The 144,179-nt window shown below is 37.3% G+C and overlaps 5 protein-coding genes and 1 long non-coding RNA gene across 17 annotated transcripts; 2 read left to right on the top strand and 4 right to left on the bottom strand.

Moving 5' to 3' along the window:
- Positions 1-6,409: 6,409 nt before the first annotated feature.
- LOC147492451 (uncharacterized) lies at positions 6,410-7,768 on the top strand. The gene is made up of 5 exons (XR_015199597.1): positions 6,410-6,537; positions 6,650-6,707; positions 6,891-7,043; positions 7,153-7,265; positions 7,618-7,768. It is a non-coding gene; the product is annotated as an uncharacterized LOC147492451 (long non-coding RNA).
- Positions 7,769-77,654: 69,886 nt separating this feature from the next.
- Positions 77,655-79,717, bottom strand: LOC147492450 (cytochrome P450 76A2-like). Its single transcript, XM_086566205.1, has 2 exons — positions 78,774-79,717; positions 77,655-78,689 (listed from the first exon to the last, which is right to left on the bottom strand). Exons 1-2 carry the CDS (start codon positions 79,689-79,691, stop codon positions 78,081-78,083), a joined length of 1,527 nt encoding a protein of 508 aa, XP_086422331.1. The 5' UTR covers positions 79,692-79,717; the 3' UTR covers positions 77,655-78,080.
- Positions 79,718-94,976: 15,259 nt separating this feature from the next.
- LOC147492449 (ATP synthase subunit d, mitochondrial-like) lies at positions 94,977-97,057 on the bottom strand. The gene is given in 6 exon segments (XM_086566821.1): positions 94,977-95,294; positions 95,379-95,465; positions 95,679-95,743; positions 96,549-96,630; positions 96,729-96,815; positions 96,818-97,057. Coding segments are annotated over 6 exon segments (528 nt in total). The 5' UTR covers positions 96,923-97,057; the 3' UTR covers positions 94,977-95,192.
- Positions 97,058-105,287: 8,230 nt separating this feature from the next.
- Positions 105,288-109,797, bottom strand: LOC147492448 (uncharacterized). Of its 2 annotated transcripts, none has more exons than XM_086565402.1 (6): positions 109,462-109,797; positions 109,292-109,382; positions 107,444-107,616; positions 106,769-106,796; positions 106,519-106,627; positions 105,288-105,567 (listed from the first exon to the last, which is right to left on the bottom strand). In XM_086565402.1, exons 1-6 carry the CDS (start codon positions 109,699-109,701, stop codon positions 105,486-105,488), a joined length of 723 nt encoding a protein of 240 aa, XP_086421528.1. In that variant the 5' UTR covers positions 109,702-109,797; the 3' UTR covers positions 105,288-105,485. The 2 variants fall into 2 exon arrangements, with proteins under 2 accessions (XP_086421528.1, XP_086421527.1); XM_086565401.1 differs by having other exon boundaries at positions 107,444-107,619; positions 109,462-109,796.
- An 823-nt stretch (positions 109,798-110,620) lies between these two features.
- Positions 110,621-129,814, top strand: REN1 (Rho GTPase activation protein (RhoGAP) with PH domain-containing protein). 11 transcript variants are annotated; one of them, XM_086565721.1, is made up of 24 exons: positions 110,634-111,099; positions 111,180-111,242; positions 111,410-111,458; positions 112,136-112,212; positions 113,986-114,056; positions 114,191-114,269; positions 115,222-115,366; positions 115,802-115,921; positions 116,379-116,456; positions 116,687-116,742; positions 116,842-116,911; positions 118,036-118,120; positions 118,330-118,573; positions 120,984-121,205; positions 122,543-122,621; positions 122,736-122,869; positions 122,977-123,014; positions 123,202-123,262; positions 123,340-123,441; positions 123,725-123,838; positions 123,933-124,102; positions 125,274-125,343; positions 125,707-125,907; positions 127,033-129,814. In XM_086565721.1, the coding sequence occupies exons 1-24, from the start codon at positions 111,070-111,072 to the stop codon at positions 127,177-127,179; spliced, it is 2,505 nt and encodes an 834-aa protein (XP_086421847.1). In that variant the 5' UTR covers positions 110,634-111,069; the 3' UTR covers positions 127,180-129,814. The 11 variants fall into 11 exon arrangements, with proteins under 11 accessions (XP_086421849.1, XP_086421850.1, XP_086421844.1 ...); XM_086565719.1 differs by having other exon boundaries at positions 122,543-122,645; XM_086565722.1 differs by having other exon boundaries at positions 110,637-111,099; positions 123,358-123,441.
- LOC147492446 (mitochondrial uncoupling protein 5-like) lies at positions 128,689-130,215 on the bottom strand. Its single transcript, XM_086565725.1, has one exon. It carries the CDS (start codon positions 129,757-129,759, stop codon positions 128,848-128,850), a length of 912 nt encoding a protein of 303 aa, XP_086421851.1. The 5' UTR covers positions 129,760-130,215; the 3' UTR covers positions 128,689-128,847.
- Between the last annotated feature and the right edge of the window lie 13,964 nt (positions 130,216-144,179).

The raw sequence follows: 144,179 nt of genomic DNA, 5'->3' as shown, positions 1-144,179 counted from the left end.
CATTTCAGCTCCTGCCTCGATTTTACATTTGGACAATTCGTGAGGGCTATCCGACACCATAGAGTCACGCCAGCGAGACATTTTGGGTATCTCATGAGGCCGTTCGAGAGCATCGGCACTCCAAACTTGGACGATCTCAATCATTTTGGGATCGGATGTATAATCTACACCTAATTCCTAAGTAGTGATTCTGGAACATTAAAATGTCAATCCGAATCCTCACGCGAGCATCATTAACTCTCCCCCTGAGGGGGGGAAGGGGGTTTAGCTCATGGTCATTGGATGATTAATTGAAATTGTTGTATACAATAAATAAGTAAATGCAGAACAGGAATTAAACTTGAAAAGAAATTACTTTTATTAAGTAAAAGGACTTACAGTACTGAAGCTGGTATGAAAGCTACTAGAAAGGAAAGCTACGTACTATAATGAAACAGCAAAATGAAAAGCTAAAACTATAGGCTAAAACTAAAACTAAAAAGCTGAAGACCCCTTCTCATATATATAGCCTCCAGCCCCTTCACGTGAAGCCCTTAACTCATTTAATGTGTTTTGTTTTTACTTAACTTGATAACTTCCAAACTTTGTAATACAAAGTTATTACAAAGTTTGTCTTGTTATGTTTTAATTTTGTTTTGTCCTTTTACTAAATCAATTCAAACATTGAACTGTTTCATCTTTTCCTTTTGCAAGGTGGCACACAATTGTGGCCATCACTTGCCGTCTGCCTATGCTGATTCGTCTTTGCCTTTTGGGCCCGCAGAGTAAGTCCACGTGCTGTGTCGAGTGGTGGTTCAGATTTTGGCATTTTTATAACTTTCTGTCTTTTCGTAGAGCTTGTCACCCCGGTTGCTCTGGCAGTTCACTAACCAAAATCGGTGTCCATGTTTGAAATATGTGAGCTTCAGAAGTTTGCTGCTTCTTTACACATGGACCCGTTCTGTACTGGTTTTGTTCCTTTAGAAACTTCGGCTCTAGTCAGGCTTTGTTGGGCTTCACTGGGGCTGAGTGGGAAGACTTCAAGTATGCACAGTATTCCCATACTTTGATGCTTGTTTTATCATCATATTCACGTTAACTGCGGAAACTTATAAATATACGAAAATATAATTATTTTATGATTATTAAACACATAATTAACCAAAACATTATATCTCTACGGGGTTTAGTATTACAGTTTTGGGTGCTTATCAGTGTTCGACCTGCTTAATGCAAGTGGTGAATATCACATAGGGGTCGCTGACATTATTGAGCACTTCTCTGTAAAGTGATCTCGCACTCATAACTTTAGCTTGCAAATGGTGACGAAAAAATCTAGCGTACTAGACGGTGTGAGCAATGAGCCTTGGGAGAGAAGGTCGTTGTTGTTAGTTGGGAATTACTGTGCCAGAGGATTTGGCGTACACACTAGGGTCTGCAACTTTGTGGGTTGGTACTAGTGTATTGTCGTATTGTTGTGATGTTCTGATTATTGATTTCGCAACTAACATGCTTCTGTGTTGTTTTTGCAGAGGTCGTTATCAAAAAGAAAACCGAACGTGGGGTGATTGAGAAATTTGCAAAGCTAACTCGAGCTCAAAAATGGGAGAAACTCCCCGAAGTAGCGAATTACTTTGTTGAAAGAGGAGGTCGCGTGATCAGGGAGAAGAGGAAGAATCAAAAGAAAAGGGCCCGAGGCCTAGTTATCTGTGAATCTTCCAGTGAATCAGTGAGGGAGAGGAACAATAACGAGCTAGTGAGTAGGGAGAAAAGAAACCGAACCCGTCCTGGTCAGGGGCGATCCACGGGTGGTGCTGGGGCCTCAGGAACTGGTGAGTTAAGTAGGTGACCTGTAGGGGGAAGGGGATCCGGTGGCACTCCCTTTGACTTGGAGGAGATCAACTTCAAGCCTCGCGAGCGAAGCAGCTCGCTAAAGAGGAAGGTTGTCAAGGCGGCCAAGCATGTTATTGGGCGGGGGCAGCTCCGGTGCTAGAGGTGCAGCTGGTAGTGAACGAGTTAGGGGTAAAATGTCTCGTAGTTCCAGGTCCCGGGCGGCGCCTGATCTAAGTATCTTGGATCTAGAGACTTTTAGGGTCGGGTAGAGCCAACCACCAGCGCCTCGGGACGGCAGTTCGACAGGTAGGGTGAGGGTCCCGAGTAAGACGAGTGGGAAGTCTGTCACGGCAGAGGACGACTTGGATTGCCAGGTGGTGTATGTGGACGACCGGGGGTGCAGCAAACGGTGAAGCGAACTGATGTCAGTTACAAGTCGAGTAAGATTGCGGCCTGTATGATTGATCATATGGCTTTGGATGGCAACCGTAAGGAGCTGGATTCCAAGGACCTTGCTGAAAATCTAAAGCGAATAGATCTTGCTCACTGCTTGGTAAGTGACGCTCTACAGGACTTACATGTTAGTTCTTCACGTGAATTTCGGGGACTGACTGTTGTTGTATCTTTGCTTGTGTAGTTTGTGAGCGGATACCAGAAGTTGAAAGAGATCGCTCAAATCGTTGAATCAGAAAAGGAGTTTGTATCAAAGCTGAAGGAGGATTTGAGGAATGCCCAAGACGTTCACTCCATTGACCTCAAAAAGCTCGAGGAACTGAAGATACAACACCAGAATGTTTGCTTGGAGAACATCATGATGAGCAATGAGCTTGAGGGGGCGAAGCTGGAGCTGCTGTGAGGGTGGAGCTTGACAGGGTGACTGGGTATGCCCAACATTGTAAGGACGTCACCCGGAAGGCTACTGAGGCTTACAAAGTTCTGGATGTTGATTATCTCGAGCTGGAGGCAGAGTACAAGGCTTTAAAGGAGGAGCATGAACGCAAAGCTTCCAGTACACTAGTGTTACACGTACTAGAAGATGTATGTGATGTTCCTGTTTTAGCTGCAACTACTCTGGAGGTCATTGAGCACCATAGTGAGGAGGTCGCTCTTGGTGTGTCCTTGGAAGTGAATGTTGATGGTGCATCAACTATTGTCGGTGATGGGAACACCGCAGAAGGCAACCTAGAGCCCTTGTCCACTGAGAATTTGTCTGCTGTTTCTTGAATTGGAGAGTTGTGAGTGTTTTTTCTTGTGCTGATCTTGTAAGTTATGATACATTAGAGCTGGTTTCCTGGGAAAACCTGGGCAGTTCACTTAATATAGTGGTATGATGAATGCTGGCTAACCGAGTTAGGTTTTCTGGGATGTCCCAGCATCTCGGTTAGTAGACGAACTGCATGCTTCTTTTGCCTTTATGAAATGCATGCTTCTTTTTCTTGCTCATTTCTGTGATGTTCTAAATGTTATTGTCGCGATGTTGTTGTACCTGCTTAGCTTTGTAGACTTCCCCTGGTAAGAGTTGGTGAGGCTAAGTAGCCTGTGATCCTGACTAAGTGTCCTGCTTTTTAATCGGTCCTAGCGTTGTAGGTCCGAATAGTGAGAGGTGCTAAGGTTATGTAACCTGAGAGGTCGGGTGAACGTCTTGCTCGTAGGAAGTGCTTTCCATGTCGGAGCGTTCTGCTGAGAGAGGACCTTAGCACGCGCGTGGCACGTGTGGGGATACGAATAGTTGGATAGCCAAAAATGGTAGTCGCCCGGTTTTGTAGAATTTGAAGAGGCGGTGAGCCATGTGGTGTTTCATTTAGGGTTTCGATGCATTGATGGTGTGTCTTGGGAAGGGACACAATTGAACATAAAATGAACTTTTGTAAGAAGTTCAAGGGTATTTGTTATGCATTCTCTTCAAGTTACTTTCCAAGGTTCTTGTACAAGCTCTTTCGTTCTAGGTCGGTTTCTTTAATTGTTTTTCCTTCGTTTTTAACAAGAGGGGTTTGCCTTCTTGTTGACTTGCTGAAGTTGAGCTGTCTTTAGAGTGCACGATGTCCAGGCAACGTGGAAATGCTCATGACGATGGAGGGGCGAGGGAGGCCTCCCCCCTTGTGATGGATGATATTGAATTTGTGCCTCGTCGTCGGTGCGATCATGGTAAGTGGAAGGCGGTTGTTGCTGGCTCGAGGAGTACCAAACGGTCCAAAGCTGAGGGTCGCTTTACTTCTGGTTCGTGCGAGCGAACTGGAAGTGTGGTGTTCAGGTCCCCTAGTCATAGGGGTGGGGGCGATCTGAACACGAAAGACCGTGGTGTACTAGGCAAGGGAAAAAGCATTACTGGTGAGAGCTCTACGATTGGGTCCTTGGGGAAGCGTGCTGACGACTTGGGAAGCGAGTTCTTCTATATTGGGAAGACAGGGAAGAAGCATATGGTTAAACGTTCTGATTGTAGCTTCCACTTGGCACCCATAGCGACTTGTCTTCTGGAGGGGATTGTGTTGGATGGTGACAAGGAATAGCTTGGAGATGAAGACTTGGGGAAGACTCTGGAGACCATGGACATGGCGTGTTGCTTGGTAAGCTCTTCACCTTGTTTGTTTTCTTGTTGTTTTATTGGCGGACGTAACGTTGATGTTCTGTGTGTAGTTCCTTGCTGGGTATGACAAGCTGAAGCATACCGTTTAACGTGTTGATAATGTCAAAAGTAATGTGGGCACAACCAAGGAAGAGCTAGTGAGCATGCGAGCCGTGTGGGAGGCTGATAGGAAAGAACTGATGGCTTTGAAGAAAAATCGTCAGAATGCTATAGATGAGAAATCGTTGCTGGTCAGCTCGATGATTGATTTGCAGGAGAAACTTGCTGTAGTGATTGAGTACGCTAAGCATTGTCAGTCAGTTGCACGAAAGACTCAGGGGGTGTATGACCGAGTGTGTAGAGATTATGCAATGCTGGAGGAGGGTACTTTGAAATGAAAGAAGAGCGCGATCATGGGGCTTTGGGCACAAATGTGCTTATTGTGCCAGGAGATGCCACTACAAGAAAATGGACTTGTAAAGAGGCCACTCAAGGTGAGTCTGCGCTCTATAAAAGATCGCTCTGTAAAAGATAGACATGCTTAATTTTAAGTTGCTAAAATTATAAAATCAAAGAATTAAAAACCAAAGGGTTTGTCATGATAAATTGATTTTACAAGTGGGGTCAGAATTGCTTATTAATTGAACCAGATGTAATCTTTATCTGGTCGGTAATTGCCTTCCTTTTGTATTTATAATTTCACCGAACATTGAATATTGTCTTTTGATGTTAAACTATTGTGAATATAAAATTTGAAGGAATCTCCATTGAAAATTGTTTTTTTGTTTTTCTTCTTTGACATTTTTAAAAATACTTGCAATGTGTAGCCTAACATGTCTTAAATCTTACAGAGGATCCTACACCTGTAGAACACAAAAATCTTGCTACTTGAGGAACTGATGTGCCTGATGATGTGGTTCTTGACCACAAAAAAACTTGCTGAATCACTTAAGAAGTTTTGTGTGTCCGTTGTTATTCCTTTTCCTATTATATGCTTATTGCGTCAACAGTTGGCTATATATGTACGTGTTTTTTGCTTGAAACTCAAATTTTACCTTAAGAACCTCTTGATCTCGACTTAAAACACATTCAAGCTTCAACTTATTTTGTGCTTGGAATGGTCTTCACCACTGCGTTTCATATTATTTTGAAAAACAATTGCTGCATTATCATAAGGGTGAGTTGCTTGTTTTACAACATTGAAAACAAGGATGAGAGAAAGAAGCATTATCAATGTCGGGATGAGGTATGCTATTTCTTTTACTCCGAATTAATAAAGATGCAACAAATTTAGTATTGATTATTTTGGGCGTTTCTTGTAGCTCATGTTGTATGCAGGATAAAAGGATGAGATAAAGAATAGCGGAAGAATAACCAGAGATTAAAAAAGGAAAGATTTAAGCCCCTTCCAATGGTGCGAAAAGTCAGGGCGTCTTCCTCCACGATTCAATGGTTAACAACGATCGACTTTGCACTAGAACGGACTACCCTCTAAACGACAATATAACTCTCTCTGGGGCGGAAGAAGAGAAGAAGATTTAAGTAATTGAAGACTTAACAAATTTAGTAGGGTGGAGAGAAGGGAGTATCCTCTGTTTAAGCTGGTGTGTATGGAGGCAAAGACGACTTACTCTTCTCTCTCAATATAGAAGCAAAGAGCGTAGATTTATACACGAGTTCTCTCTTCTTTCTCTCTCTATTCTCTCTCTTATGAACACAGCGGTGTTTATATAGAGGTATGATCGAATCATAGATGGAGAAGGACACCTCTCTAATTCGGTTTCACAAAACCAAATCGATAGAACTCTAAAACAAACAGCATTGAAGCCCAAAATTTTCGGTATTGATTATTTTGGGTGAGTCCTCCCTCCTAACACAAAAGCTTTTGTACCTCATAGGGCACGCCCTTATGTTAGAGGTTCACCTCATATACCTCACTTCCTAGTGGTGGTTCACCAATGTGGGACTAAACAACACACAAGTATTTGAAATACACATGAAGATTCCAACAGCTCATAGCATCGATTCTTTTATAGGTTACTGCTGAGGATATGGAGGCATATAGGATGAAGAAGGTTCGTCATGATGATCCAATGAAGGAGTTCATCAATTAGTTTCCCTCTGGCTTCAGCAGTTTTGAAGCGTTTGAGCAGATAATTTGGGTACGCTTGTACTTATGTCCATGATATCTAATGTGCTGTACAAATTACTTGTGAGGCTAGAGATAATTACAGTTTATTGTTTAAATTACTCATGAAAGATCTATTGTATCAGCATAGCTTGTGCTTCAATTCCAAGAATAATTAAAATTCCAGCATGGCAACTGCTTCAAGTAATATTCCTCTTCCCTTTTTACCTCTTTTTTGTTAATTGGATTGTTAGAAGATAAAAATATTTATTCTTTGGTTAATTTACAATTTAATCCAATTGGGCATTGCTTAGAGTTAATCATAAAGCTAGAAATTGTATATTTTTTTAGTTGCTTATAGATTACTTGTGTTTGGTTGGTTTGCAGTCTAGGGAAGATCATAGAAAACAAATAGAATTAGAAGAGGCGCGTAAAGCTGGGTTTGCACCAGCTGAGCTTGATGAAGATGGAAAAGAAATTAATCCTCATATTCCACAGTATATGTCATCTGCACCATGGTATCTTAATGCGGAGAGACCGGTAAGTAGTATATCTGTTTTATGATTTGTTTTTTTTCTTCTTCTTCTTGTGCATTTGCGTTATTATTAATGTATGTATTAAAACTTTTCTTTGTGTTCTGTTATGCTAGAGTTTGAAACATCAAAGGAAATGGAAGTCTGATCCAAATTACACTAAAGCTTGGTATGACAGAGGTGCAAAAGTTCATCAGGCGGAAAAGTATAGGAAGGGTGCTTGCGAGAAGTAAGTAGATTTTATTTTTGGTTTAATAAGTAAATGTCAATATTCTACCTTAGAATTTGGAGGTTTTATATTCCATCATTAGGTGGAGTAGACATAGTTTACACTATGAAATTTATCAAATGGAAAAATAGGTTCACTTTCTTTTTTGCCTTCAAAATATAAAAATGAGTTGTCAAAATCTTGTATACATATCTCATAGGTTCTTCAGATCAAAATACAAATATTGTTAGGCATACATCAAAATTTGATCTGAATAATCAACCTCATGTTTAGTTGTACTTATTGCCGTTAGTATAGCGAATATTTTCTTACTATGGTGATCTATCTATTTCAACGTCTGTACTGCATGTAGGTTTATAGAGTTTCTGATATGGAGCTTGTGAGAGTGCTTCCCAGTGCGTAAGACGAGGTTAATGTAACATGTTTCCATCCTTTGGTTGGAGGAGGTCGTGTTTCCATCCTCTTGAAATGTATTATGAATTGAGAAATAACATTGTTCATGCTTGTTATTTTGTTAAGTTCTTATGCAGTTATTCCTAATTTTTTGAAGCTTTGCAAGGTGATTAAGGTGATTAGTTTTGTTGATTGGAGGAGAAACGACCCAAGAATTAAAATATAATTTTTTTTTTTAAAAAAAAACAACTTTGCCACGGTCTATAGCCGAAGCCAAAACATCAAATCCCACGGAAAAAAGCCGTAGCCAAAACTGACATTTTCCCACGGACTAAAACCATAGCCAAAACTGACATTTTCCCTCGGACTAAAACCGTAGAAAAAACTAACTTTTTCCCACAGATTATCCAACGGTTTCTGCCCTGGCCATACCGATGGCAATAACTGATGCAAAGACTATCGCTATTGATAGGCTTTACCGACGGTCATGACTGTGGGCATACCATTTCCGACGCTACAAAAAGCCCATGGTCCTGCGATAGTCCAAAACCATGAGTGATCTCTACACTTCTACGGTCCAAAGATACGAATAACTCGATTCCGTTCGGTGTAGACTTCAATGTCCTTACTCACGTGATCATGCATATAGTTTAAGTAAGGGTTTTGTTCCACCTAAAGTCTAGGACAGCATACAAATCTCTAATGCTCTAAGTTAGGAAACATAGTGAGTAAGTTTTTTTTTATATTTTATGGTTGGTTATACTAAAACTATTTAGTTTTCTTCTAGGTTCTTTAAAGTTACATAACATACACACTAAAAACATAGTAAAAATCAATTTATAGAAAGGTGTGGAGAGTTAGTTCTCCTTATGTGAAAACAACCTCTATTGTTTGACTCTAGCTTATTGCATCTTACAATCTTTTAGAATTCATAGACAAATCCTAATCAGATTGTATTTTTGATCCCTAACAACATAACTTATCTCTAAGATTATATTGCTAGCATAAGAAACCAAGGAAATGACCTATCTCTAAGTCATCAACTTAATTCCTAACTAGACTCTACACCACTACTATTTTGGGTAGGATATAAAGTCTAGTTTGTTTTTCTTAAACAACTACTAGAAAATCAGTACAAAAGGGGTTCCTCACATGAGCATCATTAACCCTCCATAAAGGGAGGGTTCTAGCTCATGATTCTAGGATTGAATTAAAACTACAAGTAAGATAAGTAAAAATGAGAGAGAGAGAGAGAGAGAGAGAGAGAGAGAGAGAGAAAACAAAATATAACAACCTATTTTTACCTAAGGAAGAAGTTTATTACAAGAACTAGAAAGTGTTTTCCACCATTAAAATGTTACAAGCTTTTACAAAAAAAACTAACTAAAAAATAAAAAATAAAGACAAGGAGTGTAAAAGGAAAATAAAAGTCAAGGAAGTATATGCTACCACTCCCAAAATCAGCCCCCCTTTACATAAGAGAGCATTTTTCTCTTTTCCCACGTGAAACACTCCTCCCTCATTTACTTTCCTCTTATCCAAAACTAACCCCCATTTGACACCTCTCCTTTTTTTAGATAATCATCACCTAAATCCAACCACTTCATTAATTTCATGCAAGGTGTCAAATTTACACCAATTATTTGCACCTTTGTCTTGACTTTCATGATGACTCATCAAAAATTGCAGGCCCGCCTAGTGGGTCCATGTGCAGTGTCCAGTGGCGGACCGGTCTTTTGGCATTTTTATAACTTCCCGCCTATGCGTAGAGTTCGTCACAATGATCGTCTAGGTAGCTCACTCATCACATTTGGAGTCCTAGTTCAAGATATATGAGCTTCGGAAGTTTGACGCTTCTGTGCACGTAATCCCATTTCTGACTGGATTCTATACTGTTTGAGTCTTTGGGATTTAGTCCGGATTTTGTTGGGCTTCACATGGGCTTGATTGGAAAGCTTATGTATACTCCCTATTCCGTGCTTAAATGATGGCTTTATCATCATTTTTACATTAGTTGCTCTAACCTGCAAAAAGCACAAAGATGCGATTATTTCATGATTATTAAGCACAAAATTGACGGAAATGTTATGTCTCTACGGGGTTTTATAATACAGTTTTGGGTGCTTATAACACCACTCCCATACAGCACTTTGCTTGTCCTCAAGTAAAGAAGATACATTAAAACAGATAAGTGGCCAAAACTATGCATTCTAAACTAAGTCTCGTTTCGCAGAGTCTGGTTGCATTATCGAAATCTTCTCTATCAAAGGTAAACACCTCTTGTTCTCTAATGGCCGCCATTACTAGATCTCTTTCAACTTGAGGGAGTAGAGAAACCCTTCCTGCGGGGAAAAGCAGTGTCCTTCCACCCTTCTCCCTCACCCAAGCTCTCATTCTCTTACCTGCGCATTCAAATCACTCAATCACTCCCATATTTCTTACTCTCTATACCCCCAAATTCTTTGTTTGTCCTAGATCTACAACTTCTGGTGTGCTATGAAGAAGAAGAAATGAAAAAAACTCTTCTTTTCTCTCCTTCTGTGATGGTTGTTAGTTTTCTGTCTAAGATCTATAGATCTGACAGTGCAATGAGAGTCTTAGTGAAAGGTTTTGTTCCCACAACCCTTCCCATTTTGGATCTCTCATTTGGTTTCAATAATTTTCGGTTTTGGTTTTGTTTTTGCAGATCTAATATGCTTTACAGCAGTTCGAAGTCGATTTCTAAGAGTTTATTGCTTCAAATTCATCATTGGAAACATGTAGTGTTAAGGTTGTGTTCATTGAGTTATCCCCTTCATCATTTGTTGTTCAAGTCGAATGTTTCATTTTCTATTCTCTGAACACCTTGGTGTATTGATGCCTTGGCAAGGATTAATGTCAGGCCACCACCGCGCCATTGTAGTGCACTTGATGGGGCATTTTCTATTGGAAGCGTCAATCTGGCGATTAGGACCTTCGGGTCTTGGTTTTTGAAGATGCAGTTTGGAGATTTGAGCATTGAATGGATGGGAGTGGTGGTAGTAAAGTGGATACAGCTAAAACATCTCATGTTTGTTGGTGGCGGATTAGATGTGATGGCTGTTACGAGAAGTTTACATGGTTGTATAATTAATGTATTTGTTATGTTATTTGTTCCTTGTAATCTGTTTGGCTTGTGTGCTTACTGTAATCGTATTAGTTCATGAATGAAAAGTATTGGTTTATCGAAAAAAAAAAAAAAAAAAAAATTGCATTGACCGTATGCAACAAGGCCTTAAACCACTAGGAATTCCCTAGTGGACGAGTTATAGCCTCGTAAGAGTTTTCTAGAGAAGATACTCACAAACTTTATTTATACTACAATGACTCAGTAACAAAAGCTTGTTTATTTCCTAAATTAATCTCAGATATCTATACATCTCCTTAGCGGGGAACGAGAATTAATTCTTTTGAAACTCAAGTTAATATGCATACAATAATTAAAACATCTATATATGAACATGCATACAGTGATCTTTACATTGAAATGTACTAGCAGGGCCGTTTCTGGATCCTTTGGAGAGCGTACCTAAATGGTTCTCACAGGTATGTGTCGAAACACAAATTCACTCAAAATTTTACCACTCAGGTTTCGTTAACTCCAGTGTGCAGTGGGCACACGTTTCCTCCCATACTCGATGACAGTCAGAGGAGCCGAGGTCGATCAATCACATCTACTACTTATTATCACACCATCCTACTCCTAATTGAGCTAGATGTCTTTATTAGGTATTATGGGGCTTAGGTGGTAGTGTAGAAGAAAATGGAAATGGATAATCAAAAATGATAAGTATGAGAAAATAGGGTCTTCAAGATATTTACACTCGAGAAATCCTTGTTTTTTTTTCCTGCTTCTACCTGAGTTTTCCTACTTTGCTCTTAAGCCTTGTACTTATTTCACACACTAATTTATTTTATTATATATATATATATATATATATATATATATATATATATATATATATATATATATATTACTGTGATTTTTTTTTTTTAAGGCTTAAGAAACATGATTCTATTTTCCTTTCCTGAAGCAAGTAACTAACTTTTATTTGGGACAAGTGTTTCTCTTTATTTTTCTACATTTCATCCTATTTCTCATACTCATCACTTAGGTAGGTTCTTTTATTTGGGTTTAATAGATGGGTAAGGAATTTTTGGTGAAAGTGAAAGGTTTGATGAAAGATTCAGTGGAGTGACTAGCGGTAAAATTTGTAACAGGTAAGAATTTTTGGCTATGTCGATCTAAAGAAGGCCTAAATTCTTGCCTAGAGTTCGAGTGGTGATCAAGTAAGTAGACGCATGATTTTCTTTATTCGGAAAAACTACTCCTCTGTGTCATTAGTTCATTACTCACAAATCACTCATATCGAGGCTTTTGGTTAGACTCTCACAGGATTGATAGTTTAAGTAGACTAACCGTAGGTTCCAGAAACTTACTGCTATGTATAATCAATGATACTCAGTGCATGAATACTCATGAAAAGATGTAAAAACTATTGCGTACGCATCATCTTAAGTTTCTTAAAAACGAATCCTAATTCAAATGCTAATGTGAGACTTCTAGATAATTTTCATAATTGAAAAGGAAACAAGACTTTGTCACTAATTACATTTACTACAAGAAAATAGAAACTATATACAGACTACAAGTTGCCTAATTTTTTATTTATTATTTTTTTTTTTTCACAGGATTAAATCACCCCCAAACAGAGTGATACTTAGTTTTCGAAATAAAAATAGATAAAGAAAGGAATTACTTGATAACCGTTAGCAAAATTAGAGCTGGATTGTTGGAACAGAAAGTTGTGGTAACATAATATATTATACATAAAAAAAAAAAGAAAAATAGTAGCACACTATATGCAACTATATACAGTTAGATATATGTATAATTCCCTACTCAAGTTTACCATCCAAGATGTCGTGATGGTCTGATGTCTTCTTTAGTGAAATCCATTTTCTTAGCATCGCGCCAAAAGATAATGTATTGCCAAATGGTGGCCCATTCTTGTTCACCGGATTCGTTCAAATGTTTCAACATCTTATCATCGTCTAGATAACAACGAACATGTCTCAAGTATCGTGTAGGATGTTTCCATTGCCTAAACCTTAATGAACGAATTATCTTGTTTGTTGGACACATGGAATCTACCTTTACCCAGTCATGAAAAGTAGCTGAAAACTGTGGGAATACTAATCCTGAAAAGTGCGAGCTCATTTCAAATTGGAGATAACACAGTTTAAGATATCAAAGAATGCATGACCTTGAGCAAGTGCATTCAAGGCTACACATGCAGCATCATTGGCGGTCGAAAAATGCCAATCTCCCATGATGTTCAGAAGGACAAACAACATCGCATTTCCCACGTTCATGGTCATGTTGGCTAAGGGAATGGTGATGTCTGGCCATCTGCCAAGTTTAGTTCCTTCATCTTTAATTTCAAGACCGTCACCATATGTTGCGCGAAAAGCAGCCCATGAAAAGGAACAAGTAGAGTTGTGAAAAATGTATGGCCATATTGCTGCCGGCTCGTGATATGGAAGATCCAAAGTGAGGGCAAATGTTGGCTCATAAAAGACATGGTTTGTGCCACCAACTTGGATTGTGAATCCGTCTAAGAAAAAGCTAGGAGCAGCGTTAAATGCTGGTGTATCTCCCATATTATCATAAAAGTAGGCCGCCAAACTTGGAGAATAAGTTTGGTCAGGGCGAATAACAAGGGAAGACCACCCGATGTTAGTAATGCAATCACGAAAATGAAGGCCATAATCATCTGAATCCATCATAGCCTGAAAGGATTGCTCAGGAATGATTTTCGGAGGTGCCATGCTTGATGAAGATGCTACGTTGATGAAGAAGCCATTTGTGATGGAGTAGAGCGATGGGTAATGCAAAGATTCCTGATAGACTATCAATCAGTGTATGTGGGGAAGCATCCAAAATGAAGTAGCCACGTTGGGAATAGCAACGTGAGAGTCCAATTGGAAAGAAAGCAAGTATGTCACCCACACTTAATGGATAAAGATGGTTCTGAAGAAAAATGTCCAATACAGTTTGATTAGATGGATGACAGAGTATGGAAGAAGATAGACTCCTCCTGTAATCAAATTTAAAATACATGTTAAAATTTGATTATTGGATACAACAATGTGAATTCTGATAATTCTAATAGGTTTATCTTACCAAAGAGGACAGAAAGATAACAACAATATTAATCAAAGGAGTACATGACAAAAAACTTAATTAATAATAATTATTTTATTTATTTTATTTTGGGGAAAGTTGAGTTTTGTAAAAACATAACGCAACATTTTTTTTTTTTTTAGACAATCATGGATTAGGATGTGATAAGAGCCCAAAATTGTAGTTTCAACCCCTTAATAATAATGCTTTTAGACCAATTATGCGAGTAATAAATAAGAGTTAATGTTAATTACGTGATTTTATGTATTTCAAGCATGGAACTCAATTATGTGTAGAAATGTGCCACTTTGGCAATATAAAGGAGCAAAGAGTTGGTTGCTAAGAAGTTCTGGGATTAAAGGCCAAGACGGGCAGAAACAGCACACAAAAGTCAGCAGAACTTCCGAAGATCGTATCTTTGGACTCAGGCCTCGGAATTGGGCGTACCTTATGTCAAAACGACCAGCTCAAAAAGAGCTTTCCAATGGTCCAAATATTGACCCAATCAGAGGAGCAAAAGTAGACAAATATCTTGTTGAAGTCAAAGCCAGCTAAAAAGGGCCCTGTGGACTGAAGAAATTGGGCTTTGGGCTCGATTTTCCGGCCCAAAACATGGACCCTCTGCCCATGCACAAAAATGTGGATCTGGTCTCCTCCATTTCCACACACAAAACTTAGCTCTTAAGTATCAATTAGCTTAGGTTAGAAGGTAGCCATTAGAGTAGCCATTAAACCTTAAGTTCTAGATCTAGTTTTTGAGTTTTGAATTAGTTAATTAATTAGTTTCCATTTCATGTTCTAGTTTCATTCCTTGTTTTAGATTAAGTATTTGAATCATTGTTTATCATTGATTAGATAAATAAAATAGTTAGTTCTTGTCAAATTCGATTTTGTTATTTAATATTGTTTAGATCTAATTTGAATTCTTGTTATTCTAAAAATTATTAGTTGTTAATTTAGATTACAATTATTGTTTAGTTGAATTTAGTAAAGTTAGAATCTTTATATGATGTCTAGTTTTAATTCAATTGGAAATGACTCTTTTCATTTTTTTTATTCTTATTTCTTGAATTTTCGGAACTATTCACTATTTTAGGCATTAGGGGTCTGCGGATTCAAAGAGGAAAACACTGCAGTAAAGGTATTTGTAAATTTCAAACAATTCTGAAAATTTACAGGCGTAATTCTTAAGGTGTTATTGATTTACTGTAATTTTTCAGATTTTTCCTAGTTGGTTTACCTAGTGAACTAATACGATCTTTACAGTGCTGCATTTCAGTTTTCAAACCGTAAGTTTTTGAAAAATAGACAAGTAAGATTACTTAGGCAGTTCCAAAAATTCTAAACTTTTTACAGGAGTATCTATCCTAAGTTAGGAGTTTGCAGTAAAAATTTGACAAGGTTTTGATTTCTTTTGATCTCATAACTAGTGGAGTGTTTCCAGTGTGTTTCTGCAGTTTTGCAAACACTTAATTTCAGGAAAGACAGCCGATAAGGAGGGTTTGTAAAACTCCAACTACTCTAAAAGTTTTACAGTAATACCCATGATCTGTCAAAAGTCTCCAGTAAACTTTTGACGATTTTTGTCTCTGTTTTGATTGGTTAAACATTCGGTTGTTTGTATTGTGTTCGAAAACTGTTTCACAAACTTTGAAGGGTAGTAGAAGGACTTTCATAGCTCTGATTGATCTGAAATTTTACAGGCTACTTGATAGACATCTTAGCAATCTACTGTAAAAATTTCAAATTTTTTATAGAGCACGACCCGCGCCCATGCAAGGCCAAACCTGAGCGTGACCCGCGCCTAAAACACTGGAATTCCAAATTCCACCTGAGCGCGCCCTGCGCTCATCCGCCTGGACATTGTGTCAAGCACGAGCACGACCCGCGCCCTAGGTAGTCTATTTCCAAGCGCGCCCCGTGCTCAACCACCTAGAACTTGAGTTAGGCGGGGAGGCGACGACCCCTACTTAGGCTATTCTCGAAACTACCACTACGCCCTGCTGAATCTGCCCAATTTCCACAGGTTTGTTTCAAACTTCCATTTCTTCAAGGTTTTTAGTGTTCTAACTTGTTATACACACTGAGTACTGCGTAAACAAGACGCTATTTATAAGTGAAGCAAAGAGGCATTCAGGTACTCTTTTCTTCCACACCTCGCATCTCCTGTTAGAGGTTTATACTAGCATATCAGGATTGTTTGGAATGTTGTTGTGTTCGTTAAGATTGGCTTAGCCTTGCATGAGATTAAGGTCCAACCAAAGAAAAATGCCTAATGTAATCAACCGGCAACGTCAACAAACACGCCTTTCTAGTATACCATCAACTACACCTCTAACTAATATACCACACACACCACCTGAAGCATTGGCTGAAGAAAGAGAGTCTCCTCTCTCTGACTTTTACAAAGCCTTGAACGATAGCCCTAAATCTTGCATCGTTCTATCAGACCCAGTGGAAGATTTCCGAATTCCCCCAAATATATTTAATTTGTTACCCGTTTTTCATGGGTTATACCATGAAAAGCCTTATTAGCACATGCGTAGGATTGACCAAGTCCTTACTACATTCCACTATCCTACGGTTGGTGTTGAACAAATTAAACTAAGGGTATTTCCCTTCACTTTAGCCGATAAGGTGTCATCTTGGTTAACTGCACAAGCACCAAATTCTATGGACTCATGGGCTAAACTTGTTCAACTATTTATGGAACATTTTTACCTACCACTGAAGACTGATGAAATGCTTTCCAAGATTCATTTCTTTCGACAGAATCCTTATGAATCATTTTCAGAGGCTTGGAATCATTTTACCGATCTACTTATAGAGTGTCCACACCATAACCTTGCGAAAGACACGCTAGTTCGTGCCTTTTTCAAAGGACTGTTACACCACCACAAGGAGGTGCTTGACATAATGAATGGGGGTAGTTTCCTAAGTAAGGGAGCCTTAGAGGCTTATAAATTTTTAGAAGATCAAACTAAGCGTAATAATAACTAGGGGGTAGTGATGATATCTCCCGCAACGCGAGTTCTTCTACAACAGTTAAAGCCGCCGGTATGTTTGAGATGAAACCCGATCCGGAACTTAAAAATTTAATCGAATCTCTAACTTAAAAAGTAGAGGCTATTTTTGTTCAACAAACGCTTATCCCCGTCATGAATGTCAACTCCAATCCATGTAATTTTTGTTTGAGTCCAGAGCATCCTGACTCCTATTGTCCTTTCGCCTATGAGCAACAACAATCACAACAAGATAATGTTTGTTCTATTAATAGCGAACCTAACGCAGCTTGCTGACAAAACCCCAACTTCGGTTGGCGAAATAATCAACAACCTCCAGGGTTGTTTAACCCAAATGTTAGGCAAACAAACAATTACAACCAAGGTCCACCAAGGCAAGGACAAGGTCAGGGTAATTATAATTATAACAACCAAGCTCAACCACGACAAGGACAAGGTCAGGGTAATTATAATAAGTATAACAATAATAATTATAATGCTAATAGAGGTATCGTTCCGATAAATAATAGCTACCAAAATCCACCCATTAATAATCAACGTGACATAGTTCCTGTCACACAACTAGTAGCAAATACTACTCTACAACCGGATCGTTTTGATACCTTTATGCAATCTCAACAACAGATTTTACAAGCCATCCAACTTTCCTTACAGCAGTTAGCTCAAGAGAAAGTGCAACCCAAAGGTGTGTTTCCAGGACAAGCGATACCTAATCCTAAAACACCAAACACAGCCTTTGAGGTAAACGGTAATACTAGTAACGAAAATGCAAATGTAGGTGAGATAAATTCCATCACCACTCTCTGTTCAGGCAGAGTGGTGGATAACAAAGTAACTATGTCTATAGTTACCCCACCAGTAGTCCCTACACTAGATATTACACTAGATACCGAAACAGAAACTGATGATCCTACCATTGTAGAGGTATCAGTTAAACCACAACCTAAGAAACAGAAAGCAAAGATTAGACATCCGGTCGATCCATACGCTAAATATAAAGAGAAACCATCGTTTCCTCATAAATTAGCTATGTTAAACAAGGATACAAACTTTTGACGAGATTAGGGAAGTTTCTAAAAATCTAACGATAAACTTACCTTTTCTTGAGCAATTAAAAGTTACCTCACCATGCTAAGTTTCTTAAAGAGCTGTGCACTACTAGGCGTAAGACAAAGATTCCTAAAGACGCCTTTTTAACAGAACACAATGGAATAGTTAAGTACAAGGACCCTGGTCGTCTTACTGTACAATGCACCATAGGGGATACTCACACGACCACTGCTTTATTAGACCTCGGGGCGAGTGTTAATTTACTCCCTTATTATTTATATAAACAAATAGGTCTACATGAAATGCAACCTACAACAATGACGTTGCAACTAGCTGATAGGTCTATCAAGTATCCTAAGGGTGTAGTGGAAAACGTGCTGGTTAAGGTTCAAGATTTCTACTATCCTGCAGATTTTGTTATCCTCGATACAGAAGTCGCTAACAATTCTGTTCCAATCATTTTAGGACGCCCTTTCTTGGCAACTGCAAACGCACTTATAAAATGCCGCGAAGGTTCGATGTCCTTGTCTTTTGACCATCTTTCCATTGCGGTTAACGTTTTTAAGACGATCAAATAGTTGCCTTATACAAATATTGATGGAAAGGTTAGCATGATCGAGAGTTTAGCTCATGATTATTTCAAAACCACGTTTTCGAATGCCCAGATGCACGAATTCCTTTCCTTTGGAAGTTCCAACTTCGACAAATACTCCTTGGACGTAGAGGAAATTGAGAAAGATTTCCTTCAACTCTTTTGCAACTCTTCCCTGCCACCTCGCGAGTCCCACCCTTCCAACATCCATTTATCCCTTGATGCTATGACGAAAGATGAATTTTTCACCCTCTATCCTAGTGATTCTTTTGACCCACCTATTGAGGAATGTCTGATATATCTCAAGGCTTCTAATGATCTAGACCTGAGAGCTCTAGCTGACACTCATTCATCTTCCCTCACCAATATTCCCCACCTTACACCCTTTCAAAAGAACCTGGAATTTGCACTTGACCCTTTTGTTTCTTCTGTACTTAATAATTTTCTAAATTCTCTTAATACAAAAATAATTCCCAAGGGAAAGGAACTTGATACCTTCATTTTCAGAATTGAGACAGTTACCACCTACACCATGAATGAGTTTTGTGCCAAACCTACTTTCTCATTTCTTCTATTTCTTACGTCTAAAATTCATTCATATCCACCATATCTTCCACAAATATCCATTTTCTCACGATCTTTCACTTGGACACCCTCTCGTTCAAAGGTAAAAAGAAGGTGCATGCACGGTTACATTCTAGATCTATCAAACTTTGTTTTCGTTTCAATAAGTTGTGTCGTTGAGAATCTTGGTGCTTGATTCTATTTGGGGGTGCATTCCATGTTATTTATTTATGGAAAGACCCCCAACTCTTTAGGTTGTTGATATATGAAAAATAGAAGGGTATATATATATATACCAGTTATATTTTAAAGTCTTGAGTATCTTACTATAAACGGCTTAGTTTGTTGTTTGGTGTACTTCCTTTCATTTCCATATATTGGTAAGTGCACCATTCAGGTAACCAGACCCTCCTTATGGAGCGTGTGGCTGTAAGTACCGGATCCTAAGTCCACGTTAAACATAATTCACGTTTTCCACTCTTGCATGTTTTCTTGGATTTTGAGTCATGTTCTTCTATGGTGTGAATTATGCATTATTGCTTTATTGTTTTTCTTATATTAAATCTTATTCATAAAAAAAAAATTATTAAAATCATAAAAATAGTAGTTTAGAAAGTCTCAGGAATCTGACTTTAAAAGACCCGCTGCGCACGTGCCTTCCCTTCACATCAACAGTTCGCATTTTATTCTCCAAACCGCCATTAACAAACAACAAAGCTTCAAAACCTAACCTAAAAAAAAAACTCCTAATTACACCCACACCAATTAGTTAAATCCACCCCAAATCTTCTCCAAACTACACCCACCACCATCCCCACCAATTTAAACAACCAAAAATCACCAAAAATTCAAGAATTGTGAACTGCCGCGCCACCCATGAGCCACCACCATCATTTTTTTTTTGTAAGGTTGTTTCACCTTGGTTCCTACACCTTCTACAAACCCTCAACTCCTTTCAAAACTTTCAATGGCTCTAAGATGAAGAATTCTCATTTTGAACAAGCTTTTTATGGGCGACAATTTCCGCTTTTTCGTGATGAGATGATTTGGAGGAATTGGAATAGGTTGTGGTACTCAACAAATAATTTCTACCACTCCGATTTGGTCAAACAATTTTATAAGAAGAGAGAGTTGGATGGTCGAAAAGTTTTCATGAAGATGGCTGGGGTTAGAAGAGAATTATCAAGAGAGAAGTTGGTTGAGATTTTAGGCATTACGCCTGAACACCACCTCGACGCCACAGTGCAGAAATCCCAGTATACTAGAGTTCTTACATTGATGAACGACACTCTCATGGAAAGTCAATACAATACGACTTCTCATTGTGCTCGACAGTCATCTTTGCGAACCAACCAACTGGCTGTAGCTCAGTGGATTGGTAAGAACGTCATTGGGAAAGAGAAAGTGAGCAACATCGGTTTGACATGTCTGCACGTTATCTGGATATTGCAAGAGAGGAGGTATGAATTATGTATCCTCGAGTTTTTGATAACTATGATTAGAGGAGTTGGGAAGAGTATTGCACCATTCCCTGCTTTAATTAAGAAGATAATGTTGTCTTGGGGGCGGTTTTAGGCTATACCATATGTACTAAGGGTAATATTATTATTAGACCATTGCACATTGGTCAGGGATGGTACCGTCCTGAACCCTAGGCCCCCAAAACATAAAGGTTAAGCCACGATCGGCGGATTGGGTTCAGCCCCAGTTTCCACATGAAAGTTGCCCGATTTAAGTTGTTTGTGGTGTTTTGTTTTTTTTTTTCGCCGGTGTTGTCGACCGCGTTCCTCTCGACTTGTACATTTGTATATAAAATTTGTAAATAAATAAAAACTTCTTAAAAAAAAAAATGGGGGGTTGCATTCTGTTTTTACAAGATTCAACCCCAAATAAAAATAAAAGGTTTGAATATGCCTTAGCCATACTCCATTGGATGACATTTTTAATGCCGATCATTTTCACATCTCATTCGCTCAATTTGGAGTTAAAACGAAGCGTGAAATTTCACGTTTGAAATTTCGGGACACTTCAGGACATAAAGGGAATTTCTGGAAATCATTTGGGCTTGGGCCGAAAATTAGAACCCGACCCAAATCACGAGTCAAAACCCAACGGTCAGATACCAATAGTCAGATGCCCAACGGTCAGATTTTCCATTATAAATCCAACTCTCCTCTTCCACTTTCACTCATCCCCTTCTCTCACTCTTCACAAATTCTCATTTTCTTAAACATAATGAATCTAATCGAGCGATGGGAAAAGGAGCAACGCGAATGGGCTATCACAGTATTCGTGATAACAGTGTTTATCATTGTACTACTGTCACTCATGCATAACATGATCCAGAATATCTAAATCTATGTAACCGACAACTCTCTTTCCTTCTGTCATTTTGTATATTAGTATGGTGTGTTAAATAATTCTCACATATTTGTACGATTTACGTATTAAATGGAGAAGTTCCGTATTAACTATTTGTGTGTATTAGTTGTATTTTTACCTATTAAAAAAAATCAATCAACAACTAAGAAAACCATAACAAAGAAATTACCATCCAAATCTCACCAAAATAATTCTATCTTTACTCATGGTGTTCAAAGAAGATCGCGCACGCTACACGATACGCATAACATTTGTCACACAGGCAGCTCGATTATTCTATTCATGTTCTATTACTGAGGTATGATCATAAATTCTGAAATTATGGGTAGGTCTAACTGCCATGTGAAACCTTCCCCCATACTTTCTATTATTTTAATATCTCATTAATTGTTTGTGGAAATCTGACATGAAAAGACTTACTATGGATACCCATTGTTGCTTTTCATAAAGGTCGGTGTAACAACAACACATGAGTCACTTGTGTTTTCATATATTAATTTTGGATTTAACTAAACTTGGAATCCTCATTGGTACAGACTCATAGATTGCCTATAAATCTCTTCTTTTCAGCCATTCTCTTTCAAGCATTCTTCACTATACTTCCCTCCGTAATACTTCCAAATGGATCAACCAAGAAAAATAATGTCTGAGAAAGACTACCTGAAATTTTTTGAAGATGGCCGGTTTTTTCCTTATTTTGACACTGAAATTGTACGTCGAGGATGGACGCCTCTTCTATATCATTCAGCAGCTGGTTATTCCCAAGAATTGGTTATGATGTTATACCAATTTAGCAGAACTGAAAATGGAAAATGCTATTTCAATGCCTATGGACGACGATTGGAATTGACTAGGGAAATTATCTCCGACATACTTCAAATCCCAATAAATACCCAGGAGTTCCTTTTTCCAAAGTCATCATTTGATTCCGTCAAAACTTTACTACGAGCTACCGTATCTCATGGCGAAGTCAGAAATAGACATCACGTTGTTCTTCAACGCTCTTTGAAACAGAATCAACGAGTTGTGCTCCACTGGTTGGGACACAATGTGGTAGGTACATCACACCAATCAGAAGTCACAAAGTCTCAACTTCACCTACTTTGGGTTTTGCAGACTCAAATGGATGATTTTTGTCTAATCCAACACCTCTGGAACATGATCACCAGGAAAACAAAAAGGTCGGCACCTCTACCTACTTTAGTCACACAGATTATGATGCGTTGGGGTTATCCAAGAATTTCTCCAGAGACACCCCTTCAAAGAGCAAATATTAGTGTACTCCAAATAGACTACTCCGTTGGTTTTTGGACTCCTGACACTCTGACAGATGAACAGAACGACCCAAGCTCAAACTCTGAACTTTACTTTGATGAAAATGTCATGCTAAATATTTTTAATCCCATGGGAGGTATTCAATTTCTTCATCACGGCATGCAGGAACTATACGCTCGTCAGAATATCATCATTACAACTCTTAAGGATTTCCAAGAATGTCAAGCAATACATGATGTTGAACAGGAGGAAATCTTGGAAAATCATTCTCAGTCCTTGCAAAATCACGCTCTCCTAATGGAGAATCAAACTACACTCTCTGCCAGCCAAGGAGACATTCAGATGCAGCTCAGACAACAAATTGAAGAACTAAACACTGTGGTGCACGATATGCGTTTCCAGTAGCATCATACTAATCCATGATTTTCTTATTAAATAAAAATTGAATAATAATACTAAGTCAATAAATAAATAATCGTATATATTATTATGTTTTTCGTCGTATTATGAATTTTGTTGCTATCTTTATGTATTCTTTTGAAATGCTTACTAGAGTTGTCATCATTTACGTTGTGACTAAAATAATTTTAACATGTGATTTTCAATGTCATTATAGGAGGGTCTATTTTCTTCCATACTCATTTATCCATCCACTTTGCCTTTATCATTGCCCATTTCTTTACTTCATCCACCATGGCATTGATAACTATAAAATGACGTAGTCTACCTACGTAATGAACTACGAATCCAAAACGTAAGTAAACTAGAACTATTCTTTTACGAGTCTATTATCAAAGCTTCTACTCTCAATGCGAATTGCACTAAATGGAGTACGAAGTTCGTTCCACTCCTAGTTCCCTAGCATGGATTGTTTTCTAAGTCTAACTAGTCAGCTTTTAAGTCAATGAGAGCTTTACTGAAGGGTGTTATACTACGATGAAACTAAAATGAGTCTACGTTGAATTTAACTACGAATACTATGGAAATATGCTTGTTTTTGAATCTAGATAAAGGATTAGAGGGGAATTGAATCCACCTCGAATCCAACTTAATAACCTAGTATAGATTCTTGTATCTCGATTCTCACGTTCTTACGGCAAGAAATTCGAGTTCTAATCCCTAGTGTTCATGGCATTTCTACCGAGTACTAACTAGCATGTGAAGTCGTCTACCCATTCTCATGGCGAAACACGACTTTCTAGAGTGGAATAGAATCTACAAACAATTCTACACTAACAACTAAGTTTTCATCAAGGCTTCATCAACCCTCTAATGGAGGATTTAGCCTTGATTCATCAAACTAACAATTCCCATTAAATCTAAACTAAACATAATAAAAAGATTCTAACTTTATGCGATTTCACTAAACAATAATCGAAATCTAATTAATAACTATGACATGATAACAAACAATAATGGAATTTAGATCTATAAATCGAAATTGTCAAAATAACTATTTTTATTATCTAATCAATCAAGAACAATAATTTGAGAGTTTAATCTAAAACAAGAATTGAAATGAAATTAAACTTAATTAATCTAATGAAAACTAGATCTAGAATTAAGGTTTAATGGAGGCTAACTAATCTAATTTATTTTCTAACCTAACTATCTACCATTAACAATGAACTAAGCTTTTGTTCTTATACATTCAGATCCAAAAATCGTGCATGGGCTTGGAGCCATGTTTTGGGCCGAGAATCGAGCCCAAAACCCAATCTTCAAATCCAAAAGGCCTCTTCAGCTGCAGTTGACTTCCACAGACTTTTCGTCCACTTCTGCTCCTCTGATTGGGTCAAGGCTTGGACCATTGCAAAGCTCTTTCCGAGCTGGTCGTTTTGACATAAGGTAGGCCTCAATCCGAGGTCTGAGTCCAAAGATATGGCATTCGGAAGTTCTCACTGACTTTTGCTCCTTTATCTCGCTAAAGTGGCACATTTCGCACATAATGGACTTTGAAGCCCTCAAATGCATAAAAACGCGTGTCAGTGTTAACTCTTACTTATTATTCACATAATTGGTCTAACAAGATGATTATTAAGGGGTTAAAACTACAGTTTTGGGCTCTTATCAAACCACCCCAAACAAAGATTTTGCTTGTCCTCAAGCAAAGATGAAAATTAGAATAAGTGACCAAAATGGAGTTCTACCTAATCTCGTTTCATTTGAGTCGCGATTGCATTGACCATATGCAACAAGGCCTTAAACCACTAGGAATTCCCTAGTGGACGAGTTATAGCCTCGTGAGAGTTTTCCATGAAGGTACTCACAAACTTCATCTATACTACAACGACTAAGAAAATAAAACTATTGTTTCCTTATTCATGCTCAACTATCTATACATCTCTCTAGCAATTACATAAGAATAACCAAGTCAGAAACCTAAGTTAATATATGCATAATAATCTATCATCTACAATAAACATATACACAATGAGTAGTACTATAAAATGTTTAGCAGGTTTGTTTCGAGAACTTCGGAATAGCGTCCTTAAGTAGGTTCTCACAATAATAGTCAAGAAACAACACTCGATTTTTCCACTCAAGTTTAAGCTACTCCGATTAATACAATGGGCACACTTTACCTTACAATCTCAATGACAACAAGGAAGCCGGGGTCGATCAAACACATCTGCCACTTACTATCACACTAACCTATTCCTAATTGAGCTAGAGGTCTTTATTAGGTGTTACGGAGATTAGGAGATGGTTTAAGAAGGAAGGAAATGGATATTCAAAAGGACAAGTCTGAGATAATAGAGTCTTCAGATTATGTAACTTAGAAAACCTTGTTATTTTCTTTTGCTTCTATACTTTGTTTCCATCCTTAGCCATATTTTTCTTTTTCTTTTCTTTGGCTTTTGACTCCCTTTTATTCTATTTTTTTTGGAGTTTTTATTTTATTTCTATTTTTCTTTTCTTTGGATGGAAACTTCTTTTCTTTATTTTCTGAAGCAACTAACAATTTTTGTTTACACAGGTTTTTCTTCTTCTTTCTTCACTCATTCTATTCTCAGACTTATTCTAAATTGGGTAGGTTGATTTATTCTTTTTTTTTTTTTATTTTGTTTTTGTTTTTGTAACAGGGTAAAGGAATTGTGGTTTATGGAAGGCTAAAGAAAGGCTCGGAGGGGCTGACTAGCGGAAAATAATTCATAGGTTTGAATTTCGGCTATATCGATCCAAAGAGGGCCTAAATTCTCGCTTAGGATATGGTTTAGTGATCAAGCAAGTGGACGTGTGATTTCTCTATCCGATTTTACTTCTCCCTTTGTGTCATTTCTCAAATGTTTAGCTCATATAAGGCTTTTAGGCTATATTCTCACAGGATTTGTAGAATAAGTACTCTAGCCTAGATTTCAAAACTTCTTGCTAACAATCATAGATACTCATGTAATATATTTATAGATAGATGCAAAGATTATTACCTACGTATTAACCTCGTTTCTAACAATTATTACGATGCAACAACTATGTGAGACTTCTAGATTGTTAAGAGCATGGAGAAAGAAAACAATACCAATATTCCTAAGTGTATAGCATAAACTTATTTATTTATATTTTTAAATTTTTGAAATTTTAACTAGAAAACAAGTGCATATTATACATATCTATATCCTAACAGATGTCTTAATTACACGTGTTTCTATGCCCCAACAAAGAAACATGCTTTGTCCTCAAAGCATTTAAATAAAGAGGGTAGAAAAATACCATGGAAACGCCCGAAATTGTGGAACATCTGCAAAACAAGGTTAGAACATACTAATATAGGAAATACAAAAACCGACGAACTCTATAAGAGTTCCACCCATTATGGGGTTAATGAAATGAAATTGCTTGGGACATGCGAGGACACTTGAAAAACTAAAACTTACCTCCACTCCCCGGACATGCATATTATCTACCCAATAGCATCATGGGTCTTGTATTTCAGTGGGCATGGCAAGTCCAAGAACAATTGCTAGCAAGACCCATAAGCGGTTCCTAGCCTACGTGTGTGATCACCTCACAAACCAAGCACCATAAGTAGTGCTTTGGAACAAATCTTTGAAAGACTGTTACGGTATTATTATAGGAGATGTCATCTCAAAATTACGCTCTGGAATAGCTATGAATGATCCGGAAACTACCCGAAAAACAGGAATTTTTCTGGTCCACGGAAGTCGGTAGGCGGGCGCGCTCATATAAAGCGAGTCGCTCTGAAAATTTTAGAATTCCAGTGTTTTAGCGGGTCAAGCGCTCAACATGGCGCGTGGCGCTCTAGGTCCGATAGATGAGAGGGCGGCGCTTTCGGCTTGAAGCTTGCGGCCTTCGAGCAAAATTCAGAACAAAAATATCTGAGCCTTGAGTGCTCTGTAGAAAGAAGTCGCTCTCAGAGGGAGCGAAAAGCTTTCGGAGTTGCTGAAAATTGAAAAATGAGACGAAGCGTGGGAGTGAAAGGTGAGTGATGGAAATTAGGTGTAGTGTGGGTTGTGAGTGTAGAATGAATGAAGTTTATATAAAATCATCTTTGGAATAGATAACACCACCCCAAACAGTTTGGGAAGGTGGGATCAACATTAACTAATCACGCACAATGAAAATAACGACATTATATTCATATTGTCATTCAAACAACATTTCACTACAAAAGTCAAAATTAACTACTGAAATTTAACAACGTAACATCCTATCTACTAAAAATAATAAAAGACAACATCAAAACAACAAACAAGTAGAAATCTAGCTACTCTTCAAGGGAGCGAGGTGGGGTAAGAATAGGAATTTAAGTGATCAAGAATGGAAAAACCAAACACTTACACCCCAAACAAATTTTTTTTGAAAACAGGTTTGTAAAATTTGTTTTAAAACGGGGTCTTTTAAAGTCGATTCGAGACTTGCTAGATTACTATTTTTATAGCTTTAAACTTTTTTACTTTTTATGAATTAGGTTTAATATAAAGGAAAACAATAAGCAGTAAAGACATAATTCACACCATAGAGAAACATGACTCAACAACCGAGAAAACATGCAAGAGTGGAAAACGTGAATTATGTGAAACGTGGACTTAGGATCCGGTACTTACAGCCACACACTCCATAGGGAGGGTCCGGTTACCTGAATGGTGCATTCACCAATATATGGAAATGAAAGGAAATGCACCAAACACAAGAATTGAGTCGTTTATAGTCAGATACTCGAGACTTTATCTAAATATATGTATGAATATGCAGTTTATCATATATCAACAACCGAAATAGTTGTGGATCGTTCCATAAATAAATATCACGAAAAACATATCCAAACACAATCAAGCACCAAGATTTCCTCTCTGGCCTAGTGGAATGGAATGCCGAAGTCGAATAGACCTATAACATAACCGAGCATGCACCTTATGTTTCATCTTTGAACGAGAGGGTGTCCTAGTGAATAAGTGTGGAAAAGTGAATGGTTGTGGAAGATATGGTGGATTGGGATAAGTTTTAGAGAAAAGCATGGAAAAAATGAGGATGTGGGTTTAGCACAAAACTCATTCATGGTGTAGTTAGGGACCTGCCTCAAGTCTGAAAATGAAGGTGTCAAGTGGTTTATCCTTGGGAAGTATTTGTTTACTAGGTGGATTTAAAAATCATGAAGCCGCAGGGGGAGAAACTAAAGGATCGAGTGCAAACTTCGAGGTTCCTTTGAAAAGGTGGAGGGTGGGGAATATTGGTGAGGGAAGGTGAATGATTCTCAGCTAGAGCTCTCAAGTCCATATCATCGAAATCTTGATATGTGCAAGACATTCCTCAATAGTTGGGTCAAAAGGATCACCGGGATAGAGATGGAAAAATTCATCTTCCGTCATAGTATCAAAGGATGTATGGTTGTTGGCAAGGGGGACTCGCGCTGTGGTAAAGAAGCGGTGCAAAAGAGTTCGAGGAATTCTTCTTCTATTTCGCCTACTACCGTGGAGTCATTGTTAAAGTCGAATTTCGAAGGAAAGGAATTTGTTAATCTGTTTCTCTGAAACATGTTTTGAAGTAATCTTGAGCTAAGCTCTCGATCATGCTAACCTCTCCATTTGTAGATGAATCGATACCGTGTCCTAGTTTTGAAAACATTTACTTCAACGAAAAGATGGCCAAAGGACAAGGACATCGAACCATCGCGGCGGTTTATGAGCGTTGGCGATGCCAATAAGGGGCGCCTAAAATGATAGGTACAGAGTCGTTAGTGAGTTACGTGGTCTAGGACAACGAAGTCGGCCGGTAGTAAAAATTTTGGACTTTAACTAGCACGTTTTCAACCACACCCTTAGGATACTTAATAGACCGATCGGCTAATTGCAATGTCATTTTAGTAGGTTGCATCTCCTCTAGACCTATTTGTTTATACAAATAAAATGGGAGTAAGTTAACACTAGCCCCAGTCTAATAAGCCGGTCGTCGTGTGAGAATCTCCTAAGGTGCATTGTCTGATAGGGACGACCAGGGTCCTTGTACTTAACAATTCCATTATTTTCAGATAGCGTTGGGAATTGTTCTGTTAAAAAGGCGTCTTTTGGTATATTGGTCTTACGCCTAGTAGTACACAACTCCTTAAGAAACTTAGCATGGTGTGGTAGCTTTTAATAGCTTCGAAAAGGAAGGTTTATAGTTAGATTTTTGAAAACGCGTTCCTAATCTCCTCATAATTTGTATCCCTAGTTAACATGGCTAATTTTTGGGAAACGGTGTTTTCTCTCTATAATTAGCATATGGATCAACAGGATGTTTAACCTTGGCTTTTTGTTTCTTAGGTTGTGGTTTAACCGGGTACCTCTACAGGTTGTAGGCTCTTGGTTTCTATTTCGTATCTAGTTCGATATCCGCTTTTTAGGGAGTATCTTGATGGGGTAACTATAGGCATAGTTACTTTGTTATCAACCACTCTTCCGTAAACGGAGTGGTGATGGCATTTAGCTCACCTACGTTTGTAGTTTCCGTACTAGTATTACCGTTTACCTCAAAGGCTGTGTTTGCTGTTCTAGGGTTGGGTATCGCTTGGCCTGGAAACACGCCTTTTGGTTGGGCTTTCTCTTGGGCTAACTGTTGGTTTAAATTATTAACAGATTGTAGAATGTGTTGGTTAGATTGAGCCATGGTTTGGAAAAGTTGTTGGCTCACTTGTATGAAGGTGTGTCAAGACGATCCGGTTGTGTGGGTGTAATAGTCACGGGTGGTGTATCGTAACTATGTCGCGTTGATTATTTATAAAGCGGATTGTGATAGTTATTATTTACCTAACGATACCTCTATTAGCATTATAATTATTATAACTATATTGACCTTGTGCTTGACCTTGTCGAGGTTGTGCTTGGTTGTTATAATTATTATAATTACCCTGACCCTGTCCTTGTCCTGGAGGAGCTTGGTTATAACTGTGTGTTGGCCTAACATATTGATTATTGTACCACGGAGGTGTGACTTGTTGGTTATTTCTCCAACCGGAAGTTGGGATTTTGTCTCCAAAGGCGTTAGGTTCACTATTAATAGAACAAGAATGTTCATAGGCTATAGGGCCGATGGGAGTCGGATGCTTTCGGGACTCAACCCTAAACTACATGGATTTGAATTTACATTCATGACGGGGATAGGCTTTTGTTGTACGTGAAATGGCCTCAACCTTTTAGTTAGAGATTCGATTAAATTTTTAAGTTCTAGATCGGGTTTAACCTCAAACATACCGGTAGCCTTTAATCGTGGAAGAAACTAGCGGAGCGGGAGTAATCGTCACTACCCCCGGTTGTTATTTAAGCTTAGTTTGATCCTCTAAAAATTTGTAAGCCTCATTGGCTCCTTTACTTAGGAAACTACCCCCATTCATTATGTCAAGGACTTCTTTATGGTGGTGTAGAAGTCCTTTGAAAAAGGCACGAACTAACGTGTCTTTAGCTAAGTTATGGTGTGGACACTCTATAAGCGGTCGGTGAACGATTCCAAGCCTCGAAAATGATTCATGAGGATTTTGTCGGAAAAAATGAATCTTGGAAAGCATCTCATCCGTCTTTAGGGGTGGGTAAAATGTTCCATAAACAATTTGAACAAGTTTGGCCCACGAGTCCATTGCAGAATTAGGGCTTTGCGATAACCAAGACGCCGCCTTATCGCCTAAGGTGAAGGGAAATACCCTCGGTTTAATCTGTTCCGCACCAACGGTAGGATGATGGAATGTTGTAAGGACTTGTTCAATCCTACGTGTTGGTGGTAAGGTTTTCATGGTCTAGACCATGGAAAACGGGTAACAATTAAATATGTTTGGGGAATTCGAAAATCCCCGTTAGTCCTGCTAGAACGATGCAAGATTTAGGGCTATCGCTCAAAGCTTTATAAAAGTCGAGAGAGGAGTCTCTCTTTCTTCACCATAATATCGGGTGTAGTGTGTGAAATTCTAGATAGGCGTGTTGTATTTATTTCTACGAAAAACAAGCCCGATTATACTAGAATTAAAACTCCTCTGACGAAGATGCGAGGAGGGAAGAAAGGAATACCGATAAGCGTCCTTGCTTCGCTTATGAATAGCGTCTTGTTTACGCTGCGTGTTGATGTAAATAAGAGATTAGAACACTGAAAAACTTGACAACTTCGAAGTTCGAATCAAACCTCGGGAAATCCGAAATTTCAGCTAAAGGCAAAAAATCTTGAAGTCTGGCTTCGGTGTAAATTGAAGTTCCATGGTTGGCGCTGGTCGCTCTCTTTGAAGCTGGCGGCCAGTATATTGATGAAATTCCAAGAACATAGCGGTCGGGTCGCCTTTCCTGGCTGGCTGGCCCCGCGGTATTTTTTTCCGAATTTTTCGGCCTGAAACGAATAACCACAACGCGATGAATCAAACAAGGGTGGGTGGGTTTAATGGGACTTAAAAATGACTACTTCTACAAAGAAAACAATGCTAAAGTGCAACTAAGATGGCAGCGGCCATTTTGATAAAAGTGAAATGAATAGTCTACCTACGAAATGAACTCGCGAATCCAAAACGTAAGTAAACTAAACTTATTTTTTACGAAGTCTATTATCAAAGCTTCTACTCTCAATGCGAATTGCACTAAATGGAGTACGGTTCGCTCCACTCCTAGTTCCCTAGCATGGATTGTTTTCTAAGTCTAACTAGTCGCTCTTAAGTCAATGAGAGCTTTAACGAAGGGTGTTATACTACTGATGAAACTAAAATGAGTCTACGTTGAATTTAACTACTTAATACTATGGAAATATGCTTGTTTTGAATCTAGATAAAGGATTAGAGGGGAATTGAATCCACCTCGAATCCAACTTAATAACCTAGTATAGATTCTTGTATCTCGATTCTCACGTTCTTCTTCGGCAAGAAATTCGAGTTCTAATCCCTAGTGTTCATGGCATTTCTACCGAGTACTAACTAGCATGTGAAGTCGTCTACCCATTCTCATGGCGAAACACGACTTTCTAGAGTGGAATAGAATCTACAAACAATTCTACACTAACAACTAAGTTTTCATCAAGGCTTCATCAACCCTCTAATGGAGGATTTAGCCTTGATTCATCAAACTAACAATTCCCATTAAATCTAAACTAAACATAATGAAAAGATTCTAACTTTATGCGATTTCACTAAACAATAATCGAAATCTAATTAATAACTATGACATGATAACAAACAATAATGGAATTTAGATCTATAAATCGAAATTGTCAAAATAACTATTTTTATTATCTAATCAATCAAGAACAATAATTTGAGAGTTTAATCTAAAACAAGAATTGAAATGAAATTAAACTTAATTAATCTAATGAAAACTAGATCTAGAATTAAGGTTTAATGGAGGCTAACTAATCTAATTTATTTTCTAACCTAACTATCTACCATTAACAATGAACTAAGCTTTTGTTCTTATACATTCAGATCCAAAATCGTGCATGGGCTTGGAGCCATGTTTTGGGCCGAGAATCGGGGCCCAAAACCCAATCTTTCAAATTCAAAAGGCCTCTTCAGCTGCAGTTGACTTCCACAGACTTTTCGTCCACTTCTGCTCCTCTGATTGGGTCAAGGCTTGGACCATTGCAAAGCTCTTTCCGAGCGGTCGTTTTGACATAAGGTAGGCCTCAATCCGAGGTCTGAGTCCAAAGATATGGCATTCGAAGTTCTCACGACTTTTGCTCCTTTATCTCGCTAAAGTGGCACATTTAACATAATGGACTTTGAAGCCCTGAAATGCATAAAAACGCGTAATCAGTGTTAACTCTTACTTATTATTCACATAATTGGTCTAACAGTATGATTATTAAGGGGTTAAAACTACAGTTTTGGGCTCTTATCAGGCATCTTCATCAAACATTGCATCTTCATCAAACATGACACCTCCAAAACTCATTCCTGAGCAATCCTTTCAGTCTATGATGGATTCCAATACTTATGGTCATCTCTTCCGTGACTACATCACTAACATTGGGTGATCTTCCCTAGTTCTTCAACCTGACCAAACTTATTCTCCGAGTTTGGCCACATACTTTTATGCTAATATGGAGGACACACCAGCATTCAATCATGCGTATGGCTTCTACTTAGACAGGTTCACAATCCTAGTTGGTGACACACATCATATTTTTTTTGAACAACAGTTTGCCCTAACTTTGGATCTTCCATATCGCGAACCGGCCGCATCATGGCATTACATCTATCATAATTCTTACCGTTCCTTTCAGTGGCAAGTTTTTCACAAAACTTACGGTGATGGTCTTGAGATTAAACGAGAAGGAGATGGCCATGTACCATGGCGCGACATCACCATTCCCTTAGCAAGCATGACCATGAACATGGGGACTGTGATGTTGTTTATACTCCTGAACATCATGGGAGATTGGCATTTTTCTACTGCCAATGAGGCTGCTTTGTATTATTCAGCACCGCTCAAGGTCATACATTATTTAACATCTTAGGTTGTGTTATCTCCAACCTGAAACGAGCTCGCGACTTTTTTCGGGATCAGATATTCTTTTACCTCAAATCCGCTTGCGAATCATGAAGACACATTTCCCACGGTTTGCAGCTACTTTTCATGACTGGGTCAAGGTAGATTCTATGTGCCCAGCAAACAAAATCATTCGCTCATTAAGGTTTAGGCAATAGAAACGTCCTGCTCGGTACCTGAGGCATGTTCGTTGTTACCCAAAGAATGAAAATATGAAGAAACATTTGAACAAATCCGGAGAGAAAGAATGGGCAGAAATTTGGCAGACTATTATTTTGGCGCGATGCTAAGGAAATGCATTTCCTTATTGAGGACGCCAGACCTACACATCCTGCTGGATGGTAAATTTGAGCTTGCCATTGTACATATATCTAGCTAAAAATTATGTTTCGTGTGTTATTGTCTTTCATTATTTTGTGTGCTATGCTTCATGTGCTATGTTTCGTGTGCTATTATACATTTCATTGTTCCTTTCTGTATAATATATTATGTTCTCCAACCTTTCTGTTCCAGCAATCTAGCCCTAATTTTGCTCACGGTTCTCCGGTAATTTCTCTCTTTATTTATTGATACTTCGAGGACTAAGCATCATTCTGTTTGGGGGTGCTTTTAACCTGTAACAAAAATTAGGCAACTTATAGCTTGTATATAGTTTTTATTTTCTGGTTAATAATTGTACTTAGTGACAAAGTATTGTTTCCTTTTCAATGATGAAAATTGTCTAGAAATCTCACATTAGTATATGAATTAAGATTCGTTTTTAAGAAACTTAAGATAATACGTATGCAATAGTTTATACATCTTTTCATGAACATTTATGTACTAAGTATCATCGAGTGTACATAGCAGTAAGTCTCTAAAACCAACGGTTAGTTACTTAAATGATCAATCCTGTGAGAATCTAAACAAAAAGCCTTAATATGTGTGATATATGAGTAATTACATAGAGGAGTAGTTTTTCCGATTAGAGAAAATCACGATCTACTTACTTGATCACCACCCGAACCCTAGGCGAGAATTTAGGCCTTCTTTGGATCGACATAGCTAAAAAAAAAATTCTTACCTATTACAAATTTTACCGCTAGTCACTCCACTAAACCTTTCATCAAACCTTTCACTTTCACCAAAAATTCCTTACCCATCTATTAAACCAAATAAAAGAACCTACCTAAGTAATCAGTATGAGAAATATGATGAAATGTGGAAAAATAAAGAGAAAGACTTGTCCCAAATAAAAGTCGGGCCATTTGCTTCAGAAAGAAAAATATAATCATGTTCTTAAAAAAAAAAAAAAATCATCAGTATCCAGAGGCTTAAGAACAAGGTTGGAAAACTCAGTTAGAAGAAGGAAAGAAAACAAGGATTTCTCTAGTATAAATATCTTGAAGACCCTATTCTCTCATACTCGTAAACTTTGATTATCCATTTCCATTTTCTTCTACACCATCACCTAAGCCCCACAATGCCTAATAAAGACCTCTAGCTCATTTAGGGGTAGGAAGGTGTGATAATAAGTAGTAGACGTGATTGATCGACCTCGGCTCCTCTGACTGTCATTGAGATGTGAGGAAATGTGTGCCCACTGCACACTAGAGTTAATGAAACCTGAGTGGAAAATTTTTGAGTGAATTTGTGTTTCGACACAGACCTGTGAGAACCCATTTAGGTACGCTCTCCAAAGGATCCAGAAACGACCTTGCTAGTACATTTCAATGAAAAGTTTACTGCATGCATGATCATATGTAGATGTTTTAATTATTGAATGCATATTAACTTCAGTTTCAAAGAAATCAATACTCGTTCCCTGCTAAGGAGATGTATGGATATCCGTGGATTAATTTAGGAAACGAAGTTTTGTCAATCGAAGTCGCCAGTAGTATAAATGAAGTTTGTGAGTATCTTCTCTGGAAAACTCTCACGATGCTATAACTCGTCCACTAGGTAATTCCTAGTGGTTTAAGGCCTTGTTGCATATGGTCAATGCAACCGCACTCTGCGAAACGAGAATTAGTTAGGACTACACATTTTGGCCACTTATCTGTTTTAATGTCTCTTCTTTGCTTGAGGACAAGCAAAATGCTATTTGGGGATAGTGTGATAAGCACCCAAAACTGTAATATGAAACCCCATTGAGACATATAAATTTGGTTAATTATGTGTTTAATAATCATAAAATAAATATATTTTCGTACTTTTGCAGGTATTCGTAGTAAACATGAAAATATTGGTTAAACCTGCGTTAAAGCATGGGGAACGACGTATATATGAATTCTTCCAAATCAGCCATGTAAAACCTAACAAATCCGCACAGAAGCATCAAACTTCCGAAGCTCCTACCTCTTGAACCAGGACTCCGAATGCGACAAGTGAGTTGCTCAGACAATCAGGGCGATGAACTCTACGCATAGGCGGGAAGTTGTAAAATTGCCAAAAGACCAGACCACCACTGGACTGCACGTGGACCCACTATGTGGGCCTGCAAGATTTTATAAGTCATCAATCATGGAGTATGTCAAGACAAAAATGCCAAATTATTGGTGCAAAGTTGACACCTTGCATGTAATTAATTAGATTAGGTGTTAATAGTGAAAAAAAAATGCAAGGTGTCACTTTGTTTTAATGTGGTGGATAAAAATGAAGTAAATGTGGTTTGGTGTTTCAGGTGGGAGGAAATGAGATTTCTCTCAAATGGAGAAGAAAACAAAACAAGGGGGGACAATCCATTAACTCCCTTGACTTCTTTTCCTTTACCATGTATTATTTTAGTTCCTTAGCCTTAGTTTTTATTTAGTTTTTGGTTTTGAAAAAAAAGCTTGTAATAATAGTTTTAATGGAGAAAACTTAGTTTTCTTCTAGTGGAAATAAAATCTAAATGCAAGTGAGTTTTTATAGTTAGTTTTCTTTTTGTTCTCTCTCCCTCTTTTTACATTCTACATTAGTCATCTTTTAGCCCAAGGACCATGAACTAAACCTCCCCTTTGTGGGGAGTTAATAATATTCATGTGAGGGAAAATCTTTGTTATTTGGTTTAGTAAGTTGTTTAGGAAGAACAACTAGACCTACATCCTATCCCAAAATAATAGTTGGTGTAGTGTCTAATTAGGGATCAAAGTGATGAGCTTAGAGATAAGTCATTGCTTTGGTTCTACATTCTAGCATGTATGAGCTTAGAGATGAGTCATATATGTTAGGGATCAAGTTTTCTTTTATTAGGACTTGTCTAAGAGTTCTAGGAATATTAGATGCACTTGCTAAAATCAAATAACAAAAGTTATCTTCACATGAGGAGAATTAACTCTTCACTTTTGTTTTATTAAAATTTTATCTTATCTTAGTTGCATGTTTACGTAACTTAATGTTTTAAATTTTTGTGTAGTAAAGAAACCAAGTTTTTAGTATTTATACAATCATAGCTAAACTTACTCACTAGTTTCCTAAAAAAGTAAAACCAAGTTGTAAGTGGTCCTAGAATTTAGGTTGGTTCGAATCCCTACTCCAAACAATATGAACACAAAGATCGTGAGTAAGGAAAAATCTCTTTGAATTTGCACTATGGCCAAAGAAGAGATTCAAATCTCTAATATAGCAAAAAGGTGAATATCAGTGCTCAACAATCATCTCTACGAACCAACCAACTGGCTGTAGCTCATTGGATTGGTTAGAATGTTATTAGGAAAGAGAAAGTGAGGGACATCGGTTTGACATGTCTGTACGTTATCTGGATATTGCAAGAGAAGAGGTATGAATTCTGTATCCTCGAGCTCTTGATAAATATGATTAGAGGAGTTGGGAAGAGTATTACACCATTCCCTGCTTTAATTACGAAGATAATGTTATCTTGGGGAGGGAAACCAAGAACTGAGAGGATTATGTTGAAATTGCATTCAAATGAGATTATTTATACGGAGTGTATCCAAAAGACTTGGATGTTTCCAGAGGACAGGATGGTTGATTCGGATGAGGAAAGGGAGGATATGACATGTTTGGATGAAGATGCCTTGGAGAAGTGTAGGTCTGATTCAGAACGCATGTCAGTATTGCATACTGGCGTGCATTGCATTTATGCTATTTGTGAAAATATACAAGATAGGCAGATTAAAATTCAAACGAAACAAAATATCATTCAGACGAATTTTGAAATGCTCGACAAGAGCCAGTCAGATCTCCATTATAACATGGAGACAGTCCTACAGTGCCAAGTTGCGCATTATACAGAGATGAAGGCAGAAATCGAAGCACAACGCCTATTCCGCGTAGAGATTCTACAACGCATGCCACCCCTGGAGGGTTCTGCTTCAGATGAGTCTGAGAGGCATGAGCGTCGTCGCCAAAAGACGGATGGCTCGGGGCCTTCTTCATCCCAGGCCCAATCTCCATCTCAGGGTCCATCTTCATCACGTGGCTAGGTTTTCTAAAAATATGTGGTTTCGATGTTATTTACTTGTTTTTATTGTTTTTCTTAGTTCGGATATTAAGCTGTTTAAATTCAGTAGTTAAATTTAAATTCGGTAGTTAATTGTATTTGAATTTGAATTTTAATATAATTTGGTTCTTTTCAAATTGTGCATTGTTTTATTGTTAATCCCACCTTCCCGAATTGTTTGGGGGTGGTATTATGTATTCTAGCAAGATTTTGGATATGATCCTCCGGTTTAGAATTTGTGTTGGAGTGAGGGTTGAGAATATTGCCATATGGGCATCACTATGAATAGATATTGTGATAGGATGAAATCTCAATGAATTAGGCAGTATCTATCCTAAATTCAACCTAAAAGATATTAGGTTTGTTTTGGAATAGAGAATATGGGTTGTTTCCATTTTCAGTTTTGAAAATTTTTTGTTTCCGACAATTGCCTTAAAACTTTTTGGTAACTTCCCGATTCGTTTTAGTAACTTAAAACCTATAAAAACTTCATTCATTCTACACTCACAACCCACACTACACCTCACTTTCATCTCTCACCTTTCACTTCCACGATTCCCATCTTCTTCTCCATTTTCACACTATCAGCAGCTCGGAGCGTGCCTGCGCCCCAGTGGAGCGCGACATGTGCCCTATACACTCTTTGACAGAATTCCATCAAAGCGCGACCCGCACCCTACCAAGCCCTGAGCTGAGCGCGACTTGTGCCCACAACACCGAATTCCGTTTTCATCCCGAAGGCCTCAACCCCAAACCCAACCATTAAAAAGTGAGCGCCTCTGCTTCAAGTGCCCGAACTTGAAAATCACCAAGGCACACCACGCGCCCTATCCAGGCATAGGTGGAGCGCACCCCGCGGCCGGAACTCTGTGGGCAAGAAAAATTCCAATTTTCTGTGGGTTGTTCCATGATCGTTGCAGCTGTTCTAAATAGTAGTTTTGTGATGACTTCTCCTATAGTAATACCGGAGTAGTCTTTGGAACACTTGTTGGGGAGCAAGACTTATGGACATTGGTTCCGCAAAAGGATCATGCAGTTCGGATAGAGGCATCTTCTGGTAAGTGAAAACGACTCGTATTCACCTAAGTTTACTGAATTTTTTTACAATAATGTTAAGTTCTATTGTAACCAAGATGGAGAACAAGAATTCTCTGTCACGGTTGATAACACACCACTAGAATTCAATAAGTATGTAGTAGCATTAGTTTCGGGAATACCAATACCTGATCATATTCACACGTGGGGATACATGACTGACAATGTATACCTCTATGACTATACCTATTTCCATGAGTATTATGGGGGAGGGGTATTTCGTATAATGGACCAAGGGCGTTACAACATAGCCCTGGGTAGCCTATCCCTAAATGTAGGCACCACTATATTATTCATCCTGATGAATATTTTAGGGGATTTGCAGTTTAGCTCTGCAAATAGTACCACCGGGTGACGTTTTCCTTGCTTTTTAGCCGGAGGGGGACGCCGATATGATATTCCCCGAGTATTAGTGGCTAGTCTTAAGAGAGCCCAAAGCACGCGACATAAGTATCTTCTTATGCCTGTTTTGGTTTGCCGCATCATGCTCAGTTGTTTACCTGAATTCTGTACCCAGTTCACGGATTGGAAAAGGGTTGAAGTCATGAGACCCACCAATTGGGTGGCTCGCTCATTTCGAGTAATGACTTGGCCGGGATGGCAGGTACAACCTCATTTGGTTGCTCCTTACACCCCATCAGACATAGTAACACTAGACAGGTTAGCACAAGTTGACAACACATGGCGGCGGGCTTGGCAAGTTATCATGGTGTGGCAAGATGCGAAGGAACCTACTCTCTTTGGAGAGGGAAATGAGGAAAATGCTTAAACGAGAGTTAAGGTTAGTTTTTATTTCAGTTAGTGTCTGCTTATGTCCCAAGCAATCTATTTCTCATTAACCCCATTACGGGTGGAACTCTTATAGACTTGCGTCAATTTTTCTTTTCTATATTAGTATGTTTAACCTTATTTTGCAGTTGTTCTAGAATTTCACGCGTTTCAATAGTATTTCTCTACCTTATTTATTTAAATACTTTGAGGACAAAGCATGCTTCTTGTTTGGGGGGGCATAGAAACATGTGTAATTAAGGCATCTGTTAGGATATAGATATGTATAATATGCACTTGTTTTCTAGTTAAAAAAATAAAAAATAAATAATTTAAAAATATAAATAAAAAGTATGTTATACACTTAGGAATATTGGTATTGTTTTCTTTCTCTACGCTCTCAATAATCTAGAAGTCTCACGTAGCTTTTGCATTAAAATAGTTTTTAGAAACTTAGGCTAATATGTAGGTAATAATCCTTGCATCTATCTATAAATATGTTACATGAGTATCTATGATTGTTGGTAGTAAGTTTCTGAAATCTAGGCTAGAGTACTTATTCTACAAATCCTGTGAAAATATAGCCTAAAGCCTTATATGAGTGAACATTTGAGAAATGACACAAGGGAGAAGTAAAATCCGGATAGAGAACTCACACGTCCACTTGCTTGATTACTATACCATATCCTAAGCGAGAATTTAGACCCTCTTTGGATCGATATAGCAAAAAATTCAACCATATGAATTATTTTCCGCTAGTCGCCTCCTCGAGCCTTTCTTGAGCCTTTCACAAACCACAAATTCTTTACCCTGTTACAAAACGCAAAATAAAAAATCAACCTACCCAATTCTTTGAATAAGTCTGAGAATAGAGATGAAGAATGGAAAAGAGAAGAACCTTTTAAATCAAGAATTCGTTAGTCGATTCAGAAGAGAAAAGTAAGTTTCCATCCAAATAATAAATAAATAAATAAATAAATAAAAGGAAATAAAGAGTTAGAACTCCAAAAATAGAATCAAGGAGTCAAAAGCCAAAGAAAAAGAAAAAAAAATATGGCTAAGGATGGAAACAAAGTGTAGAAGCAAAAGTAAAGAATAAGGTTTTCTCTATTTACATAATATGAAGACTCTATTATCTCAGACTTGTCCTCTTTGAATATCTATTTTCTTCTTCTTAAACCATCTCCTAATCCCCGCAACACCTAATAAAGACCTCTAGCTCAATTAGGAATAGGTTAGTGTGATAGTAAGTGGCAGATGTGTTTGATCGACTCCGGCTTCCTTGTGTGTCATTGAGATTGTAAGGTAAAGTGTGCCCACTACACACTGGAGTAGCGAAACTTGAGCGGAAAAATCAGAGTGGTTTTTGTCTTGACATTTATGTGAGGACCTACTTAAGGACGCTATTCCGAGTTTTCAAAAATGGACCTGCTAGTTCATCTCATAGTATTACTCATTATATATATGTTTATTCATAGATGATAGATTATTATGTATATATTAGTTTAGGTTTCGACTTGATTATTCTGTATTCATTGCTAGTGAGATGTATAGATAATTGAGACATAGATAAAGAAACAATAGTTTATTTCTGAGTCGTTGTAGTATAGATGAAGTTTGTAAGTACCTTCACTGGAAAACTCTCACGAGGCTATAACTCGTCCACTAGGGAATTCCTAGTGGTTTAAGGCCTTGTTGCATATGGTCAATGCAATCGCACTCGGTGAAACGAGATTAGTTGGAACTCTATTTTTGGTCACTTATGCTAATTTCTCATATTTGCTTGAGGACAAGAAAAATGTTGTTTGGGTCGGGGGTGGTTTGATAAGAGCCCAAAACTGTAGTTTTAACCCCTTAATAATAATGCTTTTAGACCAATTATGCGAGTAATAAATAAGTGTTAATGCTAATTACGTGTTTTTATGTATTTTAGGCATGGAACTCAATTATGTGCAGAAATGTGCCACTTTGTCGATATAAAGGAGCAAAGGGTTGGTTGTTAAGAAGTTATGGGATTAAAGACCAAGATGGGCAGAAACAGCACACAAAAGTCAGCAGAACTTCCAAAAATTGTATCTTTGGACTCAAGCCTCGGAATTTAATATACCTTATGTCAAAACGACCGGCTCGGAATGAACTTTCCAATGGTCCAAACCTTGACCAAATCAGAGGAGCAGAAGTAGACGAAAAGCCTATTAAAGTCGAAGCAAGCTAAAAAGGGCCCTGTGGACTGAAGAAATTGGGCTTTGGGCTCAATTTTCTGGCCCAAAACATGGACCCTCAACCCATGCACGAAAATGTGGATCTGGTCTCCTCCATTTCCACACACAAGACTTAGCTCTTAAGTATCAATTAGCTTAGGTTAGAAGGTAGCTATTAGAGTAGCCATTAAACCTTAAGTTCTAGATCTAGTTTTTTAGTTTTGAATTAGTTAATTAATTAGTTTCCATTTCATGTTCAAGTTTCATTTCTTGTTTTAGATTAAGTATTTGAATCATTGTTTATCATTGATTAGATAAATAAAATAGTTAGTTCTTGTCAAATTCGATTTTGTTATTTAATATTGTTTAGATCTAATTCCAATTCTTGTTATTCAGTAAATTCTTAGTTGTTAATTTAGATTACAATTATTGTTTAGTTGAATTTAGTAAAGTTAGAATCTTTATATGATGTCTAGTTTTAATTCAATTAGAAATGATAGTTTGATAAATCAAGGCTAAACCTCCATTAGAGGGGTTTGGTGAAGCATTGATAAAAACTTGATTGTGTTGCGTAGAATCGTTGTAAGAGTCTATTCCACTCTAGAAGGAAGTTGATTCGCCATGAGAATGGGTGGACTTCCTCACATACTAGTTATGAATTGGTAGAAATGTTATGTATAATTAGGGATTAGAACGACCAATTCTTACCATGAGAACGTAAGAATTGGATTACAACAACCTATGCTAGTTTCTTAGGTTGGATTCAAGGCGTATTCAATTCCCCCATAATTTTTATTCTAGATTCAAACCTTAGTATTCCGTAGCATTTCATAGTTGAGTTATTCATATCTTGTTAGTTAAATTTGCATCGTAGTATAATTTGTAATTCTCTCATTGACTTTGGTGGAATTGATAGTCGTAGGAAACTTGAATGCTAAAGAACTAGGAGTGGAACGAATCTTCTATTCCAACTCTACTTCAATAGATTCGAGAGTAGAAAACAAATATCTTTGATAAGTCTAGTTTAAGTTTAAGTTTAAGTTTTAGTTTTACTTTCGTTTAGAGTTTCATCTCTTTATTCATTAGTAAAACTATCTTTTTACGATTATCAGGATGATGATGAGGATGTTGATAGGAATGTAGATCGTGGATAACACTGTTCAATTCATCGTGTTATTGGCTAAGCTGTAGTTGAAGGTCCCCCTGGTTTCCAGATAGCGTAGTTTGATTATCTATTAGAAGAGTGTGATTTTCCAATGACTGAGAGTGAGTTTCCAAGATTGCCTCTTGGTCAACATCATGTATTGCTTGACGTTCTTGGAATTCTATAAGGCTTTTGATGATGATTTCCTAACGTGCGTGTAGTTCCCTCATGGCTTCATGAAGAAATTGAATGCCTTCCATGGGATTAAAAATGTTCTGCAAGGCATTTTCATTAAAGAAATGTTCAGAGTTTAAGCTTTGGTCATCCTGTTCATCTGTCTGAGTATCTGGAGTCCAAAACCCAGTGGAGTAATATGTGTGAAGTATAGTAATGGCCGCTCTTTGAAGAGGTATCTCTGGAGCAATTATTGGATAATCCCAACGTGTCATGATTTTCGTAACCAAAGTAGGCAGAGGTGCTAACCTTTTTGTTTTCCTAGTGATCGCGTCCAAAGGTGTTGGATTATGCAAAAATCATCCCTTTGATTCTGTAGAATCTAGAGTAGGTGAAGTTGAGGTTTTGTCACTTCAGATTGGTATGATGTACCTACCACATTGTGTCCCAACCAGTGGAGCACAACTCGTTGATTCTATTTCAAATAGCGTTGCAGAACAATGTGATGTCTATTTCCGACTTCACCACGAGATACGGTAGCATGTAGTAAAGTTTTGACGGAATCAAATGTTGACTCTAGAATAGGGGTGGGCAATGGGTCGGGTCGGGCTAGCCCGGCCCTAAACATTTAAAGCCCTTCAAATATTAAGGCCGGGTCGGCCCGGCCCTAAAGTCAGCATAGGGTCGGGTCGGGCCGGGTCACAAGTCTAAACCTCAAGCCCTTACCCTACCCTAAGCCCTCTTTAAAGGCTTTAGGGCCGGGCCTATATATTTTCTTTTTTTTTACTACATCAGTTTTAAAACTCATTTATATTACAAAAATGTACAATAATCTACAAACTCAAAGTCCAACCAATCTAGTAATAATCTTGTATAAGTCCAAAAATTTAAAATGCACATCCACAATCTAATGAACTGAAGTACATCGAGAGTTCGGAATTTGTTCTTCCTTGTACTCAAACCTCACTAAAATTACATTTTAAATTGAAATACATAGACAAATAATTATATTATCATTTTAAAGGAAGAAGTAATAGATATAAAGAAGAAACATAATAGTTTTGGTTAAGGGTCATGGAAGTTGTTAAACTATTTGTAATATCATAAATTATTTCTATAATAGATTCAAACAAATATAATATTACCTTTCTTCTAATTTAAAAGTGATTCAAGCTTTGTATATGGAAATGAAAATATTGGCTTTTGAACAAGTGATGGAGAAAAGTTTGAGATTACAAATGTCATTTTTCTGAAAAAGGTTGTTTTTTGGTTTCTATGTTACAAATGTCCGCTCTCAGATTTTGTTTTAATGGTGTGGAAGGAAATCTTTAGTTTTAAACTTGGCTTGGATGTGAATAAAAATATAATTTATAAGAAATAAGTGAGAAAAGAAATTGAGAATAATAAGTTATGGACTTTGACTTGATGATCAAAGGAATAAAGTCTTATTTTTTATTAGGTTAGTGCTCATTGTTCTTCATGGTACATTAAGTTGACAAGTTTTTGTTATATAAGACAAGTTATTGGAAGTACCCTTGGGTGTAAGTGATAAATTACAAAGGACAATGTTATTTTAATTGAAAATATTTAACAAAGAGTTGGACAATTATGGTATGTGTATTTATAGTGAAAGTGTGAAACAGGGCCGGTTAGGGCTTGGTTAGGGTCGGGCCTATGTTTTAGAATCTTAGCCCTAGCCCTGCCCTAGAAGGCATTAGGGCCGGGCCGGGCCGGCCCTAAACTCTGTGAGGGCTTTAGTTGTGAGGGCTTTATAGGGCTTAGGGTCGGGTCGGTCAGGGCCGGGTTAGGGTCGTTAGGGCCAAATTCCCACCCCTACTCTGGAAGGCGGAACTTCTGTGTATTCATTGGAATTTGAAGTATGTCGGAGATAATTTCCCTAGTCAATTCAAATCGTTGTCCATAAGCATTGAAATAGAATTTTTTATTTTCAGGTCTGCTAAATTGATAGAACATCAAAACCAATTCTCTGGAATAATCAGCTGCTAAATGATATAAAAGAGGCATCCATCCTCGACGTACAATTTCTATGTCAAAATAAGGAGAAAATCGTCCACCATCAAAATGTTTTCGGTAGTCTTTTTCGGTCACTATCTTTCTTGGTTGATCCATTTGAAAGTGTAAGTGGTGGAGGAATAGTGGAGATTTCGTGAAATGAAAATGGCTGAAACGAAGAGATTTATAGCCAACACAGGATCTTATACGAATCAGGATGCCAAGTGCAGCTAGATCCAGAATTAATATGTGAAAACACAAGTAAACCATGTGGTGTTGGTACACACAATTATGTACAGCAACTATGGGTATCCATAATATGTCATTTCATGTCAGATGTCCAAAAACAATTAATGAGGTATTAAAATAATAGAAAATACGGAGGAAGGTTTCACAGGGCAGTTAGACCTACACGTAATTTCAAAATTGATGATCATACCTCAATAATGGAAACTGGATAGAATTATCGAGCTGTGTGCGCAGCAATTGTTTAGGTGTACCGTATAGCGTGCACGATCTTTTATGAACAAAATGAGTTTAGATTGAATTATCTTCATGAGATGTTGATTTTTCTTCGTTGTTATGGATTTGATAATAATTTTTAATTTTTTTTTTTTATGTTTATGATCAGGTGAAAATACAATTAATACACATATTTATTAAATAGGTATAACAACCCCAATTTTTAAACAACATAGATTACATTAATTGAATTGAAAATAATTATTATATTATGAAGTATAGCTTGTTCTAGAATTTGTTTGGTTGTTGTTGATTTTTCAAAATTGTTTTTACTTGAATTGTTTGTTAGAACTTGTGTGGGTACTTTAGAATCATTTTTGGGCCTGAAAACATTGTTAAAATGTACCTATTGATATAGGTATGGACCTTGGGGTGTTTTAGACCCATTTGAGGCCCATAGGTTAAGTTAAACATGCTTAAAACATTGAATAAGCAATACATGCGAATTTCCTCTGTAAAAATCTCATTATTCAAAAACAAAACCCTAGCCTCCATTAAAAAGAATATTTTTGATTGAAAGAAATAAAAAGAAAGGGAAGAAGAAGAAAAGGGATTGGAGAAAAAGAAGCATATATGGGTATTCTTTTGCAAATTCAATTTCGGGTGAGTAGTCTAAACCTTATTTTCATATAATTGATTTATTACTATGGTTTAGATTAGTTGTGTATTTAATTCTCTATAATGATATAGAACTTTGAGATCAAAATTATTTGTTTAATCAGAGACTTTCGGTATATTGAGTTATTGGCACCAAAAGTTTAGCTTTGATATATAAGTGTTGTTGTGTTCAGGAGTACTTGTATATGGTAGTGAGTAAACCATGTATTTATTGATTGATTGGTAGTATTATATAGGCCTGCAACTGTTTTGAATGATGTGAAGTCATTGGATTCATGTTATAGGGTTTTGATTTTCAGAATTTCAGAACTATTCTTAGTAATTTAAGCATAGAAAATTCGTTTTTGATCTTTTTTATATGAATCCAATGCCTGCCTACTATAGACACGCATATCTACAACTTTCATGTTTTGTAAAATTTCATATCTAGTCGTTTTGCATATTGAAATTTAAGTTGAAGTCTGATGCAGAAACTGGGACTGAAACTGAACAGTCTGTAGTAATAAAATCATATAAAATAAAATATTTACTATTTTGTGTTGATTCCAAAACCATTAGAATCTAGACTTATAGAGGTACAACCTCATACTTTGACCCGAGTTCATACTCGTGTTTATGATTATGAAAACTGACTTCAATATATGATAACTGTTTGTGCACATATTCTGGATATGTTGCATTGTAGGAAGTGTATAGGACACTATACTTTGTAGATTTGTAGGAAACCAAAACCTAATGAAACCTTAGAGAGTCGTTTATCCGATGCAGTAAGCCTCACTTAATTTGGATGAGTGATGAAAAAGATATGACCTCGACAATTCTATGCGTCAGAAATTCTATTCATCAGAAAACAATTTTCTGTATAGGGTTTGATCACAAATTACATAAATCTAGGAGGAGAGTTAGAGTTTTTGTAAAACATAAAAATGTGAGTTTTATAAGTTTTCTTTCTAACTCAATTGGCCTCGTCATATTCCAAGGTCTGTGGTGGTAGATATGATATATGGAAGTTTGGTTGACAGAAAACAGTGCATCAAAATCAGTTTCTACGCACTGTGTTCAAGTCCAGTTTTAAAATAGTTAGGTTGAGAGTTAGTATTTTTATAAAACATAAAAGAGTAAGATCTGGAAGTCTTATTTCTATTCCAATTGGCCTCATTGCATTCGAAGTCCTATGGAATTAATTATGATGTTTGGAAGTTTGACTGGTAGAAAATAGTGTGTCAGAAATCAGTTTCTTCGCACTATATTCGAGCCTAGTTTTGGCACATTTAGAATGAGATTGGGTATTTTTATATAACATAAGAAACTAAGTTCTGTGTGTCATCTTTTCAACACAAAAAGCTTCGATGTGTTTGGATACCTATGGAAAGAGTTGTCTCATTCGGAAGATAGTCTGTCAGAAATCTAGTTTGCTAAATATTATGATTTTTACCATTTTCGACCTAAGTTTTCTTCTAGATGGGCTGAAGTTGGGACTTCAAATTCTACATGAAAAAGTATATCTACATAACTTAGTTTCTAAATAATTAAGTTACATGTCATTTGGATGAATGTAGGAAAAATTATAGCATTGACTATGTGGCTGATAAAAACTACGAAGGTTTTATTCTAATCTTAAAAGATTTGGATACGTAGGCAGCTTTGAGCAAAAGTGCAGCCACTACATTATATTATATATTATATATTAGTTTTTGTGATAACTACATGTGTACAAGGTTAGTACTTAATTGTGTACATGATTGTGGTTGTTTAAAATATATTCACGGGACATTTAACTAATGCGTTATTCATGATTGAACCTTTTGATATTTATAATTTATATAATGGATAATGAGGTGAGTTGATTGGTTATTATGTTTATTATCTTTATTAATGATTCTATTGCTTGAGACGATGTTTATTTTATAATATAATGAAAATATTATAATAAATGAGAACTCTTGAGTGTTAAAATCTGGTATAAAATGTCCGGTGAAAATTTAATGTGTCGCCCACATCTTTAGATCTCTCCACGCCTCTGTAATGAAAAGAAATGAAATGTTTATGACTAATGATATCATGTGAAAAGCCGCCTTAGAGAGGAACTAAGGTATTCACCTTGCGGGTTGGTTGTATTCCTTGAATGTACGGGAATGTAGGTGGGTATTCCTTAAATGTGGCGGGAATGACCCAAGGTATTTATTGAATGTGCCCTGAATGACCTGTTAGTATTATGATGGGTATTCCTTGAATGTGGCGGGAATGACCCAAGGTATTCATTGAATGTGCCATTAATGACCTGATATTTTGTTATGCCTAAAAGAGGCTTTGTGATTATGTATATGGAAAACCCAGAGATGGCTGTGACTCACAAGTTACGAGTTTACAAGATGAAATTAAAGTATGTTTTCTGGAGGCGATATCACGCTTAGGATATATGTCTTGTAGTGGTACTCGGTGTGAGTGAGGTACACGGATATGTGTGATTTGACAAATGTGTGTAGTGCAAATCATGGAGTAGGAACTAAAGGTTGGGCTATGTCATTGAATAAATGAGTCAACAAGATAATTAATAAGCAAAGTAAAAATATTGATTTTATGTGTGATGGAGTTATTGTATATGATGTATATGATTTCTTATGAGAAATATATACGTGGTTTGTATGAGTTGATACTCACAAGGGATGAATGTACTCCTTGGGTGTGATATTTCTCCATCCTCATAGTAGACGAGGGTTTTTAAGTAAAAGTATATGAATTGTGTGATGTTATGGATGTGAAGTGTGACTGTGAATAATATTAGTAAATGATTGTGATTTCTATGTGACTGCGAAATAACTATAACTTGATATGTTAGTACAAAAATATTAATGACTTGTGATAGTCTGAGATCTATGGTTATGCACGCAGAAACTTTATGACGTAATGATGTCATATGAATGACTACCCTTGATATAGTATTATGATAAGTGGTATTCCCGAATATCTTGAGACCGAAACCGTGATTATATCAATTAGACTTAAATGTCTTAAATGAGGTTTGGTTATGAATGGAAATTTGACTGACTGAGATAAATCATTTTATTGTGATGTCTAACTCTGTTTTGCAGGAGGGTAAGATCTATTAATCTTTTCTGTAGGGACGTAAATATCCTACCCTAAGACGACGTGTTAGCTTAAAGGTAATTAGGTATACCAAACTCATATTTAATTAGGTTATCATATGTGCATTTAATAAATGGAATGTAAGTGGTATTTATGTTATGAGTTATTTTGGAAAGTGGGAATGATGAGTACTGTTATATGAGATTCTTGGAATTTGTATATTGGGGGTGAAATCTTACTTGGGAAGAAACTACACGCCGTTTTAGAAAACGAAACTATATTGTCTTCCAAGTTGAAATGGTTGGTAATGTTATATTTATTAATTTGAAAGATTATTATATATATTTTGTTGTTAGTCTACTCATACCAGCAAATTCAATTTGCTGACCCATGTTTGCTTGTTTTGCAACGTGGGTGTGTTCTTGGGAACATAGATGGTGGAGTGCAGTGGATAAGGACATGTGATTTGGAGTTGCTCTTGGATTCTTCTGGTTTAAGATTTTTTGAAGGGTAGGGTTTTGTTTTGAGACAGATGTGATAGAGTTAGTTAGTTTCTTTGTAGTTTAATAATGTGATTTAAGGATTGTTCCTTTAGTTTTCTTTTGATTTCAGTTTTGTATATATCGTGTTTGATAACAGGGTTTTGGGTTTTGTTTCACCCCGGGTTTCCAAATAATTGAATATAATTGTTTTAAATATTGTCTGGAAATTTGGGGTGTGACAATAGGACACTTCTCCATTTAATGCGTAACCAGTACAAATGGTTGAGAATTATTTAACACGCCATAGTAATATACAAAGTGACAAAAGGAAAGAGATATGTAGGCTACATAGATCTAGATATGCTGGAGGATGTCATGCATGATTAACAGTATCACTACGATAAATACTGTTATCAGAACCACTATAAATGCTCCATCACGTTGCTCCTTTTCCAATCTCTCGATCGGATCCATTGTGTTGAATGAAAAGATAATATGTGAATATTAAGTTGTAGAGAGTGAGAGAATGGGGTGAGTGAAGGGTGATGAGGAGTGTCGGAATTTATAGGCGAAAATCTTACCGTTTGTGGATATCTGATCGTTGGTTTCTGACCGTTTGATTTTTAACCATTTGATTTATGACCGTTGGGCCTAGTGAATCAAAGTGATGGGGTCAGTATTTAAATCAGTCCGTTGGGCCTAAAGAGTAGGCCCAATGCATAAAGGAACAAAATAATTATTTATATTAGGAAGACAATAATCTAATAACATAAATAATTTCTCATTTAATCCGTCTTGAGATACAAAATTATGAGAAATCATATGATATACCATTTTACATTACTAGAAAATTAAAAATGCACTACATAAGGGAAATAAATGATAGAGGCATTTTAGACTAAGAGAAACAAGCTGCTATTGTGAGTCCTCAGGGTTAGCTAATGAAGAACCAGGGTTCCGACGACGATGAGTACTGCAAAACTCCTGAGTGAGCTAACTGGTCCTGTATGTTGCCTAAGGACTGAATTATTCAGTCCTGAAATTGCTGCTGATTAACCAGCATCATGCGCTGGAATCGGCCCTGACGATTCCGCATCTCTTGCTGAAATTCATTCATGGAAGTACGCATCTCTTCCTGGCGAAGAAACATGATGCGTATACCAGTGTTCATTAGTCTCAAAGCTTCCATGGGAGTGCTGATTCGGCTCATGGTGTCCTCATTAAAACAGTTGGGTGGTGAAGGAGGAGGATGAGGCACATTATCACGCTCAATATCATCTCTCGCTATAGGTTCCTAGTGATCCATGACACAAGTCTCGAAAATCGCAAAATTTTCGAAAGACTTTATTTGAATTAATGGCCTAGCGAACCGGAACCCTAAATTAATCATAAGGTGAGTAACAAGTATAGCAAGAGGAGCTAACCTGTTTGAAGCAGTCGCAAGAACATGGCCCAGGAAATGGACCATACATAATGTATCCTTCTTCTCCTGGAGGATCCACAGCAGATGCAAAAACGTCTTGTTAACGTCGGATGTCTTTGAAGTACCAATGACGTTGTAGTCTAGCCATTGGGTGACGGCCAATTGGTTCCATCTGAGGGAATGTTTATACACGAGCAATCATTCGAGCTCACCACAGATCTACAGGGCATAGGGAGAACTCGGTTCATGACTTAAAGATTCTTAAAGTCTTCAATCTTCAACACAAGCTGAGAAGAGCAACAAAAATCATTGAATGTTTCTGGACTTTTCCTCCACCTGGAATCTTAAAGATTAATACCGATGGGTGCTCGAGAGGGAATCCTTGGAGATCAGGTTGGGGAATGGTTATGTGAAACTATAAGGGGGAATTCTTAGGTGCAGCGGCAGGAGGACTGGGCGTCACAGCTAGTTACATGCCTGAAACAGTTGCTATTGTGGAAGCTGTAAAAAAGGTGCTGGACCTTGGATGGAAATATATATGGGTGGATAGTGATTCGAAATCTATAGTCCAAGCTTTTCAGGAGAATAAAATACATTAGAGAGCCCGAGAAAGGTGGCAAACTATGAAGGAGCAGGCAACATGGATCAATGTCACAACCACTTGGAGAGAGACTAACCTTGGAGCCGATAGTTGTTCTAAACATAGGGCAAACTTGGTTCAAGGTGAAAGAAAATGGTGGGACAGTAGACCTCTCTTCATGAAAAATCTAGAGAATCACTACACCACTTATTTTCGATTTGTCCACTAGATCATTGATGTTTTAGGAAAGGTACTCATATGATGTAACCTTCTCTAAGCAGTTCTTAATATGTAACCTTCACTTTTGTAATCTTTATTCTTTATTAATCAATTACCTTTTAGAAAAAAAAAAGTACACGCATCTCGAGTCATCGTTGTATTCTCCTTCGAGTAGCATGTCGAACATCAATTCCATAGTGTTTGCAGACTCTGAAAACAGCAGGGTCGGACTATCAGAGTTGATTGGAATATTCGCAGTAGTCGATATCAACTCCAACATAAGTTCACGTTCCATCCCATCCGCCGTAATCCAAAACTCATTCCCCCGAAAACCTCCATTGTTATAGAACTTCAACACCAAATCTTCGGAGTAATGAGCTGGAATTCAATGCAAAAGGTATTCCCACTCCCTACTAGCAATTGTTTCATCGAAAAGGGGATGAAACATGCCAAAATCATAGAGATTTGTAAAATTTCTCTCAACTATGACTCTCCGATTTCCAGCCATAGAGTGATTGAGATGAGTTTCCGAGGGTGTATATTGCTTGAATGGAGTGAGGGGATGGTGTTGTGTGAAAAATTTCCGAATCGGTGGCGAATTGACTGGGTGCGCTGGTCAAAATCAGGCTATGGTTACCATGTACGCAAGGATGTGTGAGGGGGTGCAAGATCCGGATTTTCGGGGGGAAGAATTGTGAGAGGCTGACGGGTGGGTCATCTCACGTGATGGTTTTTGTGACTGGACACGTGATTTGGGTCGGGTTCTAAATTTTGGCCCAAGCCCAAATGAATTCCAAAAATTCCCATTATATCCTGAAATGTCACGAAATTTCAAACGCGGAATTTCGATTCGTTTCAACTCCAAATTAAATGAATGAGATGTCAAAATGATCAGCATTAAAAATTTCATCCAATGGAAAATGGCAAAGGCACATTCAACCTTTTGTATTTTTATTTTTATTTTGGGGGGCTTGAGTCTTGTAAAAACAGAACGCAACCCCTTTTTTTTTTTAATTTATTTATATGTACAAATGTACAAGTGGAGATGAACGTGGCAATGTGGAAGATGAATGTGTCAATATACAAACGAACGTGTCAACAACACCGAACTACAAGAAGAAAATCATTACATTAAAATCAGGCAACTGTCATGTCGGCTCTAGGGCGAACCCAATCCAGCCAAACTGTGGCTTAACTTTTATATTTTGGGGCCCTAGGGTTCAGGACGGTACCATCCCTGACCAATGTGCAATAGTCTAATAATAATATTACCCTTAGTACATATGGTATAGTCTTAAACTGCCCTAAACTGCCATCAAATAGAAAATTGTTCAGGGTTGGTCTGGTGAAATCCATTGCCCGTGCGAACGAGGGACCATCCGATGTTGCACATCACGACTCTCTTTGTGCACAACGCTTAGTGCAAAGGTGAAAATAAAAGACACGAGTATATACATATTGAGTCTTTTAACGTCAGATCCTCAAGACGAAGGTGAGTCTTTAACGTCAGATCCTCAAGATGAATGTGAGTCTTTTAACGTCAAATCCTCAAGACGAATCCCAACCTATGGGAGCAACGGAGCGACAACGAAGTTTATCTTGCTGAGCTGGTGTCAAACAATAATATACCTTACACCGGCTCATATCAAATAATAGTTCAAGACCTGGACAGAAAGGTGTTTGACAATTCATATACCACCTTATCTTTCGCGCACTTCGCTTTTGAGCAAAAGTACTACGACCATTACCTATTCGAGATGGGTGAGATTTACACCAAATGATGAGCTGGAGTTCGCGAGGAAGAGAATAGAAAAAGGAAGATAAGGAAGGCTGGGAAATTTTAGGTACCCATTGTTTACCATAAGGCACGTTTGCTCAATTATCAGAAGACATTTATACTCAGTTCTGAAGTAGTGTTTTTGTGGACTCAGGTTCCGGCGCTTGCAACCACACATTATAGGATATTTGAGAGAAGAAAATAGAAGAGGGCCCGACTACCATAATGGTGTACTTTCCCTATTTTAAACACCTGGAAAGAAGTACACCAACGAATCTTTAGTCTTTGTAGACTGGATCTTTGAGAAGAGTCTTTTTGACATCTGGAGAACTCAACTCATGATAATGTTTAAGGCGTTGGCCATTTACTTGAAATTCGATGTCATCATTTAAATTTTTCAAAGAGATAGCCCCATAAGGGGTGACAGCAGAGATAGTGAAAGGACTAGACCATCGAGTTTTTAATTTTTCGGGAAAAATGTGTAATCTCGAATTGTACAACAAAAATTTTTGACCAATTTTGAATTTTTTTCTTAATAAGTGTTTGTCATGCACTCTTTTCATGTTAGCTTTATAGGATTTCGAGAGATCATAGGCATCACTCCGAATCTCCTCAAACTCATTTAACTGTAATTTTCGCTTCTCGCCTACGGCATTGGTATTATAATTTAGGCTTTTGATGGCCCATAGAGCATGATGCTCAAGTTCAACCGGAAGATGACAAGGTATACCAAAAACGAGGCAGTAATGGGACATGCCTATTGGTGTCTTAAAAGTCGTTCTATATGCCCACAAGGCATGAGATAATCGAAGAGACCAGTCTTTTCTAGATGGATTAACTATCTTTTCTAAAATTAATTTAATCTCTCTATTAGAGACTTCTACTTGGCCACTGGTCTGAGGATGATACGAAGTTGCCACTTTGTGAGTGACTCTATATTTCTTTACTAATGATTCAAAAAATTATTACAGAAATGTTTTCCCCCATCACTAATTATAGCTTTGGGAACACCAAATCGAGAGAAAATATTTTCCTTTACGAACAAAACGACCGTTTTATGATCATTAGCATGACATGTCAATGCCTCAATCCATTTTGACACGTACTCAACAGCTACCATTATGTATAGGAAGCCATGACTATTTGGAAAGGGACCCATAAAGTCAATGCCCCATACATCAAAAATTTCTACAATTAAAATTGGATTGAAGGGCATCATATTGCGTTGAGTAATGCGTCCTAGCTACTGGCAAAGGTTGCATGCTTTACAATGCTCATGTGCATCTTTAAACAGCGTTGGCCAATAAAATCCACATTGTAGGACCTTGGCCGTAATTTTCTTACTACTGAAATTACCACCACAAGATTGTTTATGACAAAAGGATAACACGTCATTATGTTCTCAGTTGGGAATGCAACGGCGTATCAGTTCGTCGGAACAATACTTGAATAGGTAAAGATCATTCCAGAAATAAAATTTCACAATGGATAAGATCTTCTTCCGGTCCGTTCGAGTCCAAAATGAAGGGACCTCCTCGGTAACTAGGTAGTTTACTATATCAGGATACCAAGGAGATGAAAAAACGGAGTACAAGTGTTCATCTGGAAATGAATTACAAATTGGTTCGACATCATTGACAAGTCGTGATAAATGGTCTGCTACCACGTTCTCACAACATTTTTTATCTCTGATTTCTAGAGTAAACTCTTGCAAAAGGAGGATCCATCGGATTAACCTCTGTTTGGCATCTTTCTTTGCTAATAGATAACGCAGTGCCACATGGTCAGTGTAGACTATTGTGGAAGAACCAACTAGGTAAGGACGAAACTTATCCAGGGAATATACAATTGTGAAAAATTCTTTTTTAGTGGTGGTATAGTTACGTTAAGCGTCATTAAGAGTTTTACTAGCATAGTAAATGACAATTGGCTTGTTTTCTCGGCGTTGCCCTAAGACAGCTCCAATAGCATAGTCACTCACGTCACACATTAATTCAAAAGGTTTAGACCAATCAGATGGTTGAATTATCGGAGCTGTAGTCAGGGAGGACTTTAAGGTCTCAAAAGCTTGTTTGCAATCGAAAGTGAAGTCAAATACGACATCTTTAAGTAAGAGATTTGTTAAAGGTCGGGCAACCTTTGAGAAATCTTTAATAAATCTCCTATAGAACCCTGCGTGTCCTAGAAATGTACGTATGTCGCGAACTGAAGTTGGTATAGGCAAGGAAGCAATTTTTTCAATCTTTGCTTCATCGACTTCGATTATGTCCTTCGAAACAATATAACCTAGAACTATTCCTTTTGTAACCATAAAATGGCATTTTTCCCAATTAAGAACGAGATTTTTCTCTTCACAACGTACTAAAACCTTTTCAAGATTTGATAAACAGTTATCAAAAGAATTACCATATAATGAGAAGTCGTCCAAAAAGACTTCCATAAAACGTTCAACCATATCACTAAAAATGTAGCGGTGCATTGCAAAGGCCAAAAGGCATTCGTTTATATGCAAATGTACCAAAAGGACAAGTGAATGTTGTTTTTTCTTGGTCAGTAAGATCTATGACGATTTGAAAATATCCTGAATAGCCATCAAGAAAGTAGTGATATGCATAGCCCGCTAACCGTTCAAGCATATGGTCAATGAAGGGAAGTGGAAAATGATCCTTACGAGTGACCGCATTAAGTTTGCGATAGTCAATGCATATTCGCCACCTCACTAGAATACGAGCGGAAATGCATTCATCTTTATTGTGTCGCACAACTGTAATACCAGACTTCTTGGGAACAACGTGTACAGGACTCACCCAAACACTATCCGAGATGGGGTAAATAATACCTGCATCAAGTAACCTTAAAATTTCTTCCCGTACCACGTCCTTCATGGTGGGATTTAGACGACGTTGCGGTTCATGTGATGTCTTGGCATTTTCTTCAAGATGTATGTGATGGATGCACACATTAGGGTCAATGCCTTTAATGTCATCGAGAGAACATCCAATAGCAGAACGGTGTTCTTGAATGACCTTAATTAAACGTGATTCCTGATCGGTAGTCAATTCTGGCTCATATGATACTCAAGAATGATTAACGGGGATACTCAAGAATCATTCATAAATACGTATCATGTGGCGCATATTTGATCTCTACACTACATGATTCTTTAGTCGAAACTATGATTATCAGCGGCGCCATTTGATCTCTACACTTCTACGGTCTAAAGATACGAATAACTCGATTCCGTTCAGTGTAGACTTCAAATCCTTACTCACGTATTCATGCATATACTTTAAGTAAGGGTTTCGAACCAATCTAAGTTCTAGGACAGCATACAAATTTCTAATGCTCTAAGTTAGGAAACATAGTGAGTAAGTTTCTTTTTATACTTTATGGTTGGTTATACTAAAACTATTTAGTTTTCTTCTAGATTTTTTAAAGTTACGTAACATGCACACTAAAAACAAAGTAAAAATCGATTTATAGAAAGGTGTGGAAAGTTAGTTCTCCACATGTGAAAACAACCTCTATTGTTTGACTCTAGTTTATTGCATCTTAGATTCATTTAGAATTCATAGACAAATCCTAATCAGATTGTATTTTTGATCCCTAACAACACAACTTATCTCTAAGATTATATTGCTAGCATGAGAAACCAAGGAAATGACCTATCTTTAAGTCATCAACTTAATTCCTAACTAGACTCTACACCACTACCATTTTGGGGTAGGATATAAAGTCTAGTTTGCATGTTTTTCATAAACAACTACTAGAAAATCAGTACAAAAGGGTTTCCTCACATGAGCATCATTAACCCTCCACATAGGGAGGGTTCTAGCTCATGTTCCTAGGATTGAATTAAAACTACAAGTAAGATAAGTAAAAATGAGAGAGAGAGAGAGAAACGAAATAAGATATAACAACCTATTTTTACCTAAGGAAGAAGTTTATTACAAGAACTAGAAAGTGTTTCCACAATTAAAATGTTACAAGCTTTTATAAAAAAAACTAAAAACTAAAAACTAAAAAATAAAGACAAGGAGTGTAAAAGGAAAATAAAAGTCAAGGAAGTAAATGCTACCACTCCCAAAATCAGCCCCCCTTTACATAAGAGAGTCTTTTTCTTTTTCCCACGTGAAACACTCCCCCCTTATTTACTTTCCTCTTATCCAAAACTAACCCCCATTTGACACCTCTCCTTTTTTTAGATAATCATCACCTAAATCCAACTACTTCATTAATTTCATGCAAGGTGTCAAATTTGCACCAATAATTTGCACCTTTGTCTTGACTTTCATGATGACTCATCAAATTTTGTAGGCCCTCCTAGTGGGTCTATGTGCTGTGTCCAATGGCGGTCTGGTCTTTTGGAATTTTTATAACTTTCCGCCTATGCGTAGAGTTCATCGCAATGATCGTCTAGGCAGCTCACTCGTCGCATTCGAGTCCTGGTTCAAGATATATGAGCTTCGGAAGTTTGACGCTTATGTGCACGTAATCCCGTTTCTGACTGGATTCTGTACTGTTTGAGTCTTTGGGCTTTAGTCCGGATTTTGTTGGGCTTCACATGGGCTTGATCGGAAAGCTTATGTATACTCCCTATTCCGTGCTTAAATGCTGGCTTTATCATCATTTTTACATTAGTTGCTCCAACCTACAAAAAGCACGAAGATGCAATTATTTCATGATTTAAGCACAAAATTTACCAAAATATTACGTCTCTACGGGGTTTTATAATACAGTTTTGGGTGGTTATCACACCACTCCCAAACATCATTTTGTTTGTCCTCAAGCAAATAAGAGACATTAAAACAGATAGGCGGCCAAAACTGTGCATTCTAAACTAAGTCTCGTTTCACAGAGTGCGGTTGCATTGACCGTATGCAACAAGGCCTTAAACCACTAGGAATTTCCTAGTGGATGAGTTATAGCCTCGTGAGAGTTTTACAGAGAAGATACTCACAAACTTCATTTATCCTACAACGACTCAGTAACAAAAGCTTGTTTCGTAAATTAATCTCAGATATCTATACATCTCCTTAGCGGGGAACGAGGATTAATTCCTTTGAAACTCAAGTTAATATGCATAAAATAATTAAAACATCTATATATGAACATGCATACAGTGATCTTTATATTGAAATGTACTAGTAGGGCCATTTATGGATCTTTTGGAGAGCGTGCCTAAATGGTTCTCACAGGTATATGTTGAAACACAAATTTACTTAAAATTTTACCACTCAGGTTTTGTTAACTCCAATGTGCAGTAGGCACACGTTTCATCACATACTCGATGACAGTCAGAGGAGCTGAGGTTGATCAATCACATCTACTTCTTATTATCACACCACCCTACTCCTAATTGAGCTAGAGATCTTTATTAGGTATTATGGGGCTTAGGTGGTAATGTAGAAGAAAATGGAAATGGATAATCAAAAATGATAAGTATGGGAGAATAGGGTCTTCAAGATATTTACACTCGAGAAATCCTTGTTTTCTTTTCCTGCTTCTACTTGAGTTTTCCTACTTTGCTCTTAAGCCTTGTACTTATTTCACACACTAATTTTTTTTTTTTTTTTTTTATGTTTATATATTTATAGTGTGATTTTTTATTTTTATTTTTCTAAGGCTTAAGAAACATGATTCTATTTTCCTTTCCTGAAGCAAGTAACTGACTTTTATTTGGGACAAGTGTTTCTCTTTATTTTTCTACATTTCATCCTATTTCTCATACGGATCACTTAGGTAGGTTCTTTTATTTGGGTTTAATAGATGGGTAAGGAATTTTTGGTGAAAGTGAAAGGTTTGATGAAAGGTTCAGTGGAGTGACTAGCGGTAAAATTTGTAACAGGTAAGAATTTTTGGCTATGTCGATCCAAAGAAGGCCTAAATTCTCGCCTAGGGTTTAGGTGGTGATCAAGTAAGTAGGCAGTGATTTTATCTATTTGAAAAAACTACTCCTCTGTGTCATTACTCACAAATCACTCATATCGAGACTTTAGGTTAAACTCTCATAGGATTGATAATTTAAGTGGACTAACCGTGGGTTCCAAAAACTTACTGCTATGTACAATCAATGATACTCAGTGCATGAATACTCATAAAAAGATGTAAAAACTATTGCGTACGTATTATCTTAAGTTTCTTAAAAACGAATCCTAATTCAAATGCTAATGTGAGACTTCTAGATAATTTTCATCATTGAAAAGGAAACAAGACTTTGTCACTAATTACATTTACTAACAAGAAAATAGAAACTATATACAAACTACAAGTTGCCAAATTTTTTATTTTTTTTTATTATTATTATTATTTTCATAGGATTAAATCACTCCCAAACATAGTGATGCTTAGTTTTCAAAATAATAATAGATAAAGAAAGGAATTACCTGATAATCGTGAGCAAAATTAGAGCTGGATTGCTGGAACAGAAAGTTGTGGTAACATAATATATTATACAGAAAAAAAAAAAAAAAATAGTAGCACACTATATACAACTATATACAGTTAGATATATGTACAATTCCCTACTCAAGTTTACCATTCATGATGTGGTGATGGTCTGGTGTCTTCTTTAGTGAAATGGATTTCCTTAGCATCGCGCCAAAAGATAATGTATTGCAAAATGGTGGCCGATTCTTGTTTACCGGATTCGTTTAAATGTTTCAACATCTTATCATCGTCTGGATAACAACAAACATGTCTCAAGTACCGTGCAGGACATTTCCATTGCCTAAACCTTAATAAACGAATTATCTTGTTTGCTGGGCACATGGAATCTACCTTTACCCAATCATGAAAAGTAGCTGAAAACTGTGGGAAATGTGTCTTCATAATTCGGCAAGTGGTTACAGGTAAGAGTATATACTGATCCTGAAAAGTGCGAGCTTGTTTCAGATTGGAGATAACACAATTTAAGATATCAAAGAATGCATGACCTTGAGCAAGTGCATTGAAGACTACACATGCAGCATCACTGGCGGTCGAAAAATGTCAATCTCCCATGATGTTCAGAAGGACAAATAACATCGCATTTACAACGTTCATGGTCATGCTGGCTAAGGGAATGGTGATGTCTGGCCATCTGCCAAGTTTAGTTCCTTCATCTTTAATTTCAAGACCGTCACCGTATGTTGCACGAAAAGCAGGCCATGAAAAGGAATGAGTAGAGTTGTGAAAAATATATGGCCATGTTGCTGCCGGCTCGTGATATGGAAGATCCAAAGTCAGGGCAAGCGTTGGCTCAGAAAAGATATGGTTTGTGCCACCAACTTAGATTGTGAATCCATCTAAGAAAAAGCCATGAGCAGCGTTGAATGCTGGTGTATCTCTCATATTAGCATAAAAGTAGGCCGCCAAACTTGGAGAATAAGTTTGGTCAGGGCGAATAACAAGGGAAGACCACCCGATGTTAGTAATGCAATCACGGAAATGAAGGCCATAAACATCGGAATCCATCATAGCCTGAAAGGATTGCTCAATAATGATTTTCGGAGGTGCCATACTTGATGAAGATGCTACGTTTGATGAAGAAGCCATTTGTGATGGAGTAGAGCGATGGGTAATGCAAAGATTCCTGATAGACTATCAATCAGTGTACGTGGGGAAGCGTCTAAAATGAAGTAGCCACGTTGCGAATAGCAACGTGAGAGTCCAATCGGAAAGAAATCAAGTATATGTCGCCTACGCTTAATGGATAAAGATGGTTCTGAAGAAAAATATCCAATACAGTTTGATTAGATGGATAACAGAGTATGGAATAAGATAGACTCCTCCTGTTAGCATCCCGTAAGTCCGCCAAAGAAAAGAAACGTGCACAGCAAGCCAAATTTTTCACAGTAAGATTAGTGTTTGTTGTAGCCTAGTTTCCAGGTCCTAGCATTTGGAACCTGTAAGTGCAACCAAAAGCAATATGCGGATCAGTATCAAAACGTGGGAGATTTCAAAATAAAATAAAAAAACAAATAAAACACAAGAAAACGAAATAAATGAAAACATGAGAGTGGGGGGTTTTCCCTTGGAGCAATTCCAGTTTGCAAGCACAGGTCCTTAGGTCTTTAGAATGGCAGCGACGCCATTTAATCTCTGTAGACTATTGTGGAAGAACCAACTAGGTAAGGATGAAACTTATCTAGGGCATATACAACTGTGAGAAATTCTTTTTCAGTGGTGGTATAGTTACGTTGAGCGTCATTAAGAGTTTTACTAGCATAGTAAATGACAATTGGCTTATTCTCTCGGCGCTGCCCTAGGACAGCTCCAATAGCGTAGTCACTCGCGTCACACATTAATTCAAAAAGTTTAGACCAGTCAGGTGGTTAAATTATCAGAGTTGTAGTCATGGCAGACTTTAAAGTCTCAAAAGCTTGTTTGCAATCGAAAGTGAAGTCAAATACGACATCTTTAAGTAGGAAATTTGTTAAAGGTTGAGCAACCTTTGAGAAATCTTGAATAAATCTCCTATAGAACCCTGTGTGTCCTAGAAATGCATGTATATCGCGAACTGAATTTGGTATAGGAAGGGAAGTAATTTTTTCAATCTTTGCTTTATCGACTTCAATTCCGTCCTTTGAAACAATATAACCTAGAACTATTCCTTTTGTAACCATAAAATGGCATTTTTCCCAATTAAGAACGAGATTTTTCTTTTCATAACGGACTAAAACCTTTTCAAGATTTGATAAATAGTTATCGAAAGAATTACCATATATTGAGAAGTCGTCCATAAAGACTTCCATAAAACGTTCAACCATATCACTGAAAATGTGAAGCATACAGCGTTGGAATGTACCTGGTGCATTGCAAAGGCCAAAAGGCATTCGTTTATATGCAAATGTACCAAAAGGACAGGTGAACATTGTTTTTTCTTGGTCAGTAGGATCTATGAAATTTTGAAAATATCCTGAATAGCCATCAAAAAAATAGTAATATGCATGACCTGCTAACCGTTCAAGCATCTGGTCAATGAAGGGAAGTGGAAAATGATCCTTACGAGTGACCGCATTAAGTTTGCGAAAGTCGATGCATATTTGCCACCTCACTGGAATACGAGCGAAGATGCATTCATCTTTATTATTTCGCACAACTATAATGTCATACTTCTTTGGAACAAATGTGTACGGGACTCACCCAAACACTATCCGAGATGGAGTAAATAATATCTGCATCAAGTAACCTTAATATTTCTTCCCTTACCACATCCTTCATGGTGGGATTTAGACGACGTTGCATTCACGTGATGTCTTGGCATTTTCTTCAAGATGTATGCGATGGGTGCACACATTAGGGTCAATGTCTTTAATGTCATCGAGAGACCATCCAATAGCAAAACAGTGTTCTTGAATGACCTTAATTAAACGTGATTCCTGATCGGCAGTCAATTATGATGATATGATAATTGGGTGACTACCATCTGGATCTAGATGTACGTATTTTAAGTCCAAAGGAATAGGCTTTAAGTCAGGAGTGGGAGGAGTGGGTATTAAAGATTCTTGAGAAAAGTCGTCTTTCAGAGAGAAAACAGATTGATGTTCATCCAAGTCGCTTGATAGGACGGTAGTAGAGTCAATTGGTGGTATTTACTATAAAAACTTGTGTACCTCTTGTGAATAATCATCAACATCAAATTCAAAATCACCAAAAGAATGGAATTGGTGTACTTCATCTTCAGGAAAAGAGTTTGTAAAGTATTCTTGTACAAGAGTGTCAATCAGATTAATCTCACCATCAATGTCATTCTCTGGAATTTGTTTCATCAACTTAAACACATTAACCTCGACCGAAAGATTTTCGAAGGACATGGTCATGGACCCATCCCTACAATTTATTAGAGCATTAGCAGTTGCGAGGAACGAACGCCCTAATATGATAGGAATGGAGTCACAGGCAACTTCTATATCCAAAATGACAAAATCGACGAGAGAAAAGAAATCTTGAACTTTTACAAAGACGTTTTCCACAATGCCTTTTAGATACTTAATGGATCGATCGGCTAATTATAGAGTCATCGTGGTAGGTTTAAGCTCATGTAGACCTAGTTGTTTGAATAAGTAATAAGGAAGTAAGTTCACACTAGCTCCTAGGTCTAGTAATGTCATAGTCGTATATTTATCACCTAATATGCATGAAACTGTTGGTCTACTAGGGTCCTTGTATTTTACTATACCATTGTATTCAATGATGGACAGAAACTGTTCAATAAGGAAGGCCTGTTGAGGCACATTTGTTCTTCTTTTTGTGGTGCACATGTCTTTCAGAAAATTTGCATGTTTTGGTAATTGCTTTAGGGCATCGAGAAAGGGTAAGTTTATTGTCAAATTCTTAAAGGTTTCTCTAATTTCATCAAAGTTTTCATCAGGTTTATTCCTTGCCAACCGGGCAGGAAATGGTTCCTTAGGGCGGAATTTGGCATAAGAGTTCACTTTCTCGTTTCCCAATTTTTTAGATGGTGACGTTGTTGAACTTGGTGTTTCCATCGTAGGTTCATTCTCTGAAACAGATTCATTGGAACCTCCGGTGTCTTTTGTTTGATCATCTGGCATACGGATTTGATTGTCAACGGTTTTGCCAGATTGAAGAGTAGTGATTGCATTCACCTCACCTTGGGTTGGAGCATTTGTACCAGGTGTATTGGTGAGTTCAAAGTCGGTTTCTTTGGCTTAGGGTTCAAACTGCTTGGCGGAGAAAACACCTTTCCTCGGCTTTTCTTGCTCTAATTGTTGAAGTGATTGTTGGATAAACGTTAGGATTTGTGATTGTTAGTTCATGTAAGCGAAGAAAGTCTCGCTTGTCCTATCAGTAGCGAGAGGCATAGGTTGTGTAACAAGGACCAGTTCACGATTATTGTTGAGAAGTTGTTGATTATAGCTAGAATTTGGAATGGCTCGAACAAGGCTGTGGTTGTTTTGATAATTAGCATTTGAATTACTTTGAAATTTATTATGACTTTGTTGGTATTACTGATTATTTCCTTGGCGGTATGGAATAAAATTGTTGATTGGTCAAACAGGGGGATTGGCGAAACCTGGAGGAGCCATCTGTTGATTATTCGGGCGCCAAGTAAAATTTGGATGTTGTCTCCAAGGTGCATTAGGAATGTTGAATGCACATGCCTCCTCTAGTGTTTGGGTAGGGGGAGTATGTAACAAGGGACAATAAACATCGGGATGGTCTGGACTAAGACATAGAACACATGGGGAAGTGTTAACGTTCATCGCCTGTTGTGGAAGTTGATCGTTTACTTGAACTGCAAGAGCATCTACTTTTTTAGTGAGGGATTCTATAAATTTTTCAACTCGAGATCTGGTTTTACCTCAAAAATAGACGTAGCTTTTATAACATTATCCTTAGATGACCTAGAAGAATCAGTATTACCCCAATGTGTACCTTTTTTCACTTGTTTTTCAAGAAAAGTATATGTTTCAGTAGCTCCTTTGTCCATGAAGCAACCACCATTCATTATATCAAGAGTTTCTTTTTTATGATCAGAAAGTCCATTAAAGAATTAACGAACTATTTATGCAAGAAATAGTTCGTATTTGCAAGCACAGTTCTAATTAAGTAACCTCAATCTTTCAAGTTTCCTAGTCACCGTTGGAATATGATTAAAATTTATGCAAGGTCCTAATTTTTTTTTTTTTTTAATTAAAATTTATGCAAGGGAGAAAGTATAATCATGCAAATACGACCTACTCATACATTACTAGATACAGTAGCATGTGAAGATACTCTACTCATAGGTATAGCAATACAAATAGGCAAGGTTGTATCATCAATAAATACTTCGATATGTACAGGCAAATACACATCAGTAATATGTATATGTAGGCAAATAGGTAGATATATATTACGTATACGTATATCTATACTAACAGGCAAATTGTAATCACTCATACGTAAGATAGTTACAGTAGCATGCGAAGATATTATACATACATAGATATATACGACTAGGCAAAGACGTAAACTAAACATGCAACGTATTATACATAAACTAAAATATGACTCTTATTTTGTATAATAATTCAATTTCGTCAATACTCATTGAGATTACGATTGTCATATAGAGAGCAGCTTCACCCCTGAGGGTTTAGAAACAACTTACCCAACTCAGATTTTAACCTTCGTTGGAATATTCTCCTTTTTCATGACAAAATCGACTTATTAAACAAGACAATTTTCTAAAATGATGATTTTGGAGGGGAAAACAGTGGATTTTGACCTTGAAAATGACCTCCACCGAGCATAGCGGTGGTGACAGCGTGCGCGCCGTCGAGATCTTTCCGAATTGAGCTCACACGCGTGATTCAGAAAACCGTAGCCAATGTTATGGCCAATATACCAAAACACACCCTAATTACTATATATAACTCAAAAGTTAAATATGTCAACATGCAATTATATTCCATCCATATTTATATATATGCTAAACGCAACTTATACATGCTAAACATGTTAAATATATCCATATTTATATACATGCTAAACATGCAAAATAGTTATATATATATAACTATGCAAAATAGTACCATGGACATATACATTTAGATACAATTCATAGTCACTTAATCGTATATAGATATTCACAGGCGTATTCACATGATTCATGCATATTTCTAACCTAATATGCAAATAATAGTTCATGCTACGACATAACTGCATACATGTGAATCATACAATAGTCTATTAAAATTTGAAACCTGTTAGCATCCCGCAAGTCCACCAAAGAAAAGAAACATGCACAGCATGCCAAATTTTTCACAGTAAGCTTAGTATTTGTTGTAGCCTAGTTTCCAGGTCCTAGCATTTGGAACATGTAAGTGCAACCAAAAGTAGTATGCGGATCAGTAGAAAAACACGGGAGATTTCAAAAAAATAAAATGAAAAAATGAAGAAAACACAAGAAAAAGAAATAAATGAAAGGATGGGAGTGGGGGGTTTCCCCTTGGAGCAATTCCAATTTGCAAGCACAGGTCTTTAGGTCTTTAGAACGGTAGCGGCGCCATTTGATCTCTACACTTCTGCGGTCTAAAGATACGATTAACTCGATTCCGTTCGGTGTAGACTTCAATGTCCTTACTCACATGATCATGCATATAGTTTAAGTAAGGGTTTCGTTCCACCTAAAGTCTATGACAGCATACAAATTTCTAATGCTCTAAGTTAGGAAACAAAGTGAGTAAGCTTTTTTTTTTATTTTATGGTTGGTTATACTAAAACTATTTAGTTTTCTTCTAGATTCTTTAAAGTTACGTAACATGCACACTAAAAACAAAGTAAAAATCAATTTATAGAAAGGTGTGGAGAGTTAGTTCTCCTCATGTGAAAACAACCTCTATTGTTTGACTCTAGTTTATTACATCTTAGATTCTTTTAGAATTCATAGACAAATCCTAATCAGATTGTATTTTTGATCCCTAACAACACAACTTATCTCTAAGATTATATTGCTAGCATGAGAAACCAAGGAAATGACCTATCTCTAAGTCATCAACTTAATTCCTAACTAGACTCTACACCACTACCATTTTGGGGTAGGATATAAAGTCTAGTTTGTTTTTCATAAACAACTACTAGAAAATTAGTACAAAAGGAGTTCCTCACATGAGCATCATTAACCCTCCACAAAGGGAGGGTCCTAGCTCATGATCCTAGGATTGAATTAAAACTACAAGTAAGATAAGTAAAAATGAGAGAGAGAGAGAGAGAGAGAGAGGAAACAAGATATAACAACCTATTTTTACCTAAGGAAAAAGTTTATTACAAGAACTAGAAAGTGTTTTCCACCATTAAAATGTTACAAGCTTTTACAAAAAAAACTAAGAACTAAAACCTAAAAAATAAAGAAAATGAGTGTAAAAGGAAAATAAAAGTCAAGGAAGTAAATGCTACAACTCCCAAAATCAGCCCCCATTTACATAAGATAGCCTTTTTTTCTTTTCCCACGTGAAACAGTCCCCCCTCATTTACTTTCCTCTTATCCAAAACTAACCCCCATTTGACACCTCTCCTTTTTTTTAGATAATCATCACCTAAATCCAACCACTTCATTAATTGCATACAAAGTGTCAATTTTGTACCAATTATTTGCACCTTTGTCTTGACTTTTATGATGACTCATCAAATCTTGCAATCCCACCTAGTGGGTCCATATGCAGTGTCCAGTGGCGGTTCGGTCTTTTGGCATTTTTACAACTTCCCGCCTATGAGTAGAGTTCGTCGCACTGATCGTCTGGGTAGCTCACTCGTTGCATTCAGAGTCCTGGTTCAAAAGATATGAGCTTCGGAAGTTTGACGCTTTCGTGCACGTAATCCCATTTATGACTGGATTCTGTACTGTTTGAGTCTTTGGGCTTTAGTCCAAATTTTGTTGGGCTTCACATGGGCTTGATCAGAAAGCTTATGTATACTCCCTATTCCATGCTTAAATGCTGGCTTTATCATCATTTTTACATTAGTTGCTCCAACTTGCAAAAAGCACGAAGATGCGATTATTTCATGATTATTAAGAACAAAATTGACCGAAATGTTATATCTCTACGGGGTTTTATAATACAGTTTTGGGTGTTTATTAGTGGGAAAAGCCCTTTTCCCACGGTTTTAGACTATGGCATAAAACCTATTTTCTTGTAGTGTGCAAGTAACACTCCGTCGACCAGTGCTGCTCCTGTGGAGCGAGCTGATGTGCCTGCTGACGATAAGCACATTACTCTTGATGCTTGACCATTGCTTCTAGATGTCTTCTTCCTTGGTATAAGTTGTGTGATTGTTTTTGAATTATGTTTCCTAATTTCAGCTTTTAATTGGTTGCATAACGATAGAACTGGTGTCCTAGGCTTGCCTGGGCAGTTTGCCTTTCTTTATAGTTGCAAAGACACTGAACGAACTGGTTTCCTCGTAGGTGGCATTTCGGTAGTTTCAAAACTTGTAATCAGACCTATCTGGATTTCTAGGTAGACCCAGCAGATCGGTTGATTTATGAACTAGTTTCCTGAGTTTGTTCAGGCAGTTCATTTATCTTGTTATGGAATGCATGTATTTTGCTTACATCCAACTGCTTTCACATATTATTTTGTCATTTCATCGTTGCAGCCTAAGGTTATAGGTCTTTAACAAATAAGAAATGTAGAGGCTAAGAAGCCTACGAGCTCGAGTGAGCATGTTAGCTTAAGAAAGCGTGTTGCTCGCGGAGAGCGCTTCTCGCTGAGTTGAGCCTAGAGTTGTAGGTCATCAACTAGTAAAAACTGTAGAGGCTAGGAAACCTAGAAGCTCAGGTGAGCATGTTAGCTTAAGAAAACGTATTGCTCACGGAGAGCATTCTTGCTGAGTTGAGCCTAGAGTTATAGGTCATCAACTAGTAAGAACTGTAGAGGCTGAGAAGCCTAGGAGCTCGAGTGAGCATGTTAGCTTAAGAAAGTGTGTTGCTCGTGGAGAACATTCTTACTGAGTTGAGCCTAGAGTTGTAGGTCATCAACTAGTAAGAACTGTAAAGGCTAGGAAGCCTAGGAGCTCGAGAGAGCGTTTTATGCTTGAGAACGTTTGAACTCATGAGAGTGTTTTAGTTCTGTATAGAGCGAGTTGTGCGTGTGTTTGGAGATTGTAATGAACTACTTTGATAGCTATGAGGCATGTATACATAGTAACAGTAATAAAAGTAAGAACACAACGTAAATGAAAAACTTTATTGATAAAATTTCTTCAAAGAGTAAGTGTTCCAAGGACGTGGTAATGCTTAACCGTCTTGTGTTTTGATCAAATATGCTCCATTGCCAACAACTCGCTCCACTATGTAAGGGTCTTCCCATGTTGGTGCCAGTTTAGAGTCATCCTTAGTCTTTTTTAGGACTAAGTCTCCAGGTTAAAAAGAACTAGGATTGACTTGCTTATTGTATGACTTTTGAGAGTCTGATGATAAGCTACCACTCTAATGGTTGCTAGGCGCGGCGTTCTTCAAGTAAATCGACCTCTCGAGTGAGAATGGAGTCATTATGTCCTAATTCGTTGATCTCGGACCAAGTCGTGGTGACTGCTAGTTCGATAGGAATAACGGCCTCCGTGCCATAGCATAGTGAAAATGGCGACTCGCTTGTGCTAAAGCGAGCTGTAGTTCAGTGAGCCCATAAGATGTTCTCCAACTGATTCGGCCATTGGCTTTTGTTCTTTTGCAATCTTTTTCTTCAAATTTTCCAAAATTGCTTTGTTGCTGGCCTCTGCTTGGCCATTACTTTGGGTGTACTAGGTAGTGGAGAATGCATGAACGATCTTCCACTTTGCCAAAAACTCCTTGACTATTTTTCCCTTGAACTGGGAGCCATTGTCCATCACAAGTGTGTGGGGTAGACCAAATCTGGTGATGATATGTGTCCAGATGAAGTTTCTAACGTGTGACTCTTTGACATGAGCTAAGGGGACCGCTTCCACCCACTTAGTGAAGTAATCAGTGGCAGCAAGGATGAAACGAAATCCGGTGCTTTTCTGTGGGATGAATGGTCCCATGATATCCAAGCCCCACATGTGAAATGGCCAAGAGCTGGCGATGTTGATTAATTTGCGAGCGAGCTGGATGATATTGTGGACAAATGTTTGGCATTTGAGGCATTTAAGTACGTACTTCTTGGCGTTGACCTGCATTCGTGGCCAAAAGTACCCTTGGGAGATCACTTTGTGAGCCAAGGAGCGACCTCCAGCATGGTTCCCGCATTCGCCCTCATGGATTTCTCTAAAAATCGGTTGACCTTGTTCTGGGCTTATGCACCGCAAATGAGGTCCGCCAGCAAACTTCCTGAATAGTTTGTTATTTACCAGGCAGTAGCGACGTGCCTTATATTGAACTTGTCTGGCTTTGGTACGGTCTTCTGGGGTTGTACCATGTTGGATGTACTCTATGATGGGTTGCATCCATGTTTGACTCATCTGAATGTCAGAGAGGGGCATAGGTAGCTGATTTCTAGGATGTGCTCAGCTTGGTTAGCAGGTCAGTCAATTACTTCGATGAGTAATTGTCTAGGGGTGCAGTTCGGTGTTTGAGTAGCAAGATAAGCTAAACTATCTGCGTGGTGATTCTCATCACACAAGAAGTGGTGTATGGTGGCTTTCTTGAAAGAAGGAAGTAACTGATAAACAATATGAAGGTATTTAGAAAGGTTACCTTCATGGGGAGTGTACTCTTTAGCAATCTGGCGAACAACTAGTTGCAAGTCACTAAAGACTTAAAGCTCCTGGACACCGAGCTATAGCGCCATTTTGAGACCCATGATTAGAGTCTCGTACTCCGCCTCATTGTTAGAGGTCCCGAGTCAATGCGAACTGATTTCTCAACCATAGTGCCATCTGGGGACACTAAGACGACTTTGATTCCACTTCCTCCGGGGTTGCTAGAACCATCCACAAAGAGTGACTAGGTTGACTTGTCTTGCTGTTTAGTGGATGGGATATCTGTTTCTGGTTCCCAGTTCAGGTCATCGACAGGAAAGTCTGCTAGAAAGTCAACAACGACCTGTCCTTTCTGCGAAGTGCACGGAACGAACTCGATGTGATGTTCATTAAGTTCTTATGCCCATACAGCCATGCGAGTTGTCTTGTTGTCTTTAAGAATGATCTTTTTCAGTGGGAGGTCGGTGAGTACTTTGAGTGGATGTGCTTAAAAGTAAGGCCTGAACTTCCTTGCAGAGTACAGCAATGTGAGTACTGCTTTTTCAATATAGGAGTAGTTCTTTTCCGCTGGTATTAGCGTCTTGCTTGTGAAGTAGATCGGCTTTTCTGAGCCGTTGTCCTCTTCGAAGAGAACCAAACTGATGGCGAAGTCAGATACTGCGAGGTAGAGCCCCAATGTTTCACCATCTGTTGGTTTGGCTAGGACGGGTATGATAGGGTTATATACTAAAAGCATTACTTTTGTATAAACTCTAATTCTTCATTTTTTGAATGAAAATCATATGGGCAAATGTTATGCATATTATATATGTTATTAGTTATATGCATGTGTCTAATACTTTATGTTGTAGATGATATGGTGTGAACACACAGAAGATCATATCATCAGTACCTTATAAAGTATAAGTAATCGTTCACAACCTAGATGGATTTGGACAAACCATTAGTACGATTGTAGTATAATCTGGTATTAGTCTATCTTGACTATAAGATTACACTAGTACACTTTGTGTGTATTGAACAAGATCAAGTGAGGTTGTTTCTCTTTATACTGACTGTGTAAGAGAACAAATGCCTCTGTTATTATGGATGTTTGTCCTCCTAATCCGGATATAATAACGGGCACTTACATGCATTGTACATTGCTTTAAATCATCAATGAGTGAGATTCATTTGTGAATCAACAAACTCGATGGATTGGGTAATGACATTGTATGTAAGGTGTCTTTGTTGATTATAGAAGGAATCGGTCCCGCAAGAAGTCGGGTTGATGATGTCCCCTTGAGGAGCTCAAAAGATTGTCATGTAAACCCCGCGGTGGATTTATTCCGACATGACAATGAGGTTGAGTGGTACTACTCAAGGACATAAGAAGTTGATTAATGTAGTTGTCAGTAACTTGACTTAATCAACGGACATTCGATATCTTAAACACGGGGAGATCAACGAGCATATAATATGGAGCCCATAAACACTGACACGTAATTTGGGATTAGGGCGGTAGTACAACAATGGCCTTTAGTAATAAGTCATTTGTTGACGGACTTAGGCAGTGTGTTCGGGGAATATGGGAAGCCCAAGCCCGTCAGGAGGCCCAACCCTAATTTCTCCTCATGGTCCCTATTATAGCCTATAAATAGAATACTCTTTCTCTCTGGCCGATTTTTTTTTTTAACCTATTCACTGGATTATAAAAAGAGGCAAGGAAAGATAGATCCAAAATTGGATCTAGCTTTGTGAGAAAGAAGGGGATTGGTAGATCGTTGCCCACACAACGTCCAATCTGTTCTAAAGGAATACAACAGAAGATCAAGGGGTTGATTTCGGATTTGATAAAGCTTGGATTCTCAAAGTTATCTAAATCGGATTCAAAGGTATGTTTTCCATTCAAAATCGTGAGAACCCCATTGATTCCGCTGCACGTGGGTTCTCGCGATTTGAAGAAATATTTGCATTCTGAATAACGATTCCTACAGGGTGGTGTTGTTAGGTATTCTTTGAGAGTGGAGAATGCTTGTTGGCACTGCTCGCTCCATGAAATTTGTTCACCCTTTTTAAGAATTTGTATGAATGGTCGGCACTTATCTGACGGTCTCGATATGAAGCTGTTTAGAGCTGCCACCATTCTTGACAGCTTCTATGTTTGCTTCTTTGTCGTTAGATCGGGCATATCCAAGAACGCTCGGATCTGGTCTAGATTAGCTTTGATTCCTCGCTCTGAGACTTGATAACCCAGGAATTTCCTGGAGGACGCTCTAAAGAGGCATTTCTCCGGGTTAAGTTTCATTTGAGTTCTGCTCAATATGGAGAATGCCTGCTCGAGGTGACCTAAGTGGTCAACCGCTTTCTTTCTTTTGACCACCATATCATCTATGTAGACTTCCATGGTGTCGCCTAACATGTCCTAGAACATATCAGTAACGAGCCGCTGGTAGGTCGCCCCCGTGTTCTTAAGGCCAAATGGGAGGACGTTATAGCAATAGATCACTTGCTCTGTGATGAATGAAGCTTTCTCTTGGTCTTCTTCTGCGAGTGGGATCTAGTTGTATCCACTGTATGCATCTATAAATGACAAGAGCTCGTGGCCACAAGTCTGGTCCACGAGTCGATCGATTCTTGGTAGGGGGAAACTATCTTTAAGTGTTTCTTGGTTGAAATTGATGAAGTCTACGCAAAGGCGCACTGTGCTGTTCTTTTTTGGGACTACTACTATGTTAGCAATCCACTTTAGGTAGTCTATCTTTCTAATGAAGCCTACTTTTTTGAGTTTGTCGACCTCATCATTAATTGCTTTTTGAAATCTCAGGGATAGTTTCCTAGGTCGCTGATGAACTGGTTTTGCATTAGGGTTGACATTTAAGGTATGACATGCAATACTAGGATCTATACCAGGGACATCGATGTATGACCAAGCAAAAACATCTTTATTCAATGATAAAATGCTTACAAGTTGTGCTTTTAAAGTAGGATCAAGGTTAGCTCCTACATAAACAAACTTAGGATCGTCCACTGTTCCTAGGTTCACTCGCTCCATTTCCTCAGTCTGAGCTGCTGCTTTAGAAGATGAAGCTACCTTGGTGAAGTTGGTCTCGGGTGATGTGTTTTTGACCTGAGGAATGGAGATTTTGGCAATAGGAGTGGGTACGACCTCTTAGGTCTGGGAAACAGGGGCTAGGATGATCTCTGGGGTCGTGATACCAATAGCTGGAACGATCTCTAGGGTTTGGACAATAGGAGCTGGGGCGACCTCTGAGGTCTTGACAATAGGAGTTGGGGCGACTCTGGGGTCTTGACAACAAGAGTTGGGGCGACCTCTGTGGTTTTGACAACAGGAGCTGGGGTGACCTCTGGGGTCTTGTCTTGTGGAGGGACCTTTTTAACAAAGCCTCTAGCATTTTCCCTTGGCATTTTGGTTTTGACCTCAACAATGAAGTCTTCTGCCCTCTTGATGCTAGCGAACTCTCCCTTGGGTCTAACTAAGAGGATCTTATTACAGTTGTAAACCTCGAGCTGGTTGCTGCGAAGCTCTATCATACCTCTGGGGTCGGGAAAGAGAAGTACTTTATGGAGCGTTGATGGTATCGCTTGCATCTTGTGGATCCAGCGACATCCAAGGATGGCATTATAGGACGAGCTGACATCCAGAACGCTAAAACGTGTGTTGATGCTGATTTTGTTTTCTTTGGATCCAACTGAGATGGAGAATATAATGTCACCAATTGGATCAGCTTGAGACCCATTGAATCCATAGAGAGGGGCGATTGGATCTATGAAGACCGATCTAGGTAGGTTCATCTCTTTGGTGGTCTGATAGAACAAGATGTCACATGAGCTGCCTGGGTCGACCAGGACGCGCTTGACTGTCCAGTCACTGATTTTGAAGTCCATCATTATGGGGAGGCAAACTTTGTTGAGGTCGGCCTCAGTGAAAGTTATGTCGCCTAAACTGCGACCTGAAGTGCGTGGGGCTAGTGGCTGTTTGTGAAAAGAACTGGTAGACTTCCTGGAGAGCACCTACATGTCTCCTTTTCTCCCTGGTGGACGTTACAGAATTGTCCTGGAATGTAATCATGTTGATTGTCCTGTCGTTGTCTCGGTCGGATGAGTGTTGACGACGGTCATGATGGGATCGGTCACTGGGACGTCCTTTGGTTGAGAGCGAGCTTGGCCATTGTTGCGAGCTGGAGATCTGCTACGCTCTCTGCGAGCCATGAGCTTATGGCGTAGGTCGCCATCAGCTATATTAGCATAATGTTTAATATGACCTGATTCAACGAGGTCTTGGAGGTAGTGCTTGAGCCCCCAGTACTCGTTGGTATCGTGACACTTAGTTCTATGAAAGGCGCAATATGGCTTCCCTGGTCGATCTTCTGGTTGTCGTACCTCAGGTCGGTAATAGGCAGCTTCTCTAGAATGTAACTGGGAGATCGGGTAAGTACGGCGAACTCACGGCTGCGGTGCGTTCTGTCTCCTAATTTTTGTCCATTATGTCAGGGTCGCTTCTTAGAAGGTGGGGAGTCATCAAAGATCGCTGCCACTTGTTGTTCTTTAGTGAGGCCTTCTTGTAGCTTGATATATTTGTCAACTCGGGCGTACAACTCTGCTAAGGTTTCTAGACATTCTTTCAGTAGTGATCTGGACAGCACTGCGTTGCGAACACGGCAAGAGTTGGTGAATGCCAATGTGGCGAACAACTCTTTGAGGCCTCTCTTCATACATAGCAGCTCGGTTTTGAACCGTCCTAAGAAGGAGCGGATGTCTTCATCTTTGCCCAGGGTTAGCTGGAAGAGTGAATCTAGGTCAGCTTTTTTACGCCTTTTGTGGATGTACTGGCTAGCAAATAGATCGGTGAGATTCTCGAAGTTCTTTACTGAGTTTGGCTCGAGTGAAAAGAAGCAATCGAGAGCGCCATCTTTAAGGTTGGCAGGAAACAAACGGCAGTGGAGATGGTCGAACTCCTAGGCACTATAGAGTGCGAGGCTCTGAATGTAGTGAGCCACGTGTTGACCGGGACATGTGCTGCCATCGTACATTGCAAAGCGTGGTTGGATGAAATCTATAGGGGAAGGTTTACTAAGTACCTCAGCAGTGAAAGGGGAAGCATGATACGTCTTCAGCATCTTTTGCACTATCTGGGTGGCGTCTTTCTTGACTGCACTCTTATCGATTCGCTGCGACAGCTCGTTAATCTGTTGATTAACTTCATTAATGCCGTCCTCGGCTATGGCACTATTTGGGTTTTGTGCTTGCACTTGTGCTCGTAATGCAACATTTTCTTGCCTGAGCAGGGTGATGTGCTCGTTCATTGTGCCTAGTTGGTTCGCTAAGCTCTGGATTTGAGCTTCGAGGCTTGCCATGCTTCATGGGCTTGAGAGTTTTTCTTGTGTAAAGTGGTTTCTCAATAAATCGATACCACAGATGGCGCCAATGTAAAGGTGTGAATTAATCTGGGCTTTACAAGTGTGATTAAGGTAGAGGAGAAGGGGTTCGTAGATTGGAAAGACCGAGTTTGTTTGGAGCGAACTGCCTACGTATCTAGCTCTCACTTCTGGGGGGAGAGTAGAATCAGGTCTGGTGTAGTTCATGCAGGTGGTATTTATAGTTAATGAACATGAGGATCCACACAACACGTGTACTGACAAGCATAGATGTAAGGTTGAGATTATTGAGAAGGACTGTATGGATGGTGTTGGTAGGAATACCGTAATGATGGGGGGTGGTTGCAGTGGTTCGTATTTTGCGGTAATGGATATATTGTATAAGTATGGCTTTGGTAATTATTGCATCTAGATGATGGATGATGTCATTAGATGGAGCGTTCTGCATGAGAATGTGCGAATTGAGCTACTTTGGAGCGATCTCGTAGATCGGTGTGCAAGCTAATGATGTAACTCGCTCAGAAGCCAGTTCGGAGGACGAGGACATGAGGTCGGTATGGTATCTCTGTTATGCTGGACACGTGCCTGATATTCCTGAATGAGACAAGGTTCAATAAAAACACTGGTTAGTTCAGAAGAAGAACTGGAGGGATCTTCCCAGCACAAAGGGCTTAAACCATATGAACAGTTGAATTCAACCACAAGGAAATGAATTTCGCAACCTCAAATCTCAACCAAGGACACAATAAGAGAAGAACACTTAGCCTTGCAAAATATTACATGTCAATATATTTTGATATACAGTGACGTCATTTCGTTGAAATGTAGTTATAAACCGCAAATTGAATTGATCTTATACTGTCTACCAAGAACACTATATTCCCAATATCGTGAAGTTGTACTGATATGTGTTGCTATATATAAGGATTTTTTACAATCTAGTATCGTGTTGATATCAAGATATATCCACATTGATGGCCTGTGTTCTCTATAGATATCGTGATATTTTGTACGGACCGGATTTTGAAATCATTGATTACTCACTCTTTTTGTGGTTGCAAGAAAACTAGAAAATTGTTTTCCATGCGTTTGGTTGGGCGAAAACAAACACAGTTTTGTGATGAAACCCAACCACGATCCGGATGAAAACTAAGAAAGCGGTTTTCCCTGTTTTTAAAAAACAGAGTCAACCAAACAGTAACCCAATAATAGATGACGAAATAACTTAATTTGTTGAAACTGAAATTTATTTGCGTTTTCATATATTATTGACGCAATATAGATATGCCATTGTGTTTTTTGCATGTCACGTCAAGCAAGAGTCAAGACGCATCTAAAATTTCTTGGACACCTTTGCTTTCAGTCGATCGGCCTTGCGCAACGTTATACCAAACTCCTCGCTCATGTCCATTTTTTCTGGTGTAAGACCATTATCAAGTGACCATTTAAAAGTATGAGCCAAATAACCTAGTGCAAGATGGAGCATGCGATGCCCCAGCATTTGGCCTGCGCACATTCGTCGCCCAGCTCCAAACGGCATAAACTGAAAATGTTGTCCCTTATAATCAATATTGGAGTTTAAGAACCTCTCCGGCATGAAGGACAAGGGGTCATCCCAGGAAACGGGGTCTCTTCCTATCGCCCAAACGTTAACGAAGACTAGTGTGTCCTTAGGTATTGAATACCCCATGAATTTGGTATCCTCCCTTGCCTTGCGAGGTATTAAAAGTGCTAGAGGAGGATGCAACCTCAATGTTTCCTTCACAACAGCCTGCAGATATGGTAACTTCTCTATGTCGCTTTCTTCAACCTTATTGCCTTGACCCACTATTTGGTCTAGTTCGGCCTCTACATTTCTCATTGTATTAGGGTTGTGAAGAAGCTCCGCCATGGCCCACTCTATGGTGCTGCTGGTTGTGTCTATAGATGCCAGAAAGAGTTCCTACACAACTGAAGTATCAAGTTAGATGTATACAGAGGAAATTTGGAAAAAAGATAGAAAGACATCTGAATGAACTACTCTCACCAATGTCAATTTAGTGATATTTCCTTGTGACAACATTGTGGGTTCCCCATCTTTTTGAGTGCCTTGAAAGTCCAGCATGGCATCCAAAAAATCTTTTTTGGCATTAATTTTACCCGTCTGTCGGTCCAGAACTCGTTCTTCAACAAAACCAGAAGCAAAGCCAACTGTATGCTCGATTATCGGTTTAATATTCTTCTTTATACGCTGTGGATCGAACCATTGAAAGAAGGGAAAGAAATCGGCCACGTTAGGCTTACTAATCCATTGTATAAGGCGAGTAACGGAAGAAACAAATTCTGATCCAACTTGGGCTTTTGGATCCACTACAACGTCTTTGGAAAGGATGACATTGCTTATGGCATTGAAACTCATAAGGGAGACGAATCGGCCAACTTCTACACTACCTTTCTCCTGAGCTTCATCCCATATCCACTTTGTCATGTTGTCCATGCAATTTGCACGTATATTTGTCGTCCCTTTTACTCGACTGTTAACGAAGAGCCCTGTGGTGCATATACGTCTAACCATCCGCCAATATGGCCCGTATTCGGACTGAGAAATGGAACCTTGTTCAAAGCCGTTTACCCTCATGGCTTCGTTGGTGGTGCGGTTAGCAAAATCAAGGTCATGGTTTTTAAACATTTCCATAGCTGCTTCAGCTGATGATATTACCATGGTATTAACCGCACCTAATTGGAGCCAAAGGACGGGGCCATATTTCTTACTGAGGCTTGCAAAGGAGTGGTGTGGCATTGCACCCACATCAAACAAATTGCCAATTACCGGCCATCCTGCAGGCCCTGGGGGAAGTTGTCTAGAATAAACACTAAACTTTTTCATGATTCCAGCAAGAAGAAGGAAAGCAATTGCTAAGCAAATGCCTGACAAGAATGTATTGGAAGCCAATGTCCACTCCATTGTACCTATACTCTGATGGCAGTGAACTCTTTAATTTCTTTGTTCATCTCAATCGCTCAGAGTTTTCCAACATTTATAGAATCCGTCCAACAGCTTTCCTATGAGTTTGTTTTTTATTTAACGTGTGGTTATTATGGTGCATGTGATGATTAGTCAACCAAATGAGTGCGTTGCTAGAAATGAAAACTTGAAAAGCCAGTCTCGAGAATTATTTATTTGCATTTAATAAATGATCGAACTTCAAATCCCACCAACAATCTTATCATCTTTCTACGTCTTAAAGGGGCTGAGTGGAGTTGCGAAAGTGACACATCAATCGTTGACATATGCATTCTATACTGGTCGATACTGTCTCCTCTTCTGCTTATTTTATATTATTTTTTTACATAATGACCTAAAAATACAACAATTTTTCAGTTTTTTACAATAAATACAATATATTATTTTTCTTGTCTAAAAATACAAGATATTTTCAATTTTTTACAATTTGTACTATCTGTTAACTAGACCTAAACGGGATACGATTTGGCCGTTTAAAAAAAACCACGTGACTTGCACGCACCACGTTTTCTCAATTGTTTACAATCAATGAGCACGCAACTAAGTACCAAACATTTGCCACGTTGCCCCTCAATTCTTCCCATTCTTCGTTGACTAACCTAAATATCTTTTTGCGAATTTGCTTTTCGAGGAACAAAAGAAGCTTCCGTCTTTCTAAATCTCGATCCGAGCCAACAGTAAGCATTTGCAATAGAAGAATGATTGTTTATTGTTGATGTCCACCTTCTTTGTCTTTTGATGTGTCTTTGTTGTTAATGGTTTATTTTTTATAATGACAATCAACCATTGTTTACTGTTGATTGTTAAAGGTTTAGTTATTATAATTTTTTTGTCTTTTTCTGAAGAAAAAAATATATATTTAGTTGTTTATGCTATTCTCGATTTCCATATTGTTTAATTAACATCTACGATTGTATTTTTTCAGTGGCTAAAACGTTCAATATAATTATCTTGACCACTGTGTAGAGGAAGGGGTAGAGGATGAGTGTGAGGGATCTGAGAGTGATGATGACTATGAGGTTGAAGAGGAATCTGACACTGAATCTGAGGCTGCTAGCCTTGATCATATTAGTGATGCTGAAGAGGAGATCATCGAGATTAGAGCAGAGAAGATTGAAAGAAGGAATGCCAAAAAAAATGCAAAACAAAATGAGCAACCAAGTGGTTTGGTTGATGTTCAGTTTGAAAATACTGAAATGCCTACTGAATGCCTACTGAAAATGAGCATGATGATGTTACTGAAAATGAGCATGGTGGTGTTGATATATTTGGTGTGATTGGTTATGAAGCAATGGGTGGGGATGGCAATGAACCTAAACTTGTTGATTCTGATAAGTATGACAAACCTTCGACTGATGAGGATGGCAAGAGAATTACGAAGAAGTCAGCGTTTCCTATTTTTAATCCTAGGTGTGATACAATGACTCTTGAACTTGTTAAGGGCATGAGATTTGCAAATTGTGAACAATTTAGAGATTTCTTGAAAGATTAATTATGCAGTAGCCAGACTTGTTCCTATGAGTTTTTCTAAGAGTGCAGAAAAATATTTGCTTGTAGAGTGTAGAAATTGTACTTGGAGATTGTGGGAAACTTATATGCAAAAAGAGAAATCTTTTCAAATCAAGAGTTTGTGTAATCAGCACACCTGCCAAAGAGATTTCAAGATAAAGATTGCATGCAGATGCAAGGTGGCTGTGTAAGAAGTACATACCAAAGATTGTTGCAAACCTATGCTGGAAACTGGGAGAGTTTAAGCAAGATGTGGATGACACATACAAAATGGTAGTATCTAAAGTGAAGTGTTATAAGGCCAAGAAGTTAGCTATGGCTGAGCTAGAGAGTTCTTTGAGAGATCACTATGGTAAGTTAAGGGATTATGGAGAGGAGATTTTGTCATCGAACCCAGGAAGCTTTGTTAAGATTGCAGTTAATAGGCCTGACCATACCAAAATGGCTTTTTTTATGAGGTTTTATGTATGCTTTGAGGCTTTGAAGAGTGGTTGGAAAGATAGTTGTAGAAAAGTTATAGGTCTTGATGGGACTTTCTTGAAAAACTTTTGTAAAGGGGAGTTGTTAACTGCTGTAGGGAGAGATGGGAACAACCAGATGTTTCCTATTGCTTGGGCAATGGTTAATGGTGAGAACAAAGATAGTTGGTTGTGGTTTCTAGAAAAGTTGAATGATGACTTGGATTTGGGACTTGGGACTGGTTTGACTCTAATTACTGATCAACAGAAGGGACTATTGCCAGCCATTGCAGAAACATTTCCTATGGCTGAGCACAGATGTTGTGCTAGGCATATATATGCCAACTTTAGGAAATCTTATCCAAGAGCACAACTGAAATCTCTTTTCTGGCAAGCAAGTAAGGCTAGTTATCCTCATGAATTTAAAAAAGTTATGAATGAGATGAATGCAATTAACTTGCATGCTCATGATCATATTATGAAACAAAATCCTGTGTTATGGTTTAGAGCTTTTTATGGGTTCTCTTCTTCATGTGACTCAGCTGAGAATAACTTATCTGAAGCTTTTAATTCAAGATTGGTGGAAGCAAGATAGAAACCAATTATTTACATGCTTAAATTGATTAGAATTGAACATGTGACAAGGATGCAGCTAAAGAGAGAGATCTTGGAAAAATGGACTGACACCTTATGTCCTGTGATTAGTATGAAACTTGAAGAGAATAAGTTATCAAGAAGGCATTGGAGTTGCTTGCACACTGGGAAAAAAATGTTTGAAGTTAGAAATAGTAAAGGAGAGGGTTATGTGGTGGATGTAGAAAGGAGGACATGCACTTGCAGAATGTGAAAATTGTCAAGCATTCCTTGCCCCCATGCTATAAATGGCATTTATTTTTTTAATGAAAACCCAGATGACTATGTGGCACACTGGTACAAGAAGCAGACCAACATCAGGATTTATGACCATTGCATGCAACCTTTGAACGGAGAGATCTTTTGGCCACACTCTACAGCTGAAAAGTGTTTACCACCTAGGGAGAGAAGAATGCCAGGAAGGCCTAAAAAATGTAGAAGAAAGGAAATGCATGAAGGACCAAGAGGATATTTAGTGACAAATCAAATAACCAGAGATAATAGAGTCGTCACCTGCACACATTGTTAGATTTCTGGACACAACATAAGGATATGTCCAAATATAAATGAACCAGCAGTTGATAAACTTGTAAGTTAACATATACACATTTTTTTTTTATCTATTTATTACAGTCATTTCCAATTTTAAGAATGTTAGGTTGATTTTTTTTTTTTTTTTTTTTTTTTTTTTATGTCTATGTTTTTGTTGATTGTCATGTAGGTGACAAGGTCTGGAAAACCTAAGGGCAGGCCTAGGAAAAACCCACTACCACCTCCAAGGAATTCCAAAGCAGTATCAAGAGGCAGGGGAAGGGGTAGGGGTAGAGTACCTCATTTACCAGTTGGAATTGGAGTGTACCAAGACCCTAACAGTGGGGAGCACTATATCAATGTGAGTATTCTTGAATTATTTAGACAAAAAGACAATTATTTATGTTTTGACATGTATTATAATTTTTTTATTACGAATTTTTTTTATGTCATTGGCCTCCAGGACAAGGTGGACCAATCAACTTTAATGAAGCTGCTGAAGAATCCTTCATAAGATCAAATCTGACATCTCAAGCTCGAGCTACAGTTGTAAGTGAAGCTCAACCTTCAGGTGAACCTGAAGTGGAAAATCCATCTCAAGCATCAAACCAAATTGGTAGTCAAGTTACAGCTGCAAGTCAAGTTAGACGTCCATCTACACCTCTGTAGAATGACTGTAGCTAATGCTAGAAGGTTGCCAGCTCTTTTAATTGATGACTTCTCACCATAAAAGGCACCACCAGTGAGAATTGAAGAAGTGACATAGATAAGTAAGCAACCTGCAGGGACAAGTGAGCAAGCAGCAAGACCAAAAACAAAAAGGAACAAGACAGTGGGGTTGAAAAGTGCTGTTTAATGGGATTTCTTTTTGGTTTTGTCTTTTGGTTTGGATATGTAATTGCAATACACTGAGACATGTTGTAATTGTCTTTTGGTTTTGTCTTTTTGGTTTGGTATGGTATCTATGCTCAAGTTGCAGAACCAATTTCTTTTGGTATGTTACAAGTTGCAAGTTGCAGAACCAATTTGTCAGCCCTCTCTCGTTGCAGGACCAATTTCTCTTGGTGTCTTTAGTCTTGGTCTTTTGGTATGTTACAAGTTGCAGAACCAATTTCTCAACCCTCGCTCGTTGCAGAACCAATTTCTCAATCATCCCTTGCACTGTGTTTGTGTTTTTGTAATGCTAGTATGTATGTCTTCTTTTTTCTTTATGTTGTGGTACTATAATGTTTTTTCAAGTTAACGTTTTCAATCGAAAGCTTGAGTTGTTTTGTTGCAAATCATTTTGTCTTTATCAAGCTTCAGCTTTTAAAATTGATTTCATTCACACACTGATCATCATGAGATATAGATAAGAAAACTTCCATTGCTTGATACCACAAATGCAAGTTAGTGTTTCAGTGTTTGGCCTCCACTTGCACATGGTGCAATCCATGGATGTGTCAATAGTTGAATTGCAAGTTTGCAACCACACTGAACATGATAGCCTCAATCAAAAGCCATTTCATCCAATGGCGCATGTCCTTTTCATTCAACAAAATTAGGCTTCCAAAATAAATGTCGTGACAAATGATACATCTTATCATTGAATGATTGCCATTTCACTGAACACCAAAACAACTCTTAAATTGCAACAAAAAACAGAATACATCAACTTGAAAATAAGGACAACAACAGACACTAAATAACAGCACCAAAATAAACTGCATTCACTTGAACAAAATGATCAACCAAATAAGGAGAACCGATAGAATGACCAATAATTTCATTAACCAACAGATCCTTTTGTACTTCTTCCATTCTTCAATTTTTTTTTTCTTCTTCTCCCAGCGTTCTCAACAACTCTAACTCCCTTCTTTCAAGACGAAACACATCAAAATTTAATTAGTTGCTGATATTCTGCAATGTCGTGTTATGACGCTGCAACTCAACCAACCTTGAAGAAGTTAAATCAGCACTTCTAGGAGAAGATTGATCGACCCATACAAAATATTCACAAAAGGGTTCATTGCCATAATTGCGACAACCCCAGAACTTTTTTCCTAGGTTTCTTTCAGTGCATGAAATCTTAACAACAACTACGTATCCACATTCACAGATGTGTCTTGAGTTGACCGAACTGGAAGCCATAACTTAAGAATTAGTGGTTAGTCAATTATTTGAGGCTCAACATCAAATTATAAAGAGAAGAATGATGGGAAATAAGAAATTGAGGGAAGAATAGGAGGGAAGAATTGAGGGGCAACTTAGTTGCGTGCTCATTGTAACCAATTGAGAAAATGTGGTGTATGCAAGTCACGTGGCCTTTTTTAAACGGCCAAACGTATTCCGTTTAGGTCTAGTTAACAGATGATACCAATTGTAAAGAATTGAAAGTATCTTGTATTTTTAGGCAAGAAAAATAATACATTGTATTTAATGTAAAAAATTGCAAAGTACGTTGCATTTTTAGGTCATTATGTCTTATTTTTTTAATATTTTCCCACTGTGAAACCACTCGAAGTCAAATTTTATGAACAAGTGGCAGATATATAATTCACTTCCAGCACTACATATCACGAGGTTCAAGGTAAAGTAGTGCTGAGTAGGCAGAGTTGATTGTAGTGGAAGTAGCAGTGAAATTGGCTAAGGTACTAAGTGGAGTGCAATACTTTTTTGAGGGTGATAATGCCTCTATCATACATGTTTTGCAGAGCTTTGATAGTCCATGTAGCTAGTTTCGTGTTGCTATAAAAGACTATATTTTGAGAACCTCTTATGTGTTTAGGTGTTATAAGTTTAAGTGGATTAACAGGCAGTTTAATGGGGAGGCACATGACCTGACACAATGGGCTAGCCATGGCCAAGGCATCAGGCCTCTTCCGAAGTGTATGCAAATTCAAAACTTGTTTCCATGGAGTTTTTAAGTTATAAGAGTGGGATGGTTCAGCGAAAAAAAAAATCCCGAGGGCTTACCTTCCGGATTCAAATACCCCTCAAGGAACTGCTCTATATAGTACTTTTGATACAACTCTGCTTGATACCAGATCAATCTGATGCATTCTATACTAGTCCATACTCTTTCTTCTTCTACTTATTTTATATTATTTTTTGTCGTGTTTTTTTAATATTTTTCCCACTGTGAGGCCATTAGAAGTCAAGTTTTATGAAGAAGAGTGTAGAGAAAACGATGTTTTTTTCTATCTGGTGTGAAGGGCGCGACCCGCGCTCATGAGGTTTTGACCTTCAGTGATTTAAGCGCGACCCTGCGCTCCACTTTGCCTAGTCGAGGGCGCGACCATCGCTCATGAGTTATTTCAACACGAATTTGCCCTTTTTCGGAAGTTTTCTGAAATAGTATAAATATAGGTTTTTTCTGCAGAAACCTAACTTTTCCAAAACCAAGAAAGAGAGAGATTATAAGAGAGCAATTCTTTGTGAGTTGAGTGTTCATTCTTTGTGAGTGGATTGAGAGACTTGTAATATGTTACTCCGGACATCTAGTAAAGCTTGGAACTCGCAGTGTGGAAGTAGGCAAATTACCGAACCACGATATATCTGGTCTTGTGGTTTGTTCTTCTTTTACATTAATTGTTTTACTTTAAAAGCTTATTATTTAATATTGAGAAGTGTTGGGATATTGCTTAGAGGGTGTTGAAGCCTTGTCTAGTAAGAAGGATTGATCATTGTGTAGGATTGATCTATTGTATTGGATAACGTTGTTTCCGCAGTGTTATATTCACAACAATTGGTATCGGAGCATAGGTATACGATCTAGGATTTTGAGTTTAGTGCTCGAAATTTGTGTAGACAAGGTGTTCGATTAAATTCCGAAGTGAATTGTTTTTTGTTTTAGGTTATTGTGTGTAACTTGAAAGATAGCTCCTAAGATGTCAAACACAAGATTTGAAGTAGAGAAGTTTAATGGGAAGAATAACTTTGGGATTTGGCAAGTCCAAGTAAAGGACATCCTCATCCAACAAGATTTGCACAAGGCTTTAAAGGGGATTAAATCTAAGGCGGCGAATATGAGTAATGATGATTGGGAAAAGTTCGATCTTCAGGCTTGTTCATCAATCCGGTTATGTCTTGCTAATGAGGTCATGTATAATGTGATGGGAGAAAATACCGCTGCCGGTATTTGGCTCAAACTAGAGTCTATGTATATGACCAAGAGTATGACGAACAAGATGTACCTTAAGAAGCGTCTTTATCAGTACATGATGGTCGATGGTTCAACGATGTAAGAGCACGTTAGTGAGTTCCGTCGACGTCTAGAAGATGGATGATGAGGATCAAGCGGCATGTTTAATATTCTCCTTGCCAGAAAGCTATGAGCATCTAATAACTACATTTATGAACAGAGAAGTCGTCGATCTTGACGAAGTTCAGAGTGCACTTCTTTCTTATGAGTTGATGAAGAAGACACGTGTAGAGAATAGCATTGATGTAGGTCAAGGGTTAGTGGAAAGAGGAAATTCGTATGAACAGAATTCTACAAGTAATGAGAATTTTAGGTCCAAGTCAAAGAAGCCTTTAAAACATGTACAGTGCTACAATTGCAATGAAAAGGGACATTATGCAAGTAATTGTCCTCACCAGAAGAAAGAGAACAAGAGAGATGGTCAGAAGAAAGGTAAGGCAAAGATTGAGGCAAGTTATGCTTCAGGCTCTGAAGAGGATGAGTTCAGTCTCTGTGTGTCCACACAAGACTATATGACTGAAAGGTGGATTCTTGATTCCGGATGTTCCTATCATATGTGCCCGAATATAAAGTGGTTTACTTCTTATGAGAGCATTGATGGTGGTTCCGTTTTGATGGGTAATGACGTTGCTTGTAAGACGATAGGAATTTGAACTATACGGGTCAAGATGTATGATGGTGTAGTGAGGACTTTAACCGATGTGAGACATGTTCCTGAGCTAAAGAAAAGTCTTATTTCTCTTGGTACCTTGGATTCCAAAGGCCACAAGTTTGTGGGCGAAGGTGGAGTCCTAAATATTGTTAATGGCTCTTTAGTTGTTATGAAGGGTAAAAAATATGGAACCTTGTATACTCTGATAGGTAGTACGGTGATAGGCGATGTAGCAGTGGGTACATGTAGTAATGATTCTGAGTGCACTAAGATATGACATATGTGTTTAGGGCATATGAGTGAAAAGGGTTTGTCTGAGTTGTGCAAGTGAGGGTTCTTGAAGAATTTGAAGAAGCCAAGTATGGGGTTCTATGAGCATTGCGTCTATGGGAAGCAGTGCAGAGTCAAGTTCAAGTCAAGCAAGCACACGACAACAGGCATCCTTGACTATGTGCATACGGATGTTTGGGGACCCTCTAGGGTGGCTTCCAAGGGAGGTAACCGCTATTATGTCTCATTCATTGATGATCATACTCGCTATGTGTGGGTGTATATGATGAAATCGAAAGATGAAGTGTTTGAGACATTTAAGAAGTGGAAGGCAAGGGTTGAGAATCAAACAGATAGGAAGGTAAAGACATTACGGTCTGACAATGGTACTGAGTATACCTATGGACTTTTCCAAGAGTTTTGTGTTGCGCAATGAGGAATTGCCGTATTAATCGATCGCCAGAGGGCACGCCACAACAGAATGGAATGGCAGAGAGGGTGAATAGAACCTTGCTTGAAAAAGTGAGATATTTGTTGTCTAATGCCAGTCTAGGCAAAGAGTATTGGGCAGATGCAGTGTCCATGGCGTGTTACCTGTACAATAGGTCACCAGTACCAGCTATAGAGTGCAGGACACCTTATAAGGTGTAGTCAAGTAACCCAGCTGATTATAGTATTTTGCGAGTGTTTGGATCGACAGCTTACTACCATGTGAGAGAAAGCAAGCTAGATCTTAGAGCTAAGAAGGCCATATTCTTAGGCTTCACAAATGGGGTCAAAGGGATACAGATTGTGGTGTCTAGAAGACCACAAGTTCCTAGTCAGTAGAGATATTACCTTTGATGAGACTTCCGTGTTATCATTCAAGTTTAAGTAGGGCGTAATGGTGAAGTCTATAGAAGTTCAAGCTACTGAGCTTGAGTTGTCTGATGTAACAGATGACTGGTTAGATCATGATGAGGTACCAAATCATGCAACCACACAGCAACAAGAAGAAGAGCAAGAGCATCCGTAACTTGTAATGGTTGACCCTAGGCCAAAGAGACAAGTTAAAGAAGTGCACAAGTATGGGCACGAAGCCGCGGAAAAACACTATGGTCGTGGATTTAGTGGCATATGCACTAAATATCAAAGATGATGAGCGGATAGCTTCAAGGAAGCCGCCGAGATGCTCATTCAGATTTGGTTGGTAGCTATGCAAGCAGAGATGGAATCTCTTGATAAAAATCACACACGGGACCTAGTTTTATTACCAAAGGGCAAAAGGACTATCGGCAGTAAATGGGTGTTCAGAAAGAAAGATGTCCTTCCTGAGTCCGACAGTACTGGGTACAAGGCAAGAGTTGTAGCAAAGGGTTTTTCACAGAAGGAAGGAGTCGACTACAATTAGGTATTTTCCCCGGTGGTCAAACATACGTCCATTCGTGTGTTATTGAGTTTAGTTGCTCACTTCAACTTGGAGTTAGAGCAACTTGATGTGAAAACTGCTTTCTTGTATGGGGACTTGGAGGAAAATATCTATATGAGACAACCTGAAGGGTTTGTCGTTGTTGAGAAAGAAGATCATGTATGCAAATTGAATCGGTCACTGTACGGGTTAAAGCAATCGCCCAGGCAATGGTACAAGCGCTTTGACACGTTCATGATGCAACATGAGTACACCCAAAGTAAGTATGATTGTTGTGTTTACTTTCGTAGGCTTCGTGGTAATGACTTCATCTATCTCCTGCTTTATATGGATGACATGCTTATTGCTTCCAAAAGCATGGTGGAGATAGACAAGTTGAAATCTCAACTTAGCTCTGAGTTTGAGATGAAAGACTTAGGTGAAGCCAAGAAGATAATTGGGCATGGAGATTGAGAGAGACAAAATCGGCGGATAGTTGTATCTCGGAAAAAATACCTTGAAAAAGTCCTTTCGCATTTTGGTATGGAGAATGCAAAGTCGGTCTCACGCCTTTGGCATTTTTAGGCTTTCAACTAAGTTATCTCCTAGTTCGGTGGAGGAACAAAAGCATATGGCACATGTTCTTTATCCTAATGCACGATGGGCGGTTTGATGTATGCTATGGTGTGCACTGCCCGCATACATTTCCGCAGCCGTTAGTGTTGTAAGCGGTATATGGCTAATCCCGGGAAGCGGATTGGGAAGCGATGAAATGGGTATTAAGGTACTTTGACGGGTACCTTAGATGTGGGATTAGTTTATGGTGGAGGCACTTGTTATGTCAGTGGATATGTAGATTCAGATTATGCAGGTGATCTAGATAGACGACGATCGACTACTGGTTATGTATTTATGATACATGGTGCACCGGTTAGTTGGAGGTCTATCTATACTACAGCTACTGATTGCTCTATCTATCTACCGCGGCGAGTATATAGCGATGGCGAGGCAATGAAAAGAGCCATTATGGCTTCGAGGTCTTCTAGATGATATGGGTATTGAAAGCGTAAACGGTGTTGCTTTGCATTGTGATAGTCAAAGTGCTATTCATTTAGCGAAAAACCAGGTTCATCATGCTCGGACCAAGCATATTGATGTCCGTTATCACTTTATACGGGATGTCGTTGAGGATGATGATGTTGCACTTGAAAAAGTTGACACCCATGACAATCCTGCTGATATGCTGACTAAAGGTTGTCACCGGAGTTAAGTTCCAACACTGTTTGGACTTGCTCCAAATCCTACATGCTTGATAGAGCCCTTTGTGGGCATGGCCCTTAGGGGCGGATGGATTGCGAGTTTCTGGATGGATGTGTTCTTGCTAGATGTGTTCGGCTCGGTTTTATGTGTTAAAACCTCACCGAGGTGGAGAATTGTAGAGAAAACGATGTTTTTTTCTATCTGGTGTGAAGGGCACGACCCGTGCTCAGTTTTCACTTGGGCAAGGCGCGACCCGCGCTCATGAGGTTTTGACCTCCAGTGATTTAAGCACGACCCGCGCTCCACTTTGCCTAGTCGAGGGCCCGACCCGCGTTCATGAGTTATTTCAGCATGAATTTGCCTTTTTTCGGAAGTTTTCTGAAATAGTATAAATATAGGTTTTTTCTGTAGAAACCTAACTTTTCTAAAACCAAGAAAGAGAGTGATTATAAGAGAGCAATTCTTTGTAAATTGAGTGTTCATTCTTTGTGAGTGAATTGAGAGACTTGTAATCTGTTACTCCGGATATCTAATAAAGCTTGGAACTCGCAGTGTGGAAGTAGGCAAATTACCGAACCACGATATATCTCGTCTTGTGGTTTGTTCTTCTTTTACATTAATTGTTTTACTTTATATGCTTATTATTTGATATTGAGAAGTGTTAGGATATTGTTTGGAGGGTGTTGAAGTCTTGTCTAGTAAGAAAGATTGATCCTTGTGTAGGATTGATTTATTATAGTAGGTAACATTGTTTCTGCAGTGTTATATTCACAACAAAGAGGCAGATATATAATTCAGCTCCAGCACTACATATCATGAGGGCGTACCTTCCAGACTCAAATACCCCTCAAGGAACTGCTCTGTATAGTACTTTTGATACAACTCGATCTGCTTGATACCAGCTCAATCTGAACTCTGAAGCCAAGAGGGGCAAGGAAGCTGAATTATATTGTAACCTAAGCTTGTAACGTAGAATTAGGATGGTCTGAAGGTACTGGACAACTTGGGAAAAATATATAGGATGATTAAGAATTGAGATCAAAAGCAAAAACCGCTCTAGGGCAATCAACAAAGTAAAACAACATGGAAGAGATACAGAGAGAGAGTTGCTTAACAAATTTAAGCAGATGTAATCCGTATGTGTCCCTTAAGTCCTTAACGTGATTCTTTTTCCACCCGCTCAAATTTCATTAGTAGCAGAATTTTGTACGGATAATACTGATTAATGAACTGCTTCTTACAGAGTTTGTTTCAACAATTATATGAATTCTTCTTAAAATCTATGATGCAGTGAACTTCAGAAATAAACCAATTCTCCCTATTGAGGAGAGGAATCAACGTAACACAACTTCCAATCGATCAGGTTATTCCAGAGTGCCTGAACTTGCCGGCCTCTCGAACCCAAGATTAGAGGGAAGCTTAAAAACGACCGGGATGATTAGTCTCCAATAAAATGTAAGGGGTTTACACAAATAACAATATAAATTCAAACTCCTAAGCCCGTTAACAAACTCTCTGACACGTTGATTGTCAGCACAACACTTTTTCTTCAGCATGATCACCAAAAAAACAGCATTAAGGTCATCCCTGTAGACATGTTTCAGTCTAAGTTAAGGCTCTTGGCAGTGGCATTCATGACACTGTTGATTGGGTGACTTAAAGTAAATGCCTAGAGGGTAGACAACTTTATTTAAGTCCGCAGGGTGTGCAGATAGATTCGTTATAGCCCATATCATGCCACGTCTCATGGTACATGTCCACATGAGGATGATTGCTGGCATAGTGGCATGAATTTACAATTAAGTTTGAAAAAGCACCAGGTTGAGAATTTATTCCCCTAACGAAGTTATAACGCAAAAATTGGAAGGTGCACAATGATTGGGGTAGTGATTCTCAGATTCTGGTTAGCAGAACAATACTACAAGGATAGGGTTAAAAAAGTCACATTATCTTCAAGACAGATCTAACACGTTAGAATTCCACTCTTGAAGGATTACCAAAAGTCCAAACTCAAGGATTTAGGAAACGTTTAAAGTAGAATATGATCTTTAACTGACCGTCCCAGTCTGCAATGAATTCAATAATGCAAAGTCCTAAAGTCTGAACAAACTAGTTCAGCATCACTTGCTAATAGTTTCTGTAAACAACTTTACGTCTTTACGTACGCTCAGTGTCTTTCTTTTTTTCAAATTAAAAAAATGAAATTCCTAAGGCTCGATCTGTTTGTTTCATAGAAAATTGTTATTCTTGAATTTTATTTCTCCAGGACGGCAGAATGTGTTTGTTCCAGTACATAGTTTTTCCTTTTGATTTGTCCTTCGTTTGGTTGCATTACGGATATCTATCTGAATAGCTCAACCTATATAGCGGTTATTCGTTTTCCATGTGTGGTGCAGTGATGGTTTTAGACTTTTAGTTGTTGCAATGGTTGTGTAAGTGGTGCTGATGCCTGATGGGAGTACAGCTACCTAGTAAATAGGTGGTTATTAAAAGGTGGTTGTGTTAATGACAGAGTTCGCCAAGTGGTATGTAGCTTCGGCGGTGGCGACTTACTGACTTTGTTACTACTAAAGGTGACAATAGGGTAGTAGTGGTAGTGTACGTACTGGTGTAAACAGAGTGGTAAATTGGTGGTGGACTGGTGGTGATGAGATTGATATTTAAAATGGTGGCTTTAAACGTGGTGTTACTAGTGGTGGCGAAGTTGTAGTATTGTCGATGGTGGTGGTGGTGTGGAGAGAGTGGTACAGCATGTGGTGGCCTTGGTGGTGGTGAAGGTAGTGTTGCTAGCTGGTAGACTCTAACCTGCAGTGACACTGCTCCGAAGCAGATGTAATCCATGTGTCCCTTCTTCTAGCTTACTTTTAATATTAGGTAACGTGATTCCGGTCAGTACATCATTTGTTGCATCCCGTTGCATGTACATTTACCACCTGCTCAAATTTCATTTTGCAGTAGAACTATTAATTTATAAACAAACTGGTTATTACAAAATTTGTTTACAACTCTGAACAACTGAACTCTTCTCCAAATTTATGAATTTCAAAGTCTAAGAATTGCTTAGCACTCCCCATTTAGGAGAGGTGCTGACAATAGAGCATAAACTAACATTTTCCCTGAGTGTTTGAACTTCACTCTATGAACTAACGACTGCTGATAGGTGTCCTTAATGATGACAGGAAGGTTATTATGAAACACCAAGAGGTTTACACAGATTTAGAGGAACCTTCTAAGTCCGTTACCAAACTCTGAGATGTTGATAACTATTCTTTTAGCATGATCAACGATAAACCAGCTTAGGTTGAGGCCATCCCCGTATGGGTAAATAAATGAGGAGGTTCCATACTCAAAAGAAAAGGTCGCAATGGCAATTTAAAAATGTGTGCCTCACGAGGAAATTAGGACCCGACTAAAGATGGAAGGAAGATAATGAATACCCACAGAAGGATAACGCGCCGGTTGATTAAGTGGCTTATACATTGAAAGTTCGCCGTGTCTTTTTAATTATGGAAAAAAAATCATGGTTTAAATAAATATATGGAAAAGTAGCTTGCCAACCAATGGTAAAGAAACGGCATGAAATCCTTATTGGGGTGGGGGGCGCTGCCATTCTCACACCCCCAGGGGCCAGGGCTACGGAGGAAGTCGTCGGTGCATTTCTCCCAAGCTGGCGCTTTAGTCTTCCAAGTTCAGGTTCGGTGCAATGTTATCCCAAACCTCTCCCAAGTTTTCTGGTGTCAAACCAATTTCAAGAGACCGTTCAAAAGAATGAACCAATGAACCGATTGTAAGCTGAAGCGTGCGCTGTGCCAGCATTTGGCCTACACACATCCTTCGCCCTGCTCTAAATGGAATAAACTGAAAATGTTGCTTATAATCAACATTTGAGCTTAAGAACCTCTCTGGCTTAAAGGACAAGGGGGTCATTCCAGGAATCAGTATCTTTTCCTAGGGCAGTGATACTCAAACTCTGGTTAACCGAAAAGAAATTCAAGGATATGCATCATAGAAATGTCACATTATCTTCTAGACAAATATAATGAGTTTAAATGCACCCTCGAATGACTAGCAAAAATCTCGGATTTATGAGTTCATGGTGGATATATCATGCAAGTTTGGCAAGGGGTGTCTGTTCAGAATATAATACACTCTTTAACTGGTCGTCTCAACAAACAATTCAACTATGCAAAGTCAAGTCCAAATTCTTAACAAACTATTCCACCATCACTTGTTCATAGCTACTGTCGACTCTTTACAATCATTAAAAAGAAAAGGTACTCCGAAATTATTTTGAATATAAACAGTAAAAATTCTTTCAAAGTGAACAAAGTAACAACTGCAGTGCATGAACTCAAAATTCAATTTCATAGTCAACAAAGCATGAGAATACGAAAACCAACAGGGATTCCGTTTCCAAGAACATAGCAAATTCAAATTAAGTCACCCATGAGTAAACAATTCGGGCATTTTTATTTGGGACAAGTTGAAACAAAAAGGTTAAAATCCCAAAAACCTAGTGAAGAGTTTGGCCTCATGCCAATATCAAAAGAAAATAGAATTAATAACCCCAATAATCATTCCTTATTTCATCATCAAACTTCTTCTTCAGCTCAGGGTGCTTCTCAAAGTATTCATCTGCAGTCATGGTACTAATCTTCGACTGCTCAGATGAAGATGGAACCGATTAGAAATATAAGAATGAAACCATCTCAAATTTTAGGATAAAGTAATTCAATCCCTTTACCTTCAATTCTCGAACTTCTACGATTTCCTTTTCCAATCTTTCAGACTCTTTCAGGGATTGCTGCTCAGCTTCTTTTAGCTCCACCAACTGTAAACCAGGCCTTCAATCATTACATGCAATAAATATGATTCTAAAGAAAGTTAACTCACTTGCACACACTGGAATTTTATCAAAGAGACTGCTTCTATCTAACATACATATCCTGATTCAACTGTAGTGTATAAACCCCCTTGCATCATGAATTGACAAGATGATAGTCACCAACGAAAACTAAAAAAGGAAAAAGAGTTGGGTTCTCACTAATGCTTCAAACTTTGGTTTATATTGAGGAGTCACGGTGTCCACGTACTTAGGGATCTCGATGCCTGGAGAACAAATAGTAAAGGTATGCAAAAAATGAACACATTCAGTAAAATCTTTGAAGTGTAAACCGCTATAAAGCAGAAAAATTAAATGAAAACAAACCACATGTAGCTGACCCTTACCCTCGCATACAAATTCTGAGAAAGCATATCAGATAAGATGTTATCAAATAGTTGTGGTTACTTCACCAAAGGATTCCTACCTGGTAGTCTGGTACATGTGTGCCAAGGAAGCATTACGCATTCCCAATATTTTATTTAGCCGATACATGTGACACCCCTCATACAACGGTGCGAAGCAGAAGTTATCAGTTGCAATAGATGAGTGCTATTTAAACGTATATCATGTCTGTAACCCATTATCCTATATATTGGTACACTAACCAGAATGCGATTTATTTATATCAACCTCAAGGCAAAGATGAGTTAAAATCTGAAGAATTGACATTCACTATTATGCTTATTGAAATCTTAAATTTAAATAAGACTAAGAACAACAGAATTGTGAAGAGCACCCTGTTGAGGTTTTAAGCAACTACTACTACTAAAAAAACTGCTCATTTTCTGCGCAAACAAACCAACCCTTGGCAAGTAATAGATCAGCTGTTAACTTATCCCAATATAATCCCATAATGTGGGAGACACCATGGGTACCTAAGAAGGAGCAACAGCACCCAAGATGGAAATCTTATCAAACATTTCCATAAAATTCATAATCCTAAATTACATGAAATAGTCTTTCCTTTATTTCATCGCTTATTTTCTCACTTACAAAAATAAAAATGAAATATTGAAAAAATGAACATACTGTCATAAGCTTCTTTATACATATCAACCAAGCGAGAACCAATTCCTTTTCTATAATACTCCCAGTCTATCGGCTCCGGTTCCTGTCAGCATCAGAAAATAAATAAAGCAACCTTTAGATCTTTCCATCAATTTAACATAAATCGGTAAATTAAAGGAAGTAATAATAAAATGGGGGGACCTGGCTGAACTTGGTTTGAAGAGTGTTGTTGACTTCGTCAAAAGCACGACGAAGGCTGGAAAATTCCTTACGGGATTCATCAGTGACACAAGAAGTTTGTACATTCCATCCCAATCTATTGTTACCCCCTTTCCCCCTTTTATCGCTTTTGCAGCTACCTCGCCTACTTTCTTTCCAGCTCCACTAGCGCTCATCTTTTTTTTATTTTTTTTATTGATTGAGAATTTGAGATTAGATAGATGATTACAGTGTTGGGGGCGAGGGTTTCGTTTATAGAGAAATGCCACAAATCACAGAAGGAAACGGGCTACACTGTTTACGAGGGTTATCTCATTTGATGTCTTTGCCCCCTGTACTCTTGTGACACGTGCTCATCTATATAATCGAAATTTTTATAACCTGTACATTATTATTCGGAGTTCCACTATTACACGTGCTTGCGCAACTGGGATATAATAATCAGGGAGCGACTCTAGAGCGCAAATCGGAAACTTTAAAGGATTTTTTTTTTTTTTTTTAATCACTTGCGAGCGAGGACGGGTGAATGAAAGTTGAAGTTTATTCTTGACATGAAATAACAACATCTTGGGTAGATAAAAAGTCAAGTATACCCCTGAAAAAAAAATAAACGGCTCGACCCAACCGAAACAATCTGGTTATAAACAATGATTGTTCATACCTATCCATGTATGAATATTAACTATGAACATTGATTGTCCATACCCCCAGCCAATTATGAACATTAGTTATGAACATTGATTGCTCATTCCCACAATAGGTATGATTGTTCGTACATACCCATGTTGAACATCAGCTATGAACATTGATTGTGACTATGAAAACATGAATCCAAAACATATATGAACAATAACTGTTCATACCCAAAACAGATATGAACAATCATTGTTTATACCCCCAATTATGAATATTAACTATGAACAATGAGTGTTCATACCTATTGGACTACGAACAAAATAGATGTGAACAATAAATGTTCATACCCGAAACAGATATGGACATTGATTGTTCATATCTTTCATACCAACAAAAAAACATGGCCTCAAAGCAGATATGAACAATAAATGTTTATATCCAAAACAGATATTAATAATACGTGTTCATACTTAAACATAATGTATGATCAATAAGACCACTTATTGGAGTATAAATAAACAATAATTGTTCATACCTATTTTGGGTATGAACAATCATTGTTCATACATCAACATGAGTTATGAACAGTCATTGTTCATATATATATTAGGGTATGAACAATTATTGTTCATACATATTTAGGGTATGAACAATCAATGTTCATATCTAAATATAATGTATGATTAATAAGAACACTTATTGAAGTATGTATGAATAATCATTGTTCATTGTTTATACCTATTTGGGGTATGAACAATCAATGTTCATACCTCAACATAATGTATGATCAGTAAGAATATTTATTGGAGTATGAACAATCACTGTTTATACTTCAACATGATTTATGAATAATCATTGTCCATACATCAATATATTGTATAAGGTATGTTCATCTATTTGGGTATGAACAATTATTGTTCATACATCAGCAGAAGCTATGAATACTCATTGTTCATAGTAAAATGACATAAATGGTAAAATCGGAAAATATTTATTTCAAATCCGGGCCATTTGTCCTTGAGGGTTATTTTCATGCGAAAATTGGTTTTCAGAGTTATTTTCACTCGAAATTTGTCCTTGTGAGTGATTATAAAAAAAACTCTGTCCGCTAGAGTTGTTTTGAATTGAAATTGGGCCTTGGGACCAATTTCTTACATAATAATTTGCTACAATTCAAGGTGTACAAATGGTTCAATGAGTTGGTTTCAAGCTCAAGTATGAGTGTATGTTCAAAAACAATGTTGTTGATAGTTGACACACAATTAACTTAATTAACGCTTACCTCTCAACAGAAAGGAGGGGATTTAGGTTTGAACAATTGGTAGCTAGATTGTTAGAGGTAACCGAGGTCAAGCAATACTGCGTTAGAAGGAAGGTCGCTCAATTTTCCCCAGTATTTTTTAGGGCATCCCTCAATATGAGCTAATAGTGTGCCTCCGCTCTCAGGTCATGTAACTCTTTAGAACTAGAATAACTGCATAGCAGTGGGCGTGAGCGAAGTTACAGTCAACATTTTATTCAATTTTCTTTTCAATTCGGTTCCATATAATGTTAATGAGAAATCTACTATGAAGCCTGATTTTTTGCTCATATGATAGTTTGATGGTTTGTTTTTATAGCCAACTAGCCTATTTGTACGTGTCTCTGCCACGTAAACAAAAAAAATGGCATGACCCTGTAATATTTGGGTTTGGCAAGGGGCAAAATCGGAAAAAAAAAATAGCGTGATGAATTTACTGTTGAAACTCTCGTTTTCTTTAACAATCTCTGATTTTATTTTATTTTTCATTAATTTATAGACGTGAAACTACTATTTTACCCATGCAAAAAACAAAATAAAAAAATAAAACAAACAAATGGCATGAGCTGTAATATTCGTGTTTGGAAAGGGGCAAAATTAGAAAAAAAATTAATGGCGTGATGAATTTCACTGTTCCTCCCACCGTTTTCTTTAAAGAAGTTAGATACGCTAAAACAATTAGAGGAGACATAAAAAAAAATGATTGAAATCACTCAAATCACCACCACAAAATGACACTCATAGAATTGGGCTCAGTGCTCAAGTACAAAACTTGCTCAACCAATTATGGCCTGTTTGTTAAATTTTAACTAATGGAAAGGAAAGGAAATAAGTGGTTCACTATGGAAAGGAAATGAATGGAATGGAAACAGTTTTAAAATTGTGTCTGTTTGGTAAACTGTGGAAAGGAAAATAAATTGTGCCTTTTTTTCCTTTCATTTCCTTTCCCTAAAAAATTTAAGTATGGACCATGGACTCAAAACCATTTCCATTTCCCTAGTTTTGTTTCCGCACGGAAAGTAGTTTTTCCTTTCCATGGGCAAACAAACAACAAAAAAAACTATGGAAAAGGTGGACCATACCTCTTTTCCTTTCCTTTCCCTAACATTTCCTCTAGAACAAATAGGCATTTGAACTTATCACTGAAGCGCATTCTCTGTAGTCTGTACTCTGTACATCAATTAAAAAAAAAAGGAAAAAAGGAAAAGGGGAATAACAATAATATGGATGCTGGGAAAGGGGATGTGGCCCTAACACTTTTAGAGTGTATCTCAAATACAATATGAGCGAAAGAACAACTTATTCAGTTGAACTTTTGCGTCTGGGATATTGATCTATGCAATCGCATGCAATTAAAGGCAGCTAAACAATCTATGCAGTAGTGCACTTCTAGGTGCAAAGCCTCTTTGCAGGTCCATCACCAAGTTGTCTATGCAGCAGTATACTTCTTGGTGCAAGGCCTCTTTGCAGGTCTATCACCACGTTTTCATATTCCAAATTTGACACCACGACAATAATTTCAAATTCAGCTTCATCATTGTACCGAACAACTGATGTTCACTTGCTCCTTCTCACATGTAGAAAAGCTATCTTGAAATGCTTAAGACTTATATAAACAAATCAACCATTAAAAAGACTAGGGGATTTTTAAAGAGTTGTATTGCCAATGAGGCATGAATCCTTTAAATTTGAATTACACTCAGATTATTGCTCAACCATGTTCAACTCTGAAAGACAACAGAAAAGTTGGCACAACCTAAATTTTCACATGAAAACCTCACAAAACAAATTAACCATTGTGGTTCATAAGCATGTCGTTGCTTTAAGTCAATCCCAGTGCGTACTCGTATAAGAAAAATCAATTCCTTGTCTGGTGCAAATGCTACTAACTGCTCATGCCTTCTAGGTCATACAAATTATACCACGGTGTACATTTAATCAAATTTCGACCATCACTAAGCTAATTCACTATACAACACAGGATACAAAACCTATTATATTAATTTCAAGGATAATGTGCATGGGATCTTATCGTTGTAAGACAAAAAATAACAACAATAATCACTAATGAAATAATAGGTTGTCTCAGCTAGTTTATCAAGTCCTTCGAAATGGATATAAAGATTTTCTAATCAGTATTAGGTGCCTAAAGATAAGATATACTTCAAATATGCGCATTGCAGCATGCTCCCTCTCATGTTAATAAATTACGGAGTAGTTCACAATATAATAATCTAGAATAGGCGATACTGGATATTCAGTAAATTTATAACCAGCTGAGTCATTTGTTAGACCTGTTTGGACACTTTCATACATCTAGCTGACGCTTCATACAATCAAGTGCTAAATGTAGCAATGATTCCCAAAAGAAGGTCATTCACTGCAATCAAATGGAATTTATCTCAGAAAATGGACTTTCAATTGAAAGCTTGTTCTACCAAATCTTCTTCAACTTCTAGCTAGAAATAGAAAGAACCCACGACAAGCAACAACGTGGATTGACAGTGGCTAATGTTACTGAAAATTGTTTTAGAATCAACTCTTCATAGGGTTCACAAGACTGCTTACGAACAATATCCCATAAATGTACCTAGAGGTTTAGATCATTGTATGCATGCTAGCAATCACTAATAAGTCTAACATCAATGAAGAGAATAACAATCCCATTACTAAACACAAGGTATACCTAGAGAATGACATTGCCTATAATCACGAATGACATAGACTCACGCTAATCCCATTATTAAACACAAATAGATGGTATAGAGGATGCTACTACAATCGACTAAAACCAGATATAGTTTACCGTAGATCTACATTTACAAAAACGCATTTATCATTTAATGCCATAGTGCTATACTTTTATTTAACTCTAGAGGATGTGTGTGACATATGAGTGTAGCAAACTCATCAATTGGAAGAAAAGAATGATCATCACTCTTCGTCGATGAGTTTTCTTTTTTGAAGAGAGTGCTCAACTGACTTAGATCCTTATGCCGCAGACTTACCTTAGATTTGACATCCTTGTCTGTTCTTTTCCATAGTTCCTGTATGGAGATCAAATATATCTCAACACACACACACACACACACACACACAAGTATTTTCAGACATCTATAGTAACCTTCAACCAATAGCCAATCATATCAATACTACAATCAAGAAATAGTGCAAGTACAAGAAACGAGTCCTAAAATAGATGTGTACCCAGATGAAAAATCTGACAAATAGTAGTATTATATACTAAGTTATTAACTATTTTATGTATTGAATAAATAAGTAGAATTATATATGTACTAAAATGCATATATATGCAGTTGCCTATCGAGAAGTTTACCCTGCAAACAGGTGGTATATATATTGAGATAAAGGTGGTATATGGTGAATATGGATGAATGATAAATAAATAAATTAACAGTAAAAGAGGGTAAAGAAAATGAACATTATCTCGGTGTAGTAGTAACACAATATACACAACGTAAATGTTAAATACAACTAGTAGAAATAGAGCAAGAAGGTCTTAAATTATTGAAAGTACACAATGAGCATGCTCTAAAAACAACATATCTAATCGCCAGTGAAAAAATATGAATACCACAAACAAGATAGGGGCACACACAACTACACTTAAGTCTCTCAACTTAAATACCCCTTACTCCCTCTTAAAATAACATCAAACGAAACTCAAGATAAGGGCCTACACTTAAGACGCTCAACTTGAATATGCCTTAACTCCACGTACTCCTAGCACTAGGGCAAGGTCACCAATGAAGCGTAATATGTGGATTGGGACATGAATGATTAAGAGTTGGTTTGAGATGGTGCAAGCGGTCTCTGAACCAATCTTTGATCACGTCATAAGTCACAATGTCAGATGATATTCCTATGAGTTGCTATATGAAGCCCTTGTTAGGAGTGCTGTTTTTTTTTTATATCAAATTTAAGAACAATAGCAAAACTGAAGCAGTTAAAGTTATAATACTTGCATAATGCTTAGAATTATTGGATACAGACATGACTCAAGTAAGCTAACGCAATTCCCACACTCGATCGATAAATCTCATTCAATCATAAAATGAAATAGAATGCAATAAGACTAACTTTTTAGAATGAAAAGGGAATTTTGGACGTGGGCATAAACCGCTGACCAATGTAGTGTTCCTTTTCTAACCTCTATGAAGGCTTTCTTTTGTTACTGTCACCTAAGTAAGCAACCACATCACTTCATGTCACAAGCATTGAAGGAATGAAGGGTATCATATCCATGAAAGTTTTGACAAATAACTTCCATTAATGGTGGAGGGCTGACTGTTATGCATTTAAAAAGAAAAGCTTACCACTTACAGAGTCAAATGAAACAAAAAAATCAAGTTTTTTGAAGTTAATAACTGAGCTTATGTTTTCAATCTAAACACTAATCTAACAAAGTTAGTATTTAATTCAAAAGTCACCCTTCTTCAAACCGAAAATGAATAAAGCATGGGGTAAAGGCGAAAACCCAAAAAATGAAATAAAAAACAATTGAAAAGCTACTGATTACCTTTAGCACTAGAAAGTAGAAACCAAACGATGGGTTGTCACCAGAAGGAGACCAATTCGGAACGTGACATGAGAATGAATCGAAAATATTAAACGTAGAAGCTGTGGGGTTGGTCACACAATTTCCAGTGAGAAAGCGGGTTTCTCACGAGAAGAAACTGATTCAATTCGCGGACGTGGGCAGCATTCTCAACAATGGTGAGTGGTATGAGTTATTGAGTGGTGAGCTTAGATGAGAAATTAGAGAGAAGGAAAGTGAACTGAGAGAGGAGAGAAAATGTGTGAGAAAGTGTTTTTGGTAGGGGGGAGGGGCAAAGACAGACAGCAGCCGAGAGTCATTTTACACCTCTCCGAAAAAACCCAACTCACTTGTTTCAACTCCTAATTAGTGACAATTCCTAAAGTTTAGGCACCATAAAAAAAAATTGGAAGTCCCAATCTCCTATTATCATGGCCAAAAATACGACCACAACTTCCGAACTTGTTATACTCAGTTTCAAACAAACCCCTAAAATACTCCTTTGGGATAGTGGGATACAGAGGCAAAAAAAAAAAAAAAAAAAAAAGGGAAACGCACACAGACAGTATAATAAATTGTTGCAAGAAAAAAAAAATCATCTTATAAGTAGTAACTATCAAAGCAAAATAAATAAATTTCTGGAACATACACATTCTATCTGAGCAATTAACCAACCACATTGCTCAAACAATTATAACTAACTAATCAATAAACTAGCATAACCTGCTAATCAAACGGCATGGGAAACTTAATAAACGCATAAATCATCTCACAAACTACAACAGATATAGTGGCCTATGATTCATCCTCATAGCCATATAAACATGAATGGGGACAGGTAAATTCTCGACAGTAAATTGCCACGACCGGCAAACAGCACCAAACCGAATGTAATCCTTAGGCTGAATCAACTTATCTGCGATGAGAGTTATGACTCTTTCTGGAAGTCTAGCCCATAGGTGATTTCGATTCTCCATATAAATAGATCTCCAAGAATGACAAACAGCACCAAAATGAATGTGATCTTTAGCGGCACCCACTTTATCTGCAATTATATGTAGAAGGTGATCCGGTAGCTCTGACCAATTAACCTCAACAACTATTATAACCTTTTTGTTTAAAAGTCTCATCACCATGATTTTGAGGGGAAGCATTCTGCATATTTAGAGAGACGGAGATAATGGGAATAGAAAATCACACAGACAGAGAGTGGAATATATAGCGAGAGGGGCTTCTTCCAGACGGTTCTAGATGATTCTTTTACGTATATCACATGTTTAACACGTGAGTTCTTCTCCTTTGAAATACCAACCCAAAATGTGAGCTACTATATATCGGCACATTAAAATATGATATATCGGCGCATATATTCGTATTTATTTGTTTCCATAGATTTCATCATCGTTTGTCATTTGACTTTCCATATACTTCACACACCACTGTGCGCGAGTATGGAAAAGTGGAAAACATCATCTTAGAAAATCAAATCCTGCTAAAAATGCTGGTTGGTTCGTATTACACAGTGATTTATTACTCAGTTTTATAATCAAAAGTTAAATGTTACAGTTCCCTGTCAAAGAATAATTGTCATTACAATTGGAAATGTAGTTTGGAGCAAGGTAGAAAATCTCGACGAGATGTCTGAGATCTCAACGATATATTTTGATATTTTAAGGGTCCGAGATTGAAATATCTGAAATATCTCACCCGAATATTCAACGTATTTTTTTTTTAAATATCTCACAATTTCCAAAATGAATTTTGATCTCGATGAGATTTCCGAGATGAATGAGATATCTTGTTTGACTTGTTAACCACTTATTAACTAAATTTCCGAGATGAACTAGATGTACAGATTTCTCGTTTGATTTGTTGACCACTTTTTAACCAAATTTCTGAGATTTTCGAAATTTCCGAGATTTTTTATATTTCCGACAGTTTATACCAAATTGGAGATTTCCGAGATGAACAAGACATATCGGTTTTTGGGGGTCCGAGATCTCGAACGAGGTCGAGATTTTCTGCCTTGGCTCGGAGGAACACAAACTATACAATCCTAATTTCTGATAACAACACAACAGAACTAAGCCAATGTAAATTTGTACAAAAATTTTAATTCAATTTAAGGCAGAAAAACTCACAACAACAACATATTTACAAAGTTTTGGATTCTACAAAGGGTTTTGCAAGGCACCAGAGCAGACCCACCTCATCATCAGAACATTCACTAAGCAGCACAGCGAAATCAGAAGAGCTTTGATATAACATGGCAGGAAGTCCAAAAGGCCACAGAAGCTGCCCTAAGCAGTGCTGGGTTTTGGTATATCCTGTTTGGAGCAATAATAATACATCATAAGAAGCTTGCAGCAGTCTAAAAGAGGATGCTGCGAGTATTAACTTTTCGTTTTCCCATCTTCTAATTTTTCAGTTCAGAGATAAATAGAACAAGCACTATGATAGAAACATACAGGCATACAGCACATAGGTAGGATGAAAAGTGGAAATATGGTATTACAGCTCAACTGGGAGGGATATATGACCCACAAAGATTCACCAATTTAATGATCTCCTATCCACCCCCTCGAAAGAATTTTGCATATGATGGTGATTCCTAATTCGGCTGCTAGTTCAGACCTTAGTACGTAATGGAATGAAAATCCAACAAGAAAGAAAGACGGAGAGCAGGAAGATCCATGTCTATAACAACAGTACCATAGCCAACATAAACGTTATATACTTCAAGTTTCCTATCTCAACAAAATACATCAAGGGCGTGATTAGATTTTCCAAGAATGGTTAACGAAGAGCAGAATGGATATGCATCAAATATAGCCTGTGCTCGTTTTCCCTTCAATTTGTAAGCTTTTGCAGACGGAATTTGAACTAGAACAGGGGATGAGTCCTAGGTGGGGACTTGGTAGGTGTGTCCACCAAAAAAAATTCAACTAAAAAGAGATGTCCCAACTGTCCCTTAGAACTCTAACATGTCCCTTTTTGTGGGATTTTGGTGGTAAAAGACCTAGCAAGTGCCCCACTCATCCCCTGTTTCAGTTCAAATTTCATCTGGAAATTTTTCAAGTTTACAGAATCAATAACCACCTTATGTCCGACAAATTCTGCTGTTCATCAAAATACATGTGAAGCATAGAGAATATATGACCTTGTTTACATTCTTAAATCAACATCATATCTTGATATTCTTAGCATATGAAAACAACAATATATATATATTTATAAAATCATTTAGGTACGTGGCTTACAACACCTAACCAACCTACCCAACTGCTGTTGCTCCCCAGGATGCTACATTGTAAACGAATTTACTTCCATTCCAAGCTTTCTGAAGTTTGCCTTTTCTCTTTTTCAAAGAGAATGTTTTGCTGAGAGCTACAATAAACCACAAGATAGATGTTGGCTGCTTTGAATATTCATAATTGGTGATTACATGAAACAAAATGATGAAGAAACCATGGAATAACATAATCATGCATCCTTCAAATGTAAGTAACTTTCTGTAACCAAGCTCACCTTCTTGGAGTTGACTGGGAGATAGTTCCTGCATAAAAGGACAACCAACCTATCAAACGTCACCAAACAACTTACAAAGATCTACTACTAAACACATGGCTTGCCCGACTTGCTACAGTACAAAGTGCAAAACATTGTGTTTAAACTCTAATATTCCAACATTTTGAAGGAGATTGAAGACACACTTGAGGGGTGAACTAGTGATCTGCACTCTCCAAGAGAGCTACATCAAAATACTTACTTTTGTCTAATGTAAGCGGTGAGCAGTGGCAACACCTAAAGGGAATTGCTCTCAAGGCTTTCACTTTTGGCTGGAAAGTCGAAGCTCTCCTACTTTGCATAATAACATAGCATTTTTTCCTTGCCTTTGTTCTTTTTCGTTTAACTAATCATGTGTACTTTTAATGGGCCTCCCCATCCGACTCTCTCTGAACAACTTATCTTACACAATATGGTATAGGAGAAAATCAATAAAGAATAAACTAGATAATATGCCTTAGTATATGTATCATTTTCCGACAGTTTAATTCAAAGAAAAATATGCTTAAATAAGTATGGTAAAGAACTAAAGATGTGATCTCCAACAGTACGACATAACTGACTACACATTTTTTGATAAAGGATAAACACTAATCAAAGCTCTACACTGGAAAGGAGGAAGAAACTAATACATACTTTAGTCTCTTTTAGTGACAACAAATATGCAGCAGTGAAGCATGCAATTCCTTCCACTATATCTTCTTGCTTAACAAGCACATAACATTCTTGGTCTGAATCTGTGCCTCCACCAAAATTGCCCTCTTCCCATAAATCATTTTCATTGATCACGTCCCAGGAGCTAACTTCCTCTGCTGTAATCCGTATAGATATTTTAAATTACTATAATAGACATAGGTCCTGCTTATAGAAAATTACACATTGGCTCTTAAAGACAGGATCTCAGACATAATAACTTGAATACATTTATTATCATCCAATATAAATGGGACTAGAAAGATCCTAGTTAAGGAGACTGCTTATAAAATTTTATAGTTTTATATTTGTAACGCAATGCAGCTTAAACGAATCCTTTTTTTTTTTTTTTTGATAAGTAAAATTTATTGATTAAGATGTAAAAGGATTACAACTGTGATAGAGAAACTCACTTACATGTACCAACAGTTACGCATTGGAAAGCCAGACACCTCCCAAGAACGTAATGCCCATACTATGATTAGCCCCTATAATGACCCCTCAGTTCTATCCCATACTCTCAAGTAACTACATCCAAAGTTAGACATGGGATCCCAATTTTCATCCCTATAATTAGTCTACATAATTTTCATCATGTCCCTGATTATTGTCCGATTCAAGCCCCATTGTTTGCCCAATCTCACACTCCTTTCTATTATTTATATGTAATTCCCTGAAAAGTTTTTCAAGACTGGTACTTCCCAAACTAGATGATATCCCCAAATTGGCCGCTAATGGCACGACCATGTATTTGATCCAATCCCGAGAGTCGTCATCGTTTCGACAATTGTATATTCTACTCGCAATTTCCCCAACATTACCTTCATTAAGATTTTCATTACGCAACCTCCGAGGGCAATCATCCACCACCACCTTGTCATTTGAGGCAACATTTCTCCCTACATTACTGCTCCTAGATAATTCGGCACCATCCCCTCGTGATACATTGAGTCGTCGACATGATCAGCCTCACCACATAGCACCACATGGCTCAGTCACGCCCACACCTTCAGTAGGCGAATCTGTTCCAACAAATTCCGTGTGTGAAAATAATTATTTGGATGAATGGATGGTCGCTCAAGATGTGGAGGTATTTCTGAAAGACAGAGCACTTGTGTTCATCCAGACCATTTTTGTGTCCAGTTCACTAGTTTTTTACAGAATAAGTGACTAGTCTGAGTGAAGCGACTCTTGTGTTAGGGGGACAAAAAAAAGGACACGTGGCGGCATAGAAATAGAAGTACGTCTGACCCCTCCTTCTTCTTCTTCTCCAATTCCTCTTTCCCTTCTTTCGCTAGCAGCCCCTCACCATTTCTCCTTCACAGCCCTTCGTCTTTTCTGACCCCTTCTTCCTCTTCTCCAATTCCCTTCCCTCCCCCCCAGTCTTTGTCACATTCGCTCGCTCCACTGTTAGCAGTTTTCTAAAACACTATATTACTATCAACAGCTATGAAAATAGGTTTAGCAAAAGCCTTGAGTAAGTATGCTAGGCTCGATCAAAATAAGAAGAGGCCCTTTTTTGCCTTTTTCTAATAAATATGATGGCATTCGACACCTCTTTTGTGTATCAATACTAAAAGAAGTTACTTTATTTTGTTTTAGTATTGTTTTTTGGTCGGTTATTTTTTGCAGTTTGTATTGGGACAGTATCTCAAAGAAACCTTAATATTCCTCCAAATCAACATGACTACAAATGCCGTAATTCTTATCATTAAGGTTGTTAAAACATATCAACCTTAGTGAAGGAGAAGTACAACAATTGCTAGGGAAAAAATTAGCTCAAACGCTTACCAGCATTATGTTGTGAAACTGACAAATGGATGCTCCCAAGCTTTTCAAGAAAGTCTGGAGATTCAACTCTAGACTTTAGAAGGTGGCAAAGCTGTGTATTATTAAGATACACATAAAAAACAAGGTTCAGAAGAAACAAACAAACAAACAATTTTAAATTAGCCCTTTACCTCTGCAGTTTCGGAGTCATCACACTGAGAAGCAGAAGAAGAACCTTCATGATCATCCATCACTTCCTCTTCTTGGGCCTCATCACCATCTTTGTTACTAAGCAATTCAAGTGCTCTTTGACACTGTTCTAAAACTGTTTGCAATGTTTTTCTCTTTACACGTAGCTGATCTCTTTCAAATTCCCCTTCACTAACGGTTTTGATTACTGAGTGGTTTGAATTAGTGATCTTAATATCCATTGAAAAGCTAAAAGTTTTGAGTTAAATGGTTCTGATTAGCTAAAGTGGTTTGATGAAATAATCAATAATGTGAAAGAAAGGGTCAACTTGATATTAAGAAACGTGTTTATTAATGAATATGTTTTATTGTGTCGTGTATGGCGCGAAGTCGTTTTGTCTGTTACTGACGACTGTGTTATTGTTTCCTTGTACGGTACTTCTTTTTAACTCCAAGGCTTTTGATCGTTTGGTTTTAAAACAAGTTGAAAAATTATCAAATTTCTACTAGCACAGTAGCACACCCCAGACATTATTTCTGGTTCTGTCCATGGTTATATGGATATTAAGCCAACCCCCACTTTATATGAATTCCAAATGAACTCCACTATCAAACATGGATTTTTTATGAAGATAGTTGGAAAAAATTTGTACAAAAAAATCAGCACAAAAGAAAATATTTAACATTGTTAATAGTTGTTTTGAAATTTGAAAAAGCTAGATAGGTAAATAATTTTATAATACTGTAAACAACTTTCGATATGTCTAGACATTTTCAAATGTAATGATTTTTTCTAAAGATAATCTATATTATTGAGAGAATATCTCTACCAAAAATTAGTTTATAATTTATTATTTTTCACAGCAGAATTTCTTTGGAGTTCATATAATAGGCTGGATATTTGAATAAATAAAAAATCCCAAAATACTAATGTAAGATCTATATTATTGGGCGTAAAAGGATTGATTTGAGATACTCTAGTCCAGAAAATTGATCCATAAAAAGGCAAATTAGGTGTTGCATCTCACCTAAAAAGGTGATAGAGGCGTTACTCGACGTGTTTATGCCACCTGATAACCTAAATACACGCTCGACACATACAATGGACTGAATGGAGTATGGGACTATGTAAATGGTCATACAATATACGTGTAAATATATATATTTAAAAAAAAATAGTAATTAAGAAATTCGTATACAAATCTAAAGTGCCAAGACTACCCTCCACGTTTTCCCACCAAAAAAAGTGTCAACAGAAAAATTGGATGGTTAAGGTGTCACATAACTCCCACAATTCCGGGACCCCCCAATTTGAAAGTCAGTTGCTTCACAAACGGGGACGATTAGTTGAGAAATCAGGGTGCCACTCGTGAAAGAACACAAAAAGGTCACATCATTCTTTTAACGCCACGTGTACAAACCAAACCAAACCTTAAACACTTCCCATTATTATTAATTTTTTTTTTCTGTTTCCTGCATTCTCATTCTCTACGACGAACCCTAATACATTTCTTGATCTCGATCTTGTTCATATCCAACGTGCAGTTGTGTGTGTGTGTGTTTTTTTATATATTATTTAATGCATGTAAATGCAAGTTTCTTGATCAAGGATGGGTACTCGAAATGCCGATACGAATCAGGTATAAAAAAAATGTATTTCTTTTAAATATTTTATGAGATCGGATTGGTGTTGTTAATTTATTATTTTATTTTTTTATAGGGAGATGGTGGTTCTTCCTCAGCTCCACCGGCTGATCAGCTGCGTTCTCGAGCTGGAAACACGGTAATATTCATATTATTTTTAATCTTATATATGAATTTGCAATGCTGCATTGTGAGTCAAATATTCTTTATATAAAGAATTTAGATCATGTTTTTTTATATATTGTACTTGGTCTTATATTATTTGTTCCAATTGTTTTCAACAATAATATCTACTATTTTGAATAGATGTCGTTGCAGGTTTTCAAAAGTGGGCCACTTTTCATTTCATCCAAAGGTGTTTATTTCTTCCTCAATCGGTTCTTTTGTTTGTAATGCGTATATTTAAATATTGATCTGTAGTTATAATTGCATGTTTTCATTAAATGGGGTGTTAATTGTCACTTACATGTAAAATTTCGTCATCCGAAGTCCAATATTGTAGGAAAGTGAGCATATCATCATATTATAGAAAGTAGTAATAGGATCTAGTGGAATTAAGTGAACACAACCAGAAAAGAAAACTTTGTAGAAGAGTTACAAGGCTCGAGACATTAATAGATAATTGAATATGCTGGAACAACAGTCCTTCTTCCCAAGATAAGTCGAAACTTGCCCCAAGTTCAATGACAGTATTAAACTTTCAGGCTGCAAATAAGGAGATGAAAGATACACCACACTAATTTTACGTGGAAAAATTGTAAAGTTAGAAGTAAAAACCACAAGTTATCTCAATTCCTGGAGCTTTTCCTACTATGAAGAACAATCACAACCTGCAAATCCAATAACAAGGGCCTCCAAAGCACAGTCTCCACTGTTCCTAGCACTATGAAAGAATTAGAAACTTTGTTTGAACTTGGATTCTGTTCATTTCTGTTGGTATAAAATTGAAAACGCTGTAAATCTAAATATGTTGCTTTATTTTAAAAAAACTGTATTTTTCTCCATGAAATAATATTTTTGGATAATATGTAGGAATTGGATGGACATCATGGAAGAAAAGGTGGTTTATTTTGACCCGTACGTCACTGGTCTTCTTTAGGAGTGATCCGGTAAGCAGTCTATCTCTCTCTCTCTGCTCTGTTTTTCCATTACATTATCTTCCATAATAGTCAAGAGAGTCATATTGAATTTACAAATTTTACAAGAGAATTATTAGCTTTATATGTATCTTCTTGTGTTGATAGCTATATGTGTATGGGTGGAGGTAACTACTTGTTATTTTCTTGTGAAATACTTGTTGTTTTACTTACCCTGAAAGGTAAGAATGAAGGAGAGAATAATAAGAAAAGAAAAGATGGCACATGTTTGTAAGTTACTCTTAAAATACCAGGTACGGGTAAGGTACATGTTTATGATGTAGCTAGGTATTGGTGCGGCTTAGATAAATCCATGTTATGTAAAGTGAACTTAGAGTAAGAGCAATAGTTTTATAGAAGGACATAAGTCTTAATTTCCTGCATCTTTTTTGCTAAAGGTAGGAAATCCGAAACGATAGTGATATACAGACTTATTATGGAGGGTGAGTGTTTGACTGTATCAGTTTTGGAATTTGAAGTGTCGGCTAATTCTTTATGCATTTTAGGAATAGCAACATCTGTTCTTCTATGTATTTATTCATATTCCTAGAAAGACCAGCCTTTTTTTACTGAGGTCTTATAAGTCCGTAACTGACTTATTTTATCCACGTTGAATATGAGAAGTTTATTTGCACAGTTCCTCTTCTACCAATAGTTACATGATGTGTGTTTCTTATTTATTCGAATTGAAGAATGGGGTGCCACCCCTGCATATTTACACAAAGATTGTGTTTTGGTGCCCGTGATACTACCTTCTAACAAATATGATTGGATTACCGAATGCATCAGTCACATTGATGTGTTTTTACTGGCGGAAGCTTCAAATAGTTGAAACACTATTGTTATATCCAAATCTAGGTTTCTTCATCTCACACAGAAAAAACATAAAAGAAACAATGCTTTTATTCATAAACTCGTAACTCAAAATAAGCTGATTACAAAGAGACTCTCATGCATACATAAACCACATTCTGCCCATAATGTGCTCTTGAGGCTCACTCCACTTCAAACATTTAAACTTTATTCTGTTGATAACTTTGCCCTCATTCACCCCATTCTTATGTGTAGTGAAGTAGTATATTGGAACTTCCACATTTTGGCGTGTCTTGTATATTAACATCTTACCATGCCTGATAAAATTATATGAACACAATTTCCTATGGTAGGTAAACTAGTGCCCTCAATATCAATCTCCTCCTCTTTAGAACCAGGCATGTCTTGTATTAAAATATGATACATGTGTAATATGTTGATTAAAAAAAAGTTGACCAATGATGGGCTGAAAATTAGTGAGGGAGTTGAAGTACCAAAAACTGAGGTTGAACTATGGTAGAGATAAACTTCCGCATAGCTTTAATATTACTGAAATGCTTTTGGTTGGTTATCAAAGAAATAAAAAGTTTGATCTCTTCTGAACCATTATGATTGTCCTTTTCCTTAGAAAAGAGGGTTGAATTAGACCGACCTTGACCAGACTCAAGCACTTAATTGATCTCGTAGATTTTAGTAAAGGCGTGCTCTAGATGTAACTTTTTTTGTTCGGATACATTTGTTTTTACTTGCAAACATGTTTTATTTATGGATCCTTGTTTTAAGCCTTTACTTGTAGGCGTGGTTAATTTCAATTTACACATCTTCTGATTAAGGTAGATTTAGATCATTAAGTTACTTTTGTTCTTTTCTCACTAGCATTCTGAACTCTCAAGCCTATGGTAGGTTGCACTGACTGTTGTTTAATTTTTCCAGAGTGTTGTTCCTCAAAGAGGGGGTGAGGTGAATTTGACCCTTGGTGGTATTGATCTTAATAATTCAGGCAGGTCGGCATGCTTTATTAAGCTCACTTTTGATTCAATATTATCATTTTATGCTATCGTCTAATGGGAATTTAGTAAATAAACATAATGTCAAGTTTTTTATTTAGCTATTAACATTTATTTAGTCTATAACGCAGTGTGGTTGTCAAAGAAGATAAAAAACTCTTGACAGTGCTATTTCCGGATGGTCGTGATGGACGAGCTTTCACACTTAAGGTGCTTACAGTCTACTGAAAGATCTTATAAACAAAACCTACATTCCCCATCACAAGTTCATTTGTATCTCTAAACCCTTAATAATCTATCACTTTTTCTTTTAAAACATGTTTTTAAGATATCTTCTTAAACCCTTGTTTTCTTTTTTAGTTTTGTCAATTCCTCCTATGAGGATGTTAACTAATCTGTATTCCTAACCCCCCACAAGTTTCATTCTGAATAAAGTGAAGTATTGACGAAAAGTAGGATATGTCATTCCCTATATGAGCTGCATACAGAGGATTCAACACTTTTTCAGTTTTTACCTATGTCACACCTAGAGGATGTGTACTGCCTGATATATTGGGTTAGTGGTCAGTATAACTCTATGCTAGATTGTTAGAGGTGTTATGACGGATGTCATTGTCTGTTATTAGTTTCTCATCTTTTGGCCCTAAAGAATTGATCTATAATCAGTTAGTCCTCTGTGTTTTGATTCTTGCTAAATTTGTCTTCTTGGGAATATCAATAATCGAAGTAACTGTCTTTTACTTCTCTTTCAAGTAGTCTCAGTAAGGCAGTAACAATCCAGCATAACGTGGCCGCGTGTGTGAACAACCTACATATTATTCCGACAAGATAGAAGTTATAAACTTAAAGGAAAATTAAGTTCATGGAGGAGGGATATAAAGTAAATAACAGAAAATTGCAACTGGGGAAATTCCGCTTATAAACAAAATAACGGCAAGGGCAGTTCTTAGGAGGATCTCAAGCTTTTTACTTCTAAAGAGGCCAGATATAAAGGAGGTAAAGCAAAGAGAAAAATGGCTGAAAAATCCATAAAACCTAAACAGGATATAGGAGAAACTAGTGATGGAAAAAGTGTCCCATCTGATCTGAACAAGTTCTTTATTGTTAGATTTAACTGGATACTTGCCTATGGTAATGTCAATGTTGTTCTTTCAATGTGAAGGCTGAAACTTCAGAAGATCTGTACGACTGGAAGATCGCACTTGAGAATGCTTTGGCACAAGCACCAAGTGCAGCTCTCGTGATGGGGCAGAATGGCATCTTCCGCAATGATCCATCTGATACAGTTGATGGAGGCTTCGAGCAATGTATGCTCCTTTTGACGTGTTCCTATGCATATATTGGTTGACTTGTCGCCTAAAAGGCGCACAGTGCATTACAGTTGTTTCATACATTTTTTCTAAAAATGCTATTAGCAGCTGCTTCCACAATGTATATGGAACATGTATCACCATGAAATGTTACAGGTGCTCATGAAATGCAGTAATTGAAAGCGTGTGCACATTTTTCCTCTCTTTTTTCCATTTTATCTTTTTTTCCCTACCGTATTTAGCGATTTAATTCTTTTGTCATTCAATGGGAACTATAAAGATCACAAATATAAGAGGCTTATTATAGGCAAATAAGATATCAAATTTCACTGGTCAAACTTTGACTTATCTATTGGTTCATGGCTTTGAGACTGAATCTCTATTTGAGATCATTAGTCAAATGTGTAATTAACATTGTGATATATGTCGCAGGGACGGAAAGGCTGCCTGTGAAGTCTTTGGTTGTTGGTAGACCAATTTTGCTTGCTTTGGAAGATATCGATGGAACCCCATCTTTCTTGGAGAAAGCACTTACTTTTATTGAACAACATGGTAGGATCCTGCTCCTACTAAATTTGATACTGCTAAATTATATTTCTATTGTTCGATAAGAGTAGAAGAAAGAAAGACGAAAAGATGAAGAAGAAGAAAAGAGAAAAAAGTATACGGCCCTAGTAGATTTCCCTAGAAGAGAAGGGTTTACATCCTGAAAAAATCGGGTCGGAGACGCCCTAACCATCCTGTGATGGACGCCCTCAAGATGTTTCCCATAAATAAAAGAACTTTAATAGGTACCATTTGTGGTTTTATCTGATATTTATAGATCAAGGTCTGAAGTGAACTTAATATGTAGTTCATTTTGGTTGGGTATACTGTTGAAAGATGAATTTACCCAAGTACGATGACAGACCTGCGTAACAGTGCAACTTCATATTATCCAAGCAATAAAATTTCTCAATCTAAAATATGATCAGACTTTTCTTCTAACCTTTGAAGGTCTTTTTGACAGGGGTCAGAGTAGAAGGAATCCTGCGACAATCAGCTGATGTTGACGATGTAAACCGTCGAGTTCGTGAATATGAAGAGGGTTTGTATGCTTGGGCTCATTGTGATTCTTAATTTTCTTTTGACTATCTAATCATCCTCTGGGAGACAAAATAAAGAGAGAGAATACCTTAAACATACATTTTGACAACACATTCGCTTGATGTTATCTTTTGAGCTAGCAAGTTATCTACAGTTCTATTCAAGCGCCTTTCTTGTTTCAGTCAAGATATCTTATCCTAAAGTGTTTCTCGTGATGTTGCATACTTTTAGGGAAGAACGAATTCTCCTCTGAGGAAGATGCACATCTAATTGCTGATTGTGTGAAGGTAATTCCGGGTTTCTCAAAGATTACATTTTACATTGTGTTTTGCATTCTTTGTCATATGAACTTCTGTAATTTGTCTTATGTCTATGCACTACTCCAGCATGTTATTCGAGCACTTCCATCATCGCCAGTTCCGGCATCTTGTTGCAATGCTCTACTGGATGCATGTAGTAAGTCTTTTATTCCAGATTTATATGTTGAAAAGATTTAAACATCAATTTGTGCATATGTAGCTTTCATAATTCAAGTTAAAAATCACTAGGGCTTCTTAGAGTTGGAAATCAATTTGTAGGAGGTTGCAAATTCAATTCCTTGAGAGCGTATTTGGAAATATTATTCCTCCCCAGTTCTAGGTGTGTCCCACCCATGTTCCGTACAAGTTTCCTTTCTATTCATTCCAGCATTTAGAGTATCCACGTTTCGACGACATATATATGTACATGGATAGGATCAATGTGTCTCATGGAAACTGACCTAAGGCTTACATACAGATGATTAGAAGCATTATACAGTGTTCACTATTATACCTAGTCTAAAAAAAACTGTTTCGTGGTATTCTTCTTGAAGCAATCATGCGGAAAAAGCTATAAAACAACTTGACATCACATATTAAAGAGGAGCATGTCTCGTAATTTATGCCACATAATGCATCCACAAGCACAATACTTGATCAGATTTAAGGGTATGTCGATGGTCAATCCAGAATTAATAGTGTAACAAAACAAATTACATATTACCATCTTAAAGTCAAAGTTAGTTTATAAATCATATGAAGGGATCTCATTCCTTGTCAATGAGTGCTTTAAGAATCTAGACATCTTGTCATTCCTTGATCAGAGACCATTGCTTTGTAGTATCTAGTTTTTGTCTTTTTTTTTTGTCGTTGTACTAGTAGGACACTCATCCTACTATCTTTTGATTGGTTTCATATAGATAAATTACATTTACCGACCAAAAAAAAAATCTAGACATGTTTCCATTTCAATAGGTATGTTGTCAGCTCTCAATCATTGAAGTATTGAACTAGTAAAGGTGATAAATAGATTTAAGAACTTAAGATAAGCAAAAACTAGAGCATAGAGGAGCAAAAACGCGATAATTGGAGAGTAATAACAAGACAGCAGTTTTTCTGCTGATTTGTCCTTATTGCTGCTTTGTTATGTTACAAGTGGGAACAGGGACTCTTAATTGGTTGGTTGGGGTTTCACTTTATCCATCGCAGGCTAGTTATCATAACTTAATAGATTTGAGCTTCTTATATCTCATTGTTGGTCACTTGTAAAATGTTGATCAGGAACTGAGCGTGGGGCTAGACTTAATGCAATGCGCACTGCAATAGCGGAAACATTCCCAGAGCCAAATCGGCGTTTATTACAGAGGTGTGCTGCTAGATTTTGATTTTGGATATGAAATATTTCTTTAGTATGCTTTAAATTGGAGATAGGGGGCTTGAGTCTCTTATTAGGTACCAAAGTTCGTCATTTCACTATCTTGATGTTTTCCTGTAAAATTATCAGAAAAGAACTCTAGCAATTTTTATTTTTGTTTGTAGAATTTTCATTTTATTCATTTGTTTGTATTACTTCAGGGTACTTAAAATGATGCAAATTGTGGCTTCTCACAAATCTAAGAACCGGATGAGTTCTTCTGCTGTAGCTGCCTGCATGGCACCCTTGCTCCTTCGCCCCCTTCTGGCAGGTGACTGTGAGCTTGAACATGATTTTAGCATGGGTGGGGATGGTTCTGTTCAACTTCTGCAAGCAGCGGCTGCAGCTAACCATGCTCAAGCTATTGTCATTCTTTTACTGGAGGAGTATGACAACTTATTTGGGGTAAGTTCGATATATCATATTTATTTACTTTAATTGTCCATGTAAGAATGGTTCTTTCTTTACAAGTTGATTGCTTCTGTTTTTCTCATTAATAGTAATCCCCATTGAGAAACTTACACTTCATGTGGCAATTGACTGTTCTTATGTTTGTGGAAGGAAGTATTATTTTATTTTTTCGATTAGAAGGAAGTTTTAGAAATCATTGTGTTGGTGTGGAATTAGTATAGATACTATTTGTGAGGCATCATATTTTGCAGAAGTTTTCTCACTGCTAATTTTCATCTGTACCCTAAAGCATATGCTCTTGATTTTCGTCTGCCATTCTGTTCCACAAGTAAAGTTTAGTTGTGTATATTATGAGTTATAACTAAACATCTAATGCTTGAATATAACTTATTAAATACATTTAGTGATATTTTAACAAGCAGTTGATTATCCACTGAAAGACTTCAGTCATTGACTCATTGGATAACTCTTTACCCGTAATGCTTGCGCACATGTTTTATGGTTGTAGCGGCATTCTTTTCTGGATGTTAAGATCTGATTTCCTGACTCTGTGGATCCTCAGAGTCCAGAGGAAATTGATGTGCATGACAGTATTATATATGGTTGTTGATTTTTCTTTTACAGCTACTGGTGTCTATTATGCAAGAGGCTGTTGTCCTTACTCCTCAACTTATTTGTCTTAAGAAAATGAGGATTATCTCTCCGATTCCCCCTAGTAAATGCTACTATTGAATTTGACAATACTTTCTTACTGTGACTGATCAACGCACGTTCTTTGATAGCGAAAACAGTTGCTGCAGTACAGCAGTGCTTTAGTCGTGATATTTAGGAATTAATAACGACTGGGAGGACAAACTAATGTATAAATGGGATCTGTTTGCATGATTGTACACATTGCACCCGAGGACATGTAATAACCTATGTAACATCAACACTAAAGGAAAGTCGTGCCGAATACACAAATAAGTATCCTTGTCGAGTTGTCGGGTACGAGCTCCATACATATTAAAGGTTATATACCTCAGCTTCTCGTACTTCTCCGTATCGGATACTTCATAGTTCATACCCATGTGGGATATCCATGTCAATGTCACTTGGGTAATAAGAGCTGAAATTTTGTGGAATATTCCCACCATGGAGATCATCTTCATTGAAAATCAGCTTATTCTCGGTTGAGATATATAATCTGAAGTCCCACAGCAGGCGTTTAAAATCGTGTAGCACGGTTAATAAGATTATGGGACCACTCCTCTCATTGAGAATTGGGTTCGATGCAGATGCTTCATGTTTCAGATGGTATCAGCAGGCTATTTCAGCATTTGACCCAAAGGGCCTATGTGCTTCATGCCACCTAATAAATAAGTCCACATGTTTGGCTCATTTAACACCACGTGAGGGGGCATGTTTAGGTATGTAGTTTAAAGTCCCAGATATGGTGTTTAATTCCTTGCATCATGGTATGTAAGATCTTGGAGCTCCTCTACTTATTGTTGATTTGTTTCGAGTTGGTTGCTTCAAGTTTAAGATTCCATATCGACCGTAGTTGCAAGTTGTTTTAAGCTTTTGGACTTGTCTGAGGTCCATTTTGAACTTCCTGTATCCTCGGTTATACAAAATGGATAATCATGCATTGTTATTCTGTACGTCGATGCCTATACTAACTAAATAATCATGATAAAAGACAATAATTTCATGTTATCATTGCTTAGAGAAAGTCAATACTGTTGAGATGTTTGGTCCCACATGGGACCACACATAAAAGTATAATAGTCCTGGGGCCTCTCCACTAATTGATTTTAAGTTGAATGAATCCCCCAAATTTAATATGGTATCAGAGCGGGCTATTATGTTTGGCCAAAAGGGCATAGTTTTTTACTCCACGTAGCCCAAGTATGTTTGTCCACGTGTTAGGCACAAGTATTGCCACACGTGAGGGGGCATGTTGAGATGTTTAGTCCCACATGGGATATCTTAAGCCACACATAAAACTATAAAAGTCCTGGGGCCTCTCCACTTATCACCAATTGGTTTTAAGTTGGATATCCATCTTTAATAAATACACTTGTATATTCTGCATCAATCTTCAAACAGAATAGCAGCTTGCTGAGTGTGCAGCTGTGCTTATGAGCTCACCACTATGGTCCTCATTTATATGAAACAGAAATAGATACCATGAGAAAAAGAACCATGCCGTGTTTAGTAGCTAGCAAGGCTGTTACTATCTCTTAATGTAACGTCGTCAAAGTTGTGAGAAGCTGCCAGATGAATTTCAGATGGCTTTCCTTTGGTAATATGTAGATATCAGGGATCACTTTAACCTATTGATTATATATTTCTGTGAACTATAAGTGTTACCGCTTCTTTTTTAAGGCGTCACTCCATGAACTCATGAAAGCATTTGCAGGATTATACCTTGCCGGAGGGTTGTATTTCTCCTGAATTGTACTCTGACTCAGAAGAGAGTGGGAGTGAGGAGGACGAACTAACTGATGGTGAAGAAATTCTAGATGATGATGAGGACATTGACATTCCACATACTCTCGAAGCTGATACAGAAGATGAAGATGCATTAAGTGGAACCATCAGTGACAGCTCTGGCACTCATGGTGGTCATTATGAAAATAAGGTTCGTACCAACACGTTTTAGTATTGCATTTCCAATATTATTTTTTTTGGAAAACCCACACAAACTGTTTAGATGTTTGGCATCTGGTGTGGAAGCAGTTGTCAAAAACTTAAGGTTTCTATTGACTTGGATGCTCTACATATTAAGTCAACTGTTATAAGCTTCACATGTTTGTTCCATCTCTCTGTCATATAGCTGTGTGTGGTTGTAAGGTTCTTAAATAGCAATATACCAGTATAAAGTGAATTGGCATTGATACTAATTTTCATTTTCATCCTTCATATGACTCTTTGCTATAACTTGATTACTGTTAGGGGTAGTTCCATGCTTATTTTATTTTACTTGCTTCCAGAATGAAAGTAACATTTATTTCCATGTTACTTCTCTCATTCCCACAAAGGTTGTATTGTTTCCAGGACTAAATCCTTCTCACTGCACAAGTGAAACACATCCTGAAACAAAGTTTGTTACGTTAATTGATAATTGTTTAATAGTTTAGTGCTACATTGTTCTTTGTTTACATGATTGAGTTTTATGCTTACGAGACAGCTAGGGTGACACATGTATGAGAGGTTGCAAGTCAGGTTTTACTTTGGCACCTCTTTCTCCTTATAATAGCCACCTGCCACCCAGGAGTGTTGGCTAGGCTATGCCCTGTATCTTGGTGGAAAGTGAATGGTGAGTGATTAAGTTTTGTGCCCCGGTGGTATAAGGAGCTTGATTCTAACTGCCAAGATGTTTAAATGCCCATGTGGGAAAATACTGAATATTTAAACATCCCGACACTAACTATGCAACTCAATACGGTGACGCAACTGAGCTTTGAACGCCCATCTGAGCTTCTAAATTGCCAATCATGTATGCTCAAAGTGCCTCTGTTTTCCACTGCTTTTCTCTACTCATAACTCATACACAAGTGATTTTGACATAATTATGGATTTTACATATCCATTGCTCAAGCTGATTATTAATCTTCATCAAATCAATTAAATTGTAAGCATATTAAGCATTGTCACTGATATAATTAGTTCCATGGTGATAAGAAATAAGGGCAGTGTTATATTCAATGGTGAGAGTTTCTGCAAATTCTGAAATCAATTGATTTACATGTATGCAAATGGGATTAAGAAATTGTAGAACTATTGGTTTTGGGATTTAGTTTTTTTCATTCCAACTCTGCATTTTGTTTTGTATTTACATAACATACAATTTTCTGTTTTTTTACGATTGTTCATTTGTCATTAATTTTCAGATTTTATTTATCTTCCATGCAAGTATATGAAATACTAAGTAAGTTGCTAGCTGAATTGAATTTTAAGAATTACTCGTAAATGTAGGTTTCTGAAGATTCTGACTCAGAATTTGGGTCTGCTGAAGGCGGTGAAGTTTTTGATGCTCGTCAAATGACATCAACTGGTACTCAACCTTCTTCTCGTAATGGTAACGTAAAGAGTAATGGTAATTTGCAGAGCCAATGTAATACTAGTTCAGAAGTGCAACCTAGTGAGCCTCTTGAATTTTTTATGGAAGATGTCCCTGCTTCGGAAAGTGTGGCAAGTGAGGAAACTGATCAGGGTCTTTCCTCTTTCATCACGGATTCTACATACAAATTAAATGAACCTGTGCCCGGTGTCAGACGCCCAGCTGTTTGGGCCAGAAGCTCTGTGAGTTATTACTTACTACATTTTCACAGATGGATCATTCAGAATTTATGTGTTTCTTTCCTTACAATTAGGCAAATAGCTAACCCTTTTTGTGTCTGACCCCCCAGGCTAGAAAGAATCTCTCAATGGAATCTGATGAAGATGAGTAAGTGAAGTAGCATTTATGTTTACAAATCCATATTTTAGCCTTTTTCATTCTCTTACCCCCTCACCCACCCCACACACACACTTTACTTCTCGTCTTCCTCTTTAAGCCATATTTTACTTACAATTAGCCTATCTTTGCCTTTTACAAAGCTCGACTTTTAGCTGATTCACCATATTAAACTCAGGGCTGAAATGCAGAAGCTTGAGGTTGCTAAAATTAACTTGAAAAACAAAATTGAAAAAGAGGTACAGTCTTCTGATTCTGATTATGTCTCTTCCAAGCAGTAGTACCTTGCTAAACAGAACTACTCTAATATTCATAGGAAAATATATTCATCCAGATTAATGAGAATTCGGTTCTGCATGCAAGCTTGGAACAACGAAAGAAGGCATTGAATGAGCGTCGTTCAGCTCTTGAGCAAGAAGTATGTGTCAGATTACTGAACTCTTGCTTCTGTCTTGTTCGATTTCAGATTACTGAATTTTTACTCTCCCGTGATTTAAAGCCACTACATGTGTAAAACTAAAAAGTGGGAATATCAGGGTACTGCAGCTATAGTTATGATCTGTGCTTTTCTATTAGTTCGAATTCCTTTTTTCAATTTTTATAAAAGAGATGCTTTCAACAAACTTTGGTCGGAATTCTATTATCCTACAAAGGAACATACTGCAGTTAGTTATGAGACGAGTAATGATTTTTTATGACAGGTTGCATGCTTGCAAGAGAAATTGCAGAAAGAGAGAGATCTAAGGGCAACCATGGAAGCTCAGTTGAATAATCCCCTGGTACAGTCAACTATTTCACCTACTATTGATGATAAGGTTGGTTTGACTCACAAGAAGTGAATAAATTTTCAATTATTGCCAGACTTTGGTTGCTGTCTTGTTCACCCTATATTTTGCAAATGAATTTCAGATAAAGGTAGAGCTTGAGGAATTTTTTCAGGCAGAAGAAGATGTTGTTAGTCTAAAGAAGAAGGTTGCTGATCTCCATCTGCAGCTTAACCAACAAAGTAAAATTAACTATGGTTCTGTGTGTGGATCATGCGGTCAACCTCAGCAAAGAGAAAATCATCTAGTACGACAGTATGTTATTCCTGTTCCAACTTCATTAACTCATATTATGTTATTAATGTTATTAAGGAATGCCTTTTACTCATCGGGGCTCTTCATATATTAGTTAATATTTGCCCAAGGAAGCAGTGAAGCAGTAAGACGCCGTATGAGACCTAGTTGCTGAGGTAGATCTGGAGGTGTCCATAAACTGTAGAAACTCATATATAAGTTGAAGTCCATATTTCTACAATTGGATGTCATTCAAAACTTTGGATATTAGATGTATATTATTTTTTCGATACTTACGTGCTTGTCGGATATTGATTTTTCCAATCTATAATATCTTATCTGATACTGCATTAGAACTAGAAACTCTATATTATTATTTATATAATGTGTTTAAATTTGAAGGAGATCAAACATTACCTGGTGATTCATGAATGTTTACACTTTATCAAAGGCAATTGGTCTTGAGTGGAGCGGCTCCAGGATCTTGTGTATGATGATGCTAGGCTTTAAATTCTCAATGTGGGTTATATATCTCAACATGCCCCCTCACGTGAGGCGTACCTTGAGCCAAACTCGTTGATTTATTATATCAGTTGACATGGAGTAACCTTTTGGCCAGAAAACATAGCCTGCACTGTTACCGTAATTGGAGCTTCCCACTCAGAACCCATTGCACTGAGCAGAATACCCCCAGAGGCTTATTTATTGTTTTGCACGGTTTCAAATTCCCAATATGGGATTATATATGTGACTATAGCTGTTTGTTTTCTAGATGGCATATACGTGATTTCATGTTAGGCAATGCCTTCTCTTTCTCAAGCATAGCATGTAATAAGTCCTAAGCAGAATGCTTTGGTCCTTCGTATTTAGCTAGGGTCTCCAAAAGTTAGTTCAAGCAATGAGCTTACATTTCTCCAAAGAATTAATTGGAAAGGTCGACTATAATTTTTAACTTTTATACGTTAGCTTACTGATAAACAGCATTGCATCACATCTGTATCCTAGCATTTTTGGGTTCCCTAGATTAGATCTTAGTTAGCAATGAATGTTTCTCTGTAGTAATTTCCTTTGTTTTCGCTAAAAGTTGTTGTGGTGTCTGGCAATGTGCTTAAACCTAAGATTAGGTGATTGCACTTCTGGTAGATTACTCATACTTGGTGTGTTTTTTTCTGTGATAATTTGTTGGATTTAGGAAAAATCAGGAAGAAGATATTGATGCCACAAGTACTGCATCTCTTCGTGACAGTTCAGTATATAGTGAGGTATATCTTTCATGTGTCGAACATTATTTGTTGTTTTAGTATTTTCTCAATCTGGTGTGCTAGGTTTAGAATACTCGGTGTAGATACAAAACATTTAAGTAATTCATCTTTCCATTTCCTAAGTGGTGGAATACCTGCTTATTTATGTGTCATGATAACTTTGCAAAGGTGACACATTTCCGTAGATACCGTACAAATTAGTTTTTTCCAACGAGATACAGTATACCAAAGTGTCGCATATAATCTGTTATTCTTCTTTTGGCAATTCTATTCTGGGTATACCTTTTGTGAAGTTGAAGTTCACATGAGGGGGTTTTCAACTATTAGTTGTGTTGATACCCAAATCCCTTCCATGTACGGCAGGATGCTTTCTCCAGAGCGGATAGTGGGAATGTGAGAATGGAGGAAACACCATCTTTGCCAAAGAAACAACTGTATGAGAAACAACAGATGGATTTGAGCATTCTAGATGGTAACAAATCTGACCCAGCTACTGCATCATCATCGGGTACAGTTACTCCAAGTGCTTCATCCAACTATAAGAAGTCTGGATCAAAGGCAGAGGTAGGCATTTCCGCTGTGCTCTGCTAGTCTGTTATCTTATTTTGTTACTCTATCCAAAGAGTCTGGTGTAGAGGTAGGCATTTTCATTATGCTCTGCTAGGCTGTTATCCTCTTTTGCTCATATATCTCTTTAGAAGATGAACCCACATGTCATGATATCCCAGAAACTGTATTAGGCTTCTTTATAGAATGTTTTTGGCAGGGTGGGGGATAATTTCTTGACTCAAGATCTTCACTTTTATCACTATGCAAAATCTTCCTGTGCCTCAGTAGTAAATAAAAGACAGGAAAGTTTTGGAGGAGGCCCTGATACATCTGCAATCAAACCATCCCATGCATAGTTAAATCAACCATCTGACCCTACTATTTTTATGATTCATGAATTTGGAAAATATTTGTGCCGACCATTTCCACTCTGCCACTACTTCCACTAGTATTGCTCCGACTTAGCCACTGCTTATGAGAGGTGTGGGGTTTCCTCAAAATGCCTTGCTGCTAGTATAGTGAATCAGCACTTAAGAACTGCATGTTTTGGACAGAGAAAGAAACGGTGTGAGAATTAACTCCGGCTGCGGTCTTCATAGAAGGTGTGGAACTTTTGATGGCCGTGAAAATCTTGTTGCACCTCAGAAACAAATCAAACTTGGAAAAACTTTTGATGTGCTTTTTTGTACTAAATCTTTTCTCTGCATTCCTTCAAAGTTGTATAACCCCTTGAGATGTGGGACCTACGTGTTGTCACCATCTGTGAGAGGTGTGGAATTTTCCTCAGAAGGCCTTACTGCTTAGTAGATATCAATCGTCACTTAAGATCCACAGCTCTTGGCCGGAACCTTACACATGAAGTCTTGAGGGACTAAACTCATGGCTCAACCTTCACCCGTTCCAGCTAGAGCACCTTTTGGGGATAGTGGGATACCCTCAGGTTATCACACTTTGGGCCTGGTATAAGCTTAGAGGAGCACTAGGACTAATTATACTGTGTCTTTTCTTTTTCTAATACTTGTTTAGCATCTTTAAGATGGGCTTACAGTGAGGCTTGTCACGTCTATTTGTTTGCAATAATGACTGATTAGTCAAAATCGATCACAGTTAACTTGAACTCAACCCTTGCATGTAGAGCAGGGAGCTATTGCCACATCATCTGCGCTGTCAAAGCTTACTACTAGACTCAACTTCTTAAAGGAACGGCGGACTCAGATAGTGAACGAACTTCAGAACATTGAAAGTGGAGCAGACAGTTGCTTGCTTCCAAGGCGGAACCACAGATGATGCAAATATAGGGTGTTATTAATTTGTCTGCTTTAGCAGTGTTGCTTTCTTTCTGTATATGTAAATGGTTTTATTTAGTGTTTGTACTTTTCGGTAGCAAAGGAGGGTAGTGCAAACAAGTTGTGAAAATTATGAAGAAGTTGGTCTACGAAACTCAGAGAGACTGTTAGATGGAGACCCCGACATGTACAGTTTATATGCCCCTTCGTTTTGGAGTTTATTTGTTCCTTCTCCTAAGTTGATCAATAAAAAGTATGGAATGGGGAGATAGAAGAACACTGAAAAATGGCATCGTTGGCATACAATAAATCTGGTCACTATAGGGGTGCATTTTTTTTACTGAATCAGAGAAATGTAATGTAATATTTTTGTTAGGAAATCAAGTATATTAGTTATCAGTATAAAATATTTCAATTCCCATCATTGTTGTTTGGGTTCAATATTTGCCATACACAATAATTGTAGTGCTTGCGATTTTGATATGTTATCTTTTTTTTCTTGCTGCATTTAACGTATATGTCATGAAACTCCTGTGCCATTGCGAAGAAGATATCTATTCAAGTAAAAAAGTGGAGTAGTTCAGACTTCAGACTTCAGACTTGAGAGATAAAACGTCTCGAGAGAGTTTAGTCTTTAGAGACAGGTAAGACTGTAAGAGCTTGGGAATTTGAATAAGGCTATGCTTGACCCTGCCCTTAAAACTGACGTTAACATACTATGGGTGATGGGTCGAACGAGGCTAACCCAACCTCAAAGCTGGCAACACCTAACTTGAACCCGTGGTGTGCAATTTTGCGAACATCACAACTTTCTTGACTAGTTTTCCCCTTTTTAGTGACTATGTCTTCTTCAACCCATCCCTTTTAGTAAGAAAACAAAAAACTAGTACTAATTCAACAAACTGCGTTTCAAAAAAAACTAGTCGTTTAGAGATGATCCGTCCCCTCCCATAGCCCATAGGGGCGTAGGTATGAAAACCTAACTTAAATGGGCACTCATTTTCAGTTATATCTCCTTGAAATCACTCAAATTCGGAAAAATTTAAAGGACACGAGGCCTACTGGGCTAGGGTTCCATTTGAGAAAGTAGCTTTCGTGTTGCTGATCCATTGCAGAAATTAAGTTGTACCAAAGTTGTTACTTGTTTAGTCAAAAGTCCAAACCTTTGATGATTGAATTAGCTCGGAAGAAATAAAAACTGATGGGCAATGTTTAGATTTTAGTCTGAGTTCAAGGTCAAAAGAAAAAGGTGAAGTGGCGCATTGGTCATCAAAATTCTGATATTTTTGTCAAGAAACACATCAAATGAAATCTGGAGGGAACTATGCCCACTACTCTTTCTTGGATCCTCTGCTATTGGAAGTTTGGAACCAACCTGACTTACAAGTGGCGCCAATGTCAGCTCTCATTAAATCCACGGACCAATCCTAGCACTCCAGCAAATGATAGATATCACCACGTTCCTACCACACGTTATCATCCAATAAAATCACTTTTGCTAACCACTAAATAACGCAACATCATCATTCATTAAATATTCCAAAAAAACATTATAGAACCTACATCATCATTCAGTAATTGAAAAATCCAAAAAATAGTCATAGTAAGCACTTTTTTATTAACTAAAATTGGTCTTCGTCATCATCAGCTCATAATTTCATCTCCATCTTTAAAAATCCTTAAGCACCTTTCTCACTTGTTCAAGCGTAACAAACAGTACAACAGTAAACGGACCTTGCCTCGAAATCGTAGGAATAAATCCCTTGTAAAGAGCCATCAGCCCTTCAGATTTAACAGTCTTCATAGCACAATCCAATGCACCCGAATACGGCGGAGGCTTTCCAGCTTCAACTCTCATATTCATGACACGTGTCTTAATCACATCAATTGGATTCGATGCAACCGAAGCAACAAACCCAGCAGCAAAACTAGCAGTCACGTGAGTCCCAAGCCCATCTTTCATCACATCATTAGCTAAAATAGTCTCCTTAATCTGATCATACGACGCGAGTTGTGACGCGGTAACAATCATTGCTCTATTCACCGTGAGCGATGAACCGCGCCACAAACTCGTGACCCCCTCTTGTTTCGACATGCGTTTAATCGCGTCGATAACCGATGAATAATTACGACGTTCAGAAACGGGTAATCGTCCATCGGCTTGCATACGGACCATTGCCACGTCAGCCGGGTTACCGACGGCTGCCCCGATACCACCCGCGATTAGACCGGCTGCAATTTTACGTACCAACGGCATGTGACCCGATTCGGGTTCGGTCCACTTTGTTTTCAAAATGTCGTAAATACCCATACGAGTAGTTGAATAAAGAGTTTGTCGAAGGACAGTTGCGGAAACACCAGAAAATAAAGCGGGTATACCTTCTGTTTGAAAGATCCGAACCCCAACGGATATAGGTCCGACCCGTGGTATGGATCCGGGTACGGAACCGGCATAAGCTGGACGGAGAGCTGGTGTTTCACCTTGAAGTTGCATGCGGACCTTGATGAGATCTAAAGGGTGAGTTGAACACCCAGCAACAATTGAAGCAATACCTCCTTCTACAAATCCTTTAACACCCATTTCTAAGATTTTGATCAAAGATTAATAATACCAGAACGTTGAGATGAAAAGTGTTATTTAATGGTTGTGCCTGTACAAGTGTTATTTATAGGTAGTATTTTAGAGAGAAAATGGGAAGTAAAGAGGAAAGGGCTATGTTGGCTGTTTAAATGAGAATTTAGATGCCGTCCGTTGAAAAGTTTTTACGCGGCTTTAGGTCCCACATTTCTAATTTGCTAGACTTACTAATTTACCACTTGCTAAACTGTGACTGCTTCCTTTTTGGTTGGACAAGTTTTAGAGAGTGGCTCTTGTTTCCATTTTGTACACAACCCTAAATAATGGACTATATTTTGTCGGTTTTTTAATTTACAGATGTATCCATATAATATAAGTTTCTGTTTTGGTGGGTATGGGCGGAGATGATCTGCTTTTTATGATGACGCATGTTTAAAATGGTTATGAAACTACTTTTAGAAACATTCACTTTTGTACTTTTTTTTTTTTTTTTTTTCATTCAATACTTTTGATCAAATTTAGCTCATTTTTTATGACCATTTAATCATAGAAATTCACTATAGCTTATTTGATTTATAATAGTATATTACATATCACGTTCACAATACCATTTTTTTCTCTAGTGAACATAGGAATCATCTCCATTAACACTGGCTTATATATATCAATTTTTTCGTAAATTTAGCATCACATCTATAAAAATGTCTACGTTTCATTCACATTGTATCCGTAATAAATTCTTCACCATTATAAACTTGATCGCTTTTTAAATCTGTATCATTTTCCATTTGTCTTTTTGGTGTCCACTCAAATTTAATAGATCAATAGTAAAGTTGCTTTAGCGCCAAGAGACATTTCTCAAGTACATCCACATTCCACCAATCAGAGTTGGTGCTCCTTTCAGTCTAATGAAAAGCATGAGCACTAGTTCACTACTCACTAAGCGTTTTCCCATTTCTCATAAAACGTCATTAATTTAAGAATTGAAAATTAAACAAATTAACAAACTATATGGTTTCCTAATTTATCAAAAGTATATGTAGTTTTGACTACATTAGGTTTAGCTGACCTTCATTATAAGTCTAATCAAATTCCGTTTAAAGCATACAAGGATACAACGCCTTACACAATTTACAATCACCTGGCTTCGGTTGTTTATTGATTTTCATCGTGTCGGGTAAGATTGAACTGTTTCATTTACTTGGTTCATACTTCATGCATATACACATTCCTCGTATCTCATTAGCAACGTTTATCCATTCATATATTGTTCTATATACGATATTATTCGAATAAGGTGTATAGGCGTAAAGCCATAGACATGAAGCATCAGTCTTTATCATGTGGTTGGGCTCTGACCCATCGAATTCAAAGCCATCTATACCCCCCGAGTCCCTGGTTCATAGGTCAGCCATGGAGGGCTCAGTAGTCAGGACTCAGGACACTTGCATCCGTTTAATTGTACACAAGGATTTAAAGACCATAAATATAAATATGAATTTCGCCGATTCTCACGAGATTTTGCTAATTTACGGGACTTTCTGGCAGGTGTCGGTAAAGACCGTCAGATATGGTGTATATATTCCTTGAAAAACCCAAAGTTTCCCTCAAAATTTCAGAAGCTTCAACCGAATTGGTCTATGACAATTACCAATTGACAAGGACACAGCAGTTGAGAAATGCAGTCTTTCAAAAGGTCATCCAATAATTGGTCAAATTAGGTAATGTTGACGTTGGTCTAGACACTCAAATTGGCATAAAAGTCAAGGTTGACCTGGATTGCACTGGAAGGTAAATATAACTTTCAAATTACCAACACGGCAACACGGCATCACCACACCAGATGTCCAAAATACCATTCCAACCATTCCAAAAGAGAGGGGATATGATTTAGGTTACATTTGGGGGAGGGAGAATATTTTAGATGTCACTGAAATTCCACGCTCGTTTGCATTGCATGTCTCCTTCAACTGGCGTCCCCGATTTGCCGCTCTCTCATCCTTACCTGCTCATTTCCTCATCATTTGACAATTGCTCTTCACTAAAAGTCAACAAGATCATTTTTGTTGCCTACAACCAAGCAAACTTGGTGCTCTACATAGCACAAGATCCACTTGTATGAAACCTCCCGTTTCACTCCGATCCAGTTAAACAACACGCCACTATCTACTATGCATATAGCACGTCCAATGGGGGTTTTATCATTTATCCAACCCGTGGTATATTTTGCACTTCAAATCATTCCAATGCAAGAATTCAATTTTAAAGTGCTAAGGTATTATGGACGACAAACTTTCTGTCGTCCGGTCTATTATTATGTACAATTAAATGAAAACTTCTGGCACAAACAACACAAAGTCTACCCTTCTCCATTCACTTAAATTATAGAAGCTGCTATACAAATTCACCAATTTAACTGAATTTATCACTCCAGCCAAATTTACAGCTCGTATAACAACTTCCAACTTCCATTGGCAACGGGTTTTTTGGTTTGGGTGCTATATATATTTTTCAGTGTAGCACTCCCATTCGACTTGCTCTTAGATTAAGGCAACAGTATTAGTGTAAAGGATAAATAACCATAGAGTTGAATTTGACTCTAGACTTCTAGAGAAACATAGTGTGCCAAGAAACTGTCATTATGAGCTCCTAATTTTAAAATAAATTATACGAGTGAAAACGTCTTCACATGAAGCTAGTGAATTTCGGACCTCCGAGGAGAAGGTTGCACAGTTACTAAGCCAAAAGCTCATTTGCATTATTTTGACTAAAACCAACTTTGAAGGGAATCAAGTTCTGATTATTTTTTTCGATTCATAACAACTTTCAAGAGTTTCAATTATATTTATTTATCTATCTATTTTCGGGTAAGGATTCAATCATTTATTAATCACTCCGTTGATATTTTATGTTTTATATTGTTCAAAGTCAGTCAACGGAGCACCCCGTTTGAACGGGCTTGGTTAGCCCTACGCGGTATTTCCCTCATCTTGTTGGTCAACATACTATGATTACTCTTTTTTTCGATAAAGACTCTTCTTATATTAAACAGAAATCAAGTTGTTTACACCATTCAGAGTCCAACAAGGAGGGGGATGTATGGCTGCATAATTTAAAGCCCACTTGCTTAATTCATCTGCCTCCCTGTTATGAGCTCTCCTAAACCAATAGAAACACAAATTACAACTGAACATCAAATAAGACTGTTTAAATAAAACTTCAATTCGTGAGATGAAGTCATCTTGCTCCAATCCAACGCCATTGCTTCTAAGAGTCTGCATCAAGTCTCTGCAGTCTCCCATTATCAACACTTTGTCAAGTTTCAATTTGTACAACAGGATTGCAGCTAGCTCCGCACCATGACACTCCGCTTCATAAGGAGTTTCTGCGTGGAACCTTCTATACACTGACCCCAGCAACTTGCCATCTGCATCTCTACATATTGCTGCTGCTCCTCCTTTTTTAGTCATTCTATCAAAAGCCCCATCAAAACTTATCTTAGGCCAGGAACTATAGAAATCAATACCTACTTTGTTCAAAGCCATATGGTATTCAATGGGATTATTTTCCTTCCTGCTAGTCGACCGCTGCTACATACGTCCTTCTTATATGCTTCCAAAGTACTTCCTACTTTCCTTGCAACAGTCCTAATCATTTGCTCCATGTTAGGTTTTATTTTCTCAAATCGCAACTGATTTCTGCACCTCCATATCTCATTTATCATTACTAGAAAGTAAGTACTCGCAAATCTTTGTACCTCCGTTTCAGCAAAATCTTCTAAACTATTCCAGCATACTGCCTCTCCAATCCATTCATGTAGAGTCTTCCCTTCATGTTCCTCCATACGTATACTAAGAGAAGATCCAAACCATAAACATCTTATCCAAGCACATTGGAGAAATAGATGCTCATCTGTTTCTATCTCTTTTTGACAAAAACACAAGATATGTCCCCTTTAAATTTCTGTCTTCTTAATCTATCTCCAGTTAGCAGACCTCCATTATAAAGTTTCCATACAAGCAACTGAATACTAGCTTCCACCTTAGTCTTCCACATCTTTTTGACAGCTTGCTCATTAGCAGTAGAAGTCTCTCCCTGACAGTCTGTCATGCTCAGAAAATGATAAACAGATTTCACAGTGATTATGCCTTTAGTATTACCTGACCAAATAATTTTATTAGCTATATTAGGATTGATGACAACTTGGTTAATGCTACTGACAACAGGTGAAGGAAACAACTCTCCTAACCTATTTTGATTCCAACTTTGGTGATCCTGATCTATAAGTTGACTGACAACAGTAATACTGGGATTTGTATTGTAAATAGGAGGTACCAAATCTTTCAGACACACAGGTTTATTCATAAAAGATAACCAAGGGTGAGTATAAATATCAATTGTAGAACCATCCCCAACCTTCCATATGAATCCTGCTCTTATACCATCCATAGTTCTATTGATCCCTCGCCAGAAATAAGAACAAGGGGCACTCCTTTTCTTATTCACCACCTCTAACCCATGCCATTTGTATATACTTGTAAAAGTTTTCGACCATATAGACTCTTCTTCCTGTAATAATCTCCAACAATGCTTCGAGATCAGAGCTTGATTCATTTCTTTAGCTTTTCGGAAACCCAATCCACCAGCACTCTTAGGCTTACACAATTTCTCCCAACTTATTGTATGATTAGTGTTGGAATCTGAGATCCCATTCCACCAAAAAATTTCGTTTAGGATCCATTTTATCGTAATGCTATTCGGTAAGATAAGTACTCATAGCATAAATAGGGACAGCTTGCCCTACAGTCTTGACTAGGGTAGTTCTAGCTGCCTGAGATAGGATTTTGGCCTTCCACCCAGTCACCTTCCTTTGTAAACTATCTACTAGGTAATCAAAATTCTCACTCTTTTTCCGAGTGAGAAGTATCGGCACCCCCAAATACTTATCCCTCTCATAGAACTTCCTTACTCCCCAAATTTTTGCTAACATCTTTTGGTGTCTGTGATGGACATTACTACTAAAAAAAACACTTGATTTCCCCACACTGACTTCTTGCCCAGATGCCTTACAGTACAAGTCCACAATACCTTTCATATTAACTGCTTCCGCCAAACTGGCCTTGCTGAAAATTATTAGATCATCAGCATACAATAGATGACTAATTGGTGGGGATTTTCTCCTAACTTTGATACCACTAATACTATTATCTCTTTCCCCCTTGTGTAGCATCCTTGAAAGTGCTTCCGTAACTAGAATAAAGAGGTAGGGAGATAATGGGTCCCCCTGTCTCAACCCTCTCCGTGATGTAAAATTATCCAAAGGAACCCCATTCAATAAGACTCGAAAAGAGACAGTTTCTAAGCATTGTTTGATAAGTTCGATCCACTTATTACCAAAACCCAACTTGCTCATTATCTTATACAAAAAATCCCATTCAACTTGATCAAATGCCTTCTTCATATCCAGTTTCACTGCCATCCAACCCTTTTTTCTTTTTTTCATCTTCTTCATATTATAGAATATTTCACTTGTAAGTCCTATGTTATCACCAATACACCGACCCTTCACAAAAGCACCCTGAAATGGAGAGACAATCTTATGTAGGTGTGATTTTAGTCTGTTGGCAAGCAGTTTAGAAATAATCTTGTAAATAAAATTACAAAGACTAATGGGTCTAAATTTTGCAATATGATCTGGATTAGGGATTTTTGGTATTAGTGATATGAAGGTTTCATTTAAATTGGGTTCTAGGATACCTAATAAAAAGAAATTCTTCACAGTTTCCACTACAGTTTCTCCCACTATATCCCAACAATTTTGGTAAAAAACTCCTTGGAATCCATCAGGGCCGGGAGCTTTTAAAGCCCCCATCTTTTTTACTACATCCCAAATCTCCTCATCAGTAGGAATAACAGTAAGCATACTATTTTCTCTATCTGTGATTATAGGTTCAAATAAATGGAGAATATCATTATTAGGTTCTGGGTTACTTGTCGTAAAAAGATGTGAAAAAAAATCATTGATTATCTCTCCCACCTTCTCCCTGCCCTCCCTCCATACACCTCCATCATCTTTCAATTTCGTAATGTTATTCTTCCTCCTTCTATAAACGGTAGACAAATGAAAGTATTTGGTGTTCCTAGCATAGTCTTTTATCCAATTATTCCCTGACTTTTGCCGCCATAGGCTTGCTTCTCTAGTTAACAATTCCTCCAATCGTGTACGTAGTTCCCTAGTCCTTTTATATTTCCATTCATTCACTTCTCCCAACATCATTTTTTCTAGTTCTTTCTTCACTCTTCTAATTTCGGATAACACATTCCCAAAAATATTTTTGTTCCAATTCTGTAATCTTTTTCTTGTAACTCCCAACTTCTTTATGACACTATCTCTACAATAGTCTACACTATCTACAGAACCCCATGCATTCTGAATAACTTCTTTACAAGTCTCATCTCTCAGCCACATCTCACAAAACCTGAATGGTTTCCTAGGGGATGGTTCCACATTACTCAAACGTATAGATAAGGCGAGGTGGTCAGAAGACACATTAGTTATAGTTTTTACACTGGCATGGGGAAAAGATTCAAACCAAGACACCGAAGCAAGAGCACGATCAAGCCTTTCAAGTATATGATTATCAAAAGACCTATTATTAGACCAGGTAAACTTAGAACCTCTAAATCCTAAGTCAATCAATCCTAAGTCACTTATAAAATCATTAAAATCATGCATACTTTGGCTTAAAACACGATGACCACCTGACTTCTCATTTAGGCTAGAAATAGCATTAAAATCCCCAAATAATAACCATGGGCCATGAATATAGGGAGCAAAGTCCCTGATTTCATCCCAAACCTTTTTCCGTCTACATGAAACAGGCTCACCATACACGAGTGTGAAAAACCAATCACCATGATAACCGAAATTAGTGATTTTACCTGAAATATGGTTCTGTGTAGCACCAAGCACTTCCAACTGTATGCCTTCTTTCCATAGCACGGCTAGCCCTCCTCTAGTTCCTTCTGCTGGCAATATAAAATTTCCTTGGTATTTTAGCTCTTTCCTAACCACTTCCATTCTCCTCTTATCAGCCTTTGTCTCTGAAAAACATAAAATGTCCGGCTGGTGTTCACGCACAAGGTCCTTTGTTATTAGAATCGTCGAATCCGTACCCATTCCACGGCAGTTCATTGTCATCATCATCGCTGTGGAGTTGATTTGTTCACATAAGAGAAACTAAGAACAATCTTAAGCCACAGGAATCCCAAATCAGTTCTATCTCCGGCGTGGCAAGCTGTTAAAACCCAAAACCCAAAACACAGAAACAATAACACAAACCCCTTTCGACTGTGAACAACAAATAAAACTCAGCACTTCAATCACCAACTCCTTAACTCAGCACAGAAAACCAAGAACAACAACAGAAGAAGATTTTGGTTTAATCTGCCGTAATATTGGGATATACTAACACCTTAGGCAGGCACCGCCGTCAAACCCTCAGTCAACATATCTGTATCTAAGCACCCACATAGACTTAATCAATGTTTCACCACTGAACACAAGAAAACAGCAAGCAACAGCAGCTACCAACTCCAAAAAATGAAATCTGGAAATTCAAAACCTTTACCCCTCAAAATAAAGCAAATCTCAATCAAACCCACTGCAAAACACTTGTCCAGAAGCTAGGAAAATGACCAAGACCACCAATACCCAGAAACAACACTAAAACAGATCTATTCCAATGAAATCAATCAATTAAATAACCAACCTTGGTTTGGTAATCAGCTAGTGATTTGTACCTGTGTAGATGAAGATACCTATGATGGCCGGAATGATGTAGGGATTTGGAGCTACTGTCCACCAACAACTTCCCCAAAAAGTGTCTTCTCTCCCATCAACAACACAATCATCTTACTGAAACAAATCCAAATTGGATTAAATTGATACTCTTCCAGAAATAAACCCAAAAGTAGCTAATTTGGTGATTGGGTAGATTTTAGTTTTTCCTCTTGAGTGACATGAGTTTATAAGTAGACCCTGTGATTGGATCTCCTTCCCCACTTCTTCTAATGATAAGCTAGTAGCGGAACTCGGGCTGGATCGGCCAGAAATTCATAAATCGGTATGAACTCAGTTGAGAGTCGGTAGACCAGCCATGAGGAATTGAGCATTTGTGACTGACTCTGGGTGTTGTGAAGAAGCTGATTTTGACAAGTTTTGTACATACTATGATTACTCCTACATCACTATAGCTATCAATTTCCTGTACACCTCCAAAGACCATTACCTTATTCGCCTAATATTTCTAATGTTCAAAGGTGTTTTTCATGTCAAATTTATCATTGCTGCTAAACTTTCGAGCAATGTCCGAAGTTTTTTTTTTTTGAGTTTAAGTTGTGAACATGATTACTGTTTTTTTGGTAAAAGAGTTTTGTGTTATAAGCGTCATTTGTAAGCTAGCAAATCTATCTCCGGCCTTAGAATAATTAAACACTCAGCATCATAAGCTTTGCAAGGTTTGTGCTCAGATTCAATTTATACAAGACATCAGATTCCTTGATCAAAATACACCCTAAGAATCACCTTTTTTATGCTATATACTCACCTCATCATTCTTAGAATCAGAACACGGCATCGATAATTTAGAAGAGACTGTTTTTCATGAAGCTAACAAAAATTGGTGAGACAATTCGATATGTGATAGCGCACCCTGTAGTACTTAGACTAATATGATACAAGCACGGCACATGATAAATCCTCATATCTGTTTTAGTAAGCAAGACATCCATTTCAGAGTTTCATTGCTGGAAAATTAGTTCATCTAGTAAACTTACATTATCTACAGCAGAATTATTTCACCCTTTTGGTGGTCACAAAATCAAGCTACACGAAGACAATATGAAAGGAGATTTTAGATCTGATCCATTCCCTCTTTAAAACAAAACCAATTTTGTTTTTATTTTCTTAACATCCGGATGGGTTCCCAATTGGGGAAGCAATTACTAAACTGATGGGGTTTACTAGAAACTACGTATAAACTACTGTTACATTTTTCCAAAAAAAATTGTTTTTGACAAGTTAGGACATTACCTTGTAAGAGTTTTAATATTAAGATATAGATATAGACTAGCTTTTGAACCCGTCTTACGAACGGATGTCGTTATATTAAATTATTTTAAAAAATATTAGCGACTATGATAATAGCTATGAGATATGAAAATTATATTAATCACTCATTCAAATTTATATCACCACTCTCTATAAAAAGAAAGCATCAAACCTTGATAAAACCCATCGACATAATTTTGTTGTTAGGTTTAATAATAGAAGTTTGATTAAAGTTTTGTGAGAATGCCCAATGCGGCGAAGATGATATTGAAGCTACTTGAATAGCAAAACATTTTCAATCATAATAAAAGAATTACAATAAATACTACTTAAAATGTAAAACTATACTTTCCGATTTAATGTAAAACTATGTTTTGGGGTTAGTTCAATGCATTTGCATCAAGTTTCGATTTTACGTTAATTATTCTTTGAGGCTAGTTCAATGTAGTTGCATCTAGTTTCTAATTTTCCATTAATTATTCTTTGAGATTAATTCAATGTAGTTGTATCAAGTTTCTGATTTCCCGTTAATTATTTTTTGAGGTTAGTTCAGTGCAGTTGCACCAAGTTTACGATTTCCCGTTAGTTATTCATTAAGGTTAATTCAGTGCAGTTGCATATAGTTTTCAATGTTTCGTTAATTACTCATTGAGATTAGTTCATTGTATTTGCATCCAGATTTTAATTTTTCGTTAATTACTCTTTGAGGTTAGTTCAATACATCTGCATCCAGTTTCTGATTTTCCGTTAATTATTTTTTGAAGTTAGTTTAATGCATTTGCATCTAGTTTCTAATTTCCAGTTATTTATGCTTTGAGGGTAGTTCGATGCAGTTATATTCGGTTTTCGATTTTCAGTTAATTGTTTTTTTAGGTTATTTCAATGCATTTGCATCCAGTTTCCGATTTTTCGTTAAATATTCTTCAAGGATATTGCATCCAATTTATGATTTCCTAGCATATTAGTTAATCTATGATTTTAGTTTAATACAGTTGCATCCAGTTTACGATTTTCTAGTTAATTATTCTTTGAGGTTAGTTCAATGCAGTTGTATCCAATTTTCGATTTCTCGTTAATTGTTCTTTTAGGTTAGTTCAATGCATTTGCAGCTAATTTTCAATTTCCCGTTAATTATTCATTGAGGTTAGTTTAGTGCAGTTGCATCTAGTCTTTGATATTTTGTTAATTAGTCTTTAAGATTAGTTCATTGCATTTGTATCCAGTTTCCGATTTGTCATTAATAACTCTTTGAGGTTAGTTCAATACATCTGCATCTAGTTTATGATTTCTAATTATTTATGTTTTGAGGTTAGTTCGATGCAATTTTATCCGGTTTCTGATTTCCCGTTAACTATTATCTGAAGTTATTTCAATGCATTTGCATCTAGTTTCTGATTTCTCGCAAATTATTCTATGAGGCTAGCTCAATGCAGTTGCATTCAGTTTTTGATTTCATGTTAATTACTTTTTAAGGTTAGTTTAATGCATTTGTATCCAGTTTTTGATTCACCGTTAATTATTATTTGAGGTTTGTTTGATGCATTTGTATACCGTTTCCGATTTCTCGTTAAATATTTTTCAAGGATTTGCATCCAATTTCTAATTTTCCATTAGTTGTTGACGTTAGTTTAATGCAGTTGCATATAGTTTCCGATTTCTAGTTAATTATTTTTTGAGTTTAGTTTATTGCATTTGCATAAAATTTCCGATTTTCCGTTAATTACTCTTTGAGCTCAGTTCAATGTATTTGAATCCAGTTTTCGACTTCATTTTAATTATCCAATGTGGTGTATAATACTAATTTTCTACTAATCCATCTGTAGTGTTCTTGCAAACATGACATAAAAATAAATTATGCTTGATTTACTATATGGGATTATCAAAGATTATCCAGTTCTCGATTTTCCGTTAGTTATTCTTTAAATTATATCTGACTCACTATGTGGGATCTTCAAAGATTATCTACGAACAGGTCCTGTCATATTAATTATTCTGAAAAATATATGTAACTATATATGCAAAACTATTATATACAAATTTTATATTGATCACTCATCTAAATTTCTTATAACATGAAAACCCTACGTACGTACTCTCCACTAAAAAAAACTCACCATTGATAAAATCTTTCAACTTCATTTTGTTGTTTAATAATAGAAGTTTGATTGAAGTTTTGTAAGATTGTCTAATAAGCTACTTGAATAGCAAGGCGTTCCCAATCATACGAAAAAAATAAGAAAAACACCGTTTTAAATACAAAATTATACTTATCGAGACATTCTCACAACATATAATATATATAACTATATTTTGAGATTAGTTCAATGCATTTGCATCCAATTTCTGATTTTATGTTATTTGTTTTTTGAGGTTACTTCAATGCAATTGCATCCAGTTTCTGATTTCTTGTTAATTATTTTTTGCAATTAGTTCAATGCATTCCAATTTTATGTTAATTATTCTTTGAGATCAGTTCAATGCATTTGTATCCAACATCTGATTTCTCTTTAATTATTCTTTGAGATTAGTTTAATACATTTGCATACAGTTTATGATTTCTCGTTTATTATTCGATAAGGTTGCATTTGCATATAGTTTCTGATTTTCCATTAATTATTGTTTGAGGTTAGTTCAATGAATTTGTATCCAATTTTCGATTTTCCGTTAATTATTTTTTGAGGTTAGTTCAATGCATATGCATCTATTTTTATTTTTTATTTTTTATTTTTAGATTAGTTTAGTGTAGTACTGTAGTTGCATCTGGTTTCCGATTTCCAGTTAATTATTTTTTAAGATTAGCTCTACGCTTGCATTTGTATCATGTTTCTAATTTATAGTTATTTTTTTTAGGTTAGTTTAATATAGTTATATCCAATTTCCGATTCAATGCACTTGCATCAAGTTTCCAATTTTCCCACAATTATTTTTTGATGTCAGTTCAATGTATTTGCATCCAAGTTTTGATTTCATGTTAATTATTATTATTATTTTTTCGATAACCAAACGTTAATTATTCTTTGAGGGTAGTTTAATGCAGTTCTATCCATATTTTGACTGTCCATTAATTACTTTTTAAGATTAGTTTAATGCTTGCATGTGCATCCAATTTCCGATTTCCCATTAAATATTATTTGAGGTTAGTTCGATATATTTGCATCTAGTTTTCTGTTTTAAGTTAATTGTTCTTTGATGGTAGTTTCATGTAGTAAATGTTTTAAAATATTTGTCATTATTGGTTTGCCGTTATTTATTTTTTATTTTTTATTTTCTATTATATATTTTGTGATATTATTTTTTGTATAATTTAATTTTCCACATGTATAGTAATTTGTTTTGGTTTGGTATATAATTTATTTAAGCCAAACTTCCACTTTAACTAAATCCATAGTTATATAATTTATTTAAGCCAACGTCTGCTTTAACTAAATCTCGTTATTCCGTTAAAATTGGAAATTATAAAATTCATAAATTTAATTGGAATATGTTGTAATTATTGTGGCCGGAATTGTGGTTTTTTATCCAACTTTATTTTTTAAGCCCATATATATAGTGCATACAATACAATTTTATTTGTTTTGGGTGTACACTGTTACTTATTTTATGATTCGTTGATTTTTTTCTTTTTTTCCAGTCATATGTGGTAAATGTTCAAGCAATTCAATTCATTTTTCTCTTTGTTCTTTCATAGATTCATTGTCATTTTCTAGAAAGAAACTTTGTTATGTTAAACTTCATCTGAGATTAGTGTGAAAACTATTCTTTGTAGCGTAAGAGTTTTAGAAAAATAGTTTTTTGTTGAAACTACTGTTGTTAGCAATTTAGTTGTCCGTCTCAATTTTTTCCGTAATTAGCTATATTATTTAGGGAAAGTTGGAGATTGTGAAACTTTAGATGAGATTGTTTCTTTATTTATATTTTACTTTTTCGTAATTAGTAATAGAGTTTAGAAAAAATTGGAGTCTGGATCTGTGAGTGCTCCAAAAAATAGATTGGTGACGGTATAACTATAATATATATCTAAGGATTTGGAATTCTTTTTTTTTTTGTAATTAGTGTTAGAGTTTACAAAAAATTGGAGACTCTCTGAAGCCTTGAAAAATAGAGCCAAGAGAGTATAGCTATAATATATATTTAAGGATATCCAGGATGGTTAAATTGAAGGCCCATTTAGGGGCCGCGTTGGAAACAGTTTTTCGCTAAGGTCTGTTAAATTTGGAGATAGAGGCCCATATCCAGGACCCCATTGGTGATGCCCTAAGATTCAAGAAATGGGTCTTACCTCCCTGATTCTGATCTGGGTACATAAACAACCTTCCGGTTCGGCCCGCACCACATAACATCCCTATAATTCATGCTGCGTTAAATAATCTCCCTATTTTTGAGAAAAAAGAAATCACGATCTCTTTTGTTTATCTTCTTATTTTTTTCTCTCCTCCTTTTACCCTTTGAAAAAAAAACCCCCATTTTCACTCATTGTTTCTCGTTCAATAAATTTAATTTCTTTATTTTCTCTTCTATTATGTTCAATTTTGAAAGGTCTTTTTAGAAAATTTTCATTTATGATTCAAAAATCTCGTATGATTATGCTATAGAGGAGTTTGGTTCATTGGAAGATTTGATCTTGAATCAACTCATTCATCTCTTCAACTTGTTTTTTGAATGAAAAATAACGGTCTTAAATTCCAATTGGAGGGGTGGAATCAATTTTTTTTTTTTTTTTCAATTCAACTTCATGTGTATTGAAAAAGATTAGTGCAAATTTATCTTTTCAACAGATGGATTTAGATATGTTTGCTTTCACTTTTCTTTGTTTCTCTCTGGTGGATTAGTTTTCGACTTTTCGTCAAAATTTGATTTTCTTTCAATTGATTTTTTTTTTTTTCCGGTCTTATAAATGGACGTTTCAATGTGCAAAAAAATTTGCATAGCAAGTTGACTATGTAAATTTATTTTTGCATAGAAATTTGACTATGCAAATTTAGTTTTGCATAGCATTTCGATATGTAAATTTATTTTTGTATAGAAATTTGACTATGCAAATTTAGTTTTGCATAATATTTTGATATGTAAATTTATTTTTGTGTAGCAAATTGACTATATCAAATCGACTGTGCAAATTTATTTTTGCATGAAAATTTGACTATGCCAAATTGATTTTCACATAGTAATTTCGAATGAAAATGTATTTTTACTTAGCATTTTAACTATGTAAAATTATTTTTGCATATATTTTTCAATATGCAAAACAGTAATTGTAGTGTATTATGTAAAAACAAGTATGATTTTTCAAACAAATTTTGGATTATTTAGT

Source organism: Coptis chinensis, chromosome 6, assembly GCF_015680905.1.
Source record: "Coptis chinensis isolate HL-2020 chromosome 6, ASM1568090v1, whole genome shotgun sequence".
NCBI lineage: Eukaryota > Viridiplantae > Streptophyta > Magnoliopsida > Ranunculales > Ranunculaceae > Coptis > Coptis chinensis.
This window is presented reverse-complemented; position numbering and strand designations above follow the sequence as displayed.

Coding starts and splice junctions, on each gene's coding strand:
- REN1 (XM_086565714.1), top strand. CDS start 111,070: ATGGGTACTCGAAATGCCGATACGAATCAG. Junction 121,206..122,542: donor GTGGTCATTATGAAAATAAG/GTTCGTACCAAC, acceptor TCGTAAATGTAG/GTTTCTGAAGATTCTGACTC. Junction 125,908..127,032: donor AGTCTGGATCAAAGGCAGAG/GTAGGCATTTCC, acceptor CATGTAGAGCAG/GGAGCTATTGCCACATCATC.
- LOC147492446 (XM_086565725.1), bottom strand. CDS start 129,759: ATGGGTGTTAAAGGATTTGTAGAAGGAGGTATTGCTTCAATTGTTGCT.
- LOC147492448 (XM_086565401.1), bottom strand. CDS start 109,701: ATGGATATTAAGATCACTAATTCAAACCACTCAGTAATCAAAACCGTT. Junction 106,797..107,443: donor TGTCACTAAAAGAGACTAAA/GTATGTATTAGT, acceptor CCTTTTATGCAG/GAACTATCTCCCAGTCAACT. Junction 106,628..106,768: donor TCCCAGTCAACTCCAAGAAG/GTGAGCTTGGTT, acceptor GGTTTATTGTAG/CTCTCAGCAAAACATTCTCT.
- LOC147492450 (XM_086566205.1), bottom strand. CDS start 79,691: ATGGAGTGGACATTGGCTTCCAATACATTCTTGTCAGGCATTTGCTTA. Junction 78,690..78,773: donor ATATCACTAAATTGACATTG/GTGAGAGTAGTT, acceptor TCAGTTGTGTAG/GAACTCTTTCTGGCATCTAT.